Genomic DNA, 122,650 nt, shown 5'->3' on the forward strand with positions numbered 1-122,650 from the left:
ACAGGAACACCAGTCAAAACACACTTATTTGTAAGACTGTTTTCAGTTGCATGTTTAGCAACTATTTCTCATCCAAAGAGGTGGACTGCACAAAGGATGATGCACAAATGCAAAGCAGGTTTTGCTGCAAAAGACTATCGAATTTGTTAAAAACCAGTGTAAGACATTTCATTCAGTGACCATTTCACTGCTGTTAAAGTAAACTCACTGAAGCTGAACATAGGACACTGACGCAATATTTAAAACAAAATAAAATGTCAGATAGGCTTAGAGATTTTTCCATCTGAAGTCATCATATAAATTAATAATAATAATAAAAAAACTGTGTGTGACCATCTGCAACTCATGACTTGTGTTTGACCAATCACAGCCGCAGTTGTCCTACATGCGCTACATCAGTGTGGGCTGTGTTATTGGGATTATTGCTGGCTTCTGCATAGGTCCAGGTAAAAAAAACAAAATAACAATCTTGTATCTGTGTCTGGCATGAAAACTTTCCAACACTTTCAAACCTACATGTGATTGCATTAGCTAGAAGTAATCCTGTGTATGAGGAAACACTGCACCCTGCTGGAAACTTGCGCAATAGCAGGCATTAAAGCTTTAAAACATCAGCACCCCCATCCTCCACACTCCTCCTCTGGCTGTGAGGAGATATTGTATTTCATTAGTCTTGTAAATTAGGAAATCCTAACTGCCACACTGCTTCCATTCTCACAGCCATTTGTACACTGGATGAGATGAGTGAAGTGAATTAAGAGGCAATAGTTTACAACGATGAGAGCCACGTCGAGCGAACCTGCGAGGATGATGGATTAGGACAAATCTGGTTTACATAACGTCATTCGTCAAACAGGCAAAATCTATACCTCAGCAAACAAGGATTTCTCTTGCTGCAATTAGACTTCTAATGGCTCATTGTTCATAAGCTAGCTGTGATGAATATGGTTTCCTTCAAATGAAACCTTGCTTGCACATTGATGCCCTCCCATATATATCGCAGATGTTGACAAATTATGGTGTAGTTATTGGTTTGACAATATTAAACTTTTCTCTCTGCAGTTATCATGCACAGAATAATGAGCACATTATTCGGAAAGCTAATCATTAGAGCTTATACTAATGCATATTTCTCCTTCATAGCCTTCACTTCTAACAATGAAGAATCACATGTTTAAAGTTAAGGCACATCTTAAACTAATGAATTGCATGAGCTAAGCTATTCTGTGTCTTGTGGTTCAGAAGTGGAGTTTTGCCATCTTGACAAACACCTTCCTCTCTTGTCAGTCTATGATTAGTGAGTAATAATGAACACATAATGAAGTACATGTAGAAAAAGGAGTGTAATATAATAGCACTTGGGCTTGTGAAATGTTTATCATTAATCATCTTCTGTTAATTTTGAGTAACTGCCAAGGAAGAGTCCTGAGTGGGAGTATTGATAAAGTAATTGATGAACTAAGATGCCGATGTTAATTTCACATCACCCAATAGATTCATATAGCCATACTAAGTAATTAAATGTGATTTGTGTTATAACAGGATGCTTAGTTAGATTAAGCTGTCTTCGTGTGGTGTTGTTGGGAATATTTTTGGAATAAGACAAATATGTTTTTGTGTATTCTTTACAGCGGGTGTGCCTTTCCTGATCACTGCGGAGCTGTTTAAGCAGTCTCATCGACCGGCTGCGTACACCGTGGCTGGTTGCCTCAACTGGATGTCCAACTTCACCATTGGTTTTGTCTTTCCCTTCTTAGAGGTCAGCACTGACTTCTATCCCACAGAGCAAAATTCAAATGTACACAAAAGCCATCTAAAAATACTGTCCAGTTTATAGTGAAAAAACATGTAAAAAGGCTTTATTTCTATTTTATTTTTATTTTTTTGTACATGTGTAGTCTTGACATTTGATGCAGATCTGCTGTGTGTATATGACTGGCTGTGCACTTTTGTCTGAACAGAAGTGACTCCACAAATACCAATAAAATTTCCAATTAAAAGTCCCGACCTTGCTGTCTGTCATTGTCCTCGGCTTCGTTCCAAGTGAACAGCTACAAAGTAAAGAGGACAATTAATTGTTAAGATGACAGTGACCGAGGCAGTCAGTAATTAGTCTGGCCACAGATCTTAAAATATGAGATTGCATGTTCCTTAATCTTTCTGTTTTTATTCCACATGAAGCAAAATAACTTCATTGCTCTCAGAAAGTGTTTTTAGTCTTCAGGCTAGCAGGTACCGTCTTCCTCTAGTCTCTGGGATAAGCTAGGCTAAACACCCTGTCCTGTGTTTTTTCTGTTTTGTAGCCTACCTTTAGGAAAGCTAATCCTTAGAGTTTATACCAAAACATTTCCCCTGCTGCAAAACATCACTGTTTTGTTACTTATCTTACTGTCTTTTCCAGCAAGAATAATGGCAATAAGGGCAATAAAAAAAGCCCCTGGCTAGTTTGGAAACCCAGTAGATCATTTACAGCTTTAAAAAAAGGGAAGTACTTGCCTTAAAAGTTTGCTATGTTAATGCTAATGCTATTAATGCTAACGTTAACCTTTAAGCCAACAAAACCAATAATCTACCTTTCATGTTCTCTTGTCATGGTTTGCATTGTGTTTATGTTAATCTATTGTAATGATCTTCCAAAAACCCAGAGTGTTTTGTGTCTTTAACTGTGCATTTTTATTTTTTTGTGTCCTTCCACCCCAGATTGCTACAGGTCCTTTCTGTTACCTGATCTTCTGTGTGGTCTGCTTGGGAGTGGCTATCTACACTTTCTTCATCATTCCAGAGACCAAGAACAAAACTTTCTTGGAGATCAGCCAGATGTTTGCCACCAAGAATGAGATCTGTGAAGAAGAGCTGTATCCAAATAGTGAACTAAAAATGGCTCTGATGAACGGCTATGGAACCCTCGACTTCCATGACAAAAAATAGGAATTCAGCCAGTTGAATAGGAGCTCAACCAACACTGTCAGTGATACAGACGAGGAACTGTCAGATCAGCTGCTTCGTGCAAATTGTCACTGCATACAGTTATGGTCAGAAGTTTACATACTCATCATGGGCATGAATGTCATGGTAATTTTGGACTTTTAATGACTCCTTTGAATTGTTCTTTTTTTAAGGTTGGAATGATTGTATGGCAAACATTTTTAATGCTTTTAGAAAATATGAACTGGGGACACAGTTGTGAATTCATGTTGTATTTTTTAAAATCCACTCAGAATTAAAAGTATGCATACAGACTCATAAATATACATATATCCCCACTAATATTTGATTAAACGTCCTTTAGTGGGTTGGACCTTTTGTAGATGCCTTTGGTAACCAGAATTATGCTTCTGTCATAACTCCTACTGGACATTTGATCTTTCTTCTTGTGTGGTAGATTTAATTTAAACTGGTTTCTTGATGTGGTAATGGCTTTTAACCATAGTCTATGGAGGAGGTGGGGGCTTTGGGAAGGCTATTCCAGAAGCTTAATGTTAGCGTCCTGTATCCATTCCAAAACCAGTTTTAATGTATGTTTGGGATCATTGTCCTGTTGAAACACCCAACTGTATCAAAGTTTTCACTGAAGAATTTGACAGTAGTTCTTCATTATCCCGTCCACTTTGTGCAAGGTACCAGTACTACTGACAGCAAAACAGCTTCTGAGCATGATGCTACCACCACCACACTAACAGTTGGTGAAGTGTTCTTAGACTTTGAAAGCCTCACCTTTGCTCCTCCAAGCACACCTCTTTTGGCCAAATTGCTCAGTCTTTGTCTAATCTAGCCATAAAACTTTTCTCCAGAAGGCATTTGGCTTGTCCGTGTAGGCAGCTACATATTTTAATCGAGCTTGAAGGTGTCAGTTTTGGATCATCTCCAAATTCCTTTGACTTTGCCGTTGTTCTGAACATCGGTCAATCCAATGAATGCTGTCAAACAAATCCTTTTTATAGTGGCGAAGAGAAACTCCCAGCTGTAGTCGATCATGATCACTAACAAGAAGTTAACAGACCTTGGCCTTGTCAAGTTCAGAGATCACAGCACAAACACATCCTCTTCCAAATACACATGCATGCAAACTTTATATAGAGTAATTAGTTAGTATACCGCTGAAGAATCTTGTATAGTAGCTGCACAAGATTGCTCAGTCAATTTTTAATGCTTTATCATTTACAAGACACAAAAATACATCTGACCCTGAATTTCTTTTGTCCGTTTGTTCTTTGTTTTTTGCCTATAATAACAAGCAAACATACAAAACATTAATATGAACAAATTCCATTCATAAACTCAGAACTGCATTTCTACTTTAACATCAAGCCCTAAGCAGCACCTCTGAGTTAGCACAATACTTTGACTTCTTTTGGGGGCTATATTTGCTTCACATTCATTGAGCTGATGTGATGCACACTTAGAAAATTAAAATCAAGAGAAATATTGTGTGGCATCATTGCGTCTCACCAAAACTACCATAAAGCTAACACAACAACACTTGCAATTACAGCACGAACAAAAATGAATTATGAAAATAATACACAAATAAAACGGAGATTTTCAAACTGCAACCAAAATCATTCCCAACACTGACATAATGGAAAAATGTTGCAAAAGGAGCTATTCACACCAAAGGGCAACAACAGAATTCAAACTTTGGCCTGAAAGGCAGGTAAATGCTGCCCAGTAAGTTAAAGCTTTAATAAAGGCAGGATTATTCTGATTCTTGTTACTAGTTAATAAATCATTCATTATCTCTAGAATTTAGTGGTTTACAGATCTGCCTAACAAGTAAAGACACCCTGGTTTTATCCCGTGAGGAGACAAAAATCCCTTTGAGACTGCATCAGGAGAGGCCTCCGGTGCAACAATCTGCCAAATCAAAAAAATGCATAGCTATCCACTTTGGCGACCACGTGTTAATAAAGTAGCAGCTGAAAGGAGCTTTATTAGCAAATAAATCATTCAACAGTAAGGTTCACAGTATCATTCTTGGCTTTGTAATAGCAGTTTAGAAAACATTGTCACCCAAGGTCTATTTAGTTGCAGATCTAATTTCATCAAATAACATCATTTTTTATCAACAGGGAGACTGTCGTACACAGCAGGCATCTAACTGCTCAATATGGGCAACAAGTGCTCAGTAAAAAAACATACTACAGTACTGCATGCACTAAGGAAGATTTTTATAACTGAAGGGCAAATAAACAGACCTTACTTACTTTACAAGTGTTTCACAGATATAAGCTGTTAAGAAAAATGTTAATAGCTGTCAAATTTGGCTGGTGTTTCTCCTGCAGATGGTATGTAGTTATTAAAATTAATGTTTTGGTAATGCTAGCAAGTTTAGTTAGCGACATGCATTCACAGGCTCTATGGGTAAATTACAGATAGTTGTTAATTAAGGATAATTGTGAAATACTATAATTTTACTCAATAAAATTTGGAGTACAGACTAGAGTAAAATTACCTGCAAAGCAAGAGCTCTAAGAGGTCTGAAACCACAAACATAACAAAGAGGTCAAGTTTGATGACTCGAATTAGATCATATGTCTGCAGACAGCTACCAGCTATTGCTGTTTTTTCTCAATGGGTAAATTAATAAGCAAGAACAAATATTTTATTTTGTTAGTTTTACTCTAATACTGCATGTGCTAACACAGGTGTCTGTGGTGACTGACTCTCTTTTGGAGTCAACCTCAGATTTAGTTAATTAAAATAAAAAGTGATCTCTGGCTAATGACACGGAGGCAGCATGTATTAGTCAAAATGTTGTTATGACATTGTAAATCAAACAAAGTGTTTTATTATCTACCTCTGGTTCCGCCATTCTGCGCAAAGTGTGTCAATTAAAATGTTACTAAAGTGTTACTAAGTTATGACGGTCTACTTCATAGGTGTCAAACTCTGGCCCGCGGGCCAAATTTGGCCCGCAGCCTAATTACATCTGGCCCGCGAAGCCATACCAAATTACTATTAGAGCTGGCCTACTGGTATTATACAGCTAATATATATATTGTTTAGTATTAAGATTTGCTTGTTCCATATTCAGTTTTTCAGCAAAACGTGTTTGAGTCCATAAGAAAAGATTCATTCTTATATCTGGAGGAATAAATATATTTCAATAAATATATTTCAATAAATATTAACGTTAGCCCGCGACTATGTTAAAGTTTTGAATTTTGGCCCACTGTGTATTTGAGTTTGACACCCCTGGTCTACTTTAGTCGTTCATCTCAAACTATGTGATCATAGCGTGAAGAAGCTTTGGTAAAATGTTGCTCAGATGTACCTCTCAGTGTGTTAGTGCCATCATTGACTATTTTTCTCTGCGAGGGTCGAACATTTGCCATACCATATGACATGCTATGGCATATTTGGGAATCATACAGTATATTGAGAGATGGGGAGCACTGCTTTTCTTTCGCTCATCTCTTCCCTCTGCCTTGAGGCTGGCTGATCCATCTGTCAGGCCCTGCAACCCCCAGCTGAGGCAGAATGGATACACAATGTCAAATGCCTGTTTTGATATCACAGATGAGAGAAGAGGGGTGGACCGTGCCAATGTTGGAAACATCATCATATCACTGTAGGATTGGTAGAATACTCACAGCACTTTAAAACACGTCTTCTTTACTCACAAAAGCGGAAGGAAAAGTGAGGCAAACTGTGATGGAAGGTCAGGCTTTGGCGTTGTTGATTTGCTGCTGAATGGACAGAAGCGTTTCGGTCTTGCAGAGAGGCACAAGTAGGGGCAGCATGGCTGTTCATACGTAATGTCACTTTCAAACAAAGGGCTCCTTGTCATCGAGACTACAGTATATTTCTGTGGATAATGCCAAAGCATTGTGCACATGTGAAAACACACACTTACACGCAGGCTCGCTCCGCCTCGGGCTGGCAGAAGCTATAAATCAAACAAATAGCATCACAGCCTGGCGAAGAAAGCATTCCAACAGATAAAATGCTCTCCTACACAACAAAGCCACACTCACTGCGTAATTAATTGCAACAAATTACCTCTTCCTCTCCCTGTCGGCCCCCACCTCACTTTTTTTACGGCACTGACAAGAGCGCACGCTCCTGCGCACGTGTGTGTGCAGATGTGTATGCGCACGCAGCGCACAATGCAATGCGCACTATGGCACCGGTACATAGACTCGCACACAAGCGCACACACGTACACACTCGGCCTGCACCCTTCATAAGTGCTTTAATGTGGCTTATTGCAGTGTGCGGTCCCCTTAGCCGTGGAAATATTCGCTTGACGGATGTGCTTTGTCGCCGGCGCTCCCCGGCGGAGGGCGGCTGTCAGGGAGGAGATGATAACATTAACAGGGAGGCAAGGCGATGACAAATGCCTGTTATCAGCGAACGAGGCCGGTGACAAATCGAACGGCAGCGCCCAAGCAGCCCCGGCGCGGCGTAATAAAAAAGAAGATGGATGGCACACCCAGGCAGGGCCCGCGTTAATGCGATTTCCACTGCTCTCCCTGACTCCCAATTAAGGCTGGGGGTGGTGGTGGTGGTAGAGCGCGGGAGAGAGGAGACAGAGACTGTGCGCCTCGTGAATGTGAGGAAGGAGGGAAGCTAAAGATGGGAGGAGGGAAGACTGCAATGGAGATGAGAAGAAGTTAAAAAAAACAGTAGGGATGGGTAGAACTGACAGGAAGGAGAAATTCTGTAGATGCGGTGGCATATAAAGAGGATAGCTGTCACTAAGGATGGGGTGAGGGACAGGAACAAAGTGGAAGAATAACAACACAACATGCAGCATTAATTGCCTGCAGACCCCATCTGCTCCCTCTCATCTTCTTCTCCTCGATTTTATTCACATCTCAATCAGGGCCGTGTCTCACAGGTACAGCGTTGTTTTGTGTCTTTGCAGCCAGGTGGAACATCATTAGAGTTTTTCTAACGGCGACAGTAATGAACATAACCCGACACAGCATTAGAATAAAAAATAACTGGATAAATTCTCGCTTTAACCTCCTATCAGGGGCGCCGCATGCTCCCGTGGTTTCCTGTTGGCCCAGGATTCAAGGGCTGCACCCTAAATCAGTGCTTATAAAAACAGAACTGACAGACAGCCCATGGCGTATAAGCAGACAGAGCTATACCGATGAGCTACGACTCTGTCCAGGATGACTATTCCAACTCATCCTGTCCAAGGACCCAGATGTTATCTCTTTACTAAAAGGATCAGCTCAGGATATTGAGAAATTGCTTCAGGATAAGGGGGCATCTGTGCCCGAATACCCAAGGGCTGCTGTTTTGTCACTCTGACAGTGTTTTATAAAAGGCTGAGGAAGCTCAGAAGGCTGCAGAAACAAGCCTCATATATCTCCCGCTATTACACCCAGGCTAGAAAGAGAGGGCTGAAATGACAATGAAATATAGCCTTGGCTCAAAGGGAGAAAAAGAACAGGGTCTAAAGAGGGACAGCTGAGTCTCCCCAGGAGCCTGAAAGGGGCTGTGCTCCAAATCAGAGACAGATGCACAGCAGTCAGACACCAACCCTGTGCTATACTGCAAGTGCACAGAGGTGAAAAGGAGACGATATGTGGTTCAGAGAGGGAAGTCCTCAGAGAGAGCAGCCACTCGGTGCCTTTGCTGATATTAGTCTGAAAGAACAAGGAAGGAAATTAGAGCCCTGCAGGAGGAAGAGAGAGGGAGAGGTGTGCTGGGGAGCTAAAAGTCCAAACTCGGCAAGGACCCTTGCATCATTAAGTTGTCAAGTGGATGGGAGGCCCCGAAATATGACTTGGAGTTATTGCTGGGGCCGGGCCTGATGATATAAGAATTACAGTACATGGATCATGGCCGGATCGATAGGTAGACAAAGTCATTATAGAGGGGCTAGAGTTCAATGCCTCCCTGGGGCTGCAAGCTGGGACATATTTATCACTATGGCAATGTGTAGCACACACAACTCACAGGTGGGTAGCTGTGTAGTTATATTTTGCTTGTTGCTCTTATTTCCAAGGCTATCTGTTCCAGCTGTATCGATTGTTTAAGTTTTATGTGGGTGCAGGCATCTCTGCATGAGTTTCTCGGCCTGGTATCTGTCTACGTTTGTCAACCTATTTGCTTCCTGTGAGGAGTACCGACGCATGTGTGTTTACAGGTAAGCTAGATGTCTTGGTGCTTGCACATCACTCAGCGGTGAGCATTTGTCCTTCCTCGCTCTCTGTCTTTGGATAGGGAGCACGGGCAGGCCAGCATCGATCCTCGCTTTGCCGAGAGAAATTAGGCATGAAATTAAAGCTCCCATCAAAGGCCAGAGCTGGCATTGTCACCTGATCTAGCACTATTTATACTCCCAGGAGATTTTGATGATGTCTCTATCACACTGATGATAACAGGACAGAGAGTAGAGAGAGAGAGAGAGAGAGAAAGAAAGAGAGGTGGAGCCACAGATAGAGAGTTTCTCCCCTCCATCCATGGTGCCACTGACCCACCATCATTTATACTGCCAGCGCTCAAGTGCAAGGTTAGCACCAACCTGAGCCTCCATAAATCACTGCTCTGCTGGACGGAGAGAGGCCGGGGTCAACGCCTCTCACAGCCAACCTCTGCAGATGACAGAGTATTTATAGATCAGGAAGGAGAAAGGCAGGGAGGAAAGAAGAGGCAGGATGTGTGTCTAAGTGGCATGTGAGGAAGTGTGTGCACACAAATTCAGATGCGATAGTAATTATACATCTGATATGAGTAAACTCTTGCTGTTCTCTTGAGAACAGAGCCATGTAGTCATTGTGTGCACAGCCGACATGGAGGTGTGACAAACGCAGGAGACTGTAGGGGGAGCCCATTAACCACAAATCAGACCCCATGTGTCGACTTTTCAGCTTCCTTTATAAAAACACATACTTCAACTTTAATTAAATAAAAACATAAAGCTTTTATTCCATGTACCATAAAAGACCAAAATATGGGGGGGGGAAGAGCCTACATACAAATCACTGACACATAGATGACTCTATCTGTAATACACAATTTTAAAGTCACATATTTCCCAGTCAGACTCTGCTGAGCGGAGTCTCCGCCAAGTGCAGTGTTTTGACAACGGTACAGCAGGTCCAGCATGGTGCTCTAACGACCAGTGGCCAAAGGTTGTCCTGGCTAAACACTGGTTATGGTCAGCCACAAGATGACTGGGTGTCCCAGTGTCGAACTCATTTCTGCTGCTGCAGGGTTTCATGCACGGCGTCCATCTCTCCAGCAAAAATAAACCTTGGCACAATGCCAGATTTTGAAGAAGAAAAAAAAAAACGTTTTTCAGCATCAACCAATCCTGTCGCTGCCCTGATGATTTAAGTGTTTACTTTTAATTCTGGAAACTACCAGATCCCTGAAAACCCATAATACAAAATTCAAATGTTGCGTGTGCGTGCGTGTGAACAGTTGTAGTCTGAAGGTCAAAGCAAAACACATGTGATTGGTTCAACTCCAAACGGGCTGGAAAATTTGCAAAGACGTGCATGAGTAACTTTGCCTTTGGCTGGCATCTGCTGCTTTTCAGTCATTAACAATATGAGGCTGTGTTTGTGCATACAAGTGGACGGCAAGCGCACAACATTTTCAAACCATGAACTAAGCCTGTATATGATGTCTTTGATGGAGTTTCACCTCCATGGTGTGACAAATAGTAATTAAAGCAATTAAAGTTGTATCCTGATACAAAATTAATAATTTCCATCTAAATTTCTGTTTGATAAACTTCGGTCCTAGTAACCGTACCGGGTTAGGGTTAGGTAAATGTTGGTACCTGAATTATTGATTTGATTAGTAGACAAACATAACATTTAGCAACAATAATTTTATTAATTAAAAAAGCTGGATATATTTTGTTTCACCTTGTTTTGTTTTGCTTTTGCCTTTCTTTTTTCTTTTTTGTGGAGCAAATGTATACAAGTACTGAGGGGAAGGGCAGGTGAAGAGGAAAATTTTGAATCAATAAAGTTTCAAGCACGGGGTAGGGATTAATAAATATATACATACTTCTTCCTACCACACATTCATATGTATGTGTACATGTATATGCAGGTATCCGTATATATGTGTGTGTTATTGGTGTGTTTGTTTTATATGTCTGAAATAAAAGGTTATCATCATCATCAAAAAAGTTAAAGTTTTACTGTTTCTTTTGTATATTAAAATTTTAGCATTTACTTTTAACGATGTTTTGGACTAGTTACCTTAGCAACATATCTTCCTTAATGAATTAGGAGACTCGAGAAGCCCATAGTGTCCTTTTACGACTAGAAGTCAAACTAGCGGTCAGAATAAGCTTTTAAAAATAGCAGTTGTTTTCTTTCTAGTGTTCCACCACTTTCCCTGGATAAAGTTAAATTTTCTAGATGTTGTAATCTTATATGTCAGAAACAGGACTCATGTCAGTTGTATAGTTTGGATGATAAGGTAATTTCACTGAGAAAACTCATGTGGCGAGGATAAGCGGTGAGTTCGTCTGTGGCAGGTTTTCTGTGCATTAGCTTTGTTATTGTACTGAATTGACTTTCACAATCACGAGACATCCCTCCACCCCCTCCCACCCATCTCCCGTTACAGTCTCCCCACCAGAGCAGCCCCTCCTCGGGACATGAAGGTCAGCGTGGCAGATAGGAGGGGTGTTTGATCGATAAGCACCACCCTCCCCTCGGCTCACTGACAGCTCCTGTCAAGTATCCAGCAGGACTCCTATCAAATGGATCAACCCTTAAACCCCAACCCACCACCAAGACCTCCCCAGTCCTCACTTTAAAAGAGAACTGTCACTAACTGCAACTGTCACATACCAGTCAGGTGTTTTCAACGCACTGATAATGTGCCAGGGAATGTCACCAGGGCTGAAAGTGTTTGTGTGTCGGAAGGAGAGCTGTTGAAAGTTTGCTGGTATTGTGTGAGATGTGTGTTTGCCCTCTGTGACCCAGCTTGCTCCTTATCATTTCAGATCGAGCAACAAAAATTATCGGATTCAGCTGCAAGCCTTGATTGATTTTACAGTCAACCAAATCACAATGGAATAAAATAATAACATGACTTATGAGGCTGGAAAACTATACTCCCTCCCCCCTTTTTTAAAGGACTGGAAGAGATCTGGTGCTTACTGTGTGTCACCAAAGGAGAGGCGCTCCTCAGTGACCCACATCACAGATGTTAGTGGTGGAAGAGACCTTTGTGTGAAGTCTGAGAAAACTGTGTTTGTGTGTCCTACACCCACCATAAGGCCCGCATTCTTAGGTGCTTAACACATTGACGACTATGTCCTTAAACTGCGATGCAGTAAAGCGGGCTGTAGGTTCACAGTGTATGTGTGTTTGTGTGTCTTAGAGGTGGGGGTTGGGGGGGGGTTTAGGGTGACAAGGAGATAGTGTCGCTGATTGACACGTGAAGAGCAACTAAAAAAAATGCTCCCCTTTGGAATGCAACAATCTCCCAGCGTTCCATGTTGCTCTGTGTCCAACAGTGAATTGTTAAAAGCATTCCTGGCAGTTAAGGAGAGGGTGAAAAGAGTGTGAAAGGCGATGTTCTCGTGCTAAAAGAGGAGTTTGTTTACTCCTAAAGTGGATGAACCTTATCCTATCAGGCCTGCAACATAATAACATACAAAAGATAATGACAGAGAGCGAGAAAGTGACACATTTGGTAAAGATTTTCCATTTTCATTCACAGCGTCTTTGTGATCTTGCTGTGTCACTGACATTTCAAAGCAGCTAAACCCTTAGGAGATACATTTAAAAGCAGCTTGGTGGTCTCCTAGTTCCTACCATCACAAACAGTCCCCCCTCCCACCCCCCAAATCATCCTTAACCCACCCACTGAGCCTGACAAGGTGGTGGTCGCACTATGAGGAGAGATCCTTCTGGAGCAACAGGTTAAACCGACCACACGACAGGGGCAAAAGGCCCCTGCTTACAAGGTCTAATTGTTTCCACAGGTTGCAGACTACAGAGGAAAGAGGGGGACGGGGGGGGGGGGGGGGGAGGAGGGAGGAGAGGGATGCAAATGGTAAAGCGGGGTGTAGCAGACAGAAATAGAAAATGAGATGAAGGGATGGAAAAAACAAAACAAAAAAAAGGTGAAATAAGAAGGAAAGAAGAGGAGCAGAGGGGTCGCTTTCCATGATGCAGTTTTACAGTGACTTTTACTGCTGTGCTGAGACAGCGAGAAATGGCAGATCACTGCTTCCAAGCCCAGGTGTGTCACTAAAATACCGGTCACATCACAAAGTATTTTAGACTGATCTCTTTAACATGGATGAACAGCACCAACATTAGATAATCAGCACTAAATACAGCTCAGCACCAAAAGTAATGCATCTAGGCTCCAACATCAAGCTTCAGGCAGCAAATAGGGAGTTTTATGAATGGTGATGTTATGCTGAGTCTACAGGTAGCTGCCCAGTGGACAAGGAGCTGATGAAGTGCTTGGACAGTGGGGGCAGCAGTGCCAGTAGGTAGCAGACTAACTCTCAGACATGAAGCAAAAACATGATCCTAATGCTTAATATTTATTAAAAGTGCAAGTGATTATGTCATGTGAGTGTGACAGTAGAATCAACGTGGGCTGCCTAAATGAGCGTGCAGGACTTTCATCATTACTGGATTTTGACATGATGGTAAAGCCGTGCTGCAGAATCACTTGTTATTACAGGTCATTTCTAAAGACACAGTATAGAAAGGATACAACATAGAACAAAATTAAGACACAAAATCAGCTGGCAAAATGTCATGGCCACCCTCTGATAGCAGCAACAAGTAGCATCTATTTTGATCAACCTTTATTTAAATAGGAAGTAAAACACTTGGGGTTAAGAATGTCTTTATGAAAGCATCCAAGAAAGCCAGGGTTAACTTTTCCTGTTTTTCGACTGTGGGAGAAACCAGAGCTCCCAGAAATAACTCGTGCAAGCACAGAAGAACATGCAAACTCCACATACTGGTCCAGGTTTAACCCAGTGTGTGCTTGTTGTTAGGTAGTACCACTGTGTTGCATACTGGTGCCAGCATTGAAGACTACAGTCATAACCACTTGAGACTGGCCTCAAAGGTGAGTCAGTCCCAAAGGTGTTAAACCCCATGGTATTAAAAAGGTCAACGTTACAACAGAAATAAACATACCTAACATGGTTTGGTCAAACTACTTTTACCTCTTTTCAAAAATACACTAAGTGGTTTAAATCATGCGTTACTACAGGCATGACCACTTTGAGTGATCTTGTTCACTTATCAAAATGTAGGTTATGTATAGGAGTCTGAGGAGTTGACAGTTCAGTTTCAATGATAGGTGACGTTATTTCTGGATTATTTTTTAAATTACTATCAAAATTCAGGATCCCATTTAGTATCACAGTGAAGTACAGATGAATCTCACTAAGCCTGCGTTGTCACTGACTGTTAACACCCCAGGACTACCCCCTCATCCAAAAATGTCAAAATGCTAATCTGAAGGCTTCAAAACAGCAGTCCTCTGTCAAACAGGTAACTGAACAATGCATCAATAAATCTTTCTTTTTAATATAATCTATGATCTAAATCAGATAGATGAACTCAGCGGAACTGGCATTTTGCTATAGTGGAGGCTAACTGTAATTGTATGACTGACATTAGTTATGACAGAGATGCATGCTGTCCAGTTACAGTTGGTGAAGGGATTAGATTTATCCTACCTTGCACCCTAATTAGGATGATTTCTTTCCCTTGTTTTTATGGACAACTGGACCTTTTGATTAAAGTACTTCAAATGTATATTAGCTTGGTGAACATCTCTATGTTGGGCTTTCTGTGCATGTTTGTGACTTCTCATTTTAACGGTACAAAATGGTAAAAAAAACCAAAAAAAAAAAAAAAAAAAAAAAACATTATAACCTGCAGAAGTCATCATAATAGGATATATTTGTAGAATATGAAAGCCCCTAATGCGAGGCACATTTATGAGCTTTTCATTTCTTGTGTTGGTGTTTCTTTGTTAGGTTTATATTATCTGTTAATTTATAGTGCAGTCTGTCTAATGTAATGAACACATCATCTCTACAGCCACAAACCACATACAAAGCCCCAAACCGCTGCCATCGGGAAGTAAAATCTGGAACTGTTCAGCAGATGAAGGAGTGACTTTGTGAGTCCTCTGAGTATTTATTTCTTTTTATACCTCCACAAGCTTTAGTCTGTATTATTGGTAGTTATGGGGCAGAAAATGGTATTCCCAGAGAAATCACCTTGGGTGCTGTCACACTGCAGGAAATCTTACAAGTCATTTAATCTAGTTAGGACTCTTAAAACATTGTTTTTCTTTAAAAAGAAAGTTTAAAAATGTTTTCCGGTGGGGAAAAGTAATGCGACATATTTTGTGCGCAATAGAAAATACCTGCAGATTTCCCAGTGGCTATGTTTAAGGGTTTCCTTAAAAAATGGATTTCTTTGACACTATTGGACTAAACTGCCTTGTTTTAAACTGAACTGACAAATAAGTGTCTTTGTAGTGAAATACATTTCCTCCATTGCACCTCGACACCTTTACCTTCTTTCATACTTTGTTCCTTTTATGGAGCAAGTACAATTTTACATCTCCATGACATCTGTCCTAGACTGTCTAGACCATAGTAATAACACATATAAATTCCTAAAGTGAGTGGCATTCCCATTTGATGTAAAGTGATCTGCTGTGTGCTTGCCAGGACTGAGTGAACAAGATCACTGACACTATTCCTGTTATACAATTTATTTGAAGGAGTCACTAAGTTTTAATGTAAATCCCTGAGCTTTCGTGCATGATACTCCAGCTGTAAAAAAACAGAGCGTAAGGTATAACCAACGATGAAGGTCCTGAAAATCAGATCCACTTCCCATCGATGGAGAAGAAATGCAAGCTTCAGTGTGAAAGTTTGTTATCTCAAATGCTACACACACACACACACACACACATACACAGAGCCAGTTACAATACAGTTACAGTACAGCTGTCATGATTAAACTGTTATGGCCCAGATGTATCGAAGGGTATGATTTACAGATGTCCAATGACATGTTCATAGATGTGTTATGAATGTGTCAAATATCTAGTAAACTTGAGTCTTTACCACATCTTTAAAATTGAAAAGAACTTGAAATAATGTCAAATCTGGGTTCTCTACCATGTGGCAAGGCTTTAAATGGGTTATTGGAGTCATCTGTTGGGAAAATTTGGTGAGTTTGGTCCAGCTTAGAGAAAAAACAAGGGGAACAGCTTACCTGGTTCTCTGTGAAGGTTCAGTCACTGACAAAATTAGTGTTTTTAGTGATTTAATCATAATATGTTGTTTTCAAAGTCATTTCTTTCTATAGGAATCTTAGAGGTGGCAGTGAGGGAATCTGGACAGGGCCAAACGTGCGGTTTCCCCCATTAACTGAAGCTAATTTGCTCTTGGTGGTGCCTTCAAATGTATGTTTTCATTTAATTAATTTAATTCAGTTTTGACAAGAGTCATGTTTATCCTACTAATGTCAAATTATTACTCTCATATTTAACCTAGGACCTGGCGTCCACATATGTGAACATCACATTTTGGGTTATTTAGACCAAAATACTAAATTTTGCTCTACAAGGGTCTGATATCCACTTACGAGGACATTATACTGCTACTGTTCTATCGAAATTTTAAACAAATATCCTCATATGTGGCTCTTATTTTTCTTAGAAACAAAAATCAGGTAAAAAAAAAAAAAAATCTGGTAATTCTTTGTTTTTACATTCATTGGGTCCCAATATGCCCAAATATCAAAGAGAAATTAAAAATGCATGCCGTGGAAGAGTTCGGGTCTTAGGAGGTTAAATTGGTCTATCAAACGTTGTAATTTTTTTAATTTATTTTTTTTAGGTTTAATGTCTAAGCTGTTACTGACCTGTTTTGAGATTAGATTTGTTGCACCCAATGGTGAAAAGCAAACTATTCTGCAGACAGCAAGCAACAGTCCAACCCTTAACAGGGATCCAAGTTTGTGAAGATGTTCTGTAACAGGACCTCCGTGCATTATCATCACCAGCATTTGCTGAAGGAATGAGATATTTATTAATGTTAAGATGAAAAACATGCTGAATTTAATGTTGGCCGTCATTTATTTAAACGTTTCCAAATGATCTTTGTTGCAGGCCGCCGAGCCTGATCATCGCTTTGACTGGAATCTTTCAAGTGTTTTGTGGGAGCCAAAGGGTTAAGACCTCAGTTGCAAGAGATAGGGGCTGAGAGCAGCCCATGAATCCTGCAGTCTCTGCAGGCACAGCATGGTAAAATAATTAAGCTTGCCTTTGAAGGGGACTAAACAAACACAACAGCACTCAACACCAGCCATGTCCACTCTCTTTCCTTTCTGCCTCCTCGGTCTTCTCTTCTCTGCTTTCTCACTCTGCTACCTGCCATACACCATACGTAGCCCCTCATGATGACCAGTTACCCTTCCCGCCCATATTTCTAATCCTTTCATCTTCCTTGTCATTTTGTGGTCTCTCTCTCTCTTTATCTTTCTCCCGCTCTCTGTGGAGATTCTCCTGGGGAAGAAGGGTGGAAAGTAGGAAAGAGAGAGTAGGGCCAGGTAATTCACAGGTCAGCTTTTTACATCTCCTAGAGTTGGCTTTACACTGTGAGGAAACAATGCTGCTGGAATACTTAACTAGTAATTCAGAAATGTTATAACATTTAAGTCCCTTCTATTAAGTGGCCTTTATAACAGTTGACAATAATGAATGGAAAGTGGCTTTTCCTGGCAACAACTTTATTTGAACTGATAATTTTTATTTTATTTGTATTTTTTTGCACAAGTTGCAGACTCTTGCTACACATTAAAACATCTTCATGTGTAGCACATTCAGTGGTGTGTAGAATTTTATCAATATTTCTCAAAAAAAACAGCAAAACCGCTGAAATGGAGTACATAATGAGGTGTACGTGTACACTGAAACTATTTAAATGAATACTTTGACATTTTGAGCAATACAGGCTTTGGCTTTCTGGGCTTGAGTTAGATAATAGAAGTAATGCTGCAGTTGTGTTTGTATGTTAAATAAGATGCTACAGTCATAGAAAACAGCAATCTTGGCTCTTTATCAGACTGCTTACTGGCACCTCCACAACACTAATCAACACATGTGTTTAATTTAAATAAAAACCAAAGTGAAAAAGACTTCACTGGTTTTTTTAATACAGAACCAGCAACAAAAGTGAAACACGGGCTTCCAGTTGACTCTTCAGCACATGAAATACTGCCTGTGCCTGCTATAAGCAAAATATATTGTACATCTATGTGTTATATGTGGTATTGACTGGAATGAATGTTAGTGATGTGACTGCAAAACCCCCACACAGCACATGGCTACTCAGTTACAAATTCACCGCCTCTGTGCCTCACCTCTCTTTTTCTCCCACACATCCTGCATACACACATCCTAAAACATTTAGATTACCATAACTACACACTTATGGCAATCTAAAGCAATTGAACCCAAGTCACAGCTCTGACCCTAGCAAGCATTGCTGCGTCCTGCACAAACAAATCAACTAATGCAGGTGGTGCACGGGGGGGCTGGTATGTAGAGAAAACTATCAATTGGGATTGGAAAGGCTAAAACAGAACCGTTATAAAACAGAGAAGCTATTTGAACAGCACCCCCGAGAATGGTAGGGATTCTCACCAATTGCTCATTTTTTTATTATATCCCACCTCTTGGAGGAGTGCAAGGAATTTTAAAACCAGAATGGTGATCTCACCACAGAGTGGACTGATGGTGATGACGCATCAGGGACATTACGTTCAGCTCCAAAACTGCAGCTCTTGGTTTTTTGGTTTTCAGAAGCTGGGACAGAAAATCATTAATTCTAGAGATGGAAAATTAATCCTTTTGTCTTTCTTTCAAACATCAAAACAATTCAATGTGTGTTATTGTTACCAGTATCACTGGTGATTTACATAAACATCAGTGACCCGAATACAACTCTGAATCCAAACTCTAAACGTAGAAACAATTCACTGAACGAAACAACAATCCTAAACTGATATTTTAAAATTAAAGTATGCATTTATATTTTGACTTACGTTGTATGAAATGTCCAATCTGAAATGTGAAAGGGCATCTTATTCCAGTACCACCATCAGCACAATGTTAACACAAAACATTTAGCCTATTTCAGCTCATTGTTTTGATTCTCTGATAATGTTTTGTTGAAGCAGACATGTTTATAGGTCACTTTAGGTGTTCAAACCATTAACCAACCCTAAAATGTATTACTAGGACCTAAGCAGCTGGTTGCAGTAAATAGTGAATCATGATATTATTTATTGTTTAATATCTCAAACTCAAATAAATACACATTCACAAACAGCTGAAGAGAAAATCCCTCCTGTGGAAAACGTCCTGTCATGTGAGCACCGAGGTGATACCCCCACCTGTCCTGAATCAAGGAGCAAGGAGGGGAAGACTGAGCAAGATGCTGCAGAAATCACTACAGTCAGGAAAAAGGATGTTTGGAGAAAGTCTCTTTCAGAAGCTGTTAAATCTTGTAGTTAATATAACGACCAAGGAGATAACCAGCTGTTGAAAGCCAACTTACTTCAAGAATGTAAAGACTGGTTTGGTCCTCCAAGATTCCAGCTTGTTGTGATTTGGTGTTTTCTGCCTTTGACATGTTATCCAGTGTTGCAAGACAGATGTGTTTACCCTGAAAATATACTATGTTCCATGGATAATCCTGTGTACACCTAGGATGCTGAAAAGGATTGGGTGTGTCGACGTCCTGGGCAAGAGCGAAGCTGAAGAGCACAAGAGTGACAGTTTATTATGGCCGGTGATACAATTCTGCTGAACATCCCATGAAAATATGTGTTAAGCAACATCCAGTAGTCTTCTTGAACTGCTCCTGAGCCCATGCAGTGATTTCCATGAGAGAATCAAACCTGTTTTTAATACAGTGCCACCTGGGAGTTTGAAGATCACAGGCATCCAGTGTTGATTTTCAGACTTTCCCTGACTGTTCAAAGTTCTCACAATTTCATGTTGAGGAACATTATTCTGAAATTGTTCCACAATTTGTGTTTTTTTGAAGCATGGTGATCCACTGCCCAACTTTTTTTTCTGAGAAACTCTCTCTAAGATGCTCTTTTCATATCCAATCATGTTACTGACCTGGTGCCAAATAAAAATATTAGTTGTGCAATATTCCTCCATCTGTTTCTTTTTAGTAAAACTTACTTTTACTTTTAACCAGACTTTTGTTGACCCTGTCCCATCTTTTTTGAGATATATCACTGCTATCAATATCACTATGAACTGATATTTTTCAGAAAATGGTAAAATGTCTTTAAGATAAGATAACCTTTATTAGTCCCACACGTGGGGAATTTGTTATGTTACAGCAGAAAGTGGACAGTGCAAAGTTACATAGCAAAAATGAGAAAAACACTGGAATAGGAGAAGATGAAAAGAATAAGAATAAGATACTGTACACAATAGAATAGAATAAAATAAAATACTATATACAATAGAATTAAAATAGAATACAAATACTATATACAACTGAGTATATATTGTATGTTCTATTGTGAATACAGTAAGGGTTCATGAGATTTGCAAATCATAGCATTGTCTTTTTTATTATTATTATTAGTGTAATTAGGTTTGTATATGACAGCAGGAAGAGGAAGAGCATTGGTGGATCAAGAAGAAGAACAAGAGCAACATGGCGAGCTTCATTAGTATAAACATCAGCATGGTGGACCATGGAAGAGCCCATGGGCAAGGCTTAGTTTCTTTTCTTTTTATCAAGGTAGCATACAGCACACTCATCAATCAAGTGAACCTGTAGCAGTGGATTGGAAGGGAGGAATCTCATCTGCAACAGTAAAAATCCAGGGCACAAGACTTTGGACTCCTTAGGATGCTACGGGTCACATGACAAGAGCCTAAAATTGGTCAAGATGGTGAAGTTCATCCTCCACTAGCAATTCAGTATATTCATTGTGTCAGACATGACGAGGGCAACACAAGTGGATGTCAGTAGCTTTACCGATGACAGAATCAAACTAGAACTGAAAGTCAGTCTCAGCAGGAAGCTCCGATTCCTGAAAAACGTCCATCCTAACATATGGATCTGGTCCAGCAGTCTTAAAACCATTCTATTCATCATTTAAGCTTAATGTCCCATTGAAGAGGCAGTAGACATTTTCTTCAAGAGGAAGATTTGAAGTATGGAGATATTTTTTTTAATACAAAGAAGCTGATTGGAGAACCCAGCACATGTTGGACGCTGCAGCTTTATGCATAAGCTGTTCAGCTCCTAAAAGACATGGGAGCAACAGAAGTAAACAGATGAAAGGACTTGAAAGATTTGATTGAAGAGTCTGAAGAGAGTAGCATTCGCCTTTGAAAGGAAAGAAGTGTGAGAAGTAACTGGAAATCCAGAGACAGGGAGACCTGTCCTCCATTTCTTTGGCACCCAGAGATGATGCAAGGTTTAAAGGATTCTTGAACCTGCACTGGACTCATGGGTACCAGAGCAGCTGGAGGTAATGCCCAAACAGGTCGACACCCATCTTTATAATTAGTCATTTATTTCTTACTGCTCAGTTTGACCCTGTACCCGCCCTTCATTGATGTTCAGGATTTCATCCTGTAACTATCTTTCTTGTAATGCAATTCAACGATTTAGTGGTAAAGCTGAGCGTATCAAATCTGTGACAGAAGATAAATATAATTAAGAATTTGTTCAGCTGTGGCAAAGACAATTTATAGCTGAAAAAATGTTATACAATAAGGCAGAGACAGAGAAAAAACAAGGAGGAGAAAGGTATAGAGAAAGAGGGATAGAGAAAAAGAGCAAGAGAAAGGCATTGGGAGGTATGACTCCCGGAGGACCATTGAATTTCTTTTCTTTCTTCTGTGGCTTTTTCATGGTCCTCTCACTCCCAGGTCTGCACAGCTGTTTCAGGGCTGGGGGCTTCTTTCTCCAGAGCCCAGATAAAAGAGCCGCCCTAAGCAGCCCTGCAGGTAGGTCTGTTAAAGCAATTGCTCTGGCTGTCCACTGCCCAGCGCATGAAATTTAAAAAAAAAAAAAAAAAAAAAAAAAAGGCAGAAAGAGCGAAAGAGAGAAAGAGAAAGAGGAGGGAGTTTAAAGGAGGGTGGGGAGGAGGTGAAAAAAAGCGCATAAAACAGGGGGATTTTTAAAAAGTTAAGGCGAAGGAGGAAAAAAGAAACATAGATGACAGATAGGGACTAAAGATGCAGATACAGAGATGAATGAATGTGAAGGAAACCAGAGAGGCAGAGGAGGATACCTGCCTGTGGCTACCACAGACCTCCTCCACCGCCCCCCTCGATAGGAGCCATGTCTGCTTTTATTGACTTTGTTAAACCGTTTTCAATGCTACTTCCTATGTGTTTACAAGACAGTAAATCACGCTCCATTCCGGGTGGGGGGTTATGGGGTGAAATACGGCAGAAACATCCAACTTGCTCGGGAAGGAAGACCGCTTTGACTGATCCAGAGACAACTTTCCAGCTTTCTGCCTTACTGCTAGCACTTCACACTACACACACACACACACATCTTCCTGCACAGGGAACTGATGGGGATGACACCGTGGGGGCCATTGTTTTCACTGACAAGAGCAAAAAGTGTAATTTAAGACTTACTGGATGATAAAATTGTTTTTGAGACACCGACTACGTTTACAGAGCGAAATAGCAAAACAGAGCTGCTGTACGCAACAGCAAGACAGTAAAATCTTCAGCAGAGAGCTTTATTTAATAGTACTAGGAGCACCACTCAAAGTCGTTAAGCAAACACATTTGGGTTATGGCAAAACTGGGTCCTTTAATCACTTCTACACACTGGGGTCATTCCCAGACAGTCGTTTCATCCAGTTAAAAAGTCATTCAAGCTCTCCACTTCACTAAAACACGAGTAAGTACTTTGAACGTCATTGGATGGCTTGATTTTCCAAATATTCTCGCTGTAACAATTTTCTCAGGCTTTGGCGCTTTGACACCCCCGCATGACCACAGTCGCACACACACTCACCAAATCACGGCTGTGTAACTGAGCTGCTCTTTGTGACTGAAAGGTAGACTGACACCCCCACCCCACCTTCACCCCACCCACATTACCTCATTTTACTGGTGGTACAGCAGACGAGGGACAGTTAATGTCCCTCACACGCTGTCTTTCCATCGCTAATAATTAATTTCTAAGATGATGATTAAAAAAATAAGACATGCTCCTGAAGAAACTGTACAGGATTTTTCAGTGCAGTAAGGTGACTAAAGGTGTTTGACCTCAACCCTGAAGCGAAACTTATGGGCATCCTAGAAATGTGTTGCAGACGAGATTGCCTGCATATGGAAGTTTTTGTGCAAAATAAACCGAATTATCAAATCAGTCGATTCCAGAAAAAAGAACTGAAAAAAAACTCTTTAATTAAAATTAATTTGGTGGATTACTTTTTTGAGGCTAAATAATAATAAATAAATGCTTCAAGGAGTTTCTAGAGGTCACTAATAAGTGGTGTAGAAAACTGATGATCCACCATAATGTAAGCACTCATTAAAAGTAAAAAAAAAAAAAAACAACTAAACATTTGAATTAAAAAAATTGTAATAATCATTATGTTGGCTGTTATAAATGTAATTATTAATTATAATAAAACATTAAGTCTGTTTAATAAACCACAAACAAACAAGCATGAACAAAAGTCTGCATCTCTCCCGGTGGCTCACATCTCTGCATGTTAATGCCTCCATTAAGACAGAAGAAGGCGGAGGTGCATATCCAGATCCTTTTCTTTAAAAAACAAGCCACTAGTCTTCAGGGAAGATAGCGCTCTTCTAGTCAGTCACAGGTATTTAAAATACTGCAACAATTTTGTGCACTTTACCCAATTAAAACTGAATATCAACTAAGGTAGCTCCTTGATTACTATGCAAAGCAGGGCCTTCTGAAATATTTGCTTTACCAGTACCACACGCTAACACAAATTAAATAGTATTTAAGCCCTGAATTACTGGTTCCACTGGTGGGTGTTTTAGAGCAAATTTTAGCAGCACTAAAATGCACTAAAGAAAAAAAACATCAAGTTTGGTTGCAGTAGTAGTAGGTCTCCCTGTTATTCTATTACATCAACAGCAATATGTCAAAAGCTTACTTACTTTTTCCACCCTGAGCTATGAATGATTACTTGCTGTTTTTATTAAAGACTGTTTATGTGTTACGACTTTATTTAGATTGTGTTAGTGTAAATTGTGACTTCGATATGAAAAAAAACCCCACATTTTTTAGCATTAAATACAGAAATATTCTTGTTTCTAAAAGATTGACAGACATGACAGGGATTTGCTTAAAACAAAAAGGATCTTATTAAGCTGTCATATTCAGTTAAATCTTCATCCAAAGTTAAACATCAGTAGACAAGTCAAATACTTTAATTCAATTTATGGCATTAATCCTTCTTGTCCTGCAGTGCCAGGAACAAATTGTAGCCTTCGGTGATGCGGTTGATGCGAGCCAGCATGCTCTCAAGCCAGTTCAAGGTAAGTTGCCGAGGCGGTGATGTGGTCACAGGCACATTATGTGGTCCAGGTTGTTGCAACAAAGCAGCAGTGCATAATTACAACAGGTGGTTGAAGAGTTTTTCTTCTAAAAAACCGCTGAGGTTTGGGGAGTGAGCAACACTGCGAGCAGATGACACTAAGTGAATCACAACATCTCACATTTTCTTTCCACCCAAACACACTCATACATACTCATTGGCTCTGCTTTTTCTCTTCATCTATGGTGTCTACCTTTCCATTGGCTGGCCTTATGCAAGAGTGTGTATTTTTATGTCTTGCATTAGCTAGTGGGAATAATGCCTTTCACTGAATGGTAGTCTGCTCTGGGGCCTTTTCAGACATTCAGTCACTTCTCTTCTAAGAATAACCAATGCACAGCTTTGCCAAAAGGTTCCTCTCCCTGACTTTTTTTCACAGCGTCCTGTGATTGGTGTCTTTGTACCTCACTCTCTGATACCAAGGCTTTGGATTAGCAAACTGTGATCCAAATGAGAAAAGCAGCATTGAGAGAAAAGGCAAAGGAGCAGGGATCTGGGGCAAAACTTGGACCTGTGTCAACTCTTCTCAAAATTATTAAGAGGCCAGAAAAAGCTGCTCACTAGAGAATTTCAGGAGTGAGGCAGCAGACAGTTAGGTATGTAACAAAGCAGAATAAAAAATATAGCTTTTGATCAGGTTTCACGAGGAACCTTTCATGTTCAGTCTGGAGAATTTTAGCCAAAACTGCCTGACAGGTCACCTTAACCAAATGTCGTTTATAATTGCAGAGACGGAATTGTTTCTAAATTGTAAGTGGCTGTTGTAGACTGCTGTGAAATGTAAGAGATGTATGGACTTTACAGCACCAGACTGAGCACTGTGTTGCTGTAGGGGCAGATACTATACTAAGGACAAAGGTGTTGGGGTTGTTTAAAGGAGTAGTTAACACAAAAGTTTGATGTTTTTGAAAACATATGAACTTTTGTGCGAGTTAAATAAGAAGATTTATATTCAGATTGCAGTTGCATTGGGTTATCATAAAAACCTGGATGTGTCTACATCATGGAATATATTGATTATGACTTAGAAGTGTTGAAAATTAAAAACCTAAGATCAGTTTTTTAAAAAAAAGGTTTGAAAATGCAGAAATGTCAGACTTCTGCACTCAGTCCTTGGTTGGGACACCTTTGCCATGAATTACTGCATCAGTGCGGCGTGGCGAGGAGGCGATCGGCTTGTGGCACTGGTGAGGTGTTAGCAGCCTGGATTTTGGTGTTTTTCCAAAAAAATTTTTTTTTCTTCCCCTTGACAATAGCCCAAAGATTTTTTTTGTTGTTCAGGTCAGGAGAGTTAGCTAGCCAATCAAACATTGTAATAACATTGTAATAACATTACAGTTTTGGCACCATGGGCAGGTGCTTAGTCCTGCTAGAAATCAGCGCCTCCATGAAGCTAGTTAGCAGATGGGAGCATAAAATCTCCTGGTACATGACTGCACTGCCCTGTGACTTGATAAAACACACCAGCAGATAACATTGCACCCCAAACCATCACACACTCCAGGAACGTCACACTGGAGTTCAAACACCAAGCCTTTATCCAGACTGTAGGATCTTTATTTCCAAATGAAATGCAAAAAAACGTATCTGATTTTCATCTGAAAATGAGACTTTGGACCACTGAGCAGCAGTTTAGTGCTTTTTCTCCCTAGCCCAGGTAAGATGCTTCTGACATCTGGTTCAGGAGTAGCTTGTTATTAGGAATTAAACAGTTGTGGCGACTTTTCTTGCATTAAAAACTTTGAGGCACTCATCCTTTTTGTTTGCACATCTTTACATGCCACAATTTTCCTTTCCAGTCAACTTTCCATTAAAATGCTTTGATACTGCACTCTGCAAACAACCAGCCTTTTTAGCAATGACTTTATGTGGCTCAGCTTTCATCATCTGGACCACTGTCAAGTCAACAGTCTTTACCTGCACTGATACAATATTTCTACCGCTTTATGTGTAATTTACTCAAACTTGAAATGAAATATTCTAATGATTTAAAATACTGGCTCAAAACTCAGACATTAAAGTCCAGGAATATACATTATTTTCTCTTTTTTTGTGTGTAAGAAGTCAAGCATTGGTTTTTGATGCCCTGAATGGCAGCCTGAGACACCAAGAAATAGCAAGTTGGATTAATATGTTGCATCCATAGACTGTATGCATTGGCTAACTCCTGATTGGTGGTAAGTAACCTATGCTATTCATAGGTTACTTACCACCAAACTACAGATTAGACTTCACAGATGGCCTTTTGCTACTGTTAACTATGCAGAAAGGTATAATATCTATTAAATAACTGCATTCAAATACTCCAACAAACTCATTATCTGGGCTGAAGTCTGGCAGACAGCTCGTGGCTTAGGCTTTGTCACTGGCTTATCAGAGCAGTATAACTTTTAGTCTTAAAACAATTTATCTTTAATGATTTTTAGAGATAAAAAAGTACTTCCTATACAGCTGACACAAAAGCAGGAAATTAACTGCAGAGAACAAAATATTTCTATTAATTTGTTTGTTTTATACCAGACAGTCAACACTTTTGGAGACAGCCTTTAAGCAGGGGTAGGCAAATAATTTTCCCAAGAGTCCCCACGAGAACCTGAGACCATTGTGGTGGGTTTTATCTCTTTATAAGCTTGTTGGTGAATCCCTGCACAACAGTTTCTCGTGTGGCCCCTTGGGGAAATTAATTACCCACTCTTGCATTAGAGGAGCTGTAGTTTTTGGTACATGGGTTTCATTTTTCAGAGGTTGCTGCTAGGTAGAAATCTTAAAAGCACCTCAGAAACCCTCCTAAAGGCACATCTAAAGCTTTTTGAAACATCACGTCTTGTTTGTTTAATCTGTGCAAAAACTGAAGTGTAAAGACCCTTTTTCTCAGCTAACAAGAGGTTACGTTTTTCTTGGCGGGAGCAGAACACAGCAAACTTGCCAGACCACTAGTGGAAACCTATATTTACATACACACAGAGAGTTGTGTCAGTCATCTCATGTAATTTTAAATATTCAAGTAACATATCCCAGGTAACATTTATTAAGCCAGTGCCATTATATCAGCCACTTTTTCCCCAACAAGTTTTAAACCTAATTTCTACTTTTTTAGAGACGTTTTTTCAGGGCAGTTCACTCACAAAGCACTTATAAAATCACAAACTAAAAAAGCCAAGTTAAAAACTCATCCTAAATGTTTTTTCTTTAATTTATCATTCATAAGTAACCGTTATTACAATGATAATGTGTCGAGGCTGTCAAAATTAATTAAACATGCACAACTTTCCTCATAAAAAAAGCACTGACCTTCTCTTGTTGGTTTCGGCTCAAATAAGTTGATTATGAGTTAACAAAGACAGAAGCTAAAATTTTGGGAGACAATCAGCATGAGCTATAACCCCAAGACATTCGAAAAAGTAAATAATAAACTATACTTTTGTGTCATCCCCTAAACCTAAAATAGAAACTTTGACTGTGAGTGATGTACAGTGGCTTTAAAATAAAAAGAAACCCTCGATATGGGACTCAAGGTTTCCTTTGCCTCTTAATCAAATTTTCTTTAAATGACTCGTGGGTGAACTAATCTGGGGTCACACAGTCACGTGCACTATGCTGATAAGTCATTGTGTGGTCTACAAAAAAAAACAATTGCTTTAATTGTCATGCATGTGGATTTCATATTAGGATGTGCAATCGCTGCTTCATATGGGGTCAAAATATGAAAGAACAAAGTGCTGAATTGGTCCAGGTGGCAAAATCACTTGTTGCAGTGTCCCGCTGGAACTAATAAGGCAGTCCATTTTCACCCTCTAAATCCCCTGCATTGGCTAAAATGACTGATTTACAACTAAGACGTTGACCAAACTCACATAATTATATATGTATTATATTTTACTCTTGTACAGCTGTTCCGTGTGAAGGGTGCAATAGTTTCCCATCCTGTTCGCACAAAGAACATGGGCCTGCTTGTATAAAGTCTCACAGGTAAGAGTCAAAGCCAGAACTCTGCTTTGGCTCATTAGGACGATAATCAGATTTGAGGCCTGGAGTCTGTAAAACTATACTGTTAACAATATTATTCTGATTTAAAGTGTAGTTATCAAGGCTGATTTGCCGGAGTTACCTAAATTTACTTTCACTTGCAGCATTGTGAGGGCTAAGATATACAGTAGAGATTTAGAAGGCAGTTTATGATTGTGCGTTTAGTCGGTCATTTCTCTATTTATGATTAATGCTTTATCTGCACTCACAAGAGCAATATAAAGTCAAGAAGAGGGGTTTAAAGTAACATTTGTTTCACATTTCTCTGTATTTCTCCTCACGTCTACAAATGACATTGGGCTGACTTTTTTAAGTCTGCTTAAAAATATTACTTATATTGTACACTGAAACCTTTTTTCACTGTATTTGTTTCTCCTTTATTCTCTAATGTGTTAGCTAAAATTAGGGAGTCCCCTTCCTAATGTGCTTGTGATGTAAAAAAGCTGGCGACAAAGTCTCCAGAAATTATTCAACTCAAAAATATACCAAAGTTCATCTGAAGCAAACATGAAGATTTAACAGTCCAAGTGACAAAGAAATGATATAACATTTTTTATATAAAATCCTCCTGAAATTTTGAAGGCAGGGAAAAGTTACATGACAGCAAGAAGGACATATAAAAATATCTGATTGTTTTTTTAAATTAAATGAGTCCTAATTTTATTTTATATGTTAGATTGCAAGGGGTCATTCGTTCAGTTGTAGATTTTGTACTTGAAAAGCTGTGTTTGAAGTTTCCCATTTTACCCATGAGACAATTATGCAACAGTGATCTTCCCTTGAAGAAAACCCTGCTGCTTTGCTGTCACAAAGAATAATTACAATATAAGTGCATGATGTAGTGTATGAAACTATCCTCTGCAAGTAGCACACATGGGCCAGGACACACTTCTCAAAATCAAACCATGATTGTGAAAAGTTGTGGAAGAGTGATTTTGAGTGAGAGAGCATTTGTATCCATGGCAAAGGCTTTAGATGTTATGTGAAAACCATTCTGTGTCATGCGTTCACATGGAATACATATTACTTACATATGTAGGATGAAAAAGTACATCGAGGTGTGTCCTGAGGGACCACCAAACAACCTCTAACCTGCAGTCAGGGAATAGGTTAATGTAACTGTAGCTTTTCTTAAGTACATGCCAAGGGTTTTTTTTCAAGGGGACATTTCTGCTTTTAGAAAACAAAGTGCACTGACTGCAAGATCAAAACATGTGCGTGAATAAGATTAATGTGTAAGACTGTGATTAAACGCTTGGTTTAAAAGATTGTGAAGGGGCTGTTTTTATTAGATTTCTGTAGATCAGGTCTACCAGTTTACCCGCAAATAAGCCGATTTTTTTCGTGACAGGATCTAGTTTATATTTCATCTCATAAGGTGTTTAATTATAAAGTCAACTCATTGATGAATGCGGTGTTTATGGATTTGCAACCAAATAGTTGCAGGCTAAGTAACTTAACAAGTATTCGGTTTCAACTTGGCTCCAGGCTGAACGCTCCGCCTGCTCTCACCGAGGATATTGACTTTCCCGCAAGTTAAAGTATTTAAATGTAGAGGGAGACAGATGCTGTATGCGGACTGGAGGCAACCACAAGAAATACACGTGTGGGAGGAAGGTTGAAGCAGGAGCTTTACTATCTGCGCATCTTATAGAAAGACAGTTGTGGTGACATTGCTTGAAAACTTTAAGCAAACTGAGCGGCGCTAGCATTCGTGATATTCATTCACTAGTTTTCCTTCATATCGAATCACATTTCTTTTTAGGAAATCCACGGTAGGCTACGCATCTTATCGCTGGTGCGTAAAGATCTGTGCGTAAAACTAAAACTCTTCACTGCGGTGACAAAGCAAGTCAAGTGGGATTCATTCTACTTTAAATCTTCATTGTTGAATAACTGAGTGTCACAAAGAGGATTGAATGGAGGTGGTTTGGTGAAAGCGACGCTTTCTCGGGACTTTAAAGTTTGGATTAACGCTTTTAAATCGTCCATTTTTTCCCCCTATCCTATAAGTAGAATGGAGCATAGATGCCGTACCTGTATGGGACCCTGACAGTTTTGGATCTCTTAATTGCCACGGGTATCACTTTCTATGCGTAACAAGAGGGGGATAAAACTGAGCTGAAATCCCCTTCAGGAGCAACTTTATTTCCGAGAGCTTCCAGCAGCGAATCAGTGGAGTATTCATGAAGCAATATTTGAACTATTACAAGATGAGGCTGAGAACTTCGAGGTTAGGTTATCTGTAAGTAAAACATCTTTTTTCATGTAGCTCTCTGTGTAAATCATACATTCTGAGCAACAAGTTAAAGCTTTTAATTGATTTTGTCTTTGCCGCAGGTTACTTCAGTTCACGGCGCTTTGCTTTTACGCACAGGTAACGCACACTTTCACTTCAATAAAAAAATACACTAACGCTGCATAAAGTTCTATAGGCTAATTAATTTGAACAAAACTTAACAGGTACCAAAGGCGCAGTGCTTAGCAGCTTATAGCCCACTCCCTCCACCTCTCCGATAGGCTGCAATAACAATGAAAACATTTTATTATGAGTGCTATGGCAATTGGCAACAATTCAAACATCTTGAAAAGCGGTAAGCTCCAGCCTAAAAGGTAATTGTTAAAACACATGTGGACGGCGAACGGCTGAAATGAGGGGAAAAGAGAAAGTCATGAAGGGGTGAAAGATCAACGGTGGTAAAAAACAACCTACAGAGTGAAATGTCATCCACGAGGTTTCTTGAAAGCATCTCCGAAAAGACTCAAAATGACCCAATTTTATTTAAAATTACCCAATTTTATTTAAAATTGGGTTATTTAAAAATGACTAATGCTATGATGAACTGTTGGCAGGGGCCTTGGCTCTGTGACTTGACGGGCTTTTTATTTCCAGACAGGTGAAATAAATATTTTTGCCTTAACGTGTTTGGGGTGTTTTTTTTTTCTCGACAGAACACCGTGCAGTCCTCTCCGAATTTCAAGCACCACGTTACCGAGCAGAGCCGGCTATCGGACCGGATGAGCCGCAGGCTGACCCGAACCTACCAGCTGTACAGTCGCACCAGCGGGAAACACGTCCAGGTCCTGGCCAACAAGAGGGTGAACGCCAACGGAGAAGACGGAGCGGCACACGGTTAGATACAAGTGATCGCTAAATAAGACCAGCAGGGAGGACTAAATCTTATAGTTAAAAAAACAAAAATATATTTATACATTTTTGGGATTTATTTTTAAATAGTTGCTGAATAGTCTCGCTTAACCATTAACCTTTCCAAATTTACGCATGCGATAATGTATTTAGGCTCACTGTAGTTTATGTAATAAATGGGTAGTTAAACGATGCACATATGTTAATCCGTTCAGGGGAATCACTTTTTATTGTCTCTAAAATGATCGAGCGACTTTACTTCTTCAAGCCCGTGTGTTATGGCCAGATCAGTCAAACCCCATGACAGTTAAAGGCCATCGTTTCTTACATTTCAGTGCCTTTAAACCTCAGGAAAACAGTAAAATACGAAACATGTTCACCTTACAAACACTGGAATTGTTTAAATTCAATGGCGCGCAGGGCGGTGTTGAAAAGCAGCATAAATTATGTCATTTTTGGCCGCCTGTGGAAAACCGTTTGAGCCAGTAGAAACAGAAGCCACAGTTGCAAACACTGTTAGTGGCATCAGTTTTGCCATCTTTTATGTCTCGTGCAGATGAATTATTTCTTAGTGTGTTGATGGTGCAGAAAGTCTGTGACACCTGTTATGATGGACTTCAGCAGGGACCTTTTTCTTAACATTTAACTGGAGGAAAAACAATCTTAAACTTAAAAGGAAACATAATTTCTGTCACCAAAATTTTGGTGCGTCTAGTCATCTTTCCACCACAACCGCCACCATCCATCCACCTCTCAATGCATGATGCCTGCTACTTGGAGGCTGGTTTTATGAGGAATTTTCATTGCTTTACACTCAATGTATGACTCAGTTTACAAGGAGCGGTGAAGTCAGCATCTTCACTTTATACCTTTTCCTCTCCAGTCCTCTCCTGTGTGCACTTTTGTCTTTTAAATTTCTTTTGCCTAGACTCACATTCACAGAGAGAGCAAGAGTCAGCCATGCATACACTCTCCACACATCCTAAGTGGGTGTCACTGTTGTAACTGGCCCAAATCTGACCGTTGCTCTGTGCTCGGTGGTTGTGTCTCTGACCGCAGTATTCACTCTCTCCTTTATCCCCAGTCTGTGCTGCATCACAGCACAGCATTTACAGACATTCGAAAACAATCACGCTGTACAAAATCACTATCATTTGATGCTATTTTGGAAGGTTAGCATGCTTTGTTAAAGGTGGCTGCTGGATTACAAAAAAGGGCTTAGAGAGAATTTATGTCATATTTAGACTCTAGTAGACTGGCCATGATTTTTTTTTTTTTTTTTTTTAGAAGACTTTGATATTCTTTAATGATGATGATAAATTTTCATATTCTTTCTGCCATGCATTAAAAAACCCCAGAAAAAAGAAATGCAGAGGTCGTTTGTCTGCATGCTTGCACCGTGACCTGACTGTATCATCTCATTATACGCATTTGCTTTCTTTGTCTATGCAGCTAAACTGGAAGTGGAGACGGATTCTTTTGGAAGTCGCATTCGAATTAAAGGGGTGAAGACAGGATATTACATATGTATGAACAAGAAGGGGAAGTTGATCGGCAAGGTAATCTGGAAATAATAGTTCTGTGGCTGCATAAGACGACGGCGACATTGTGAAGTGTTCCTTGGAAATGTATTTTCCAGATTTCAAGCTTATGGCAATACATTGTTGAGACTCGTTCAAAGCCGGAACAAATTAGATTTTGAGAGATATTTCATTGTCTGGAAATAAAGATGGTGTTTCCGATTCCAGGAGATTGTATAAATGTGTCTCAGCTTCTCGTGTCCTTTTCTTTCCTCAGCGGAAAGGGCGAGGCAAGGACTGCATCTTCACCGAGATTGTTCTGGAAAACAACTACACCGCACTCCAGAACGCCAAGTACGAGGGCTGGTACATGGCTTTTACACGCAAGGGCCGCCCCAGGAAGGCCTCCAAGACCAAGCAACACCAGAGGGAGGCCCACTTCATGAAGCGTCTACCCAGGGGGCACTTGCTGAGTGAGAAGAGACCGTTTGATGTTCTTCCTCTCCCTGTCCCCGCGCACCCTTTCAACAAGCGGACTAAACATTCCCACCACCAGCGCTCAGGGGGACGCTGAGGTCTGAAACCACTGAGGGAGAACCGTGGATGAACCAGCACAGAAGAACCACTACAAGAGAAAACCATGTGCTTCATGCAAACTAACTTTTCCTGTCAAGTGCCAATACACTTTTTGCCTCATTTTTGGATTCGATATATAATTTTTTGTTGTTTTTTTTGTACTGGCTTGTATGTAAACATTGACTATCTAATCTGTTAGATTTTTTTTCCAATTCAGACAAACTGTAGAACGCTTATTTTCTTATTAAATCAGGAGGCATTTAAAGTACAGGAGAGCTCAACAATAATTTCACGAATGAAAACCCTTTGTTAGAAGTTAGTCAGCTCAGCAACAAAGAATGTTTAAATGAGTATAATGAAGCTAGACACGGCAGCTATCTGTGGTTACAGCATCTGACTTTCAGCTGACATGCTATCTTGCCTTTATGAGGCCATTTTGGAGACTATGTAACCTGTTTTTTTTTTCTACATATATAAATATATTTTTACTGTAAAAATGTAAATTACATCAAATGATGGAAATATTTATTGTAGAGTGTATATTAAAACCACTAAAGAACGACATCACAGGCTGCTCTGGTTTTCTCTTGTGTGTTTATATTGGGATGGAAAGCTAGCGTGCGATGCTGGTATCCCCCCAAAACTGCAGTTCTCTCCACCTTCTTCTTCAAGCTGGAGACCCAGATAACTGAGAGGCAATATCTGTGACAGGCTACTGAATTCAATGTGCTCAGCAAGTGAGACTTGGGCCTGAATGGCCCGAGCTATGCATTAAAAGCGATGAGGTCAGCCCACCATTTTGGCCCAAACAAAGGTTACCACCATGTAGTTGCATTTCTCACGATCGCACACCGTAACCCTCTGATCAAATGGGCCCTTTGTGAAACCTCATATAAAAGGGCATGTTATACAATAGTGGGTTCGAATAATAACACGAGGAGGGGTCAGTTATCAAAAAGGAAGCCAGTCACACAGGGAGGGGTAAGGGGTTTTGAGGGGGGGGGGGGGGGGGGGGGGGGAGGTGGCGAGGCAGCGAAGAGGGAGTTGAGGGGTTGCAGAAAAAGCACCAGGGCTTGTGTGGCAAACTGTGGCATCAACTGAAAGAGGGGGAATGGCTGGGAATAGGCATTCGGCAATGAAAGGGAGGCAGGAAAGAAACCCTCTTCCCAGAAGCAGCTGAGCATGACCATCAGAAGCCAAATGACAGGGGAGGAAGAAGACCCTGAACAGAGCTCCCACAATGTTGGAGCTGGATGTCCAATTTGTTAGCTGTGAGCTGCTGCAGGAATTTGTTTTGACAGTGGATGAAGCTCTGAAAACAGTTAATTATTAAAGAAAATTAAGACTTCTAAATGAAGCTCAGCAGCAGAAACCTTCATTATGTTTAAGATAATCAGAATCAACATTTGGCACCAAGACCGAACTATCAAACGCTACGTACGAATTTATTTTTGTCATTTTGACAGTCAAGCCCCTCACAAGAATTTACTAAGCGACAGGGCCAGCTGGTTTTGAAATGTTTTCTTATATTCTTGTTCTTTCCATCTGGATGAAGACAAAGCACAATAGTGAGAGAGAGAGAGAGAGACCTGTGGTTTTGTCTCTGCTTTCTGCACTTGCTCTCTGGGTTTGGACAAGTGGTAAAAAATGCAAGGAATCACAAGGTTCAAACAATCTATATTTAAATGCCATTGTCTCCTTTAAACACACTACTTCTTTTGTTGTCCACTGTCTAAGTATTCCTCACCAGCCAGGGCTTTTTTCCCCCCAATTTTTCTTTAATTGAACTCGGATTAAAAAAAATAGAGAAATATCCAACTTTAATAAACGTCATTCAGCGTACAGTATACACAAACATTTCAGTTTCTCAAAGATATAAAATCTCAGCTTCACATTCCTTCACGTTAAACAAACAAACAACCAAAAATTTCATAGAAATTTGAAATAAAGCTCTGCAAAAACAGTTGCATCTAATTCTTACTTATGTCTACGGCACTTTGGACATAGACTACTAAGTCAGAATCGCCTTCTCTTGTAAAGGAAGATGGTAACGCAAGTTTCAATAATGGCTTTCAGGGTGGCCCACTACATACAAGGAACATGAGGGTATTCATTTAACACAAATGGGATGTCCTCGTAACTGTGACCTCGGAACGAACAGGGATGAAGCCTTGTGTGTTTTGAGTGTTTTACAAGGACATCAATGGAAGGAGGCCGGTAGGTTATGTGACCCCCCCCAACAAAACTTCTCCACAGTAGGTTTGGTAAAAAGAAGCAAAAACAGATTCTGACATTATTTTTTGTCAGCCAAAGAATTTGGGTTGAAAATGAAACCACAAAGTTTTTAAATCTACTAATAATATATTTTACTAAATATCACTGTATGAAACATAAATGGCTGGACACATTTCCAGACATATAATTCCACCAAATTAATTAAGACAATTAGACATTAAGCTAAGGGACAAGGCACAGTGAATCTTAATGAAGGGATTAAGTACAGAAGAAATAAATGAGAGCTCATACGTGACTGGAAAATGATGCTGCGAGGTTCTGCTCTAAATGCAACCCAGAATTATTCCCTGGCTCCCACAGGCAGAATTCACTGGGTTTTGCAGTCGACATCCCCGTCAGCACTCCCCTTCAGCTTTTTCAGCTCCTCCAGTAGCTCTTGTTCAAGGGTTAAGATCTCTGTGGGTTTCTTGTACTGGACAACAGAGAAAAAAAAATAATAACAGATTTTATTTATGCATATTATTGAGTGTCTTCAGAAAAAATGAACACACAAAGTGATTGAAGCAATTATTGTGGACACGAAAAATAAACGTGGGAAATAAAAAAAAGAAAAGAAACAATTCTTCACTCTCATGATTGGCATATAGTGCTTAAACAATAAAGTGAAACTGTTCTTATGTCTCTTTGCAAAAGAGAGAGATACATTTTCTTTGAATGTGTGGACAAAAACATATATTGTACATATATATTCTTTTAATGACAGTGCAGTTATACCTGTTAAATAGATTCTCTTTGGGCTGGAGCAATTTTAACTTTATCATAAACTGATGAGGTTGCATAAAATACACACACACACATATACATACATACATATATATATATATCAATTGCTGGTATGCAAAACTTACGCTAACAATTAAAGTGTTGTTGGCATGAGTGAAGCTTAGCGCGGAGTTGTCTAATGGTAGCTGACTGCGGTCGAGATCAGGAATACTGAACTTCTTGTAATACCTGGGAAGACATGGGAAGGATGTCACAAAGCTGAACTGTCGGGACAAACGTATTGTAAACAGTGCCATCTATAGGGAGAATGCAGGGACTTCAATGCAACCAGTGAACAAAACAGAAATAGGTGCACAGATGTGTTCTCATGCATATTTACTTTTTGTTTGAGGTTTTGATGATGATGCATCTCTCAGAGTGATCCACTGAAACACTGAAAACATCTTTGGGGTAGGAAAGGTTGCGGATCCTCCACTGGAAGCTGGTCTTTGTGTCTTTACGCATGAACATGGGCTGCGGAAACAAAATGAAGACGAACTTCACAAATGTAAGTCAAATGTAGAGATCTAATTAAAACGTTAAGGGGGGAAAAACACCTACATTTGAGCTGTTCTCTTTGATCATATCAGACTCCAAAGATGCAACAGGGCCTGCAAGGGGCTCCCCAACCTCCACCAGCCACACGCCCTGAACTCCAAGCGTGCTTTTATGGCGCCATTTTCTCACTGAAATGTATCAAATGCTTTATGAGACACAAACTGCTCCAATGCACGAAACTGTAGAAAATAACAGCACCATTCAGCTGTGTATAACTCAAAACATGTGGCTTACCGAGGAGCTCATCTGTCTTCAAGTCATATTCTTCTGCCATTTCTTTTCCATCTGTGAAGAGATAGTGGATCTTCCTTTTTCCTGCACAAAAAAGAAGACAAATTTGAGCCATATAAGCAGATGTGCATCAATTGCAAAACTCTAGGAAAATACCAATGCTGCAAAACAGTTATCCCAATAGCTGATTCAGATCTTTGTTTTTCAGTCAGTTTATTTTGTTGTTTATTCTTTATTATTTATTTCCAACTATTGTACCAGGAAAACCAATATATTCAATCTAAATAAATAATTGACCAGCTCTTCATCACACTGATTTGTGATACTGATTTTTAGTCAAAAGAACCAATATCAACAGATACCGACATTCAGCCAACATACAGGTGAATTCCTAAGTATTAGTAAACAAATTACTCTCTACTCAGTACAACAACAGAAATCATGCCAAACCCAACTAAATTAAGTCCTTACCCAGCACTAATTGTGATCACTGTCATGATATATGTAAAATATACTCTCACTGGCCACTCCATAGCTACACCTGTTGAACTGCCTTTCAATGTCAATTAATCACATGGCAGCAGGTCAGTGTATTTAAGCATGTAGACATGGTCAAGATGAGTTGCTGAAGTTCAAACCTAGCTTCGCAATGAGGAAGAAAGGTGATTTAAGTGACTTCAAACGTTGCACGGTTATCTGTGCCAGACAGGCTGATCTGAGCATTTTCACAAACTGCTGATCTACTGGGATTTTCTCACACATACATTTCTAGGGTTTAGAGAGAATCCAGAGAAAATATCCAGTGAGCAGCAGTTCTCAGCATTAAAATGGCTTGTTGATGCCTGAGGTTAGAAGAGAATAGCCAAGCAGGTCACAGTAACTCAAATGACCACTTGTTACGACCAACATATTCAGAAGAACATCTCTGAACACAGCATGTTGAAACTTGCAGAAGACCATGGTGCATGTCATTCTTGTAAGAACAAGACACTGTGGTTATAATCCATACAGACTCAGAAAATTTGGACAAGAGAGGATTGAGATTCAGATTAGGGCAGTGTAATTCGGATAACGGAAACAGAATGTGGGTTCAAACGCATGAAAGCATAGAAGCATCATGCCCTGTATCAACGGTTCATGCTGCAGGTGGTGGGGTAATGTTGTAGGGGATATTTTCCTTGTATACTTTGGGCCCTTTGGTACCAACTGAGCATCATTTAAAAGCCGACTTTTGTTGCTGACCGTGTCCATCTCTTTGTAACAATACTGCATCCTCTGACATCTGTTTCCAGCAGGATAACACATCATGTCATAAACCTCAGGTAATCTCATATTGGTTTCTTGAACGTGATAATGAGTTCACTGTACTAAAATGGCTTTTACAGTGACCAGATCTCAGTCCAGTAGACCACCTAAGGGATGTGATAGAACCTCATGGATGTGCAGTCAGCAAAACTGCACAACTGTGCGATGCTCTCATGTAAATATGGACCCAGATCTTTAAGAACTGCTTTTAGCAATTTATGTAATCTGTGACATGAAGAATTGAGGCAGTTCTGCCAGTAAGGGCATAAGGGGAAGTCTCCAGTGTGTGTGTATATTTCCTTATAAATTTAGGATCAAACCGTAATTTACAAATAAGAACAACAGGCTTAAATAGTCAAGCAGGTGAACTCACTTAAGAAAGAGAAGTAACAATGTGCGCAGTGCAAATGCCTGACTAGCTGGCCGTTGACATCTAGAGAAAAGCACATCTTTACTTGGACATATTATCTTAATTTTTTACAATTTGGAGCCTAGCTGTTTTACTAAAAAGACACGCATTTCTTGTCATTTTAAAGCAAAAACAACCTCAATGGAGTTCGATACCACCTGTACCACTTGCTTGTTACCTACTTATATTACGCGTTAGCGGTACCGCTGTGTGCGAAGTTGAGATGACTGAGTTAAAATGCTTAAAATTAAAGTAATTCTGGGGAAACGAGAAAAACAGGTCTCTGTATTAAAAACACATTTTACTTCTTGCACTTACCATCAAGTATTAAAGCCGTTTTCTTTGACGATTTTAGGATATCACTCCAGCTCTGCACAGCCATGTTTCAAACAAATGTTTCTATAGAGCCACTTCCGGATTCGACCCGTAACCAAAGCAACCGCGATAAATACATTAAGCAAATTACAAAAGTATTTATATAATAGGTAAAAAAATTATCAATGAATTTACTGGAATCAATTATTTTTTTCAATCAAAACATAATATGTCACTTCAGGGATTATGATACATTTTTAACAAAATTTAAATAGTCGATGAACCGGAAGTAAAACTTTTAAATTGACCGTTGTCCGTCTTTTGACGTTCCTGTATGTAGGGTTCCATGCGATCAGGGGTAAGATCCAAAACATTAGAGTTTCAAGCGTTTAAAACAAATTTAAACATGCACTTATGCAGGGAAACTTTCGATTTTTTAAATTTAGTTTATATATATTGAGATAATACTACAATTGTAATAATCTAAATACTGATTTCTTGGCTATCGCTAACTTCAGCTTCAGCTAAAGATAGTGTACGGTTATGCAGACTATCTGTCAAGAGTATCCATTGTACAGAGAGTAGTTTTAAAGCAGTAACTGTAAGAAAAATTTATTTTCGTAGTAGGGGTTAAGAAAATTGACACACCAGTCAAATAGCAGTAGTGTAACGCGACAAAGTACTGGGGGACAGATGTCTTCTCACTGGAGTATTATATGCTACTTTGCATTTCAGAGTGAAGCATTGTACTGTACAAAATCTATGTGAGATTATAATGCTATTAAACTGCTACATAGCTGAAAGTTCATCCTACCAAACCCTTGAGCTTAACCCTTTAAATGTGTCTCACACACCAATGCATCATTAAGATTTCTTTAACAAAAGGTTCTGACCAGAATAAGATTTAAAATTTCTGCATCCTGTTATATGAGCCATTATTTGTTTTCTTTCATACACATGAAATCTGAATAGATTTCCCTAACATTTTTGTGTAGTTATGTGCAGTATACACTCTGCCTGACTCTAAAGGGTTGTTGTTTGTGGGATTCCAAACAAGTGTGTTGTCAACAAGGAAGTTGCAGAGTGCCCTCTGGAGAACAAACGACACACTATCATCACTCATGAGTGACGAGTGTTTTTAAGTGTCTTCTTCTGAAATGATCATTTATTGGCTTTTATAAATGCCAGTACTGATAACTCAGACAGCGGGCTCTGTGAAATGTGTGCCATCAAACTAATTGCTCTAAAATTGCTGTTAAATTCAAAATATTAGAAAATTACTTAAATGTCTCTCATAATTGCAACATTTTTAGATGGGTTATGCATTCCACTAAAGTACATGTTAAGGGAACAATAAATTACTTGACATTTCCACACACTAAATTAAGTCCATTTTCTCATGTCAGCAAACTGGACTGAATCACTGTTAAAATTATTTTATTTTACTTTTTTTTTCCAAATATGTGTTTGTTTCCCAGCTTTAGACTGCAGTGTTATAATTCTCTCTTACGTCACAGGCCACTGGCTCCTCCTATCACCAGAAAAGATGGAGCCTCGTCATGGAATCATGAAAGCTTTTCCTAAAGTCAAAAGGGCAAAAGTGCTACAGGGGAAGGATGCACCCCCACTGAAGAAGGCAGCAGATGACTGTGATGTCACAGGTGGTTACAGTGTTTGCACGCATGCGTCCACATTACAGAAATAATTTTTTTTTTTTTTTTAAATGGAGCACAACATAGAAAAAATATAAATAAGGCTGCATTACATTAAGAGAGAAATGAATACTGTGCCAGAAAATGCAAAATATTTGTTTACTGGGATTGTTTTAACATTTTCTGCCTCAGGAAACACTTTTCATGGAGTGACGGTATACCTTCTGCCTGCTGGAATAGGAAATGCCAGATGCCAGATTTTCCAAAGACAAATTCAGCAGAATGGGGGACGAACGGAGAGTTCACTGTGTCCCGGTGTCACTCATGTTGTTGTGGACGACAACATGGACAGCGAAAGGGCTCTGCGCTTGCTGAAAGTAGATTGTATGCCCTCTGGAGTCCAACTGGTAAAATGTACCTGGCTGAGCTTGTGCATTAGTGAGAAACAGCTGCTAGATATAGCCAGCTACAGCCTTCTTTCACCCAAGAGGTTTGTGATCTAAAAATGCTTTCTTTGAAAGTTAAAGGTAAAATATGCTGCATGAATATCCCAAGATATTCTCACAAACATTAGAAAATGTGTATCAGCTTATTTGTACTTTACATTTACCTCGTTGACAGTAATATATGTTTTAAGCTTTGTATTGTAATGACATTTCATGTTCTATCCACTTAGTGACTCTGAAACAAAACACGAAGAAATTAAAAAAGAGTCACTAAATATCAAACCTGATGCAGAAACTGTGATCGAGCCAGTGACTGATCAAGAGGAGAACACAGAAATGGTAAACTTCCAGATCATGTTGAAAATATTGTTTTGCAGCTTCTTGGTGCATTTCAGTCTTTCAGTTAGTAATCATTTGGAGCAGTCAGGGGAAAAACTTTGGACCCCAAACGCAAGAAACAGAAACAGTTATTTTACATTACATCCTACCCTCAGAGAGTCCCAGACAGCAAAGAGGAAGTGCGGGGAGAAGAAGACGGCGTCTCTCAGAGTGATCTGGAAGCTCTCATCACTGGCCAGCATCCCAAAGAGGAGACTCCTGGCCCCAGCCTCTCCCTTGGTCCAGATACTGCTGCTCAGAAGCCAGTATCGGGGAAGTGGGTCTGTGCCCAGTCCTCTCAGTCCAAAAGCAATAACTTCAACAAGCACATCACAGACAAACTTGAATTGCTGGCCAAGGCCTACACGCATCAGGGGGACAAGTGGAGGGCGCTGGGCTACACCAAGGCTGTCAACGCACTGAAAAGCTACCATAAACCCGTTACGTCATATCAGGTAGCCTTACCCAGATGCTTTAAATGCAATGTTTAGATTGCTGATTACCTGTATATGTCATTGTCTACTGTAGGTTGTATCTTCTGTGATAATACAAGGACTGTCTGTCTTTTTTTCTTTTCTTTTTTTTGTTAAATTACATTTTTTCCCATTGGTCTCAGGAAGCTTGTCAGATCCCAGGAATAGGAAAACGCATGGCTGACAAAATTGAAGAGATTATGGAGAGCGGTCATTTGCGGAAGCTTAATCACATCGGTGAGGCTGTGCCAGTGCTGGAGCTTTTCACGAACATCTGGGGTGCTGGGACTAAGACCGCACAACTGTGGTACCAACAGGTGAAAACTTACATATTAGTATAGGAGATTGAAGTACAAAGATTGTACCCTGCACAAAAAGTTGTTAGTGAATTATGTTGTCTGTGTCTTTTCTGTCTTACGATATGTTTTACAACACAGTGATATGATATTGACTTCTATTTCATGAAATATAAGGTAACAGAAAGGCGTTTAAGATTGAAATTTTGGGCTATAGCCTGAAAAAGGAAACAATCTGACTGATATGGTGCTAAAAGTTCTGCCGCACTGGTATTGCTCCACATACTGACTGATTGCAGTGCAGAAGTACAGAAGATTTAAGATAATGTAAAAACAGTGTTGCCATTAGACAGTTTGTCTACAAAGAGCTTTGGAATTTATTTTTCAACAACACAGTCCTTGCATTTTCTCATAAATCTGTTAATAAAATAACAAATTCTGGTGAAAATGTGAGCTAAAATATGTATTGTTATACCATTATTGGATTTTCTAAACTGTAAAATTACTCAATTATGAGGTGTCAGTTTTACTACGTCAAAGTTCTTTTAAAAATTCTCCCTGGCTATACTCTGGACTCGGTATAATTAGCAGCTTCAGTCAAATGAAATCAGTATCATTTTACAAAGTTTAACTCCTCCATACGATATTTATTAAAGGTACAGCTGTGACTAGGAATTCGAGTGGGTTCATCCTATACTCTGATGTAACAGTACAGTGGGTTGAAATTAGTCTCCAAGAAATAAGTCATAGATTCAATTGTGAGCTTATTTTGTTTGTGGACAAGCTGCATGCTGCTGTGGCACTGAGGTTAACCGTTCTTTCTGGATTCAGCCAGCAATCCACAAATATTAAATAAATGAAGTGATATTTAAATAGGAAATAACAGATAGCTTCAAGGACACATCGTATTTAGATCCACTGTCTGATCTAACATGTATTCTGACATTGCCTGTGAGTTTGAAGTTTCTTGTTAATCAAAACAATTGAATGCAACTCTTGTTCACTATCTTGCTTACCGCTAATACATTTACTAAACTACAGCATTTTGATCTGACTGAGGGGGAAAAAACAGTTGTATCCAGGTGAGACCACGTGATGGCTTATCTGCTTCCATGACTTCAGCTGGAAGGTGTGCCAGGCTTCAAAATAATATCAGATTTAATGACTCATGAATTAATTTTACCGGAACAAGGTTCCAGGAAACACTGAGTCTCAAGCCACTTTCATTCCTGGCTGTGAATGTCTTTCATTTTATTCTAGTTTATTCTAATTTTATTAATAATTAGAATAATTAGAATTTAAAAAATCAGTGAGCAAATGCCAACATAACATTTTTTTTTCTTAAAAATGTCATTTTGCCTTTCAGGGATTTCGTACTTTGGAGGATATCCGTACAAAAGCCCACCTGACAAACACTCAGAAAATAGGACTCAAGCACTACAATGACTTTCTAGACCGAATGCCCAGAGAAGAAGCAGGAGCCATAGAAAAAGTGGTAATGCATCTTGATCTGTCACATTAAGAGCATGTATAATTTAGTGATGATGACTGAAATATCTTTATTTCTTTCACCACTCTAATATGTTTAGTAAAGTTTAAACAGAGTTGAGATATCTGAATAAGATTTGCTTCTTTAACCATCAGAAATGTAGAAAGAGGGTCTGAAGAAGGAAAAAGCTTGTGTCAGCTTTCCTTGACTGCTTGATGATGGAAAAACCAGACTGCCTTTTCACAAAGTAGAGCATCCCAAAGGGGAAAAGTAAATCCTTAAACTTGCTGCATCTTAAGTTAGCCAGATACCTGTTCGCTCCAGAGCGTTAAGTACAACGCTAGTTGTTTTCATATTGTATTACTTAGATTTTCTTTTTCCTACGAAGCTGCCAGATAGAGCGTGCATATTAGATAGATGGCTAAAGCATGTGTGCTCCCTTGAGCTTGTCAAAATTATATGCGATGCCTTAGCAAGGCTACCTCCCAGTATTTGGCTGGGAACAGGTAAAAACTTTCTTTTTTTGCCAGTGAACATACAAAAACAAGCAAATATGAAAAAAAAAAACAACACACAAAAATATCAGCATGCTAATAAGAAGTGGAATGTTTTTGCAGGTAACAGCGTTTGTGCTTTATTAACGGCCTTTTCCATGCATGTGCAGGTGAGGGATGCTGCACAAGCCATCGACCCTGGCCTAGTCGCAATAGCATGTGGCTCCTATCGTCGGGGAAAAGCCACATGTGGAGATGTTGATGTACTTATATCTCACCCTGATGGCAAGTCCCACAGGGGCATTTTTACTAAAGTCTTACAGACACTCCGTGACAGTGGTAAGCATAATTTTTGTTGATGGAAAAACTTAAGCATGTATTTTATTTATTTATTTTAATAAAAATCTCTTTATTTCTGACCTGTTTACTTTAAGGGTTTTTAACCGATGACCTGGTGAGCCACGAGGAAAACGGTGAGCAGAAGAAATACATGGGTGTGTGCCGTTTGCTGGGGCATGACCAACGCCATCGCAGGCTGGATATCATCATAGTGCCCTACAATGAGTTTGCTTGTGCTCTGATGTATTTCACTGGTTCGGCACACTTTAACCGTTCAATGAGAGCCTTTGCAAAGACAAAAAGAATGAGCCTATCGGAGCACTCACTGAACAAAGATGTGGTACGTCAAGGAAGTGTGAAGGTGCATGGTGGCACTCCACTTCCCACACTGACAGAGAAGGATGTTTTTAGCCTTTTGGGCATACCCTACAGAGATCCCCATGAAAGGGACTGGTGATGATTTGACAATTAGCTTGTGGTTTTATAGAAAAATAATTATGATGATAAGGAATAATGATTATTGGACTCAAACAATTTTAAGTATATTTTACAGGTCCTTAGATTATACAAGAGCCCTATTTGACTTGAATGCTAATTTATATTTTGCAAATTAAAGAATGGTGGTAGTCCAAACTTATAAAAAGCTAAAGCTTGTTTGTTGCCTGTGTTTAGCTCCAAAATGTCTGTGGCTACTGCACAAAATTGAATATTCTTGTTTGAACCAGGAGTGTTTTGGGTGTGAGGTGGCAGTGGTAACTTAAAAGTGTGAAATTTAAACAACAACGGTGATCTAATACTGGCAGAAGAGGTTTTAGAGGCTTGTAAATTCAGAAGAAAATGTGGGATAAGTGCCACTAAGCGAGTGAATTGACCTTCAGTTCATGTCAGGAGGATATTGAATGTTTTAAGTATTTTGTTTTTAAAGATTACAGATGATAACAGAATGTAATAAAAGATTACACGACTTGTTTGCCTGTCTTTCTTTCTTTAACATATATATTTATTTATTTATTTTAGAACTAAGAAGTCCTGGTTAGAGTATTCACTAGTTAAGTAGTGGTAGAGTTTTGGAACTTTGGTACAACGTAGAACCTCTCTCCCATCACTTTTATCACTTCAAAAATGCCAAATAAAGGAAACGACTTACAAAAACACAGACGTTTTTATTTTGCTGTTGAGAAGAACTTGGCTGTTCCGAAGGTATGTTCCCACGAAACTGAGACGTTAACCCAGGATCATAACAACCCCATGCACGGGAGACGCACCGATTAGTGATTGGCCAGACTCTTCCCATCTGGCTGGGGCTGTCCAATCGCTGGTCAATCCGCAAAACCAGTTATGATCCACGGTACCGAACGCCCATCACGTTGCGCACATGCAACGTATAGAGGTGACCACGCCACACCCAGCTGACCGAAGCGGAGTGCCTGAGCTAGGGAACGGCTTGTATAACAGCTGTATCAGTCAGTGGCACTGACAGCAACCAGTTGCGTTAGCATCGTTTTTTGTAATGCCTAGTACGCAAAGGAGGCGGTGCTTACAGCGGCCTCGCAACGCGATACGTGCCGAGAAATACTTAAAGATAGTCGAACACAGTTTATGAAAACAAGTGTTTTGCATGCCTATGTTTCTGTTGTAGTCAGAGCCCCCTTTGGAGGAATGAGAGGCGAATGTTCGGGTCTTAAAATGGGATTGTTTTTGCACGCTGTTGGCTCTGTCACCCCCACCGAGTCCGCAGCAGCCGACACGGTAAGGTTGCTCACTCAAAAACAAGGCTTTCTCAGATAGCTAGCTAGATAGATACTGGGCTAAGGTAGACGACTATCCGAATAGGGAATTTTTATTCTGCTTTATAACAAGCTCGCCTAGTCTTTGATACATTTTTAAACATCTGCTGTCGTTGATATTTGCCTGCTGCAACTCTTACCGTGTTGTCAGGAAATACGTTAGCTGCCTGCTTGCTAACTTACTTCGGCTGCTAGCTTCGGCAGCTAACGCACCGTTGAAGTAAAAAAACAAAGATCAGTGAGTCAGGGCCTTGGTCTGTTTTCTTTATGATAGGCGGTTGACATTTTAGCCAGAAGTGAGTAGCACGATTAGCAAAAGCAGTTCTTCATGCCTGACTACTACCATAGCAGTAAACAGAACAAAACCGTCTGACTTGGATCAAGAGCGGTGTAGTTAGCAGCAACATAAAAATAGCTCGTATGAACTTCACTCTGTAATTAATCTGTGTCGAAGAGCTATATATTATTATCACTGTCTTGGCTTCATGGTAGTATGCTCCCATTATTTCAGTCATTGGGCCTAGATGTTTTCCTTTTACAAAAATGAATGTAAAACATTCGGAGTAGCTTCGTGAACAGAACAGAACTGGATTCTTAAGTTTCTTCGTTTTTACGTAAACAGTGATGTACAGTTTTAACACATACAGTATAAAATCAACAGTGATTTTTTTTTTTTTTTAAATTACATGAACATACATGAACTGTATATCCTCAATAAGAAGGCTTATTACTCTAAAAGGGGTCAGGGGTGATGTTTTAAATGTATTAGTCCGTGTTCTAGATTACATTAATGGTACTTTCCCCCACTTCTGGAGGCATTCTGTATTAAACCATATTGTTGTATTTTCTGTGACACACGACATATTTAGAAACGAAATTAGCCTTGAACATACGACTTTTCAGTGGTAAGATAAAAACGTAAAGAGAACCCTTGGTGTGTTGGGACGCCAAAGCTGAGGTCTATAATGCATTGCATAGTGTCATGGACACACCAGAAATGCATCTTCACGAGCTTGAACTGAACTGCATTTGGTAGCTGTTCGCTGCAACTTTCAAACAAAGTCCAAAGAGATCTTGATACAAGTGTAGGAGGACATCATTGGGCTGTAAAATCAAAATAAAACTATTCTAGAGACAGCAAAAACTGAAGGAGTGGCCAAATCAACAGCTCAGCAACCCCAGAAGAAATGAAAGACCACAGAAAATGACTAAAGCGGGTGATTGTCGTACTCTTTGTGCTGGCCAGGATATGCCGTTAAAAACATCTAGACATGGAGGAGGGTGTATTATTGTCACAGTCTACAATCCAGAACATGATGGCCAGATTTGATTTGACAAGCGCCTGTCCAGTAATGAAAAAAGAATAGAAAAAACACTGGAAAGATTAAACCAAGATTAACTTCTACCACAATAATGGGAAGGCATACGTGGTGAAAGAGGTTCATTATCTGAAACGTACAATATTATCTGTCAAACGGTGTGGAGGCCACTGTCAGCATGTATGGCTGCAAGTGGAGCTGGGTTACTAGTTTTTATTAATGATATCACTGCTGATATCGGAAGTTTACAGCTCAGCTCAGATTCAGTTAAATGCTTTAAAACTGATCCAAAAGGTCAGTCATCTAACACATAATGCAAAAGCAACCCAGAAGTTCCCTAAGAGAGAAAAATGGGAAATTCTTTAATGTGCTTTTAGTTACGGAATTAAAAAAAATAAATAAATAGGCAGAGAGAGACACAGACAAGCAACAAGTACTTTTACTCAAGTATTTAAAGTTGTTACTTTGTTTCATTACTTAAGTCTGAAAATGGGGGGAGTATTTATAAAAATGTAATTTCCAAACAGTTAATTAAATATTTAAAGTATCCACTTTAGTTGTTTAATTTAAAATATACCATGGTGTAGGGCTGTGCGATATGACCAAAATCTCATATCCCAATATAAGAATTCTATCGTCCGATAACGATATAAATCACACAAATGTAACATTTTCTGTAAATTCTGCGAATCTCGGGCAGCTCGACTTGCGGAAAGTGTTTCCAGCTGCGCGTCATGTAGCTGGAGTCGAGTGTTTTAACCGATGCATGAAACGATACATTTTCAGACATAAGTTGTAACAGCCGCCGTTTTCTTTGTGAGTATTTATTACACGGCGAGCTGCGGGGAAAAGCCTGTTCTAAGGTTTATTTTTTAGCACCTGGCGGCTCTTTTTTACTTCTCATCCGTAAATAATCTGCTCTTTCACGTGATTCAGTTTATTTTGAAAAGTCTCAACGGGATCTTGAGCTTTATTGTGAAAGGTTTATGTGGAACATAAACAAGCGGACACGCGATGGTGTTACCGTCATTGTTGCGAACCACAAAGCATAAAAACAGGCGCTTGTCCATCTGTAGTGTGGTTATATTAAATATAAGAGAAAGAGAGAACTTTAAGAAATTAATATAGCCACTACAGTGACCATCAAAACGATGAAAAAATATTGCCATAAACAGTTTATTTTGCGACACCACGAAACAAACGATAGCGTAAAATGAAACATAGACGTTTTTATATCGTCATCTGATATATATCATTATATCGAACAGCCCTACCATGGTGGTATACACATGCAAAATGTATGCAAATATATTGTTATTTATTTTCAAACAATGCTATGGACCTCTTTGTAGTCTAGGTTTACCCCATCTTTGATATATCCTGTACTGCTCTAGCCTGTTTCACCAGAGCAAAATACTGCAACTGTCACTGTAAAATTTAGCTTATTGGTATGTTTTGTTTTTCAGGACAATGTCAGTTATTAATAAGTCCTTTCAGAAAGTAAACATGAATGTATTTGTCCCAATTGAGTATTCAGCTTTATATGAAACTTGCTCTGTTTGACACACTAGTTTTCAAAGCAGTTAAGCCCTGTGGGGATTAAGGCCACCAGCCAAAAACATGTTCGTCAGATATGAAATTGTTCTGTAGAGTACAAGTGGTGCTGGAGCTCTAACTTCTTCAGATATTTGTTTTTGTGCATCTTGGAAGTAGGTGAAATTGTTTTGGAAACCTATACTCTGTTTCAGAATTCTGTTTTTGACAGCAGGCTTGACTGGTTTGAAAGTGCCAGCTAATGTTGGTGCTCTGTTGGACTTGTATGTTGTTAATTATTTAAAAAATTTCTGAAGGAACAATGGTCTGCTGTAATTTTTTTGTGGGTGATTTGAGCTGCTGTCAGGTAGGAGTCAACTGGATTTGCTTCACACAGTGAGAAGTCTCACCAAGTGAAAGCTACAGTTCACTTGTGTACTTAAAAGAAAAGCTGATGAAGGAAATATTTGTTTTCATTTTCATTGAAAATTAAGTGTTACAAAGAGTCTTCACCCAACTAACAACTCAACAACCAATCACAGAAAGGCTGGCTAGAGCCTAGCAAAGTTTTATTAATCAGGAGCAATGTGACAACATAATGTGAGCACTAAATGTGAAGTTTAAATTTAATGGGCATTCCTGTGTGACCAGAATCGTTAACTCGTTGCTTGTGTCCAGTAACACTTCAAGGAAGGGTTTTTTTGTACTCTGTACTGGCAAGAAAAAAGAAGAAAGGGAAAATTATTACCCTACTGGCTTTAATACTTAATTTAGGTTAAATTCTTCACAAGTTTTGACATGTGTAGTGTAACAGATTATGAGTAAGTTCAGCACTTTGGGAGTAAAGTAATTACCGATGACTACTATTATCAATGTAATGTCACATGCTTTATGTCTTTATGTTATCAGTGCACATGTGTGCAGGTAATTTGCTGACAACAGAAGTATAAACTTAGTAGATGCAATAGATGCAGCACAAGACCCCACCTATATGTGCCATGTGCTTTCACACCTCCAAAACTTAATATAGTGATTTCAGGTATATTGTATGTGTTTCATGTTATTATAATAAGTGATTATGTTGATTACCATTTGGCAGCGGTTCATAATAAGAGTTATTCTCTTCATTATACAATGTAAGTTTGAAATAGGTCCATTCACACATCAAAATTTAAAAAAAAAGGGAAAAAAAGACTTCCCAGGGTAGTGAAAGACAAAGCTAAAACTTTAAGCTTGACCTGCATGAGCTGTCACTCTGATGTTTTAATGGGTGGTAGGGTGGTATTCATCACTGCTAAAAGTCTGCAATTCTTTGTTTCTTTACTTAGCCGTTTAAAGGAGTAGGAGAAACAAAAGGCTAAAAAGGCACGTGGTTTGGCTTTTCACTGCTATTTTGACTTAAAGCCTTTTCAAACTGGCCCTAAATCCTGCAGTCCCTCTCAATCATAGGGTAAAGTAAGGGCAGCCTTTGAGACTAGGATCCTTGGCCCCGTCCATCTCTTGCTTTCTTCACACACATAAGCACCCTGAAATGTTTGTTTTGCCTTCCCTTTTTTCAGTAAAATAATTTCCTAACAGTGGAAACACGGTCATCAGGTTTAAAAAAACAACAACACCAGCCTCAAAAGCTTAAAAGGTCTTCCCTAGCCATGGGACTATTCAAAAAGAATTAGCATCAGTAATACCTCTGCACTGTATAAAATGAGAAGTTTCGGACATGGTAATGTTGCAAAGTGTAGCTTACGCTATATTGGAAGACATCAGATGTAAAGCCAATCATAGATAATCCAGTTTGTAATTTTAGAATTAACAACCTCTTAAACAGCCAAAACTGTTGTATAAATGTTTTCTCTTGAGGCAAAGCTTTAGCTGCTGTGAACATACTGTTTGTTAACTTGGAGATAAAATTCAGCAACTCTGGTTTACTAAACTTTCCTCCTAAGCTGCCGCACCTTTCTCGGGTGCATTCATAGCATTTACGGTTGCTGCAGGAGTTTTTTTGTTATGCATAACCTTCACGACTATGAAAGGGTGCCTTTCTTTGTTGTAGGACAGATTAATAAAAGGGCAGCGAGGTCCTTGCATGCATCGTCTGACTTGCCAAGTCCTACAGGCCTGAGCTAAGTGGATCAAGTCTGATTGTGCAGTCAAGACTTAAGAAAGAACTGCTGCCTTGTATCTCCAGTAACAGTGTCTGATTGTCACCAGCAGATGTTTGAACTGGTCGTTTCAGCAAGTTCTCATTAATAAGCTTAATTTATTTTCTGATGCAACAGTAATCTCAGAGACAGTAACCAAATCTGCCTTTAATCTGCAAGTGTGGCAAAAGAGAGGTGGATTGTCTCATTGTCTCTGTTGATTGCTTGGATTAGAGACGGAATCTCACTAGTCCAGATTCTTTGCTCGCTCACGGTCTCTTAGGGTGACTAAAAAGTAAGAACTGGGAGTGCTCTCAGATGTTTTTTAGGTCTAGTTTGTGGTAATCACCTGATCTTTTTTCGGCAAAACAGATTAGTTCATGCATGTTCATGTTAAAGACTTAACTATAGTACTTTTTCCTGTTAAACTGTTTTGTAAAATCTTGAAGCCCCCTCCCCATTCATTACCCCATTCTTTGCATGCAGCACTGATGACTGAACACTCAGTGCTGAAGACCCAAACAAACTAGATGGTTATCTCTACTGAATTGCAATAAAAAGCCCAACCCCAAAGGAGTACAGCATATGGTTGAGATTGGCTTGTGAGTTAGTGAAAACAGCTGATGTTATCAAGAAACAAACTTAAGGAACAGAACATCCATTAATTATTACACAGAATTAAAGCTGTGGAACTGAATTTTAAAAAATGTCATGTTGATGAAGCCGAAACGGCTGACAGTCCATCAGATTTGAAATCGGGGCTATAATTTTATGTCAGCAGTTTGTTTTGTGCTGATCTGGTGTTTCTTGTGTGACAAATCATTCTTGTGTGTCTGGAGTTTCTTTGATTTTCTTTCGTTCTCTCCCTCCCTCATACTTAACACACTTCTCACCACTCTGCACAACTTATTTTCATGCAGTGGCTCAGCTAGCAGCTCGCTCTCCACTGCTGCTTGGAAATTTCCGTAAAGCAATCCTTGTCCACTGTTTGGGCCTGGATTGGAGTGGGCCGAGGGAGTGTGGGAGGGGTGCGTATGCGCGTGTGTGTGTGTGTGTGTGTGTGTGTGTATGGTCTACAAAGACGGAGAGGAAGGCTGTGTGAGAGGGTGAGAGTATGCTTGAGAGCTGTTTGACTTTAATGACCCATGTGGTAGAGGAAACCTGTCTAGGATTTGTGGACCCATGATCATCATGCCTCTCAGTCGGGGACCTGCACTGGTAATCTACAGAGAGATAGAAAATCCAGATCTAGAACTTTGGTTAGCTAATCATTAAGCTCATCTAGAATAACTGATCTACTTGGAAAAGTTTGTAAAGCTGTCTCAAGGTTTTTGATTACAATGCTCTCTCCTTTTTTTGTATAGCGATCTGTCTTCTCTGTTTATTTCACAATGGAAGTTTTTACAGGTTTGGTGGCAGTCAGCTCACTAACATGTTTTGTAAAGTTAACTGTTGACCACGCTCCTCATTCTCATTTGGCCTTAGCTGAAGTTTGAATTTAAATTTCTTTTCTTTTTCACTGTTCTGGGAAGCATACTGGGTGGTTTTTGTGCTGGCTGTGATTCATACGTTTCCACTTGATATGTGTCTTAAACATTAGTGAAATTCTAGTAGTTTCCAAGCATAAGTGATTACGACATGTTTAGTTCAGAACAAGTATAAATGTATGGCTTCTACATTATCTGCAGTGTTATTATTAATATTCAAAATGACAGATCAGGGTTAGCTGTGTGTTTTTTGTTTTTTTGTTCTTGTTGTTGTTTGTTTGTAGTTTGTTTGTTTGTTTTAAATCTTCTGAATTCTTTCTCATATTAAAGTATCAGGATTCTGTGTCACCACTTCATTCTAAGAAGATAATATTGGCTGATATCAGATTTAAAGTAGATGTACATGTCATTGTTCTGTTGGCAAGTGAAAATAAGTAATTGACTTTTATATTTCTTTTTTTCTTTGTGTCACAAATGTGGGGATAATTAACCTATGTCAACCAAATGTTCAGAAAGATTAACAAAACCCCAGATCGGGTGTATGCCTTAGTAAGCTGACTAAAATTGTATATTTATATCGATAAGTATGGAGAACTTAAAGAACATAATACTCCTGTCGGTGGCAGTGATGACCATGTTGTTCAAACCAGTTTCATTTTGTAGACTTTTTTGTCGTGTTATAGGCTCAGATAATTTTTATTTCGTCTTTGTTATTGGACGTAGCTACTAACAAGTGACTGCATTTCTTTACTTGTTTTGCAGAGCCTGCTGCACTGTGAAGGTGTTAACAACCAGAGCTACATCTGTGAGTCTGGACATTGCTGTGGGGAATCTCAGTGCTGCAGTTACTACTATGAGCTTTGGTGTAAGTCTAATTTTCTTCTTGTGTGTTTGATCTTAATTCTTAGACCTTTCACTCTGTGGTAGGCACTAATAGATAAGGTATGACAAAAGCAATCATTGTAATATTAAGCTGATGTATTGTAATAAGGACTGAAAGAGTAATGGGATAAATACATAAGACAGGGACACATAAATTGTGATGCTTAAAATTGTAGTTTAAGCAACCTTACAAAACAAGTTTAGATGTCTCGAAGTGGAGTGTCATCCTCAGAATTAAATTTACATTTTGTTCTTAAACTAAGACTGAACTGCCAGCAACAGTGAGCAAACTCTCATGGTCAGATGGAGCAGATCATGTTCACCAGGTTAAAGTATTTATAAGGGGGAAAATTTGGGATGCTGGAAAAAGTGCTTGATAGATATAAAGGGCAAGAGGACAGACAAGGATGAAAGGGTGCAACGCTGGCATAATGAGTGAGTCCAGTTATATAAAATCTATAGGGCTTGCCTTGTTGCCATGTTGTAACCTGTGCAATTTGATATTAGCAGTTTAACTTGTTTATTATTACTATGTCTAAATGCATATTCAGCATTCATCATCTCAATTCTATTATATTTTAGGCACATCTGTGTAGTTTTAGTCCTAGTTCTCTGTAGTCAGAGGTCACAGATTTGCAGGAACTCTCTGAGTGCAATGTAATCAACATTGTGATATCATGGCAGGGACTGCTGTTAAGATAAGTAGCAGATTCAAGGATATCACCATTAAAAACATAGTGAAGCTTGTGCTTTATTGAGAATTTCCTGTACAGTGTTACACTGGGGAATACTAATGTTTAAATTAAATTGTTGTTTTCTTCACATAAAGATTCTTAATAGGTACTCAAACCTTTTTTTAACCATGGCATGCACTCAGCTGGGTAATAAAAATGGCTTATCAGCTCTCATAGATCTACAAATTATGTAATGGTGAAACTGTTCTTGTTGCTTATCAGCTGGCACTGTTGAAATAACCTAATACTCTAGTGTTTTAGTCAGGTACTTTGCCATTGATTCTGCATATCTGTTGAATGTATTGGGTGTTTTAAAGAAGTTGGAGAAACAGCTCAAAGGAGAAGATTTTTCCATAGGTGTTCATCTGGGTCCCAAACCATATAAGCAAAATCATCTTCTAAACCATTGCAGAGCTACTGCATCAATGTTTTTTCCCTTAATTTGTCACATGTCTGTATATGCCCTGCTGGAAATGGTGACTACTAATGCAGAATTGCATTATCTGCCTTAGTGCATTTATGTTTGGTAAATTTGAAGTCTTGCCTAGCCACAGTTGCAAAAAGGTTGCCTCAAGGGCAAAAGTGAGGTATAGCAATTGGTGTGGGCTCCCTGTAAAAATAGAGGGAATTATATTACAGCATTAATTATTCACTGAGGACATGATGGGGAGTAAAATGCAGCTTGCCAAAAAATATTGACGTAATGAACTAAGATTCTTCAGTGCCCTGAATAAAAGAAAATGTCTCACGCTGCATCCAAGACTGTATTAACAAATTACTGAAGTTCTTGCTCTCAGTATTGGTTTATGTAAAAGGCCAGCAGCGATTGAATGGTGGATTGTATCGTTTACATTCCTATTTTCCACAGACATAGATTGTCTTGTCCTTGAAGTGAAGTTTCCTAAATTTTTCTGTGATTATGTAGTGGTAGTCTTCTTATTTCAAACACATCCTAAAAAGTGTTTGACAGTTTTTGTTTGCTGTTACTGTTTAGACGAAGCTCAAAACAGATTTTTTGCAAAAGTCCTTTATAGAAAATGAGAACATGATGTACGGGAAGAAAAAAGCACAGTTGATTAATCACAGTTTTCTGGGAAATCTGGGTTTCATGTGGTTTTTTTTACAGATTTTTATGTGGTACACGGCGTTCAGCAATCTGTCAAAAAAAATGTTTGAGTGTGACTTTGGTAAGCTACGGAGCTGCACCGCTTGATGGATTGTCAGAGCATTACGGCTAACGAGGAGTCTCGCGTAGTGATATGTACTGTGCTTCAACATAATATTACCGTATTGTGTGTGTGTGTGTGTGTATAGGGCCAAAAAAGGATAAACATTATTTATACTGTGTCCAAGCTGGGTCAACTTTACTGTTATTCCTGAGCCCAAGTGGTACAGGAAGCCAAAATAAGGACAAAGTTAAGAGACATGGTTACAAAGAGGATTTCAAACTCCAGGCTGTCAGTCACGCAGTAGAAGTTGGGAACAGAGCAGCTGTGAAATCTGTCTGTTATTATGCTCAGCGTCTTTTAGTTTACATTTTGACTGCACAATTGTGAGCTCTTTGTTATGCACAAAAACAACATAGTTTTATTTTATTTATGGAGCATTATTATTTAATAAATGCTCATAATTTATTTTTGAGTAGTTTTTTTCATGTACATCTATGCTGTATCTTAATAGTGCCTGTGTGACATCTGGGACACAGCTTTGACTAAGAACTCTCTTTTTGTTCTTACTTTATGGCTTTAAAAAAATATTGAGATATATATCTTATATATATCCAGCTAAAAAATATCGAGATATGAATTTTGGGTCATATCGCCCAGCCCTAGCACTACACCCTTTTGTGACAATGGTTTTATGGCATGTTTTGCAAATAACTGCCTTTTTTCGACATCCTCTTTGTGAAGTCCACACCACTGCCAGATTATTGATCCAGTGCTGTTTCTCTTTGGAACTAGTTAATCTCACTCATCTCCAGTTACAGTCTAATTCCTTCAGTTGTCTGAAACGCCTGCTGTCGGCATATTTTTTTTTCCCCTCTATCTGGTAGAATCTAAACACGCATGCTCAGCACAGGGTGCCAGGTACATCTAAAAACTTGTCATACATGAAGTATATGTGATATATCACCCACACCTAATCCAAGTCAGCTTTCTTTTATAAATTTTTATGTTGATGTCCTGCAAACCTCAACATTTTGAAATGGATCCAGTTATTAGCACTCATTATACTATGAGGCCAAAACGGAATCTTTCAGGCTAAGTAGCCTGAAAGACGTCTATATAGTATGCCTTCCATACTATGTAGAAATTTGGGTGCTGACGTCATACAGCTCTGGTGCCAAATTGAAAAAGAATGAAAATCTGTCAGTACTCTGTTGTACTGATAAGAAGGAACTCTGATGTTTAAATGGATTTTCTTGGTGTAAAGCTTATAATGCAATGCATACATAGTTGTTTATAGTATATAAGCGTGTGGATGTTTCACTGTGTTGAACTGTTTGATCTGCAATGTTATGTTTGTGTTAGCAGCAGGCACTTGTTACATCACCACATGGATAATGGAAAGCACATTTTTGCCCACTTTGAACTATGTTGTTTTGCTTAATATTAAAAAAGTCACATTGTTTTCACATGTATTAACTAAACTAAATTGCTCTTCCTCTGATTTTAGGGTTTTGGTTGGTGTGGGCAATCATCTTCATTTTAAGCTGCTGCTGTGTATGTCATCATCGCCGCACCAAACACAGACTACAGCAGCAACAACGGCAGCACGAGATCAACCTCATTGCTTACCGTGAAGCACACAACTACCCCTCTGTGCCCTTTTACTTCAGTAAGCTCTGCCACTCGAACATACACCCACACTATATAAATCTTTAAAAAAAAACAACAACAGCAAGAGAAACAAAACAACAAAAACTGAGCAATTATGCATTTAAGGTTTCATCATTTCATTGGTTTGCATGAACAGTTTCAAGTGAACTAGAGTTGGTTATAGTGGTGAACATAACAAATGAACTCTGCAGTGTTTCTGAGCTCTCTTTATTGAGATGATAATGTGTCTTTGTTGTATTTAAAGCAAAAAGCCTAAAATAAAGTAATTACTGTTACTTTATTAATCCTTTAGGATCAATCCAAAAATTGTGAACTAGTGTAAGACTGCTTACAAGAGTTTAAAACAGGCTCAGTTTCCTATTATTTGGTAAACAATCCAGTTTTGAGAAATTGGTGAACATAGAATTAAGTCAACTGGTATCAGCTCTAGAATTACAGTAAGAAATGCATTTGAGATTTTTTTTCTTAATAGTGATGGTTATGAAATGGAACATGAGTACACATACACATCAATACAGTACAGTTAGTACAGTATTTATCATTTGTACAAAAACTAGAGCTGCAACAATTAATCGAGTGATTCGATAAAATTTCTAGACACAAATTCTTTGCTTAAGTGTTTCGTTTAACACACAGATCTGTAGCATGCCACTGTCGCAGTGGAAACACGAGTCACATTTGCAACTAAAACAGACCTGCAATACAAACATATTTGGGAGCAATGAAAAGTTTGACAACATTAAGCCCACACACAATGATAACACAACGGCAGCAGAGATGATGACACTGGCACAGTTTAACGTGGAGTTGGTACAGAGCAAACAGGTGGAGCCGTTATTAAGACAGGGAGCTCAGGTTGAGTGAAAGAAAATGTGCTTCTAATATCCATAACAGCAGCGCTGTTTACTGGGTAAAAAGCTCGGGTTCTTCATCAAAGCACCTGATCAACAAACTCCCAAGGTGATAAAAAGCAAACTTTGTAACTGCTCCCTCCACCGAAGTTTGTTTTATACATAGAAAAATCAGCTGTAAGTCAACAGAAGTTTATTGGAAATATGCAGATCAACTGTTAACTTGCTGCCATGTTTAAAACACACAGGTTGCTGTATAAGTTGACTAACTACAGCCGTACTATTTTACATTGAAACTAGTGGTGCAACGGATCACGGTTGATCTGAAATCCGAACCGATCCCACTCCACGGTTCGGTACGCACGTGATCCGAAGATTCGAAAAAGAAAAAAAAAGTATGTGTTGGTGCGCGTGGTCAGTCTGTCAAGCGGTAGTTATGGCCAGCGCTAGCGGTCCAAGTAGCGGAGTAGAGGAGTTTGCGGCATTTAAGCAGCCCTTTGCTGCCCAATCCGACCGGGCTAAAGCTATTACAAAAGCTATTGGGGTGTTTAGCTGCAGACGAGAGGCCGTATTCCGTTGTGCAAAACAAGGGGTTTAAACTGTGATGAACGTGCTTGATCCACGCTATGATATCTCGTTGCGCGTCCATTTCAGTGACAAGATCGTTCCAAGCATGTATGCGCAGGAGAAGTTTAAAGTTATGGCTGAACTGTCCCAGGCATCTTCTGTTGCTCTAACTACAAATGGGTGGACCTCCAGGGCAACGGAAAGCCACGTGACCGTGACCGCTCGTTATATCACAGCAGAGTGGTAGATACAAAGCCCTGTACTGCCCTATAGGTTACATTAGATTAGATGGAACTTTATTTATCCCTCGGGTGGGTTCCTCCGGGAAATTCAGTTTCCAGTAGCACAGCACCGACAGAAGTTGCAAAAATGTGAGCAGAAATATACCATATATACACATATATAAATATAGAGAATACAAAAGGGATAAATAGAATAAATAGGAATAAGAATACAAGGGAGCGGCACATTTCAAGTATTGTGAGTCTATTACACCGTTGGATATTAACAAAAACTATTGCACACCTCTCCTTTGTCCCTGTTTCCCCTCCCTCTCCCCTCCAGCGAGGAGTTAAACAGTTTGATGGCGTGTGGGACAAAGGACTTTTTAAGTCTGCTGCTCCTTTACTTTGGGAGAAGCAACCTCTCACTGAACAGACTCCTTTGGTTGTTTATGGCTGTGTGCAGAGGATGTAGAGGCTGCCCAGCATGGTCCATAATGTCCATATTGCACCTTAATTTGTTTTTATATGAGTGCGTGGAATGAGTCTTCAGCTGAATTTTTTTTTTTTAATAGGCAAAAAATACTTAAGTAAATGGCGAGTCGAATTTTTGTCTTTTTTTCCCCTATTTTTGCTGATCCGAAAATTGATCCGATCCGTGACTTAAAACCGTGATCCGATCTGTGGGTGTGTTTTTTAACTTTTGAGTATTTATTATTTCTCATTAATAAGAAAAACAAATTCCTTATCTGATTACTCGATTAATCAATGAATGAACGAATAGATTACTCGATTAATAAAATAACTGATAGCTGCAGCTGCTTTACTGAAAAAACCGCACATACTATTCTTAAACTCGTTAAAAAAATGGCTTTGCACCTACTACACAGTGGAACCTGTCACAGATGCAGTTTACAGGGAACTCTATCTATGGTTCCACATGTTGTGGTGTTGCTAGAACCTTCCCTGTTTGCATGCTTCAGTTTACAGAAAATGACCAACATTGTTGTCTTGGTACCTTGCCACTGTTGTAACGTGAAATTACAATGGCCCTCAGCACACACTTGACCCACAAATAAGCTTTTGTTGTCACATTTTTACCCTATTGCTTTGTTTTGGAACTGTTTGAATTCTGGTCTGGGGATGTTCAGTGAGGTCAAAGTGTCTTTTTTCTTTTGGCAGGTCAGAAGCCTGTGTGTATAATCAGTGGTGTGCATGGCATGTGTTTATTCATGTGCTTTTTATAGCCTTTTAAAAGCATTTTTCTTTTCTTTTCCTATAGGGTTTCTGCCAAACTACCTCCTACCTGAATATGAAGAGGTGGTCAACCGGCCGCCGACTCCTCCCCCTCCCTACAGTGCCTTACAGACTGGCCCATCCTCAGTGGCTTCTAGTCCACTGGCTCCTGAGCAGCAGCAAGGACAATGTACAGCCATTCAGCCTTCCCCAGTTCCCCCAGTCTCTGATAGCTTGTGTTGTAGGCCCACCATAGAGGAACCACAACCTCCCACCTTAGACTTGAGGCCAAAGCCTGACACCAAGTCTGTGCAAACGGCACAAAATTCAGGCGTGATACTGCTTTCAGGAGGGCTTAGCAGAGAGGGACTCGCCAACCAGGAAAAACTAAGCGAAAGTGGGGATGACTCCTGCAAGAACCCCCTGCTGAAGGATCTCAGCCTGTCAGATGGTAGTGTTGAGGACAAAGAGCGACTCCCCAGTGGAAGGAGGCGGCGAATTACAGGTGATTCTGGGATTGAGGTGTGTGTATGTGGCACACGTGGGAGCAGTGGTTGTAGTGGAGCTGGAAGTACAGGCCAGGAAAGCAAGGAGTTAAGGGAGCTAGAGAGCCTTCTGGGGCATGAGGAAGAGGAGGAAGCAGGCGAATTCTGTGACAGCTGCAGCCATCAGGCCTCCTTCTGTGTGGAGGAGGAGCAGGCTCTTGGGGAAGTTGATAGGCGGCCTGGATGTGGGCCAACAGGAAGTCCCCAGCCTGCTCCCCAGATAAGTAGTGGCTCCCTAAACCCTCCTTTGTGCCTCCTCCTCCACACCATCAGTGAGCAGGAAGGACCAGCACACAGCACCAGCACTGAGCCACAGGGCTGAAGCCAAGTTAACACACCTTTGTCACGAGGGAAGGAGAGCACTACACTGTTTTTGTACTTCAGGAAGTGTTTGCTTTCTAAGTCTTTTTTATGAATGTGTGCATCTTAGATAAAACAAGTGAGAAGTGAGGGAGCAGCAAGTAGGATCTCTGCTAAAAATTGTCTGATATCCAGAGGTTGAAAAAGCACGCTCCTGTGTGGAACAGTGGCCTTAACCTGTGTATTTTGGGTTATATTTGGTCTGTAAGGCCCTTTAATATCCTGTGGCAATTGGGACTTCAGACTACGCACACAGAGTCCTTCATTTGCCCTTCTCATACAACAAAAGCTACTGACACATATGATGGCTGAAGTTGTGCTGTCAGAACAGGACGTTCACTGCCTAAGATGAATGTAGCTCTCGTTGCCAGGTGCTTGCAACAATTCTGCAAAGCTATTTGTTCTCTGCAGGTAGTGAACTATGTAATAAAACAACACACAGCCGGAACTTTTTTGGACAGGACAGGTATGATGTGGATTTACCCAAAGTATGTGTTTATGTAAGCTGATATTGTACAGGGATGTCAGAACAAGACTTTGTGGGATGTCCTGTTAGACTCATGTTTCTAAAGTGCTTTTTCAGCAGTTCAAAACCATGCTGCCTTTTGTCTGTTTTTGTTGCTATGTAAGTCTCACTAGTGATAGGGAAGTGTTAGTGCATTAACAAATCTTCATGAGAACAGTTCCTCTTTTGCACAAATGGTATTTATCTTGCAGATGCTACGGTTGTTTAAATCTAGTCTTAAATTAGCAGTAGATAATTACCTTCTTACCGTTTTGTTGTAATGTGTGAGAAATGGACCTCTGAATTGTTAGTAGGGAATGCAGCAGATTTGTTTTTGTATACAATCATTTTTAAAATTGATTTGTTGAATGTTTGTAGTATGTGCCTACCCCCTTAAAAATGCAGAAATTTGATGGACAATGCTAGGCTTCCATTATGTTGAGAGACCCAGAGAAAGCAGGTACCAAAAACGTGAACTGAATGTTAAGCTTCATAGAGATTACACGTGAGACGGGCAACATCACACCTCACATTTTAAAGTCACTTTAATGAATTATCACCTTCACCAGCTTTACAGTGAAAAAACATAACTTTTAACACTATTTGTATTGAATTTTCATATCGCCGCAGTTTTGCCATTATTCAGCTTTGCTATTCATACATGAAACATTTAACGTCTCATTGAATGCACATTAAGGCTAATTTTAGTCAACTGGAAAAGTGACTTCTTTTTTTCTTTTTCTTTTTTTTTTAAACCAGGGTTTATATTTCCAGTCATCTGCATTTGTACTGTTCAATCAAGAAAGGAAATGTTACTTTTAATGTATATATGTTTTCTTCATTTAGACATTCATCCCGTATAAATTTGTATTAAAATGAGGATTTAATAAAGGCTATGGTTATGAAGCAAACAGTTTGCACACAAATTACTTTTAACATAAGTATTTAACCCAACAGAGCAGTTTGAACCTGCCTTTCTCTGTTTGCATGTTCTTTCTGAGCTTGTGTGGTTCGTCATGGTGCTTCAATTTCCATCTTTGGTAAATTTACATTTCTATCCCTAAGTTTGAGTTTGAATGGAGACGTGTCCAGGATGTACATAATGTCTGATATGGCAGGCTCCAGTAACCTTGTAACCGTAGTTGGATAAGCAGTCAAAAAAATATATACATGTATATATTAGTGGGAAGATTAGAGATTAGTTTCTTATTAGAAATGAGCATAAGGTAATGAAATAAGTCATTGGCTGTTATGAATACCAGAGTATTTTAAAAATAAGCGGTTGCAGAACAGGATCTTTATGAGACTATTATGGTACAGCATGGTACAATATGTATAATGCTGCACTGCTGTTACAAAACAAAGACAATGTGGTAGAGGAAAAAAATATAGTTGTCAGTTCCCGTTATTTTAGGAGTTTGAATGCTGACAATGTAGCCTCCTGAGCTTCTAGTGGTATGCCATAGATGATAAACACAAATAAAAGATGCCTTGTGAAACCTTCACAAAGAAATCTATGTCTAATCTCTTTAAGTAGCCACAACTGATGAGACTACACCATTATGCCATGCAATTAATCTACTTGGAGTACCTGAAAAAATGCACAAATTGCAATTCTGCAAAGCACAAATGTTTCAGCCGTTAGTTTTATGGCTCTAGGAGAAAATTGTTTCCCAGAACTTCCAGCACAAAAGGAAAGTAACTTTCTGCATAAACAGTTAAGCTGATTGACTTTTGCCCATCAAAGCCTAAACAAACTCGAAAGTGCTTTATCCGTTAATGCTTTCCGCAAGCTAGAAGATATCATTGTGTAATTGTGGTACATGTAGTCGAAAGATGAGCTATTTTTCATATTGTCTGATTCTTTGAAGAAATAACGGAACTGTATAAAATCTCAAAACCACTTTATATTACAAATCATGTACAACATTCTGTAATGTGTTCATGAACCAAATAGTTGCTTTAATCATTTTTATGAAATCATTAGCTTTATCATTATGGACAGAATCTTTTTTTTTTTCTTCTTGTGGGTATTATTGTTTTTTTGTTGAGAAAGACTTAAGTTCTTCTGAGACTTAAACTGAAGTTGTGTGAAGGGTACGTTTGACTAACAGTACAGTAGGTAATTTGTTAACAAGATCAGGGGCATCTCGCCAAAGACATTTTTCTTTCTTCATAAGTGTGTGTGGTTTTGCACTTCTTGACATAAGCCATTTATTATGACAACTAAGATGGATGTATGTTCAATAAAAATGCTTAATTGTAGTCGATCACTGTGTCCGTGACTTAATTTCAGAGTGGTTCTACTGAGTGATGTTATTGTAGAGGTCAAGGATCCTAACAAATGGCGCTAATCAGCCACTGACTAGCTGATTGGAGTTTGTCCCAGCTGTCATTGGGTGAAAGGCAGGGTCCATCCTGGAGATGCCTGATGGCATCTCCATCCATCAGGCATATGTGTAAAGTCCCATACACATGTAATTAGGATTTTGTACAATATCACAAGCACTCCTTACTACTTTCCCAGAAGGTTGTCTAACTTTGTCAAAATTTGAATTTTGACTTTTAGTAGCCTCCCAGAAAGGGCTATGCTGCTATGCACCTATAATGCTGTGTATGTTCCAGTTTGAAGCTGTGGCACTTTTGCCACATATAATAAAAACGGTTTACTTGCAGGTGGACAGAGTAGTTTTTATTGTAAACTGATAAACCGTCACTGACCACATATGGAAGGCACCTTACCATTTAACAAGAAGGCAATATTATAATATAGTATAATATTATTATATTCTGTAACTCCCAGTTTTAATTATTTATCTATTATTATTGAGCTGAATGATTGGTGGGAGTGTCGCATGCTTCCTCTTGGAAATCCCCATGAAATCGATAGCCTTGTTTCTATTAAATTAAATCAAATGCATTTAATTAATACAGCAACAATGTGAAATGCTGTCACATTGTTGCTGTTATGTTAAGCAGGTAGAGGGCGCGCTGGTAAAACAGGAAGTGAAACGCACAGTGTTCGTTCAAAGTAAGGAAACTTGACAGCACACTGAGATTTTCCTTTACTTGGGAAGCGAACGTAATGTAACCATGGACCATGGAAAGAGGTAAAAACAGCCTAATCCTTGTGCATTGTCCAATTTCAAGCTGTAGCTGTTCTGAATTCAGTGCGTGACGTGTGTCGGGTTGAACCTTCACCTTTAATGTTGTTATGATACGTACACGGTTATTTTAAAGAAACAATAGTCATAAAGTGTCAAGTTAAAGACTAAAATAACTTGTGATCTTGTAATGTGACCTTACTTGTAACTAAAGCTACACCAGTTTAAGTCAGCAGAGAACTAGCAGTGACTTGGCGCAGGCTAACTTACTGACGTGTATTTGGAGGGCTAATCTGTAACTCATGTTTTCTTTTTTCTTTTTTTTAAAGTACGTGTCCAAAGGGATTCTCTGATAGCACGATTCACGTGGATGTGAAGGTAAAATAACACCAGTCGGTAGTGGTACTCCTCATGACAGAGTGTTGTTAGCCTATTTTCAGTATTTATGTAACTGTTAAAACAGATCTGGCCCCTGATGAGTAAATGATCTGTTTGTACAGATCATCTGTCATTTAAAAATAAACACGTGTTAGCCGTAGTTGTGCTCATTAAGGTGTCTGTCCAGCAGTTTTGTTCCATTGCTTGTATGGTCAGTTTCCAATGCAGCCTCAGAGTCACAGTATCAGAATCACAATGTGTATTGACATTATAGCAATGAAACATTAAACAGGGAAAATGAGGTGCAATTATCTCAGTGCAAAAGAAGAATAAAAATTAGTGTCTGTCTGTCTGTCTGTATGTAAATGTAACAACAACAACACAGTCGTTTCCATATTGTGCTTCTCCCCATTTGCCGGTGTTAACTTAAATACCAAGGGTAACTACAATTGTAAACATGAGATCATGCTGTAACAATGTAAACATTGTATATGTAAGTTGCATTGAATCTGGTTGTCCGTAATTTAGCAGTGTTCAGCATGTTGATGGCTGAGGGATAAAAGCTTAACAGACTAAGCTCCTTAGTCTATTATGTCTTTATGGCTGTGAAACATCTGCCTGAAGGTAGATGTTCAAACAGTGCATCATCATGGTGAGACGGGTCCCAAAGGATTTTATTTATGTTGCTGAGACAACGGGAGCAAACAAACTGTTTATTTATAAATAAATAGTCTGCTTCATAATGAGGAGCTACTGTTACCAAGATTTCTTTGTCAAAACAGGATTATTATGGCAAGAGGCTGAAGAAAACCTCAGACCTAAAGACCAATGCCTGCGTGGCTCCAGTCCAGCCCACCCCTGACTTCATTCGCCAGGCACTGAAGAAAGTACACCCTGAAATCACTGCTAGGTTAGTGGGTTGCTGACCTCTCTGTTCTTCTAGTCACACTTCAAAATCAGTGAAGCTGATATGTTTTTGTCTCCCACAGGTACTATGGCTGTGGTTTGGTTGTGCCAGAATGCTTAGAGGGCTGCAGGATACTAGACTTGGGCAGTGGAAGTGGGAGGGACTGCTATATGTTGAGTCAGCTTGTGGGTGAGAAGGGACATGTCACTGGCATTGACATGACTGATGGCCAGGTATTGAACATCCGTATCGCTGCATTGGCCTTATGATTAATCGGTGCATCCTAGTTGATGGATAAATGATACTGAATTGAACTCAGAATATCTCCAAAACTTTATTTAAGGCTGGTAAAATCTTCTAAGTGAAAATTTTTCAACTTCTTAATTTGTAAAGACAAAACTCTGTTCTGTATGCATGTATGCCTTAAATACAACCAAAAAGTTTTGGACTTATTGAGTGATACTGATAAATTCTGATAAATACCTTTTTTATTTTTATTTCTAAATTCCAGCTGGAGTTGGCCAGGACCTATGTGGACCATCATATGAAAGAGTTTGGTTACAAGAAGCCAAATATAAATTTTGTCCAAGGCTACATCGAAGCCTTGACCGAGGCAGGTCTGGAAAATGATTCGTTCGATGTAATTATGTAAGGTGTCTTACTAATCCTTTTTTGTGTGCAGTTTAACAATATATAATCATAGATTAACAGTTTTGAACATCTTCTGCTTTCGCTTAGCTCCAACTGTGTGGTGAATCTTTCTCCAGACAAGAGGCTGGTACTGACTGAAGCTTACAAAGTACTTAAGGTACACTGCTTCTCATTTTTTAAATATTGTTATTAAATCTTCAATCATAAAGCTATGAGAGCAAAGCTAAGCAAATATTTACATACACTTCTCATTTTTCCTCATTAGGATGGTGGTGAGCTGTACTTCAGTGACATTTACAGCAATGGAAGACTAACAGAGGAAATTAAAAATCACAAAGTATTATGGGGTGCGTCTAATTAATATTCTACTGCCATAAATTGACAAGCACCCACCAGAATATCATAGTCTGTTTTATCTTTGCAGGTGAGTGCCTTGCTGGAGCACTCTGCTGGAAGGATCTCCTGCAATTGGCTGAAAAAGTGGGCTTCAGCCCCCCACGGCTGGTTACGGCCAGTGTCATCACTGTTGACAACAAGGAACTGCAGGACATTCTTGGTTTGACAGCTTTTTTTACTTGCTTGACTTTTGCATTATTTGCTTGATACAGAATTACACTCAACAGCCACTTTGTTAGGTACATCTGTTCAGCTGCTTTTTAATGCAAATATCTAGTCAGTAAATCACATGACTGCAGCTCGGTGCGCATAGGCATGTCGACATGGTCATGATGACCTGCTGAAGTTCAGACCGAGCATCAGAATGGGGGCGAAAAAGGTGATTTAGGTAACTTTGAATGTGGCGTGGTTGTTAGTGCCAGATAAGCTGGTATGATTATTTCAGAAATTGATGATCTACTGGGACATCTACAGCCATCTTTGGAGTTTACAGAGCTCTGGAAAAAAGTAAATATCCAGTGACATTCATGTCAGTTGCACATACAGGCACAATCGACATGAATGATGCTATCAGAGAATCCTTTTGCACAAGTTCTTAAAGAAGAACATTTTATAGATTAACCCTACAAATAAACATTACTAAGTTAGCTTGCACTATCATGTCACTGCTGGTTTTCTCCTAACCTATATTTATGTAGCTACAGTTACAACTAATGTAACATTACAAGATTCCAAGTTATTTTACATTTTGAGAGCTGCTAACCTTCTTGTATGACCTGAAATATATATATTTATTTTTTTAATTCCAATCTTGTGTGTTTAATACAGGTGACTTCAAGTTTGTTTCTGCCACATACCGCTTGTTTAAGGTCCCCAAGGAGAACACCAAGAACTGCAAAGTCATATATAATGGGGGCATTACAGGGGCAGAGGATAGTTTCCAGTTTGACTGCCAGTACACCTTCATGGTCTGTATATTCTGAATTAGAATATACATCAGCCTTCTACTCGCTTAAACTGTGCAAAGGATTTCAGATTTGGATGTATTTTGTAGGCCAATGAAGTTGTGGAGGTGGATGGAGAGGTGGCCAACATACTGACACGTTCCAGATTTGCAGAGGACTTTACTTTCCAGCCACTGGGGGGCCCCACTGGGCCCTGTGGAGTCAAACCTAAGGTCAGTGTTGTGTTTAAATTCTTGGATGTCTCTTTTACACATTAGGGGTCAGTATGTTTCTGGTATCAATTTGTGTGACACGCCCAGAGGGCAGAGCGCCTCTGTCAAACTGCGCTCACAAACACACATGCATGTGCTTCTGCATGCTGTACATTCTTGGACGTTCACGTACCGCTCAAACATACATACGCACATGCACGAGCACAAGGTCAAGCAGCTGTCTTGGACTCATAACCAGACTGTGGAGTCATGCTGGGGAACCTTGAACAAGAAGGAATGTTCTACACTCGGCTAATAGAATACCATTTCATCAGGGCTTACAATCATTTTATGCACATACACCTCTAACAGCACCGCTTTACATTTTTTTAAAAATGAGTTCTCTAACTTGTTAACCGCTCATTATAGATTTGTTTTTCTCTTCTGATATGAGAAATAGAAGTAAATTAAAATGGTAAAGGCTTATCAAAATCCACTTCATTATTAACAGTTTGGACAGTGTGAAGTCTCGTCTGAAAGAGTTTTCTGTAATCACTACAGCAGTGTGCTGATAATAGTAATAAAAAGCCTTTGGTCTTATTCATGGAAAGAACAGCTGCTTTGAAATTGTGACTTAATGAACAACCAGCAACTGATAGAGGAAGCAAAGGGCCATAAAAAGACTCCGTGTAGAAGAGCTGGTGTTCTGTTATAATGTACCGCAATAGTACCTGGATTCACTTCTTCAATTTTGTGACCTTGCTTACAGTGATTTGGGATGAAACACAAATGTTACATGATACATTCTTGTAACTGGGTGCTTGTTCTTTTAATGCTTCTGCTTGGCTGAATTATTCATACAGGCTGGCATTGAGGACCCTTTTGAGCTGGCCCTGAAGTTGGGTGTGCAAGGCCCTGCATCAACCACTGGGGGATGCTGCAGCACACAGTCTGCTGGCTGCTGCAAATGATGGTGGGAAGAGCACAAAGAAACAGGCTCAGCTTCCTGCCTACCAAAAATGTCTGCATGTTTGGTGAACTTCCATGAGTATTAATTAATTCATTTTAATTAAACATAATCACGTTCCTCATATATGACCTCACAACTTCATTACATCGATAAACAATACCTTGTGGGTAGATCATAATTTAATAGATATTGGTTGCTCAAACAACTTCACCCACCCAGTGTATAATGGAGACATCTCAGCTGGTCAAGTTTTAGTTTCACTTTGGAACACCCTGCATTGCAATTACACAAAGCCATCATTTGCTTCACATACTGAATGACTATGTGAAGGACTACAAGTGCCTGCAGAGAAATGAGTTCTGCTGATGACTTTAAAATGTTTTATTGTGTAATCAAAGTGTTTGTATTTGAAGTTGCTTCAAGTGCATATGAGCCAATTTAAGGAGCCAGCATATGATTTAGGACCATAAGGAAAAGAAATCTCACATCAAATAATTTTAGTTTGTCTTATCACAGTGAGGTGGTTGTTAAATTGTACCAACTATTTTTTTTAATTAAGGTTAGGGCGGTTTATTTTGCTATAATGTCAAAGAAAATAGTTAAAATTGAAGAGATATGCTCCCTGCATCTAGTTTTCAGAGGTACTATCCATTGGTTTTGACTGAACTGTTGTTGAATCAAGGGTGATTAGAAGCCACATAACATTTTTGAAGTCTGACACTGGCCCACAGGCCACATGTTGAGTACCTAGGCTATAAATTATCTTGTGCAAACAAGATAACAATATCACTTTGAGGGATTTAAGGGTTCTGCAAGTGCTCCCAGTGAATATTTTATGAAAGGATTAAATATGGTAACAATTCATTAACATGATTATATTGTATAGATAAAAGGAAAACTTTAGTAAGGTAAAATAAAAATTCAACAAATTTAAAACCTTTTAACAACCATTAGCAGTATTAAGAAGAGCAACTTTTTCATTTGTGCCTCATTTTGTCATATGTCTGCTTAGTCTAATTATTTTTTTTACCCATAAAACTGACATTGTTTATTCACACAATACTGTTTACTTCCCTTAAAACCTGTGTTTTAGTAAATCGGTGCTTAATTGTTTTGCAGACTGGCTTTAAGATATGCTTCAACAGAAGTGTACAAATTATTTCTCATTATTGTGATTGTTATGTGTTATTTCTGATAAAACACAATAAATAATATTTAATGAAATGACTCTTCTATTTCCATCTTTGCTCCTATGATGTAGTGCATTATTTCTAAAGGTACAAATGCACATTTGTATTTGGGAAAAGCTTTGATTAAGGGGACCAGTTCAAGCCATGGTGGTCAGGATCTCTCACTTTAGTTTCATTTTAAGTTTAGAGGGGGAAAAGATAACCAGGCTAATAAGATCACATCTCAATGACGTACATGTATATGTGTTTAATGGTTTTGACAACTTTAACCTCTTCAAGTTAGTCAGTCTAAGAACATATTACTGTCCACTGTAATACCTATCATTAAAATGAGACATGATATAGATAGTGCTTCGGAGTTTCAGCATGCAGTATGATGCAATGCGATAGCAGAAAAACAAATTAACATGTCACAACCTTTGATAGTCTATATAGATAAAACATGTTGTAGTATTTATTTTAGTTAACCTTTAATCTTTGCACGTGCCTTTTTTAAACATTTAGACCGGGTATTGTGGTTGTCTTTTCTAGCATGATATGTTTTAAGAAGTCACGAGTAAAGTCCTATCTGTCTCCTAACATGAGGTGCACTTGTTTTGGAATTTGATTCGCCAAGGAGGCTGCGGACGCCCCGCCTCCCGGGCAGCGGAACCTCCCGATTGGTCCTCGCCGTCGCCTGTATCGGGGACACCAGGGGAGGCACGAGTTGGCCCGTAAGCCTGCGCTCGCGAGTCATCAGTGTCGGACACGTAGTGGGAACGAGCAGGTCCCGATGCACAAGTCACGGCAACCCTGGGCGGAGATGAAGGCGGACTCCGACTGGCTCTGATTTTTAAAAGCCCTTTTCATTCAGGAGGTTGGTTGCCAGTTGTTATCAATATGGCAGAACCGTTATCCCAAGCACCCACCGCTGCAAAAATGGCGTCACTTAACCGGGTCCGAGCTTTGGCGATGATTTTCTTAACTGTCACTGGCTGCTGTGTCACCCCGACAAGTGGCAAGGAAGGGTCCGAGGAGACCGTCATCATAGGGCTCCGACTGGAGGACACGGACGACATTTCCTTCATGGATAAGGGCTACCTGCGGGTGAGTGAGCGCTCTCGGGTAAAATTAAGAGTGTACGGGCAGAACATCAACAACGAGACCTGGTCCAAAATTGCTTTCACGGAACATGAGCGGAGCCGGGCGATTGGGAGCATTGACAGCTCCTCGGGGGATAACCAGAGCCAGGAGGACTCGTCCGGCTTGCATCCCTGTGGTTTTAGGACTTCGGATATAATGATATTGCCCTACATCATCCTGAATCGAAAGACATCCGGTATAGTTGAAATTGAGGTCAAACCTCTGCGAAAGACGGAGAGGAGTAAAACGTATTACCTTTGCATCGCCACCTCAACACCAGCCGTGGCCGGGATGCACGACACGCGGACGGAGAACACCTGGATCTACCACGATGGGGATGACACCAAAGTGATAGTGGTGGAGGAGAAAAAGTTTCTGCTGCCTTTCTGGCTCCAGGTCATCTTCATCTCCATGTTGCTTTGCCTGTCCGGTATGTTCAGCGGGCTGAACCTGGGGCTCATGGCTCTGGACCCCATGGAGCTCCAGATAGTGCAGAACTGCGGCACGGAAAGGGAGAAGAATTACGCCAAAAAAATAGAGCCGGTCAGGAGCCAAGGGAATTATTTGCTATGCTCTCTTCTGCTCGGGAACGTGTTAGTGAACACCACGCTAACCATCTTGCTGGATGATATCGCCGGTTCGGGCTTGATTGCTGTTGTCATGTCCACCATCGGTATAGTCATTTTTGGGGAAATTGTGCCACAGGCCATCTGCTCCAGGCACGGCCTCGCTGTGGGAGCCAACACCATATTCCTCACCAAGTTCTTCATGCTGCTTACCTTCCCTGCGTCCTACCCAGTCAGTAAGCTGCTGGACTACCTGCTCGGACAGGAGATAGGAACCGTGTACAACAGAGAGAAGCTTCTGGAGATGCTGCGCGTCACGGACCCCTACAACGATCTGGTGAAAGAGGAGCTGAACATCATCCAGGGCGCGCTGGAGCTCAGGACTAAGACTGTAGAGGACGTGATGACGCCGCTGAGGGATTGCTTCATGATTCCTGGGGATGCAACGCTGGACTTCAATACCATGTCCGAGATAATGAAGAGCGGCTACACGCGCATCCCCGTTTTCGAGGGCGAGAGGTCCAATATAGTTGATCTGCTCTTGGTCAAGGACCTGGCCTTCGTGGACCCGGATGATTGCACTCCGCTCAAAACCATCACAAAGTTTTACAGCCACCCGTTGCATTTTGTGTTCAATGACACCAAGCTTGACGCAATGCTGGAGGAGTTTAAAAAAGGTAAGAGAGTTTTGCATCAACCTTTGACACCTGGAATGTGTTAAAGGTTGATGTCTGTTCTAGGCAGGTCTTTCACATGACCACTCTCTTTGTTGGATAAGGCAAGGTAGATACATGAGTTATGTAATCGTTTATGATGCAAGGAGTCACTGAGTGCATGTGGTGTATCTATAGGTCAAATGTCTAAAATCAGATATTGAGCAATAAAAAGAAGGAAGAGGAATTCCTCAATAAATTTCTTGTACTGAAGGAAAAAGAGATGGGGGAAGTAGCTGCAAAGGTTCTTTTCCCCTCAGACAACACTGAATCTGCCACAGGTGTAGTTGCCACATCTTCACAGGTCACTTCCTGTAAAGCGGAGAAGCAGGTGTCCTTATCATTCTCCATCACTTCCATTAAGTGTTAATGTTCACACACTCTCTCTCTCCTCCTGCTTTTCCTCCTCATGCCTTGCCCTCCTCCTATTCAACCCTTTTCACACTTTCCCATTCCTTTCATCTCTCCCTCTCTCTCTCATTTGTAAATGCATTAGGACATGTGGGAATAGTGCGACAGCAGCGCTGAGGTTATCAGGTGGGGGCATCTTGTTTGAGAACCTGCTTAAATCCCTGTCTGCCTCTCATGCGCTTGCTTCAGAGTGATGGTGGCGATAACTCTTTTTTTGTCCAATCCTGGAATGCAGTCGTGTGGATAATGAATAACAACCCCTAACACCCTCAAGCCCCCCGTGTGCTGTGTGTATTTGTATGCGCATGGTGTTTGAGAAAGATGTTTACCTCACCCACGGTTTATCTGATGTTTTGCATAGCCAACCCCCTCACTGTTGTTGCTTCTGACTAAGTTATTCCTGGAAAGGGTTTGTAGATTTGGTGCTGGACTGGACTGATGCATACACAGACACACCTGTCAGCAGCTGATTTATGAACTCTTAAAACTAAGGGAAAAGAAACATGACTGTTGTGCGCTTATTAGAATATTCGCTTCACTTTAAGAGGATTAATTGGGAGGAAAAACAGAACAAATCAGCGAGCTCCATTACCAGAAATTAGGTGTAGTTCCTCTGCCAAATTAGCATTACATAATATACTATTTGGGGAGGGGGGCGTTTGTTTATTTATTTTCATTACAGCTGACTAGTCACAGACATGCACCAGTTTTCTGAGTCAACAGAGAAAGTTCACCATCCTGTTATATTATCAGGATACTAAGATCAGCAAATATTTGCAATTTCTTTTTATTATTAAATATCTCTGTTGGGATTGTAGTAGACATCTGATGACTAAGATTTTGTGTGTTACAACCATTTAGTGAATATTTGAATGTTTGTGTTTACTTGCGTTCCTGTGTGTGTGTGTGTGTGTGTGTGTGTGTGTGTGTGCTACACAATGGCACTGAATCCACAAGTCACTTCATTGATAAGTAATATTGCAGAACATTAACTGGGAACTGTTTTGGTGGAGATATCATCTGAATTTCAGGAGCGGGACGCTCCTCCTTCACGCCCCCTCCGGCCTCAGGCTATAAAAGCCCCCCTCCTCCAATACCTGCTGTTCTCATTTTCATGCCCTAACCTTCCCCCTCATTTTTCCCTCTCTTCTCCTCTCTTCCTTTCCTTCATTCATTTCTCGTTAGTACATGGGGATCTGCCCGGCCCGAGAGCCGTCGCCAGTCCCCTTCGAGGCCTTCCCCAAACCGCAGCACCAGTCACACTTCCTCATCCCTCATCGCCCATCGTTACCGAGGATGTGGTCCCTGCTAGTGAAAAGAAAATAATTGGGTTGTTGATTCATTAGTCACTATATTTCAGTGCCACAGAAACTTGTGTGAAGTGTTTATTTTTGTAAGGTAGCAACATTTTCTTCTTAAGGAAGGAAAATCTGCCATGCTCTGATTTAGTGATTAATAATTACACTCCTGCACAATTTGTTTCGACAAAAAACAATAAACTAAGACAAACAGTTTTCTACTCTTTTTAATTAGATGCATATTTTTCTGTCTATCCACTTTCTTAACTCCTTATCCAGTTCAGGGCCATGCTAGCCTGGAGCTTATCCCAACTGTCATGGGATAAGAGGTGGGGTACAACCTTGACTGGTCACCCATCTATCACAGAGAGAAAAGGACAGCCGCTTATGCTTCCAGGCAATTTAGAATCACTAATTAGCCTAACGAGAATGGAGCGATCCCACACAGGTGCAGGGACGACATCCACATACCAAACAAAAAAAAGATGCCAGGCAGCTGACAGTCTCAAATCCAGGGCCCTCTTGCTGCGAGGCGATATTCATAACCACTGCACCACTGTTCCACTCATGCTTAGTTTGCTTTAGAGTCATTCCTCAGTTTGTGCACAAGCTGCAGATGTGGTCGGAGTTTAAAACATCTGCATGCACCTCATTAAATATCCCGGGGCATCGGTTCATGTTCCGTCCTCAGCATCCAAACACTCGCTACATACCTAACACTGAGTTTATGCTTAAATAAAAGCTGCTGCCTAAGCAGCCGTGACATACTTTGGTTTAAAATACTTAAAAAGAGACAATTAATAAAATTATGTGAAGTTTTTCTCTGTAGAAGTATTTTGCCCGTTAGCAGAGAGAGTGTCTTGTTGCATAATGATATAATGATGCTTTAAATAATTCGGCTCCATTCATCTCAGATATGTTTGTAAATGGGTAACCGGGTGGATCTGTTTGCAGTAGTTAGTGGCAATTTGTGAATTCTGTTCACACACTCCCACTAAAAGACGCATACATTAAGTTTTCGCATCATTACACCTGCATACTTAATCATAAACACTCTGGAGGGTATAGCGTCTGTGCTGCTGGCAGTGCACCAGAGGGGAATTCAAGGGAGGCAAGTCATAAGCAACTGCTGTGGGGAGGCCTGCGGGGTCAAAGTTTCCCGTCAATCTGGCTCTGTTCACAGCACACACTCAGTTCAAAGTGCTTTGTATTGTAAGTCATTGTTAATTAATTTGATGCCGCTTGCGGAGCTGCATAGTCGTTTGGAGTAGGTTACAAAAAAAAAAAAAGAAACAGTCCCAAAACATGCTGCTCACAGTAGAGACTGTGTTAGAGCATTGGATCAGAACGTTTTTCATAAGTTGGTTCCTCTTCACAGTTGTGGATTTGTAAGAGAGGATTTCAGACTGTGCAGCATTACATAATTCCCCGTGATGCTGATTCTACTCTTTGTTAAGGTTTAAAAACATTCTCAGAAGGGCTCATTTTACTTGAAATATAGAGAAGCCACCATAATCAATGTGCCCCTGCTTATGTTTTACCCAGCTCCATCGAGGTCCTAGGTCAAGGGTTACAGTGAGATTCATACAGGAGGTGTTTAATGCAGGCAGACACACTTCTGGAAACTTCTGACCCTTCATTAATTGCTCTCCATCTGCGACTGCAACAATTACTGTCATCTGGGGGTTTCTTGTCAAGCTGCAGCTTTACCCGTTAATGAGTGGGTCAGTGAGTGCCTTTTGGGACAAAACCAAGCGGGGACAAAAACAGGAATTTAGCTGCCCTTCTGGCTTCCAGTTATGTGCGATATTCCTGAAAGTGCAAGTTAGTCACCCCTTCACATACAGTGTTCCAAGCTTTTTGAGAGGAGGAATGGATTTACTGTAGGCATGAGAGCTCAAATCAGGTTGCACGCATGTTCCTCTACACCACTCTGCTTTCTGATTCTGGGGAAGCCGGGCCACTCGTGCAGCATCAGATGCACGGGCACTTAGAGTCAGTGTATCTTATCTCCTATTTTCAAATCGTGTGTGTGATTGACGTGGTTATTCTACTGCGTGCCGGTGATAAATATGTTATTTCACGTGCATACTGTTTAGTCATGCCTACAAGCTATTATGCCACATTCTTCTTTCAAAGCACAACACTCATCTGCAAACCTTTTCTGCTGTTAAATGAGTAAAAGTTCATTCCACCGTGGTCTTTTCAATTCAACCACTGTTTCCTAGCCCAGACTGCACTGTATTCTTCACCGTTTTAGAGTAAAAGTCCCCAGTGTAAAAGAACCTACATGAGAACTGGCACGACTTGAACTAGTTCCCTAATTGCTGCAATATAGGCCAATCTATGCTTAATTCAGATTCAGCAGCCTTGCAGGCTCTTTGCTTAGGACTTTGTCTTAAAGTGAAACTCATTTTTTCCCTTTTGGGCCTTGTTGAACTACTGACAGCAGTTTGTGTGTGTTGCGTTTTTTTTTTAATGTTTTTATTCTTTCTGGGGGTTTGTGTGGAGCATGTCATAGCAAATGTCTAAAAAGCGTGATGGATTGTTTGCCTGGTAACCCTCGGTTTTTAACGCTGCAACAAGTGTTGGGATTAAATGACATCATGTTGGTAAGAACACTTAATGTTTCCTGATGAGGGACTCCCCTTTGAACTCAGCATGACTTCTTCTGCCAGCCGCTCACTTTATCAGAACTAATTACCTCGAATCAAAGGTTGTCTGCATTTCACTATACTTGGTATTACAGAAGACGGCATTGGCTACATGTTACCTCCAGCGTAACATAGTGTGTTAATTTGTAAACATATTCCTCTGTTTCTGCAACCCTTTTAGGAGGTCTTTGAGAAAGAAGCCAGAAAACCTCTGTTGTAGTAACCTGTTGTTTGGTAACTTCTCGTCTGCGACTCCGTTTAAAGGCCCACACAAGTTGTTAATGCGTGTTTTAGCCCGTTTACTAAAAGCGATGAATAACTCACTGCCGCCAGATTTTCCGGCTCTGGACGTCGTTTTGGAGAAGCCTGTCGAAAGCGCATTATGTAATCCGTCACGATGAAATTTTCATTGCTTTTCTTTCTATTAAGACAGCACCTGACAAAGGATTTTTCTAGTTCACTAGTTGCCGTTAATTCATGCGGTTAGTTCACTTATCGTTGCTGATTGAACCAGACAAGTCATTTATTAACTTAATCATTTGGGAATACCAGAAAATTGTTTGAGATTTTGAGAAAGTAGAGTTTATATATAGTAAGCACAGTATTACATTATGGAGAATTATTTAATAACTACCCTTTAAAGGCCACGTGCTGACAACACCTGAAAAAGCATTGGTAATCTTCATGTGTTGAGGTAACCAGGATGCAGCATGATTATCTAATGTGAGAGGGACTGACCAGGCCCACTGAAATCTTACATGTATATACTTATATGTTTTATATGATAAGCTGTCTTTGAGGTTAATGAATAAAGTGCAAAAGTACTCACATCATCTTTTCAGGGACATCATTTATGGTCTCAAAATGATCGCAGACCTGAATAAAGAGTTGATGTAAAGAAAAATGTCTATCTGTGGCTGATCTGTGGTCATATGAGCTAGTATACTGTACTGCTTAAAGCCTTGATTATACCAAGTTGTGGACATAGACATGGACAGCTGGAGACACCATGGCTGAGTAGCTATTCCTATTATACTTATAATACTTATCCTATTATACTTACTTAAAGGTGTGCATGCATAACAGTTGATGGCTTAGATAAGACACACAAAAAAACAGACAGGGATTCGGACATCTGCACAGATCCTTGCGCAGACCGTCCAGTGAGGAAATTATTGTCTGGCATATCCCAACAGACCCTAACAGACTTGAGTGTGTTACAGTAACACATTCTGAACTATTGTGGAACAGATCCTCTCCCTTAATTCCACATTGTGTTCACCAGCAATTTGTGCAGATCATATGCTTTCAGGTTTAAAAATGGTAAACAATGGCATTAAGACTCCTTACTGAAAAAAGCTGAGGAGGAAAATGCTGTAGAATGAACAGAACTAGAAAGCATTCACTAGAAAGTACTTTGTGTATATATGCACAATGGAGTGCAGAGATGCAGAGCTGGATGATACGAGAAGAGGAGCTACGTGTGAGTAAATGCATTCACCATCTCATGGATTACTGGCCACCTGGCAGACAGGTCATAGTATGTGAGACTGGGCGGTGCTCTGTCTGATTTGGTGATGTGTACTAAAGCAGCTGTGCAGAAAGGTCTCTGTGCTGTCTCCATTGCTGTTCACATTGTACACCTGCAGTTCATGCCAGATATAGAGATGCTGTAACAGTTCTGTAGTTGTTGGATGTTTATGTGGCAGAAGGAGGAGGGCAAAGAACTAGTTAATGATTTTGTGTAACTGTCTGGGAGGAACTGTCTGCTTCTTAATGTGAATAAGACCAGAAAGATGGTTATTGACTTCAGAAGGAAGAGGATGGCTACATGACCCGTGTCTATCATGGGACAGGATATTGACGTAGTACAGATGTATAAGTACCTGAGCTGAACTGGAACACCAACACAGAGGCTATATACTAAAAGGGAATGAGCAGACTTTAGTTCCTTTAGACTTTAGAGCCTTCAATCTGTCAATCAAAACAAAGGTGATTGTTTTTTTTTATCAGTTAATTGTGGTGAGCAATTGTGGTGAGCAATTAACTGTGGACTTTGCTGTGGTTTGCTGGGAAATCATCATCAGGTGGTGACACCAACAGAACAAACTGATTAGTAAGGCCGGCTCTATTCCTGGCTGCAAATTGGAACTTGTGGAGCTGGTGTAGCGAGGAGGTCACTGTTATCCATCATGGATAATCCTGACCACCCTCTGCACCACTTAAACTCTGTAATACACTATATTTGTCTGGCAGAGAGGCATGTACCATATATTATTATCATTATTATAGATCCCCTTCCTGTGTTTTTGTCAGTGCCCCTGTCCCTAAATAATGTATCAAAGCAAGTCTCACTGCATCTTCCCCTACCCTTCTCTGATAAATCAACCCAACACTCGTCCCCATCTGCTCCACCATGCCTATTTAAACTCATCCACCGTCACTACCTCTCCTAATCGCATCCTCACTATTATATCGGTCTCCCTCTCATTCAAACTCATGTATTCTGACTTTCATTCCTCTTCTCTCCACCTTTCCAGGCTCTCTTCTGCCTGCTCCCTACTCCAACTATAGATCGCAGTGTTGTCTGCGAACATCATAATCTACAAAGTTTTTTTCCTGACGTCATCTATAAATCTTTCATCGACATTGCAAACAAGAAGGGGCCCAGAGCCGATCTTTGATGTAATGCTACTCCGCCTTTCACTCGAACCCATCTGTCACTTCTACTGCACACCTCACAACTCTCTTGCTGTCCTCATACATGTCCTGCTCCACACTCACGTACTTCTCAGCCGCTCCTGACTTCCTTATCTAGTACCACAGTTCCTCTCTTGGCCACGCTGTGATATGCTGTCTCTAGATCCACAAAGACACAGTGCTCCTCCTGGCCTTCTCTAATAGCAAACATCACATTTGTTGGCTGAAGAAAAACATTTGATTAAAAACCAAACAAACTGACATTTTCTATTAGCATTGCTTATGCTCGCACATTGTTTGAGTTTGATTTTTCATAACTGTTTAGGCTCCAGGGTAACACAATTGTGAAAAAGAAATGAAGATGATGTAATGGTTACTCGATTTTGTAATGCAAATTTAAAGACTTTGCAAGTTCATTTTCATAAACTCATTAAATGGATGAAAACCAGCTGTAGCCAAAATCTCACTTATTGTAATTCCCAAGCAGTGAAGTAAAGTCGGTTAGTTACTTGTGACATCCACGAATGCAGAAATGTAGAATTTCAACAAAAGTTGGTGTGAGACTGTGCAGTAAATGTAAATGTAAATACTGATCGTTCCAAAAAGCTGATGTATTAGCAATTTGTGCTCAAATGTTCAGTTCAATTTAATTTTATGTATACAGCGCCAAATCACAACAACAGTCACCTAAAGGTGTTTAGCGTTGTTTTTTGTGTCTGTTGTTTGAATTTGTTCTCATTCACCAGTCAACTCTGTGCACATTTATGTGAAAAATCCAAGCTGGCCACGCTATGCCAACAATGCCAGGGTACAGAAATGCAGTGATTTTTATTTTTTTTTAATCTTTGACATTAATCTACTGCTAGTAAACAAGTCTAAACCCTGTTTGCAAGCTGTAAAAAAATGTTGACATTGCTCAAGTCTGTTTCTGCTTTATTGCCCAATTTAATTTATTAGACAAGTAATCAAAAACTAAATGCATTTTAATTACAGTAACTACAATAATCTACAATGATGATGAAGAATAAAAACATTTATTCTTCATCATCAATGAAGAATAAATTCATTACAGGTTAACTAGTAATCTGTAACTTATTACAAAAAAACCCAAAAAACTTTTCCCAACAATGAATGGATGCACTGTTGACCTTTGCTGATTTTGATATTGACTGGGTTAAACTCTTGAGTTTGTTGCGTTACAAGACTAGTTTTTGAATTGCCCCACATTCTTCAGATTCTGGTACAACATGGAGTAGGCTTTTAAGACCCGATTAGTACAACAGTTAAGGAGTGTCAATCTAGCCGCAGTGCATTACCAAAGCCTGTCTGATCTGGCATTATGACTTTTCTTTACATTTATTTTCTTCCTGGAAAATAAATGTAAAGTAGGTTTCCTGGAAGTTTTGCAGATTTTTCGTTGACTGTAATGTATTCTGATGTCAAAATTAAGATTTTGGGTGCGATCCAGTCTCTATTCACGTAGGCTGTGGTATTAAGCAGTACTGCTGGCCTACAACTCCTGCAAACAAACAACTATGTCAGCTTCAGCTTGCTATATTTGGAAGTAGCGTTAGCCTCCAAATTTGACCTGTGCGCAGCCATCCAAAGATATAGTAGAAATGAGACTGCACTACTATCCAAAAGGGGTTAAAACACACAAAAAGGTCTCTGTTGCTTTGTAGTTGACATTTTATCAAGGGTTACTTTGAAGAGTAACAAGTGTGGAGATCTGACATGGAAGACTTTTGATATAAACCTCTGTAATCTCACATCCTTGCTTCTGTATGGCAGATTTATTTGTTTGTGACAATGGGCTTTTTATGAACATCCACAAATATGTTTTTTATCACTGTAGTCACTTGAGAAAAAGTCCCATATTGTACCAAGGATGTGAGTGGGATAAACCTGAGGCACTTATTGTAGTAAGTATAGTGGTATTACTGTACTACTGTAAGGTCTCTTTCGGTCAGAACACGTTGCACAGAAATCCAAACACTGTCATGTATTGTCTCTGATGTTGGTGCGAACATCTATCTTGAGCACATTTTAAAAACCGCAGTTCTTTTTTCTCGACACTGCAGTGCATCTCACTTCACGTCATTTCTACCTAGTAACTTGAGTGCAGACTCATTAGTGACTCGTATAACTTCTGGTAGTCTCTGACGATGGCTGCTCCTGAAGGAATGGCTTTTGTAATTTTGTGTTTTGTTCGTGTAGTTAAGGAGCCGAATCTGCTTCCAGCGCATGTTGCCTAGGATCTGTCGCCATGAAAAAATTTGTTATTATGCAATCCAGAATGCAGCCACCCCCACGTTGCTTTTAATAAGCTGCTTCCCAAAACAGAGCTCACGCTGCACCTGCCCGTTATTTCGTTAACAGATTATTTAGACTTTGTAATTGACGTGGCCATGCAGGTATTACTGTAACGGGAGACTGAGGCTGAGAGGTGTATGATGTAACAGAACAGCCTCATGTTTTCATTTACTCTGTTGGCCTGGATTTAACTGTAAGTTACCCGAATGGAAGATCAGATATTTGCATTTACATCCATTTGTACTTAAATGTATTAATTTTGATAGCCCCTTTAATCCTCTTTAAACAAATGTGAAATGATCATCTCCATAGTGCAGATACTCTGATTTACAGCCTCTGTTTTGGGATTGTATAATCGAAGACTTTAGTGGGAGTAGAGAAATGAACTGTTGGCGTTAATCAATATTTTATCTGAATATTGGCATTTGCCAATATTTTTTTTTTGCTGCTAAATGTTCAAAGACTGATGATGACGATACACCAGAAAGACTTTGTGTTTCTGTCGTCCAGATGGCAGAATATAAAACACATGCATGCAGACACACAGACACAAAAAGGCAAAAAATTTAACCAATTTATTGTTATAAGCCTAAAGTTTTGCTGTTATTAAATTCCAAAATTTTTAGAAGAAATTCTATTCTAAAGCAAGAAACCACTTAACCAAGACCCTTATCTTGTTGGAAAGACACTTAAAAGATGCTCTTTTTTTTAATTTGATGGCAAAAGAGCAAAAAGAGCAAAAATTGTCCTTAAGCTGATAGTTGAAATGCCACCATTACATATTTAATATAAAAAAAAATCCTTTATGTAGTCGTACGCAAAGTGTCATTCATTTTGTCTCTGCTGAGAGGAACTGTTTGCTCTGACTGTGGTTATGTCTTTAAGATATTATCAGGGTAATTTGGGTGTTGTGCATGATGTCATTGTTATGAAATGACGGGAAATTGCTGCTATTAGTGTCGCCGTATGATGATTAGTAGGAGGAGAAGAGTGATGATGATGATCACTGTATTGCGGTAATCATTATGTCTTATTAGCAGGGGTTGAAATGTACAAATTTGTAATGCCGCCTCGACGTCAGTCTGTCCCACTGGAAGCTCTAGCAGGCTCTAGAGATGGCGTTCCACAATGAAACATGGAGATAGTGAGACTCCTCTTAATGAAAGCCATTAGCACTGATTAACTGGCATCCTACTGATTCTCTCATGTGGAGAAAAGTGGCAACTAGCTGCTACTACATCCTGGATATAAATGTACAATGGGCTGATGTACTTAATGTATTAAAGACAAAAGAAGTTGAGGCTATAGAATAGCGCCTGGGACTAATATACAATTATGCTTTATATAATTAGGTTTTTCCAGTGATGCATTAATGTGCAAGCAGCATAGTTATTTGATTTAAAATGTATTGTTTAATATACTTCTTATGCAAATGAATGAACAAATTATTGCTTCACATTGCTTGTTTTAAGCCTGATAGTCCAGATGACTTCTGGACTATAAGGCTGTATGGACTATAAGGACTATAAGGAAAAATCTTAAGAGCTGTTTTTACTGGGTTTGTTGTTTAAATATGCTCTCATCTACTTAACAAATCAGTCCCATAGCATGGAAATGTTGTTTGCTCTCCTCTGGCATTAATGTATTGCCCAGTCTAAAACATTTATTAGAGAAGTAGTGATCAAATATGAATCAACAAAGGAATCAAAACATCATGAAGGCTACTAAAGGTGTCTGATAATTGCAATTCACTAAATTTAGTTTAAAAAAAAGATGTTATGTACTTAAGTTTTGTTTTTTTGTGTTTTTATTTAATCTTTAATCACCAGGAAGTTCCTTGAGATTAAAATCTTTTCTTCCAGGGAGACTTGGCCAAGAAAACATTGAGTAAAAGTACTTAGTTACATTCCAGCACTGCATTTTTTCTATACAGAAGACTGTATCTTTTTCTGGTTTGTGTCTAACTTTGACTTGAGTAAAAAGAAAAATAAGGCCCATTCAGGCTGTGCCTCAGAGAGGGACAGAAGACTCTGCAGCTTGGTCAGCCTAGTAACCAGGCTCTGTGCAGCACACTAAAGGAAGCAGAGCCACTTGCTTGTGTAGCAAAGTCCCATCCCCCTCCTCCTACATTCCCTCTCTCCCTCTTCTCTCCATATTGTCCTCTTACCCATTTCCCTCAGTGTTATAAATTACAAACGACACAAACCTCCAGGCCTAATGCCCTGCTATGGATGCCTTCCAAGCTGCACTTTTTGGAGAGCCAAGAGGCTGGCTTCATTGATAACACCGGGCACACTGTCCGTCTCTCCATTTACTGGCAAGAGGAAAAGCCCGAGACGGGCCCTTCACAGGCCCGAAAGACACCAGCGCTTTTTACAATCAGCTGATGGAGCCTACTTTCCTGAGACTTAAGCAGTGGTAGTGTTTTTATTTCAGCTGGCAATGTGAAACACATCGATAATGATTAAAACGACCAAAAAGCACCGAGCATCAGGACCTCACACTTACTCTTATGGGATACCTTCTGATTTAATTATTAATTAAACTTTATAGATTTGTAAAAGTCTGTAGGAAAGTAATCAAAGTCATTTTGGGGGACATTTGGAAAATTCTCACACTGCTGTTTCAGTTTCTCAGAAATCAGCACCAGCCACTCATTAGCATTTATTAGCAAAAGCTAATGGGCCATGAGTCCATGTGACCATTTCGTGCCCTCACATTACCAAAGTTATATTAAAGAATAAACCCACTATGAAACGGAACCAAAAAACAACATTTTAATAACATTTACCCCGCATGACAAATATGATTGTTTTCCTTTTTTTCTTCTTCTCATAATTACCAATAACCTTAAACGTGGCAGCTCATGTTAGCTGAACTGAATGTAGGTTTCCAGTAGAGTCCAACTAATGTTTCAGCCAATACTAATCTATTAAAGAGTTTTTGGTATTTGCATGTTACCTAGCATGTAAAAATATATATTTTATAAACAGTTTCTGGTGTAGTTTTTCCAGCAGAGTGACTCAGAGTTCATTGTTTGAAATGCTCATAGCGCTGTCTGCTGACAGAAACAATGATAGAGACAAGGCAAATGATATAATTGTATAACTTAGCATTTTACCTTCTTCAGGTAAAAAAAAAAAAAAAAAAAAAAAAAAAAAAAAATATATATATATATATATATATATATATATATATATATATATATATATATATATATATATATATAAAATTATATATATTATATATATTATATGTATAATTTTTCTGCAGGAAAAGTCCAAAATGTCTTTCGGGATACCAACAACAAGCACTCTTGATCACTCTGTGGCATTAACCATGATTCAGTAATCACGTGCAAAATTAAGTGCCCGTTTTGCTGTTGAAGCTATCGAGGTTAACAACCTTTTTGATCCGTTTTGCTGTCAGTATCTGAATTTTTTTTACTGCCTTCAGATCAGTATTGAAATTGGAATGAGCCCCAAATATTGAGCCCCTGGTTTGCACCTACTTTCCGCTGCAGTCACAATAATAGGTTTGGTTTCTGCTTTCAATTTACACATTTTACCAGTTTTTCCACGTTTCAGTTTTTTTGCTCACTTGTTATCTTGTTGAAGAACGTGTCTTCAAGTTCAAATGGCTTCACCTCTTTCATGCTTATACATTTGGATGTATCAAATCATAGAAGAACTCTGACTCAGGTTTTCACAATTATTTTGTACAAGCATGAAAACAGACCGAGTAAAACTTTTTTCCTCAAAGTGGCACAAATAACACAAAGGCATTTAAGTTGTCAAGACTGTTTTCAGTTCTGCATCCAAATGAAGTAACCAAGCAGGAAGAAATCAAATATCTGCCTATCTGACTTTGTTGTAAAGACGCAGATGCATTTTTAGGTCATTCAGGACTCTTGGTATGCGTGCGGTGGACCTTTTCCCTCTCTGGCGTCTCCCAACTAACAGCAAGAGAGGGAACTGCTAGTAGAGCCCCACTATGGGTTGCAGGCCCCAGCCACTGCTCCAGCTGACCCTTCGGGCCCAGATTCAGCCTCTAAGCTTTAACCCCATCCACAGCTGACTGTCCAGCTTGAATTATTATTCCTGTCCTGTGTGCTTCCACTGCAGATGGCTGTTTAATCAAAGCTTGAAGTTATAATTTCTTGCTTTAGGGACACAGCCGAGTTTGTTGACTTTACTAAAGTCATCGGAAAACCAAGTTTAGTGCAAAGTGTGACGTTATGACTTTTAATCATTAATGACAATTGACCTTAAGATGAGTGAAAGAGTTATTTATGACCATTGAAGTGTTACAGGGTCAAGGCCATAATCATTTAAAAAGAGTTATTTTAGATCATTTCTGGGAAATGCATTATTTTCATTGCCCTGGGTTTTCTTGAATAGTACCTTGGATTCTTGTTTGATTTCTTTTTGGTCCTAGTGTCGTTTTACTGTGAAGGTTAGTTTTCTGTTGTGTGCACCAGTGGTTACGATGGAAAATGTTACTATTTGACCATTTGGCAACTGGTTCTTGTTGGTTGCTAGTTGTCATTAGGTAACATTTGCTTGAGAAAACCTCTTTGTGATTGCTTTGGTCACTAGCGAATTGTCACCTTTGCCTGTAGTTTACATAGTCTTGTCTACAAACTTTCATTGGCTGCCAGCCAAGCAGTTGTAAAACGTGAAAAGGTGCAACGCAAACTGTAATAAAAAAAATCTTCCCCTCCAGAGTAAATGTTGTAACTCAGTGTTGCAGAATGATGTTTCAAAAGGTGCAGCTTTTACTTTGAAAGCAGACAGTCTCTGGTTCCAGTTTGTGTTGCACTTATCACAGTTTCACTATCATTCTTAAGAAATAGTTGACTAGTGTTTGCAAACAAGTCTGTGTCTTCTGCTAGCAACCTGAACAATCGCCCAGAGGATTTTAGTGCAGCGGTGTATGCCTCCAACAACCAGTCCAGTAAAAGATTTTTCCCCTGGTAACTAGTGGTTGCTGGTGGTCTAACCATGTTCTAGACGAGGGGTCTCAAACTCCAGTCCTCGAGGGTCGGTGTCCTGCAACTTTTCCATATCTCCCTGCTGCAACACACCTGAATAAAATTAGTAGGTCATTAGCAAGACTCTAGAATTTGACTGCATGCTGAAGTGGCAACCCCTAACCCTACTCAAGTAAATGTAAGTGTTTGGAAAAATGTACTTCTAAGTACTTTTATTGGACCATGTTCATTTACTCATAAGCTGCTGTAACATGAATCAAATGGTTGAAGTGCCATCTCAGCATGCAGTCAAGTTCTATAGAGTCTTGCTAATGACCTACTAATTTTAATCAGGTGTGTTGCAGCAGGGACACATGGAAAAATCTGCAGGACACCAGCCCTCGAGGACTGGAGTTTGAGAGCCCTGTTCTAGACCCATGTGAATGGGCCTTCAGGAATTGATTTCACTGGTGGTGGTTACGACTACAACCCAGAAACCATCCGCGATCTGGGAGTACACATTTTTCCCTCACGATCCTTAGTTTGTCAGATTGTTGGTAACTGGTCTATAGACCTGTGTGGCTGGAACCTTATTCAGTTGACCCTATAGGATTAAATGTCTAGCATCATATAGTTAGTGGTCATGTGGCTGCAAAACCTGAACATACAGTCCATTCTTGGACTTTGTTGTTATGCTTTGCTGATAAGCACTGCCATGTTTTGAGCTTGTGGCCTTTTTTTCTTTTGTACCATTAACACAATATGACTGGGAGGTACGGTGCAGTGGTACACCACCACTGTTGGCACTGTAGCCTCACAGAAAGGGAGGTCTTCAGTCTGAATCTGCCAGCTGTCAGGAGCTTTTCTGTATGGAGATTGCATGCTCTCTCCGGGTACTCCAGCTTCCTCCCATATTTCAAAAACAAGCTTGTTAGGTTAATTGGTGATTCTAAGTTGTCTGTAGGAGAGAATATAAGAGTGAATGCTTGCCTCTCTGTGGCAATCTGTCTAGGCTGCCTCTCCAACATGACAGTTATGACAGGCTCCAGCCCTCCTCCGACCCCAACTTGGAAAAGCAGTTAAGAAGATAAATGGATATTCTTGGCCCAAACATTTAAATGAAAGCACTTCAAATGTGGAAAAACTATGGAGACATGATAAAAGCTATTTATGTGTTCGGTGTCATGATGTATGGTAGCCTACCATACACCATGAAATAAGTCATTTTTAAACTATATAATATTTAAACAGGAGTGAAAAACTCAGATGTTAAAATCACTTGACTGGAGTTCATGTTTACATATTTGTTTATGCAGCAAAGTTTGAGAATCATCACTGATGATTCTGTGGAGGTAAGAAACACAGGGACCCGGGACGTTTTTGCAGGTTCTGTGTTTTCCTTCACATTCTTAAAGCTTATTGCAGAAAGAACAGGAGCTTTTTTTTATTCAGTACTTAGCTCATTGTAGCTTTAAGGATTTTGCCCTGTGGCTAATTGTTTTTATTGAGGCATTAATTAGGAGTTTTAAAGCTCTGAGTACTCCATGCCAAGAAATGTGTGTTTTTATGCGTTGGACTAACTTGCTCTTTCTGTGTTAAAAATGAAGAGTGCATCTGATGATTCGACTGCTGGTGTGGCAATGGAATAAATTGATTCATTATTTTGATATTAATTTTTAAAGTTTAGCCATTTTTAACAGACATTTGATAAGTAGTCTGATAAAGTCACTGTGATTGCTCTAAACATGCTAAAGGTTTATTGCATTATTGCATTGTCACACTTCATTACTGTATATACAAAGTATAAAAGTTGTAGAAGAAATAGATTGAAAATTTAATGTTGTTCAAAAACAAAATACTACAGCAAATGATCTTTATCACACCGCCACCATTTGATTATTTAATTCTCTAATATGTTGATACTTACTGATCAGGTCTTGGTATTAGCATGCTATTAAGCATTTTCTATGTAAAGACAATTTTTCGCTCAGAAATGACCACAAAAATAATACAAAATAGTTTTTCTTTCATTTTTGCTTTTTTAAGACACCCTGAGTCCTCGTCATCCTTGTGCGATGTGCTAACCATTCAGCAGTTGCAACACTCACATAACAGAGCAGCACCTGACCGCAGACTCATTCATTTATCCGCACTGGTTTCCCATTGATGCCTCTCCTTATGACTGAGGCCCAGAGGAATCTCCACCCAGGGGACCTTTCAACAACAAACGCAGCCAGCTATGACAGCAAGCTGCTTCTCTGAATGAACAACAATGTCATTCCAGCAGTGTGTGTGTGGCTGTCCTGTATTTGTGTATGTGTGTGTGTAGTCAAACACCACTGGCTAGTAGCAGCAGAATGATCTTGTGACCAAGGCCACTTAGTGACGCTTTGGAGCTGGAAGTGGACTTAACTTTTGTCCACTGATTGATTTGTCCATGCTATTGCTTCGTTAGAAGACCTACCAATGCATCAGTGACTGAACACAAACGCTGAAATAGTTGTTTTTACCTCGAAATAAGTCTGTTTTAAGGTGCATTTCCACTTTGTCTCAATTCAGTAGCTTAGTAAACAATGTCACTGAGTGTATCAAGATTATTAGTTGTGAACAGGACAATATCTCTAAATTCCAGGCTGAAATATCTCAGATCTTGTGAAAGGCAATTTAAATAACCGACATTTAAAATAGGAAGGCGTTTATTTCAGTCTTTGCACTCGTTTGATCATATATTTGGTGTCCGCAACAGAATAACTGTTTTATTTTGCTGTTAAAATAATGCTAAACAGTAAAAATAGTAATTATAGTGAGTTTGTGTTCACATGCAGTTGTATATTTGTCCATGCAAATGAATATTAGGTCTGTTTCTCAACTGTTTAGTTGATTGACTGGTGAATTACAGGGTAAGTGAGTCAATCAGTGAGTCAATTGTTCAGGCCAGTGTTCATCTCTGTCCAAGTGACCCTGATTGTTTATATTTGTGACAGCTATGGACCTGAATGTGCATACTTAAGATTAGAATTGTTTGGGAAATGATTATTGTTTTTAAAATCTGAGCTGTGTTTCTCCTCATTTCCCCCACAGTTTCTTACAACATCACCCATTTGGGAGTTGATCAATGATCAAAGTCAAAGCAGTTTGTTTTGTTAGTGAGAAAGCAAAGCATGCCTCATCCGGTGATAAACTTTCCAAATATCACATGTGCTGATGAGTATCTATGAAGGTTATTGTTATTAATTAAAAGAAACATGGGGTTAGTTGTAAGTTAAAAGGGTTGGTATAGTGAGCAAGGTCTTGTTTAGTAAAGAGGAAATCCCAAAAATGGTTAGCATGGAGCTTCGGAGCAGAGTTGTCCTTCTCACCCCTGAAGAAGAAAGCAGAATGTGGTTTTGTACTGTGAGCAGGCCCAGATGTTCCCAATAACTGGCGGACTGACCACCTACTTGGCATCTGCAACACAAAACACAGAGACAGAAACTACTATATCAGTATATCTAAAATGAGGATTTTTACGTATTTGTTTTGAAAAATATCTCTGTTAACATGAAAATGAAAAAAAAAGAAAACACCTCAAGTGCTGTCAAGTGCATGCCAGAGCAACAGACGGCGATATATACCGATATACCACCATCTTTCCTAATATAAAAAAATGTTGGCCAGTCAGACGCCAATAATATTAAAAGCGCACACCTTTGTAAGACAAAATCTGTTTTTCTGTTCCACATGTCAGTGCAGAAACTGAAAATCTTCACCTTTGAAGGAGTTTTTCAAAAGTTCTGTTTTCAGTTATCTAAAACAGCATTTTTGTGTGGACAAAAGGCTAAAGCGGATAGAAAAAGCTTAAACCAAAATACCAATGTACAGGGTGGCCATTTATATGGATACACCGTAATAAAATAGGAATGGTTGGTGATATTAAAGTCCTGTTTGTGGCACATTAGTATATGTGAGGGGGCAAACTCCTCAAGATGGGTGGTGACCATGGCGGCCATTTAGAAGTCGGCAATCTTGGATACAACTTTTGTTTTTTCAATAGGAAGAGGGCCATGTGACACATCAAACTTATTGTTAATGTCACAAGAAAAACAATGGTGTGCTTGGTTTCAACGTAACTTTATTCTTTCAGGAGTTATTTACAAGTTTCTCTTTGTTCACAGCCATTGACATGTCGAAGAGGTCACCACCCATCTTGAGGAGTTTGCCCCTCACATATACTAATGTGCCACAAACAGGACTTTAATATCACCAACCATTCCCATTTTGTTACGGTGTATCCATATAAATGGCCCACCCTGTATATGGAGACAGGGCTAAAGACAGCTCACCAGTGTAGCAACCAAAGGATGCAAGAACTTTGTGATATCACACAAGCTGATTTGTTGCTTTAATTTCCTGTCAGGAGAGAAATTCAGAGGTGATATCTGAATATTATCTTTGTAAAATTGAAAAAATTGTGCTTTTTCATAGCTTTGTGATATTTAATTGAGGGATACAGTATATATATATATATATAATGCTATTTGGTGGAGAGGGACTTACAAGATGAGTCATTAGCTTACTTGGCTATATATATATATATATATATATATATATATATATATATATACACATATATATATATATATATATATATATATATATATATATATATATATATATATATATATATATGTGTGTGTGTGTGTGTGTGTCCTCTACCAGAGGCCTGGGAGCTTGAGGGTCCTGCGGAGTATCTTAGCTGTTCCTAGGACTGCGCTATTCTGGACAGAGATCTCGGATGTTGCTCCTGGGATCGCCTAGCTTGGGAGTCACTGCACTTAGTGCTCCGATTACCACTGGACCCACCGTCACCTTCACCCTCCACATCTTCTCCAGCTTTTCTCTGAGCCCTTGGTACTTCTCAAGCTTCTCATGTTCCTTCCTCCTGATGTTGCTGTCATTCGGAACTGCTACATCGATCACTACAGCTGTCTTCTTCTGTTTGTCTGCCAACACTATGTCCAGTTGGTTAGCCACCACCATTTTGTCCGTCTGTATCTGGAAGTCCCACAGGATCTTAGCTCTGCAATCTCCACCACCCTTGGAGGTGTCTCCCATTTAGATTTTCAATCCCCTCAATTCTGACTACCCTCTTTTCATTATCATCCAAGTACACTTCTCTAGTCCGAATGCTGTATATCCTGGTGGTGTGGATCAGTGAATCGATGTCTCGTTCACTCTTGGCATACAGCTTGATGTCATCCATGTAGACGAGGTGGCTGATGATTGCTCCATTCCGTAGTCGGTATCAGTAGCCAGTCTTGTCAGTGATCTCACTGAGGGGGTTCAGGCCTATGCAGAAGAGCAGTGGGAACAGTACAGCTTGCTATACTTCTTAGGCACCTTCTTCATCGCACCTTTCTGCAGCTCCGATAGTTGGCTAACCTCCCTCTGTGCTACCTTGAACTTGGCCTCTAGTCTCCTTCTCCATGGAGGGTATTACTCCTTGTGGCTGTTCAACTTGTAAACAAAAACATATTATCTATGTTTCTATCATATAGCATTTATCAGAGCACTACGTAACTACATTTAGTACAAGCACATTTAAGTAAAAGCACATAACAGCATTACAACCCTGTCTAATGAATGTAGCCTGAGACACAGCCAGATCATGATATTGTTGTGTCAGTTGATACCATCTACTCAAAGATATTTAGTTAATTAAACGAACAGTCGAAATGAATTAAGCACTCTTGGTTGACCTAATCGCTGTATCATTTTTGTAAATACCCTTCAGCAAACTGCATGCACATTATAAAGTTTGCTCAGGATCAATAAAGGTGCAAATGCCCCTTGTGTGATTTATTAAAGTGAAGTTGACGGAGCCTAGAGCAGCAGCTGCTCTGCCCCTTTAAGTAACCAATTAAGAATCATTTGTTTCCTTATTTATATTAATCTTATAAATGCCTCAGCAGGCATTTCATGTATCTGTTTTATCTGTAAATTCCATTTCTGTCTCCAGATAATACAGGCCACAAGGTGACACTATTTTATTCTGTGTGTATTCAGTCTGAATGTTTGTGTAAATAAAGAAGCTGTAAATAGCTGACATGTTACCAGGGTAAAGTTTTTATCCATGTCAATGGAAAAATGGGTGAGAATAGCCTGAAACTCTGCTCCTTTTTTTCACAGGAGGTAGATTTAGAAGAAAGACCATCCAACGAGTTCCCATCACCCTAACGTTGCACTATATTTGTCAGGGCTCAAATATTTGGAAAAACAGGGGGAGAGCGAGACGGGGAGGGGGGCAGTGATGAGTGTCCACAACAGATACTGACCCCTCATACTCCCACCCCAAGTCTCTGAGCCTCACGTGCCTATTTATAGGGGCATATTGCGCTATGGAAAAATATGACAAAGCTGCATTCCATAAATAAGATGGGAATGGTGGAAAAGAGCACATGGCTTAGTCTCTGAAGGCCTAAATGGAGGTTCTCAGGCTTGGCTTTGGGGTATGGATGGATAGATGGATGGTTTATTGGTTTGGCTTGGTACAGTTATCAAGAGTTGGAGTGCTTTTAATTTGGATCTTTGTCAAACTACATATAAAAATGGGCCCATTAAGAATATTACTTCCTGAATTATTGCAACCCCAATTTAGATTTTTCAAAGGTTCTTTTATTATGGTGACTGGCATTTTGGTGACTGGTTGACTGACTTTGGGGAACCAATGACTTTCCCTTTACTGCCTCCATTTTTTACACCTTTAATTACATCACATCACATTGTTCTGGCTGAAGCTTTGGTCTGATATCACTTAGAATACTTAGATTAAAAAACCTAATGCACAAAGTACTCTTGTTCAAAAATCAGTTTGGTTAGGTGACAAATACAAGCACTACAACTTTTTTTTTATGACAGGTTATAATCAGTTGAAGGTTATAAATTTTGTTTAGATGTGAATAAAAAGTTGCAGTGTTACCATGAATGGAACCATTGGAAACTTTCTGCTTCTCTCGGTACACACACAAATACACACACACATATGTGTTTGCACAGTAGTGCCATCCCAGTTATTTTGTCTCACTGTCCCACAGATGAGTGCATACTTTCCAGTTTCCCACAAAGACAAAATAACACACAAACAAGAGGAAAAAAAATGCAGCTTCTGTGTTCCATAAATATATTACAAGACAATGACAGCCTGTTTATTTAGAGCTGCTCCGCTACCGTAGAAGCAGTGTTTTTTTGTTTTTTTTAAAAAAAGAGGGAGTGGAGGTAGAGAGTAGAAGCTAACACTCTGGACCTTCTGGAGCCTGGAACTTGGCAGCGGGCCTCAGGGAGAGCGTGTCCTTGTTAAGGCCAGTCGTCTAGGGTCCTATAACCCACCACTGCTGCCTGACATCTGGGGCTATCTAGCTGGGATGAGGCTGAATGCATGCTGGGTAGTCCAGCGCACAGGCACACTGCAAACAGCAGGGTCAAGGGTCAATTCACTTTCAGTTTCATCTATTAAGGAAGCCTGTTGAGAACTACAACACAATTATTACAGTTATTCAGTGGTATGTTTGAACATTTCTGAGAAATGTCAGTAGCCCTGTAAATTACAGTTTCGGTTTATATTTGTAATTGGGTGAACTGAAGTAAAAAGTACACAGCGGATTATTTTGTTTTCCTTAACAACAAAGCAGTAGAGGTGCACTACCAGGAAGTGCTTAATCCTCTTGAGTAGACAGTTTAGCTGTTGTTTAATACACTGGCAGCATAAGGAGAAGGATGTACATCAAAAGCTCTGCTCCACAGGGCCATACTGAGGTCACGCACCCACCCTCAAATCCCATGGAAATTTTCCAGTGTTTAATTGACTCAGCTCTTAAATACAGTTTGTTTAAAGAAAAAAAAGAAGAAAAAAAAGAGTTTTCCAGAGTTTAGAAGAGCATTCATTCATTCCGTATTTCCTAATTGAGCTCGGCCAAGAATATTTAAATAAAAAAGTGTAGCTCTGTCAGGAACTTTAGACCAGCTACACAAGCTAAACGTTAACATTAACATGATGCTAAGTCATGTAGTTATAACTAATACCACGGTTGTCATTTTGTCTGTGTGCCACCAGCACATTTATCACAAGCAAAGAGTAATGCTGAGGGGCTAATTGGTCACAGATTTTGATAGGCACTCTTGTCACTTATCCATGGCAATCTATCTGGTAGTTGTTGAACAATTTACTCAGACTATAAGGGGAAAGTCAGTAGATCATCAAAGTGATCATAAATCCAAACTGAACTTTTAAACCAATCCATCAAGTACTGGAAGATCATCCACTAGTGATGAAAACACATAACAGCCGTTTCATGAGCTGAAGATATTTAGAAAAAGGTGAAATAAAGTGGACCCATGGTTTTAGAGCTGCAACATATTCTGTCAGTGCATGTCCTTTATTTATGATTGGCCTAATGACACATAAACAAGAGAAAATTCTTGGGTGTATCATTTTCTTATGCCCTCTGTTATATAGAAGAAAATGTTGAGTCTCCTTATATATCAGTCCATGGGACAGACTATAAACTTTGCATAAACATGCTTCTCGCTGTAATCTCGGCTTCCCACTGAGTTTCATCCTTATGTCGTTTTTAAGTAATGACGCTTACTGCCTCTGCTGAAACCCTTACAACAGGGTCATCAAGTCCTTTGGTGCTTTTGGGATATTACAGATGTGCAAAGATGTTAAGGTAACCTCTGTAGAAAGAGTAGACTATGTGACTATTTATGAGGTCTGGTAGTAGTAATTTGTAATTTGCCCCTCTTTGGTTATGTATGTGTGGATGAACATGATTTTATTTTGCAATTTAGGAAATATTTGACATAAAAAGTCCTCCTACTCACTTTGACAAATGTTAGAGCATGTCCTGTGCATGTTCATCCTCAGGTTAAGTCAGTTCTTCCCATAAACACGATAAAAGGTTAACAAGGTAACATAAACAGTATATTAAATCGCAAACTGCGTCCCCATACAACATAAGTAATGATAATGATTAATGTTAATAAATAACATTTTACAGTATTCACCCAGTTACTACGTTACTCGTGCAGCTGAAATACATGCGAGTTTTAAAAAAATGCATAAGTAAGAAAACTTTTCCGAAGAAAGTCGGAAAAGCCTGAATAGTAGCATTTCTTTTTCCAAATCCAGTATTTGTTTTATAAACATGAATGGTCTATTTGCAGTTACCCATGCCATATGCAGTAATGGCATGTGTAATTGCAAATGTAAAACCTATAAGCAGAAGGTGGTTTCAAACTTTGCTGTAATAACAAGCTGGATGTTTCTTCTCTTGGAAAAACAGAAATCTTTTTGACTTTCAGATATGTACTTTTTTTTAAAAAATTTTTTTTTAATTTTCAGTTTTAAACAGAGATGGGCAGTAACCGATTACTTTTTTCAAGTAACGAGTAAAGTAAGGGATTACTATTGCGTTCCCGTAGGAACGCTGCGTTACTGCGTTACTAAAACCGTGATTTTTTTTGCGAGAATGTCTCATGACAATGACGTAAGCGAGTGCCACGTTCGTGACAACAGCTGTGTGCAGATCAACAATGGATCATATATCGAGTGCGGGAGAGAGTATGAGCGTGCAGCGTTTAAAGCGTGGAAGTACTGACCTTACTTTGAGTTTGATTCCATAAAAAGTGACAAAAACATTAGTGTCCATTGTGCGTGGGAAGAAAACTTCTTTTTACAGAGAAAAAAACCCTAAACTTCCAAACAAGCACCGAGTAGCTACAACGTCATGGGAAACTCACAGAGAAACTCGCGGATTCTTCCACTGACCGCTGCGGCACACCTGCACCAGGGTAACCCTCCGCCTACCCCACTCCTGCTTTACAGGTGAAAATAGAGCAACAGGACCGCTAGTCTTTGACTTTATTTATTTTCTGCTGTGTTTTACTTGCATCTATTTGAAAGACTGAGTGTAAACACAAAAAATATTTTATGTGCTGGAATGTGCAGAAAATAAGTTTAAATATTAAACTAATTTCTTCCAGTCAGAGAATGTTGCAGATAATTAAATTTTTGCTTGATGCATAAAGTTAAAAGATTAAAACTAATAAAACAAGTTTTAAAAAGAGACTTTTCCATTTGATTACATTTTGTATGATGGATTATGTAGAAAAAGTAGAATTGGGCTGAAAGATCTATCACTTTATCACCTATTCAGGTTGTAAATCGTGTTTTTAAAAAGTAACTAAGTAACTAAGTAATTAATTACTTTTGAAAATAAGTAATCAGTAAAGTAACGGGATTACTTTTTGGGGGAAGTAATCAGTAATTAGTTACTGATTACTTTTTTCAAGTAACTTGACCAACACTGGTTTTAAATGCAGCAGCAAACTGTTTTGTTTTTGTTTTTTTTACTGACAATGGTTAGTTAATTTCATTTTAAACTCTATGGTGTAAAGACAGAACATGTTTTATTACAGTACAAACCTAAACTTCATAACTTGTGTTCATTAACATGAGTGAAGTGGATGCCATTAGCGAGAAAAAAGCGAGCATTGATCAATTTCACTCTGCAGTGCTGTGCTGTGCTAGCCACTCCATTTCTCTTTCTCTCCCTGGGCAGTTTAGAGTAAGTGCATGCTCAAGGACTACAGAGGTCTGATTGCTTTAACCCATGAGGTGCCATTTGTGTTTGTCTCAGTAAAAAAAGCACTATGCTGAAGATATCATTTGTATGTTTTTTTGACACTTGGGTGCTAAGATTTTCTAAGGCCTTCTACTTTCAGGCTCTTTATGTTAGTGGATTTATGTCCTTACATTATTAATACCTCTCTTAAGGGATCTTACGCTGCCAGCGTGTTAGGTGTAACCTGAGTATCTTTCTTGAAAGCATCAATTCTCCATCTAGCACTCACAACATTCTCACTTTCAGGTTCTAGCTACTGAACATTGTTGTGCTGTCATAGTGTTGCGAGGAAGCAGCGAGATGCTGTGCAGTATAACTCTGTTGGTCTTTAGCTCAGACATCTTTTCAGTCCGTGCTTGCCTGCATCGAAGCAGTAAAAATGAGCTGAAACAGCAACTGAGACCAGACCCTGTGATGTACCTGTAAAATAAACATACTCCTTTGTGCACACAGACGCTCCTGACACACGTGCATGCACACGTACGCAGAAGCACTCTGACGTCCTCCATGTTTTTATACCCAGGTGTATCTGCATGCAAACGGCCCATTCCGAGACAATCTGATCACACAGCGGAGGTTCGCCCGGTCTGTTCCTTTGCTTGGTGAGAATATCGCCAGGGCGGAATGGAAACTTCATTTTGCAGGGGCTAATATTAGCCTAGGCCTCTGGAAAATTCCTTTTAAATGATCACAAGCTGAGAAAAGTCAAAGAATTTGTTTAGTGTTTTGCCTGACAGTCGTCTCTGCATACACGGCAGTTTGTTTCTTTTTTTTCAGATGTTACAGCACACAGGAGGGTCCTGGGAACACAGATGTGGAAGGAAGGAGGGCAAAAGGGGTTCATATGATGAAATTTAGGATTGTTTGATTGTCTGTCTTGGTCTGAATTACTTATTCCTGGCACTGATAACAGTTTAACCCTCACATTAGCAAGCACTGTATCCCTGGGTACAACAGTCATGCCTTCAAATCGCTTTGCATCACCTGCTCTTTGTGTGATTTTGAATACCCATAATCCCTGCTACCCTGCTACCTAACTTATAATTCCTCTTTGCTATACAGAAAAACTTAGACTATATAAAACATTTATCCATGATACACCTCAGATTGGTACATTAGACATGTTTACTCCCGCCTGTTTCTTCTCTTTTATAACCAAGCTCACTGTGTGAACCACGTTTAACCGTCTATAACATATGACTCCAACTTTATGACCTGTGTATGTGCATGTGTGTGTATGATTTGCTAGGAAAATCCCACCTGGCCATAGTTCAGAGGGTGAACAATGAAGGTGAGGGAGACCCTTTCTACGAAGTTCTGGGTATTGTCACCCTGGAGGACGTTATTGAAGAAATCATCAAGTCAGAGATCCTCGACGAGACTGACCTATACAGTAGGTTCTTTAAACTCAACTTTACAACAGATACAATAAGTTCATGAAAAACAAAACAGATGATAAAATCCCTGAGAATTACCACGCTCCATGTCTCTTAACAGCATTTTTGCATCTTTCAGCCAATCATTTTAATCTCAAATCAAAAGCACTATTTCAACATGCAACAGGCAGCTGTTGTCGTTGCTCTTTGTCACTCTGACTTGGTGTCCACAAACTCCGGAGAAAGTTAAATGTTCAAGTTTCTAACTATGTATATCTGCTGTTTGGTGCCTTGTGGGTACTGTGGGGTAGAGCCAGTTTGTGCAGTTTTTGGTTCACACTAATGAGTGCAGCGGGACTGAATCAAAGCAGTAAAGCTGGCTGCCAGAAATTCAAAATATTGGGCTAAAAACATCTCTGCAGAGCTGCAGTGATAATGCTCTATGGGTTCATGCCTATAAATGACAACTTTCTCATTATATGCAGATAATGGTAGCTTCAAACTTCTGTTCAAGAATACATTTTTGAGATGATGTGCTAATTGGAGTTTGTTGGAAATTGAGTTGTTTTGAGAATGCTACTCTTGCTGAGCATTTTATTTACTCTTAATTTACACCAAGTCATAAAGATCTACTTTATGTTTTTCTACTGAGAAGATTGTCTTGTTTGTGTTGTGCACCCAACATCTGATTTTTTTTTCCACAAGCAGAGATTATTTTCAAAAGATATATATAAAGAGTTTCTTAACATGACTCTTATTTACTATTTATATTTGACGCTCTAAAGCATCTGCTAAGTTTATTTAGCATCTGAAACAATCCATTTTAGCTCCTCTGATTGGCTGCCTCTTACAAACAGAAGGTTTAAACATTAGGTGTATGGATCTATCTATCTATCTATCTGTAGTGTTGGGGAGTAACGGATTACATGTACCGGCGTTACGTATTTAAAATAAAAAATATGAGTAACTGTATTCCGTTACAGTTACTGTTTAAAAGGGTGGTATTCAGAATACAGTGACTTTGTTGAAATAAATGGATTACACGGCGGTCTTTTCCTGTTTCATATGTTAGGCTATGACATCTCTATTTTTGGTAATTCCACGCTGGTGGAAACCCAAACAAAACACGCATTAGGGGCCCTAGTGCCTGTGTCCTAATCCCATGGCCCATGTCAAACCTAGTTGCGGCCCGCATAATGACGTGAAGAAATATTTTTTAAATTATTCACAAAAATGATTTAATATGAAGGCTATAGGCAGAATGTAGCCTGATGGGCAGTGTAGTCCGTGCTGCAGGGAGAATCGACTGCCATACCTGTGTGTGTGTGAGCGTAAGGAAGGGAGAAAAAAACTGGAGTGGAAAGTCCGAGTTGACACCGAGCAGAAATGGGAGATGGAAGCATGTAAATGTAATAATAACCATTGCAGCCAAAAAGAGTGCCTGACGAGTTGTAAGTAAGCTGTTAAGACTCGACTGTACACTGTGTTCTGTTTTCCTCCGAAACAATAAGTTCCGTTGGGGTGTTGCCTTTCAATGCCTCTCTCTGTCTCTCGCTAGCAAAGTTGACCCAGACAAGTTAAGGGTAGCTAGTTTTCGGTATTGGTATTGGTATGGCGAGTAACCTTCAGTAATAGTAATAAATCACACAGCAATAGTAAATTCATGTAGTTATACAAAGCATGATAATATACAGTGGCTTGCAAAAGTATTCGGCCCCCTTGAACTTTCCCACATTTTGTCACATTACAGCCACAAACATGAATCAATTTTATTGTAATTCCACGTGAAAGACCAATACAAAGTGGTGCACACGTGAGAAGTGGAAAGAAAATCATGCATGATTCCAAACATTTCTTTTACAAATAAATAACTGCAAAGTGGGGTGTGCGTAATTATTCAGCCCCCTTTGGTCTGAGTGCAGTCAGTTGCCCATAGACATTGCCTGATGAGTGCTAATGACTAAATAGAGTGCACCTGTGTGTAATCTAATGTCAGTACAAATACAGCTGCTCTGTGACGGCCTCAGAGGTTGTCTAAGAGAATCTTGGGAGCAACAACACCATGAAGTCCAAAGAACACAGCAGACAGGTCAGGGATAAAGTTATTGAGAAATTTAAAGCAGGCTTTGGCTACAAAAAGATTTCCCAAGCCTTGAACATCCCACGGAGCACTGTTCAAGCAATCATTCAGAAATGGAAGGAGTATGGCACAACTGTAAACCTACCAAGACAAGGCCGTCCACCTAAACTAGAGGCCCACGGTGACTCTGGACGAGCTGCAGAGATCTATAGCTCAGGTGGGGGAATCTGTCCATAGGACAACTATTAGTCGTGCACTGCACAAAGTTGGCCTTTATGGAAGAGTGGCAAGAAGAAAGCCATTGTTAACAGAAAACCATAAGACGTCCCGTTTGCAGTTTGCCACAAGCCATGTGGGGGACACAGCAAACATGTGGAAGAAGGTGCTCTGGTCAGATGAGACCAAAATGGAACTTTTTGGCCAAAATGCAAAACGCTATGTGTGGTGGAAAACTAACACTGCACATCACTCTGAACACACCATCCCCACTGTCAAATATGGTGGTGGCAGCATCATGCTCTGGGGGTGTTTCTCTTCAGCAGGGACAGGGAAGCTGGTCAGAGTTGATGGGAAGATGGATGGAGCCAAATACAGGGCAATCTTGGAAGAAAACCTGTTGGAGTCTGCAAAAGACTTGAGACTGGGGCGGAGGTTCACCTTCCAGCAGGACAACGACCCTAAACATAAAGCCAGGGCAACAATGGAATGGTTTAAAACAAAACATATCCATGTGTTAGAATGGCCCAGTCAAAGTCCAGATCTAAATCCAATCGAGAATCTGTGGCAAGATCTGAAAACTGCTGTCACAAATGCTGTCCATCTAATCTGACTGAGCTGGAGCTGTTTTGCAAAGAAGAATGGGCAAGGATTTCAGTCTCTAGATGTGCAAAGCTGGTAGAGACATACCCTAAAAGACTGGCAGCTGTAATTGCAGCAAAAGGTGGTTCTACAAAGTATTGACTCAGGGGGATGAATAATTACGCACACCCCACTTTTCAGTTATTTATTTGTTAAAATTTGTTTGGAATCATGTATGATTTTCATTCCACTTCTCACGTGTGCACCACTTTGTATTGGTCTTTCACGTGGAATACCAATACAATTGATTCATGTTTGTGGCTGTAATGTGACAAAATGTGGAAAAGTTCAAGGGGGCCGAATACTTTTGCAAGCCACTGTATTAAGTAATCCAAAGTATTCAGAATACGTTACTGTCATTGTGTAATGTAACGGAATACGTTACAAAATACATTTTAAAAGTAACCTTCCCAACACTATCTGATCTCCTGCTGAATTTGTAAGTTTATTTAATTTATAAAGAAATGAAAAGTCTCTAATTTCTATTGCAGTTTAAATTTTATTGGAGTGAAATAAGATTACCAGGCAAACTATGATTTTTGTTTCTTGTAGTTAGTCAAGGTTTACACACATCTCATGAAGGATTTTGGCTCTCACCTCTTTACAGAAACTCTAAATCCTATTGGTTGCCCTTTGGCAATATGAAGCTTCAGCTCCCTTTCACGGACTTTCTATAGACTGAGGTCTAGAAGCTGGCAAGTCCATTCCATGACTTTAATGTGCTTCTTGAACCACTCCTTTGTTGTCCTGGTGGTATGTTGTGGGTTGTCATGCTTGAAGACATATCAATGACCTCAGTGTTCTGGCTAAGGGGAAGTGGTTCTCCTCCAATATTTTATGATACATGGCCCATTCCATTGGCCCCTCAATTACTCCAAGTCATCCTGTACCCTTAGAAAAACAGCTCCAAAGCATAATCTTTCCATGTCCTTGCTTGACTTGGGGGATGGTGTTCTTTGGTTCATTCTCAGCATTACTCTTCCTCCAAATATGGTGGGTTGAGTTGATACCAAAGAGCTTGAACTTCGTTTCATCTGACCACACCACTTTCTTCCAAATCTTCTCCGAATCATTCAGATATTCCCTGTAAAACTAAAGACAGATGTCTACATGTGCCATCTTGAGGGTGGGTGGGAGGTGCTGTCCTTGGTGACTTCCCAACTGCCTTTTTGGGTTGATCCACCACCTTTCTCATTTCTCATTCTTCCATTTCTGAATAATTACAGCAGTAGTCGTCACCTTCTCACCAAGCTACTTGCTAGTCTTGTAGCCCGTTCCAGCTTTGTGCAGGTCTGTGGTCTTGTCCCCGATGTCCTTTGACAATTCTTTGGTTTTGCTCATATTGGTGGAGAGGTTGGAATGGAAAATGGTTCTGTGGACAGGTTTGGTGTATACGCATAACAAGTTGCCCACATGGCAGCTCATGATCTGTGTGGCTATATGGCACACAGATCAAATACTTAATCAATGCCATTTGAAATGTGCTTTGTTCTGGTTGATATTCTGTTTTTCTCTATTAAAATGAGACTGCAATAAAAAGTAGAGATTGTTCATTTCTTTGGAAGTGAGCAAGCCTACAAATTCATCAGGGTATCAAATAATTATAGGAGTCAAAATACATTCATAATCATGGACAACCATAATCATAATTAATATTTTACCTTCGACTTTGTAAAAAAATGATGGTATCTGTGTACATGGAGTACGTGCCAGTACATATGGCCTTCTGTAATGCCGAGAATGTGGTAACAATGTAGCCCTCCTATAGCTCTGCTGTAGTTCTCAGAAATCAGCACTGCTACTTTTATGGGAAACAGTAATCAGTGCAGGGTAACTCAAGTTTAGTCACCTTTTGACCCGAAACGACTAGCTAAGCGTCTGAGGAGTGTCGTGGACTGATCTTTTCCTGTTGCAGCCAACCTGTTGCAGGTTGACTCTTACACCTGACTTTTCATTTTTCCCTCCTCAGCTGACAACAAGACAAAGAAGAAAATCACGCATCGGGAAAGAAAGCAGGATTTCTCGGCCTTCAAGCCTACCGACAATGAAATGAAGGTTAAAATATCACCTCAGCTTCTGCTGGCTACCCTGCGTTTCCTAGCAACAGGCAAGTGGGCTGCGTTGCTGCTTGACTTCCCCCAGTGTGCCCTCAGCCCCTCACTGTGGGGAAAGTGTGTGTGTGTGAGTGTGTTTGTGTGCCCATACGGGCTTTGAGTTTTGGGCAAGTGGGTGTAGAAAGGAGGAGGTGTGAGTATTTGTGTAGCATGAGTAGCCGTTGTGTGTGTGAGGGAATGAATTGTGTGGGGACTCACAACAAGTGTGCTGGTATGTATGTGTAAAGAGGTGGAAGGCCTCTCTATAAGCCCGACGCAGGATGTCTGCAGAACGGACACGGGTCCAAAAAAATGCAGGCGTTTATTTGCTTGCGTGTCATGCACAGAAGGTTACATGTTGAGATCTTTGCTCACAGCTTTAAAAACACCACCCTGTTTGCTTACACTCGTTCCTCAGTGACATCACGTCCAGGATTTTTGGCCTATAATCGCAGTTCTCACACAAGTCGACATACTTGGTTACTTACTAGCGTAAAATGTGAAATATTTCACCCGCTTTCCCTCGGGAAATGGATTTCAGAGCAGGCAGCAAGTACTACTACACCAGCAGCAGCGGTTCACTATGCCTCATTGCAGTTGGATTTGCTTTAGAACTTTGACCTGGCAGCTAAGCGTTGATTAAGTTCCTCTAAAGGCTATTAGGGAGTTTAGTTCCTGGTGGTGGAGCCAGCAGCCAGCTGACACATATCACTGCTGATGAGTTGAAGGAGCTGATTGGCCCAATAGGTGGTTGAAGAGGACCAGACACAATGAGGGGGAAGGGGGGTGTCTGTATTAACATTTATTTACATTTTTGGCCCCTTATGTATGGCTCTCACCTCACAAAAATGCAGTAACGGTTTATACAGTTTCTGCAGCAGCACAATGTTACTAATATTTTGTATTTTTGTTATCATGTAAAAACCAAACCATCAAAATGTTAACTTTTTTGTTAGGATGTGGTTCTTACAGTAATTGTCTCTATTTAATGAATTGGTTTGAGGGGGAAATGCTTACTTCAGCAATATTCTGTCTTCCTATTAACTTTAATGAAATTTGGCATGGTCATTCATCTGGAGCTTTGTAACCGACAGATAAGCGGCACGGATCGCATGCCCGTGATTCATCTTTCGCCTTAGCGAGTAATTTGTCAGCCACTGCTATTTGTACTATTTGTTTTACTGCAGCAGATGATTTTTCCAGCTATAGCTCTCATCTATACTTTATTTAATTATCATATGATCACTTTGCCACTTTTGAAAGAACCAATCTTTCATCCAGTTTTTAAGAACATGTTTCACCGAGTTAATGTTTTTTAAACTTTTGTGTAAACCAGAGATAAGATAAGCTACAATTATCCAATATCTGTTTAACATGCGAGACCCATGGTGACAAATATTTCCCATTTTATCCTGGCTGAGCAGATAGTTGTATGCTAGTTCACAGAGTTTAGTTTCCCTTATGTCATTCTCCCATTCTCTTTATGACTATGATACAGAGTGGGTCCGATCTTCCCTGCTATCCATGGACAATATATGCTTTAATTTTGACTATGAGAACATAAGGAATTTAAGCTCCAGAATTTAAGTGATTATCCCTAATAGATTACACAAGTGATCTATTTCTATATCCCCTGTTTTGATGTTGGAAAAATAAGTTTATTGTCTACATATATCATTACCCTAAGCTGAATATATTTATTGCCATGCCATCAAAATTAATCATCTGTGAGCCATTTTCTATTAAATAATCCACTAGGTCAGTGATAAATAATGCAAACAACAATTATACATTTGATTCATTTAAAATCCTACAAAGACTTGAAAATACACATGATTTTATTTTTTTAATCTTAAAATTTCCCTCTAATATGAGATTTTAATCTCTGAAATTCCTTACTGCGACAAGTAAAGGAACAAAGCCTTGTAAAGGAATCTTTCCAGAAATATCCAAGAACCTACATAACTTTGCATTTGATATATTTACGTTAGGTTTATGTGGATAACTCAAAAACTATACCTCTGTCATTATTAAAATCCAGTTTTACAGTTTCATCTTTCACTTTTCCTCTTTTTTAAACCGAGAATTTCTACTAAGTCTGTTTCTGCCGCTTTTGCTGATGTCATTTTCAGTATAATCTTTGTCTAAAATCAGTTTAAAACAATATGTTAGAAATAAAATATTAAGAATACAAATATAAATTTGCCAGGTCTTTGGTTTAAAAAAAAATAGCCAGCTCATATACATGCCTTTCTTTGGATAAATGTAAGTAAAACTGCCACTTTTAAACACATCAAACCTTTGTCTGCTCAGGTAACAGCACCATGTGGCCCCCTTGGAAAACTAATTGCCCATCCCCAAACTAGTATGTGCTCAGTGGCTAATGGCGGATGATTGACAAACTAAATTTTCAAACCATCAGGTGACATCACGGTGGCGTTTTTCTTGTAAATAGTCCATGAACAGTAATACTTTTTTAGGACTAATTTCTTTTATGTTTTGGGATTTTCATGGCAATAATGGAGATATATAAGAAGAATTTTATTACATTGATATAATTATTCAACTTTTCATCAGAAATGAAATGTTTTGTCTTACCACAGTCTTTTTCTCTCCTTGTCTCTTCAGAGGTTGAGCCATTTGCACCGATGCAGATGTCAGAAAAGATTCTGCTGCGCTTGTTGAAGCATCCAAATGTCATCCAGGAGCTAAAATACGATGATAAGAACAAGCGGGCACCAGAGCACTACCTCTTCCACAGGAACAAACCTGTGGATTATTTCATCCTCATCCTGCAGGTGTGTGGACACAACGAGTTTCAAGGTGGAAGGATACATCAGTAGTCTTGATTTTTTTTTTAAACAACAACAAAAAAACCCCACTACAAAACCAGTTTGGGAAAAATGTAAATATTGATATGTATTTTAGGTTTAACATTAAAAAAAATAACGCAAGTATTCTAACTCTGCGCATGCAGCATAAGTTCGTTTTACCTGCATCATTTAGAATAGAATAGAATAGAATTAAACTTTATTGTCATTGCACATGCACAGGTACAGGGCAACGAAATGCAGTTTGCATCCATCCAGAAGTGATTTAGTTCCATTACTTCCTTCTGTCGTCACTACAGATGAATAAGCAGTATATACTATGTGATCAGTTTAAAAATGCTGCTTGTAGCACTGCAAGCATTCATTTCCCTCTGGCCTACAGTTTTTCACGGTGTAGTCATCGATCTAACAGAGTTGTACTGCAAGAGTTTGTTCCCACAGAAGCCATGCATCCCTAAGGTATGCGCGGTATGACAGTACTGCAGGGCAGTTTAAACTAAAACAAGCAATAATACTATAGATAAGAAGCTAATTAGTTATAATAATGTCTGACCTAAGAGATACAGCATTTTAAAAGGCCAGTGCCACATACCATAGCATTTATAGCATCAGCAAATTTATTGTGCCAGTCCCTAGACGGGTCTTTAAAGTAGTACCATAAAATGAAACATAAACCAGATGATCCATGACTAATCCAAAAATTGTTTCAGTTTGAGTTTAAAGTTGTTATCCTGTTTGAGTTCTTTGTGGTAAGCGTGAGAATGTGTGACATCAGTATGTCCCAGATGAGTCTAATCCTGATGAAATTCAGTGACATCAAACCATGAAATATTTACCTTCTTAAGAAGATTTTAGTCGTGTGGTTTCTTAGCCAGACTTTAATTGCACAGTTATACAGTATGACCAATACGAGTCCTGCTTATAACCAATAAAATACTTCATAAGCTAATTATTTACTTATTTTGTTAATTACTTCTCAAATGTATTCGGTATATGGTTCATTAATCTTAGAGATTAATTTATTTGACAAATGACTTCCAACATTTAAAAAAAAATAGACACAGTTGTCCTGATAAATTGTTTTGTTTATCTACAAGAAATAGAAACAAGAGCGTTTAGTATCATCTATGAGCCTAAATAATGCAATAAGCAATAAAGAAATAAAGGTTTGGGGTAAACACACTTTACAGGTGTTTTGGGGGGTTTTGGATAACGTGTCACAGTCAGGCTGAATTTGTCAAGTTCATCAGTACCCAAGTTCATCTGAACAAGGAGTTAGAGAACTCTTCTTGTTCTTCTTATGCCTGCTTTACTATTACTGTGGAACCAATCGCACATAGTTTTGGACAATGCATAAGTCATCTAAGCATCTTATGTGCATAAACACATCAAAGCTGAAAACAAGCAGGCCAAAAACAGAACCCTGTGGGATTCCTGCATTATCCTCAAAATGAAGTTTTCTGATTGTTACACAGTGTTCACATTTAAATGTTATTATTTGAACTATCATAGAGTGTGACAGGAAATTTCTTAGAAAGTCAAAGTTAAGCATCATTCAGAAAAAAAACTTTAAATAGGAACCAAACTGAACTTAAAACCTTTTACAATCCAAGCTATGACACCAGCTTTAATGAAAATCTTTCACCCTGCAAATCTTGGAAACACACATTTGCGTAATAATTATATATGATAATATATAATAGTTAGTTGTAGTAGTGTATTCAATAGTGTATCAGATCAAGGACTTCTGCACTTCATGTAGCTTTAGTCTCAGGTCGGAAAGCAGCCCTAAATTTCTGCACTGTTGCTGATATGGCGCTGGAGCCAGCACTATTGTCTTTTGTCTCGTCAGGGAGGGTATTGAGTCTTTCATACACCTTAAAGGGAAGTCCCAAATAACTGTTAGTAAAGTGAGTTCAAAGTCTATATTGCAAAGGTTTGCAGACTTTGTATATTTCCCCTATCAGGTCACTAAGTCGACATTAGCCTTGGATTAAATAAGGTTCTGCTTGAGCAAGTGTGGGGTCATTGCCCTTGAGACCCAGCTTAGAAGCAGATTGGGAGCTATTAAACAGAGTGAGGATTTTCTACAAGTAGTAAAAAGGAAAGGAAACAAGGAAAGCAGGGTGGATTTATTATAATCTCACAGACAGCATAAATAAAGTAAAAAATAAAGCATAAAGTTAAAGGAAATATCGTAAAACCAGCACAAATAAGCAATCTTTTGTTTAACTAAGCTGATAAGTTGATGTATAATGTGTTGAGCACTTACATACTTTTAAGATAATTCATGACTCTTCTCCTTGGCTGTCACAGGGGAAGGTGGAGGTGGAAGCAGGAAAAGAGGGGATGAAGTTTGAAGCGGGACCATTCTCCTTCTATGGGATAATGGCTCTGACAGCCTCACCAGGTAAGATTTCCTGGTCTAGGTCTTAAATTTTTATACCCACGAAAGTGAATCCCAACTTCTAGGGAATCTCACTCGTCAGCCTCCTTTGAGAGGGTCTGGACAGAAGAATCCGCCTGTTAGTTGAACCTCACAAGCAGGAGCAAAATTGCAGTTTTTGTTTCACTTATTGTGGAATACTTGGAGGTGGGTGGGACTTTGCCAAACCAGTCTACATGTGTTCTGTGAACTAGTGGAAGTTTGGTTTGCATCAATGGCGCTGATGTCAAGCTTACTTTAGGTGGGTGTTTGACTAAAGTGTTGTTTGTCACTGATTCTGGTTCACAAGTATGGGCAGAGTAAAGCAGGAGATGAGGATATTGTACTGATCTCCTGCGGGGAAGAGAGCACTGAGCTTAAAATTGAAGATGTTGAGTCACCAGTTGATTTAGGTTCCTAGCCTGACTGAAACAGTGAGGTTACAGCTACAAATGGCAGAAATGAGCTTCCTGCAAAGGGTGTCTGATTTGGGAGGGGCTTAGAGTAGTGAGGTGATTTAGGCTCTGACAGGATGCCTCCTGGGTACCTCCTAGGTTAGGTGTTTTGGGCATATCCTACCAGGAGGCTCGTCCAAGATAGACTCAGGACACACTTGAGAGGTTTTATCTCTCAGACTTGGAAATATCTTGGGATGGGGAGGTCTGGGCATCTGTGCCTAGACTGCTGCAAATAAAGGGATGGCTTTCTACTCTAGCTGAGCACTCGAAGTGCTTTTTGCTATTAGTCTCAATAACACACTTTGTTTTTAGACCTAAGCACTTTATCTAACATTCAAACTGCACACACACTCCAATAGTTGCATTGTTCAGTATCCAAAGACTTCAACATGTAGCTAGGGATCGAACCACTGAACTTCTGACTGGTAGATGACCTGCTCAAGCGAGCCATCCACCCCATAGCCAGAAAACTGGCAGAAGATGGATGGATGGAAAGAAAACCCTGTGACAGAAAAATGATATTATTAGTAAGTAAAATGTTAAAATGCAGCTGGACGAGTAGCTCTTCTCTCTGGGTTTGTGATATAAACCATTTACAGTGTGATCCACTGTAGCTTGTTTCCAGTAAAATATGTTATAGACTGCTCATATGAAGAATTAGAGGTTTTACTACTTCTTTATGCTTTATAGGTACTGGAGGTCTTATAAGACTTGCAGCGCACTATGATTTACTCATAAAATTGTAATTTTTCACCTTGTTCTCATGCAACATAATTTTTAAAATTACGTATGGATAAAGTACTCATCATGTTAGATGAGAAAAATGTGAAATGGGCCACTTTTGTGAGTAAATAATAATATAGTAATAACTTATAAGTCCTAATATGATAACATAATAAATCAAGAGACGTCATGAAAATGCATCATCTAGTGATCCACTCATTCTTCTCTGTTCATTCATAAACTACAGCACTGTCCTCGGCTATTAGACTGATTCATTTGGGTGGTGTGATTTGAGAGACACCTACTGGTGAAACAGTAGAATAACTCTCCTGTGGTGGATGTGTGCACTCTAAGAAATTAAATCAAATGCTTCATGGTTTGTGCCAGTTTTCATCTTTAGCTGATCAGTAGAGGAACAACAAGTTAACACTTCTTTTCTTTAATCAGATGTTGTCATATGTAATTGATTAAATTACCCATTTTCTCGACTTTAACAATCTCGTCTTTCTGTCTTCTCGCTTCTTTTGTCTCTCTCTCTTGTTTCATCCCTCTCTCCCCCAAGTGCCTCTGTCACTGTCTCGTACATTTGCAGTCAGTAGGGCTGAGTCATTAGCAGGATCTCCAGGTACAGTGGATTTTCAGTATCACCTATCACTCTATAACCTTTATTGAATAGTGATGAAATTTCATTATTTGAAAGAGAATGTTTTGTTGATATTAAATAGATGCATAAAGTTGTAGAGTCACAGTTTCACCTACCTGCATGCTTTACCTAAATATACCTGAGTGTGTTTAGCCTTTTGGTTTTCATAGTCTGCTTGAGAACTGACTTGTTTTGTGTGACTTTCAAAGGAGAACGTGTTCACTGTCTGTTTGTCCCTGAATGCAACATACATTGTAAACCTATGTGTGTGATACTAAAAGAGAAAGAGGCAGAGTGGAAAACAGATCCAGACTGAGGCTTAACATCCTCGTCTCCTGAGCCATTAGTCAAGTGGCTGAATGGTGTTGGAGACTAGAGGCCCCAGAGTGGAACCCGGCTCCGCCCCGCTCGCCCCTAACCTTTAACCCCCTGACTACATAAACAAGACCTACAGCTACAGCCCCCTGCTGGACACCACTGAGCACACATACAAAGACATGCACATATGCATATGTTCACATTTACAGGCCCATGAACAAAACCCACAATACTACACACATAGAAGGGCTGCTTTGAAAGTGAATTAAAAGTGAACGCACCCATAGGAAATGCTGTGGAATAAATACACTTTCATTGCGTCTGTAGTAGAGGCCCACAGTGCTCACGTTGGTGCAGTGGCATTTGAGTGTGTTTATAAATCTAGTATGTGTGTTTTCTTGACACAGCACACTGACGTTTTTTTGTGTCGACCTGGCCCCTAAAAAGTAGAGTACTAATCCACAAGAGTCCACATGCCAGGTCTTTGGCCTACTGTGCTCCCTCTACACACCCCCCACACACACACTGTTTTTGCCTCTCACTTCCTCACTCATACACATTCATACACACATATTCCAACATGGGATTACATACATTCCAGTCAGCGTAGTAGCATTAGTGTTGGCCAAGCTGTTTCCACTTTGTTGTGTGTGATTTTCACAAGGCTTCTTTAAGAAGTGGAAAACATAATCTGGCTTTAATTAAAAATAACCAAAAAAAAAGAAAAGAAAAGAACAAGTCTTCTATGTGGTAGCACATAGAAGAACGCAGCATCACTGGAGACTGCTATATGAAACTAGAAGACTTACACATAAATTAGATTTCCATACATCACAGCTTTGTACCTAAGACTCAACCTGGAACAAAGTCACAGATACAAAGGATCTTAAGTAGTGCTGTACAACTCAGCTAGTTTCAGAGGAAACTTTAAGCATCTTAATGTCCTCAAAACAATTGAGACAAAATTTCTAATTATGTAAAGTTTCTAACTTAAATTTTTTTTTATGTTGTCATTATTACACAGGCCCAAAGAGATCATCTAACAGACAATGAAAATCAATATTTAGTGTCATAAGAACTTTAAGGAACAGTAATATTAGATCAGACTAGTGGACTAGATACAGGAGTTTGAAAACTGACTGAAAACCAATTCCGGTGTTCTTTTCTGTCAGACACTCAAAAAATAAACAGATTTTCTTTAAATTTGTTATGTGAATTTACGAGTACTTAAGAAGCTAATAGGACAACACAGTTGAAAAGTAATCTTGTTTTATTGTCCGAACAAGTCGTGGATTACTCGTGTATGCTCTGCCCGACTGTGCAAACACGTTGCCACCAGGGAAGCTGCAAAGGACCCTCTGATAGACAAACTACACAATGTCCACACTGAAAAAAACATTTAAAGAGTTCCTCTCCTGTCTCCACTTTTTTTCATTTTCATTTATCAGCCGTTATAATCATCAGTACTGATATATCAGTAAATAGCTAATAATGTCGATATTTTGGCCCAATGGATAAATCAGTTGGAAGAGTGACAACCTTTAATCCCCAAAAACACGCTGTGCCAAAAATTGATCCACCCCAAGGATCAGGTCCCCCGACACAAACAGAGTAATGTAGTGTATGCTGTTATGTGCCGGGAGGATTGGCATGATTTATACATCGGGGAAGCCAAACAACCTCTGGCGAAGCGGATGGCACAACACAGAAGAGCCACCTCGTCAGGCCAGGACTCCGCACTCTATTTACACCTACAGGCCAGTGGACACTCTTTCAATGATGAGGATGTACACATCCTGGACAGGGAGGAATGCTGGTTTGAGCGCGGAGTCAAGGAGGCCACTTACGTGAAAAGGGAAAGACCATCTCTGAATTGAGGAGGGGGCCTAAGGGTGCATCTTTCACCATCTTACAATGCTGTGATTGCAGCCATTCCCCAACTCTCTGTGAATGGTACTCATGGCCTTTGATAAGTGGTTGTTGATCAATGGTCATGACAATTTGCATAATTAAGATGAAGGAACTGACCTCCCAATAATGTCGATATTTTGGCCCCATGGATAAATCAGTTGGAAGAGTGACAACCTTTAATCCCCAAAAACACGCTGTGCCAAAAATTGATCCACCCCAAGGATCAGGTCCCCCGACACAAACAGAGTAATGTAGTGTACGCTGTTATGTGCTGGGAGGATTAGGTCAACCTTTAGGGGATTAGGGCCCTTTAAAGTACTTTTGCAGTGCCATGCATTACTTTTGCATTCCAGTATGCTTTAAATTTCTTTCTCCTACAGAGAATAAATCTCCTCCACGGCCATTTGGACTGAATCATTCCGATTCTCTGAACAGGAGTGACCGTATAGATGCCATCACCCCGACTCTGGGCAACAGCAACAACCAGCTCAACTCCTTCCTGCATATATATGTGCCTGATTATTCTGTCAGAGCACGCTCAGACCTGCAGTATATAAAGGTGAGTAAACACAGGGGATCAGAAATTAGCCTGCAATGAGGATTATATGCACATTGTAGGTGATGTAGTGATGTCACACGCAGCTGCGGATTTTTGACGTCTTTAAGAGAACTTTCCATTTTCTTTTTCCCACTGAGTTTTCAACATTCAAGATGAGGAGTTAGAGAATGAAACCAAAGCTTTGGCAGTGCACTCGCAGCTTTGAGCCATCCATCTGTGCCAATTAGGAACTCGCTCTGATAGCATCTTCCCCTCTCACTCTAAATAAATGAACACTCCTAGCAGCAACTATCACAACCATATCAGGCACAAATAAAACTTGCTTTTTGTCAGTGTCAAATGTACTGCTGTTATTTGGATCTCAGAAATCACATTTGCACAAGTCATTTCAATATTCTTCTCCCCAAATTTTCTGCTCTGAAATAAAAATACCTAGAAATACATTAAATATCTGAGGATGGCTGCTTTATGAAAAATAACTTATAAAGTCTTACCTGTCTAAAAGTGAAAAAAATATATCATGTTGCTGCTGATTACATTTATTTGACATACATGACATATTTTTGTCCTTTTATATTAATATTTCTATTTATACCCATATCTCTATATTTATCTTAACATTTATCTATCAATATCTCTGTACACTGTCTATGCACGCATACACTCTCAGTCAGGCAGTGAGACACTTCATTTTATACGAGTGCTTGACATTTGTTGTATATGTGCTGCTATGACAACTCAATTTCCCTCTGGGATTAATAAAGTCGCTCTGATTCTGTTTCTTCTAAGTAACGAATAAAGTCACTGCTGTTGTGCCAGATGTGTAAATGTGGCAAATCTCTTGCTTAGGAAATGTTCATTGATGAATTCTGCTGCTTCATGAGGCTGTTTTTGTTTATGAGGCACAAATAGAGCTCTGACATAACTGTTGTACTAACTGATGTTCTACTTTCTACGATGTTTTATTACTTCCTTTTAGGGTCCCGGGTACCAAATCAATAGAAAAGAAAAGCAATTACCTAACTGATATAAATTGACAGTAAGATAATTACTTCATGACAATTTAAAACATTTAGATTTGATGAATCATGGATAGCTCCAGAGTGTAGCGGTTTACACATTACACACAAATGGTTGCTGGTTTGATTCCAGCTATAGAAACAAATGAAGATGAGTCATTTTCTGGCTTGTAGTAATATTCTTGTCCTCGCACTGGACGCTAAGCAGATAATGAAAGGCTATCATTGTAAATTAATCATTACATTTTTTACAGAATATTTTAAAAGCAATATTACTTGTAGCCTTTTCCACATCCTTATTTAGTGTCAAATCCTTGTTTACAGAGCTACCAGCTCTGTGCCACGAATAACAGCACAGCAACTTCTTGTTGTGACACTTGACCCGACCTTCACTGTTTTGTAGGTGACGCGACAACAGTACCAGAACGCTGTGATGGCGTCGCGGATGGACAAGACTCCGCAGTCGACAGACAGCGAGTTCACTAAGATCGAACTCACGCTAACAGAGCTCCACGATGGAGTGGAGAACCCAGCTGTGGTCACCGCCACGGCTACCACCACTATCACCACCCCTGCTGTGGCCTTTGCCGTAGCCAACGAAACGTCCCACCTGCTCAACCAGCAGCAGAACTGTGTGGGTCTTAGCAGGAGCAACCACTCCTCCCACAATGAGGGACCCATCTAGCCCCGCCGAGCCCGGTGGAGACCCAGACCCTCCACCCTGTCTTGTGGAAACACACACACACACAGTGATGTAGATGAAGATGAGGGAACGTGGGGAAGCGGAGGCAGGTGGAGTGAGGGTTCTGCTCCAATCAGTAGCCCCCAGTCAGTCAGGCAGTGAGACCCTTTCATGAAGGGGCTATGGGGAAGATGGGTGCTGTGTCACCCTGAACATCCCCCACCTGAACGCTGTCAGAATCCCTGCTGTACTACACCCTCTTCCGGAGGGTGCACTCGGACAGTACCGTGTTACTGAGCTTCGTTTTCTTGGGACAATCGGACACTGTCATAGCGGTATCTTGAACAGAGTGCATACACGCACGCACACACACATAACACAGCACGTGCTGTACTTGCTCCTCAGGCCAAAGACTTTGGTCCCCCCCCCCCCCCCCTTTTCGTACACTGTTTATGCACACATACACTCTCAAACACATTCACAATCATGCACAGAAGGAAATGCAACTCCCCCACCGCTGCATCTTTCAGGGAGCCTCAGTCAACTGTCGATCCCATCAGCAAGGGCTCAAACCCAAACATGCAGAGAGGTTAGTCAAAGACTGCACCAAAAACCGCTTTGGAAGAAACCGTTAAACCACGAACCAAGAATGTTTTCCTGTATTTATTTATTTTATAATATTGTATGTATATATGTTTGCGTGAAGATATGATATATATATTAAGAAAACTGGCATATGAGCATGCATTAGTGTGCTACAGAAGTAGAATATGCTACATATATGGGGATGAACATCCATTCTTGTATAGTGCATTCAGAAAGATTTCACAGCCTTTGAAGTTTTGTTGTTTTGAAGATTTTTAAAGTAGATTTTTTTTTTTCTGACAGTCTACACATAACAATACACCGTGAAGAAAAATCAAGAACAGGTTACTGAGGTGCTATGTAAATTAATTGCAAATAACACTCAAATATTCCAGGATATCAGTATTCAGATACCTTACCTAGTACTTTCCTTAGAACATTGCAGAGCTTTGGTGTGCACCAACTGTCAGGTCTGTCCAGAGGTGCTGTATTGGGATCAGGTCCTGACTTTAGTTGGGCCACTCTACAAATCCACTGCTATATGTTACTGAGATTCTGAGCTCTCTTTAAAAGGTTTTCACTCAGGACTGCACTGGATATAATTCTGCATCCATCTTTCCACATATTTTTACTAGCCTCCCAATCCGTGTCACAGAAAAGAGCTTCCCCAGAGCACGTGTTTGACTGCAGGACCAGCATTAACGATTGTCGCCCAGACACAATAATTGTGTGTCTCGTGGTCTGAGATCTTGTCAGTTGCCTTTCAGTTTTTCACAAGTCAATCATGTGCCTTTTTTATTAAGGATTGACTTCCATTTGGCTACTCCAACATGAATGTTTGGTTGTTGAAGTGCTACGCTGACAGCAACGTGCACCCCAAACGGCGTGAAATTGGTCTCAAAGAGGTGTTTCCTCAAAAACCTTGCAAACGCTTTGGCTGCTAGCAGGTTGAGTTCATAAGTAGTTTGCATGGAAGATGGTAACTTGTTTGCAAGCATTCACAAATTTCTCGCTGAGGAGTACTAAAATTGAAAAGCGCAATGCTAGCTAGATACGGAGAACGTGTACCTTAAGTGTAAAAGTTGCACCTTGCTTTGATTGTTGACTGTTGATAAAGGAAGGAAGCACCAGAGATCAATTGTGAGCTTCAAACAGAATAATGAATCATCTAGATGTTTTAGTGTTTGTTAGTCTGGATAAAAAAGACACTCCTAAAACCTTTTAAGGAGTCAAAACATGGAAATCTTGCGAGGGTGTGAAAACTTTCCGAATGCACTGTATATGAGGAGGTGAGGGTATTTTACAGAAACATATGTATATTACAGATCTTGTTATTTTTACTATTATCCTAAATCAGGCTTATGGTACAATATATTTTTCACCTTTTAAAAAAATCACACTATTGCCTTTAAGAGAAATCATATAATTAATTATTTTAACAAAGTGCAATGAACCGCAGTTTATTTAAGAGATGATTATGAATAAAAAAAAATTCACTGTACTATAGATTTACAGATTATATTTGTATGTATGTACTGTATGTATATTTGTTTTTGTCTTAGTCTCTCTTTACCCTTTGTTTCCTTCATGTTTTTGCATCCGTTGACCTCAGACACGTCTGCCAGTTCATTTGGGAGTTATGACGCCAAGATTTGTCACCACAGTGTAGTTTCCTGGGTGGGGGGGAGGGGTTCGCAGGTAGCGGAGTAGTGTGAAAGTCCAGCATCTATGCATGTGGGGGTTATGTGTCTTTCTTCTGTTGTTGTCAATTTTACGCATAATCAGACTTGATAATTGCACAGTATTAATGACCTCATCTAACATGTTGAGCACCATCAACGTCACAAAAAGCAACCTCGACATTAAACGTGTCCATGAATGATACACAGCTATGTTCTCCCACTTTTTATGTTGGTTTTCTTTTCTGAACGCATGCTCATTGCGTGTCTGTTTAGTCTGTTTCTTTATCCAAAATGCAAGAGAGCAAATATAATAGGGAGAAACGCACCTTTATTTCACTCGGCTTCTGTTATGATGAAGAAAAATAGTTTTTTACCTAATTCAGGTCTGAGGCTAAAAGTTAAAATGCAGTTTTTAAAAGAATTTAGACTAAACTATAATTAAACTATAGCCATTTCCCAGTTTAGAGAAAACTGGATATTTTGCAGACTACATTAACTTAGATCACTCTCATGTTTTCTTTTGTCATTATTGTGTAAAAATGCTCATGAAAAACAAGACGAAGACGAAAGCTATTTGTGTGCAAAAGTCTTGAACCACCCCTCATTTCTTTGTATTTTTGCTTGGAAAATGTCATTTATTGAAATGTGCAAACATACATGGAAATACATGAAGCAAAAATGGAATTTGTGCAATTCTAACAACATCCATTTTTCAATACAGTTTAAACTGTCTTAGGCAGCTTTCTCATCCTTTCTTTAAGTGATCCTCAAAAGTAGTTCTCCAGGTTTTTGAAGGACATTCAAAGCTCTTCTTAGGATGTTGGCTGCCTTTTGGTCCCACACTGCTTCAGTAATGTTGAGGTCCTGACTCTGGGAAGGCCAATCTATGATTTATTGTCTTCTTATCAGTCTATGTCTGTGAATGCTCTCAGTCATCCAGGTCATCGTAGTCTAAGGAGCTTGGAAAGAAAAGTGTCTGGACTTCTTTAAGTGTCCTTGAAGACGTTTCACCTCTCATCTTAAAAGCTTCTTCGGTTCTGAAGAAGAAATTTATCAGTCTATTGAGATATGCTCGTACTGCATTCGCAGTGTGATCTTTGCTATTGCTGGAAAAATTAAACTGTTGTCAGTCAGACACTTATGTCATGGTCCTTTTCTGCATTTATAATTCCATCAACTTTGAAAAGATTCTCAGTAACACTGCCTGAAATGCATCCCCAAACTGTGACAGAGCCTCCACGTGTTTCGCAGATGGCTGTAGACAGTCACTGTTGGACCTCTCTCTTAGATGCCTCTCTACATATTTACCACAATTTCAACCAAAAATGTCAAATTTTGGATTCACCCCTCCATCAGACCTGAGTTTCAGTCCAGTTCTTGTGTTAATTGGCATACCTCAACCCCGTTTCCCCTTCCTTAAGTTTCTCGACAGGCACCTTTGAACTGAGACCATTTCTGATGGGTCTTCAGGGAACAGTAAAGGCTCAGATGCATCTTTCCTGTATAAACTCTTTAATGGATTTTCTCCTATTTCTTAAAGATTTGACTTTCACACCCTGTCCATTGCTGCCATTTGTTTTGTCTTTTGCTTATCCAGTTTCCTCAGATTCACCATGCAGAGATATGCAAACATTTTCAGTTAGAAGATCTTTGGGAATCACCGTGTTGGTGTACAATATGTGGTAAAGATAAAGGCAAGAAAGCCTTCTTTACTTAAAAATATAAAGACATATGGGATGCCTTAAGACTTACACAGTACCATAAAGTTTGTGTTGTTTTTGTTTTTTAATGCAATGGTCAATGTGCACATTTCTGGTTTTTTTTTTACACATATCACATCTTCTATTAGAAAAGTGAAAAGAATTTGCCCAAAGCATAAATTAAGCTAATTTTTCTAGAAGACATTTTTGCAAATTTGTGTATGTTTAATAAAATGATTACCAATTCTCTTTTTTAAAAATGCATTTCCACCAAGCATGTTATATAGAGAACCACTGACCAAACTGATAAACCAACTGGGGAAGTTTTTAAGGTAATATCTGTCTTAATATTTAAAGGCACTTAGATTTTTCTGAAAAATAAGAAAAACTACTTTGGTAGCACATAACATCTGCCACTACAATTTATATCCTTCTCTGTATTATGAAGGTTTTTACAGATTTGTTTGCTTACAAGACCTCAGACCTTTTTTTATTATCAAGGATTCTTTAAAAGAAAGACTTTTTTTAGGCTGTTGATAGTATTTTCTAGTACAAGTAGAGGCAGTGGAAAAGATCAGGCCTGATCTTTAACATCATATCTAATGTTTGCTTGTAGTTAATTTGCTGCTTTTCAGCCAACAGAAAATTTCCTAAAGCTCAGTCATCTTTTTAACATTCAGTTGCAGACTATAGCCACTGGTGGTAGCTGTTTCCTATTATATTTCAAGGTATATGTATGAGTGCCCTAACGGTCTCTGCAAGCTGCACACATGGACAAAGAGCCCTTCCATCTGCTCAGATGCGAGGGACGTCCCTGTTGTAAAACCGGTCACAGAGAACATCTGCATTGTTTGCAGCTGCGCTCGCTGTTGTTTATCGTTTGCTTGAAAGTGCTCCTATGCAGCAGGCCCACTGCAGTCTGCAGGGACGATCACTCCAGAGATAAAACAGTGATTCACACTGAAAGGTTGTGATGTTCAAATTCTGCCTGTGCACCTCAGAGCCTGATGAAAGAAGAAGCATGAGAACTATTTTTTTTTTTAAAGTCTGCAGGAAACATTGGGGGCGGGGGGTGGGGCATCAGCTGTAATGGGGGTGGTTATTTTAATATTCTGTGACACAGAACAAACATACAGTCATTTTTTTCCCTCTTACACGCTCCAGCCTCAGCTGAACAGAGGTCCTCATTCCTCGATCATGTGAATGTCTTCCAGGCCTGTGTTAAACTGGACTTCTGTCCACCTCTATGCTGCTGTTCAAACCATGTGCTGTCCATAATTCTTCTTCTGCCTGAACGTGACACTCTCGTTGCCTTCTCCAGCCAGTGGTTTAATAAAAAAGTGAATGATTAACAGACAAGGCAGCCGGTGACTCTGTGTGCTACATATGAAGCTGCATCAAATGTTTGCTTTTGAGGCAGGACTTCCTCTACTTGACACACTTTCTACTGATACTCACACCAGAGCAGCAATTAAAAACGGGACAATCTTCATCTAACAACCCACCAAGATGGGTCGGGTTAATATCAGTAGAAAACACTTCATTCAAAACACAAGATGCTAATGGTTCTTAAGCTGTTGGTCATTAACAAAGCCATTACTTAATGAGCAGTAGCTTTGATTACCATTTACCAGCTGTTAAGCATTTAAATCACTCTCAGAGATCCTGATTTGTTTTTAATTCATTCAGAACAACTGTAATGAAAAGAAATATGTTTCTATCTGCAGTGCTATATGTTTAGCAGCATGGCTCTGATTTCTTACCTCCCCGACCTTCTTCACGTATTTAAGGAATACAAGACCCATAGCACAGGAGAGGCTGCGTATCAATGGCAAGGCGCAGGAAAACGAAGGTGTGTTGCAAAGCGGCTTTGCTGACATGATGCTGTAGACTGGTTAAGCCATGTAGCCATCACCTAAACTCCATGGATTACATCTCATCCAACTATACTCACTTGCAAACTTTCCATTTTAGAATTTAGCATCCATTGCTATCCATGCTTTGCTTTATACTTTGTGGAGGCTGGAGGACATTAAAATAAAAATATTGCACCTTAAATAATTAAAACTAAGGACTTTAATGCTGAGTCAGGATTATGTTCTGTTCCAGCAGGAGGAGAAACGGGGTGTGAAAAAATACACACCAGGGTGTGAATAGTACACACCTTGTTTCAGTAGTTTGTAGAAACAGCTTGACCGGCATTACTTGAATGCTTTATGACTTCATCAGTCT

The 122,650-nt window shown here is 39.6% G+C and overlaps 7 protein-coding genes across 7 annotated transcripts in view; 6 read left to right on the forward strand and 1 right to left on the reverse strand.

The window, feature by feature from the left end:
* slc2a15b (solute carrier family 2 member 15b) overlaps window positions 1-3,243 on the forward strand; it is a 14,357-nt gene extending 11,114 nt beyond the window's left edge. Inside the window, exons 10-12 of the mRNA XM_006790663.3 lie at window positions 371-446; window positions 1,632-1,759; window positions 2,701-3,243. Of these exons, the coding sequence (XP_006790726.1) occupies window positions 371-446; window positions 1,632-1,759; window positions 2,701-2,928 (432 nt within the window). The 3' untranslated portion in view covers window positions 2,929-3,243. The remainder of the gene's footprint in view (window positions 1-370; window positions 447-1,631; window positions 1,760-2,700) is intronic.
* Window positions 3,244-30,186: 26,943 nt separating this feature from the next.
* Window positions 30,187-34,423, forward strand: fgf8b (fibroblast growth factor 8b). The gene is made up of 5 exons (XM_006790662.2): window positions 30,187-30,867; window positions 30,963-30,999; window positions 31,575-31,755; window positions 33,223-33,329; window positions 33,568-34,423. The coding sequence occupies exons 1-5, from the start codon at window positions 30,809-30,811 to the stop codon at window positions 33,862-33,864; spliced, it is 681 nt and encodes a 226-aa protein (XP_006790725.1). The 5' UTR covers window positions 30,187-30,808; the 3' UTR covers window positions 33,865-34,423.
* A 1,246-nt stretch (window positions 34,424-35,669) lies between these two features.
* Window positions 35,670-39,837, reverse strand: dpcd (deleted in primary ciliary dyskinesia homolog (mouse)). The gene is made up of 6 exons (XM_006790661.2): window positions 39,745-39,837; window positions 37,716-37,796; window positions 37,485-37,609; window positions 37,264-37,397; window positions 37,010-37,112; window positions 35,670-36,573 (listed from the first exon to the last, which is right to left on the reverse strand). Exons 1-6 carry the CDS (start codon window positions 39,806-39,808, stop codon window positions 36,469-36,471), a joined length of 612 nt encoding a protein of 203 aa, XP_006790724.1. The 5' UTR covers window positions 39,809-39,837; the 3' UTR covers window positions 35,670-36,468.
* Window positions 39,838-40,055: 218 nt separating this feature from the next.
* poll (polymerase (DNA directed), lambda) lies at window positions 40,056-46,273 on the forward strand. Its single transcript, XM_035907630.2, has 9 exons — window positions 40,056-40,099; window positions 41,259-41,402; window positions 41,586-41,883; window positions 42,070-42,178; window positions 42,334-42,672; window positions 42,834-43,007; window positions 44,353-44,481; window positions 45,140-45,308; window positions 45,404-46,273. The coding sequence occupies exons 2-9, from the start codon at window positions 41,288-41,290 to the stop codon at window positions 45,763-45,765; spliced, it is 1,695 nt and encodes a 564-aa protein (XP_035763523.2). The 5' UTR covers window positions 40,056-40,099; window positions 41,259-41,287; the 3' UTR covers window positions 45,766-46,273.
* A 404-nt stretch (window positions 46,274-46,677) lies between these two features.
* On the forward strand, window positions 46,678-64,583 carry wbp1lb (WW domain binding protein 1-like b). Its single transcript, XM_006790659.3, has 4 exons — window positions 46,678-47,057; window positions 54,335-54,437; window positions 57,865-58,026; window positions 60,950-64,583. Exons 1-4 carry the CDS (start codon window positions 46,908-46,910, stop codon window positions 61,768-61,770), a joined length of 1,236 nt encoding a protein of 411 aa, XP_006790722.1. The 5' UTR covers window positions 46,678-46,907; the 3' UTR covers window positions 61,771-64,583.
* A 736-nt stretch (window positions 64,584-65,319) lies between these two features.
* as3mt (arsenite methyltransferase) lies at window positions 65,320-71,103 on the forward strand. Its single transcript, XM_006790658.3, has 11 exons — window positions 65,320-65,423; window positions 65,747-65,795; window positions 66,578-66,705; window positions 66,785-66,935; window positions 67,214-67,350; window positions 67,441-67,510; window positions 67,619-67,700; window positions 67,778-67,909; window positions 68,578-68,717; window positions 68,804-68,926; window positions 69,769-71,103. Exons 1-11 carry the CDS (start codon window positions 65,407-65,409, stop codon window positions 69,874-69,876), a joined length of 1,137 nt encoding a protein of 378 aa, XP_006790721.2. The 5' UTR covers window positions 65,320-65,406; the 3' UTR covers window positions 69,877-71,103.
* Window positions 71,104-71,782: 679 nt separating this feature from the next.
* On the forward strand, window positions 71,783-120,581 carry cnnm2b (cyclin and CBS domain divalent metal cation transport mediator 2b). The gene is made up of 8 exons (XM_006790657.3): window positions 71,783-73,430; window positions 99,725-99,868; window positions 104,759-104,896; window positions 107,511-107,680; window positions 110,030-110,123; window positions 111,882-111,944; window positions 114,572-114,750; window positions 116,173-120,581. Exons 1-8 carry the CDS (start codon window positions 71,945-71,947, stop codon window positions 116,452-116,454), a joined length of 2,556 nt encoding a protein of 851 aa, XP_006790720.2. The 5' UTR covers window positions 71,783-71,944; the 3' UTR covers window positions 116,455-120,581.
* The last annotated feature ends 2,069 nt before the right edge of the window (window positions 120,582-122,650 follow it).

Source organism: Neolamprologus brichardi, chromosome 6 (assembly GCF_056152115.1).
Source record: "Neolamprologus brichardi isolate AB-2024 chromosome 6, ASM5615211v1, whole genome shotgun sequence".
Classification (NCBI taxonomy): Eukaryota; Metazoa; Chordata; class Actinopteri; order Cichliformes; family Cichlidae; genus Neolamprologus; species Neolamprologus brichardi.

Coding starts and splice junctions, on each gene's coding strand:
- fgf8b (XM_006790662.2), top strand. CDS start 30,809: ATGAAGCAATATTTGAACTATTACAAGATGAGGCTGAGAACTTCGAGG. Junction 31,000..31,574: donor CGCTTTGCTTTTACGCACAG/GTAACGCACACT, acceptor TTTTCTCGACAG/AACACCGTGCAGTCCTCTCC. Junction 33,330..33,567: donor AGGGGAAGTTGATCGGCAAG/GTAATCTGGAAA, acceptor TTCTTTCCTCAG/CGGAAAGGGCGAGGCAAGGA.
- dpcd (XM_006790661.2), bottom strand. CDS start 39,808: ATGGCTGTGCAGAGCTGGAGTGATATCCTAAAATCGTCAAAGAAAACG. Junction 37,610..37,715: donor GAAGACAGATGAGCTCCTCG/GTAAGCCACATG, acceptor GATACATTTCAG/TGAGAAAATGGCGCCATAAA. Junction 36,574..37,009: donor ACAACACTTTAATTGTTAGC/GTAAGTTTTGCA, acceptor TCTGTTGTCCAG/TACAAGAAACCCACAGAGAT.
- poll (XM_035907630.2), top strand. CDS start 41,288: ATGGAGCCTCGTCATGGAATCATGAAAGCTTTTCCTAAAGTCAAAAGG. Junction 41,403..41,585: donor AGATGACTGTGATGTCACAG/GTGGTTACAGTG, acceptor TTTCTGCCTCAG/GAAACACTTTTCATGGAGTG. Junction 42,673..42,833: donor AACCCGTTACGTCATATCAG/GTAGCCTTACCC, acceptor CATTGGTCTCAG/GAAGCTTGTCAGATCCCAGG.
- wbp1lb (XM_006790659.3), top strand. CDS start 46,908: ATGAAAACAAGTGTTTTGCATGCCTATGTTTCTGTTGTAGTCAGAGCC. Junction 47,058..54,334: donor AGTCCGCAGCAGCCGACACG/GTAAGGTTGCTC, acceptor CTTGTTTTGCAG/AGCCTGCTGCACTGTGAAGG. Junction 54,438..57,864: donor TTACTACTATGAGCTTTGGT/GTAAGTCTAATT, acceptor CTCTGATTTTAG/GGTTTTGGTTGGTGTGGGCA.
- as3mt (XM_006790658.3), top strand. Junction 66,706..66,784: donor CACCCTGAAATCACTGCTAG/GTTAGTGGGTTG, acceptor TGTCTCCCACAG/GTACTATGGCTGTGGTTTGG. Junction 67,511..67,618: donor AAGCTTACAAAGTACTTAAG/GTACACTGCTTC, acceptor TTTCCTCATTAG/GATGGTGGTGAGCTGTACTT.
- cnnm2b (XM_006790657.3), top strand. CDS start 71,945: ATGGCAGAACCGTTATCCCAAGCACCCACCGCTGCAAAAATGGCGTCA. Junction 107,681..110,029: donor ATTTCATCCTCATCCTGCAG/GTGTGTGGACAC, acceptor TGGCTGTCACAG/GGGAAGGTGGAGGTGGAAGC. Junction 114,751..116,172: donor CAGACCTGCAGTATATAAAG/GTGAGTAAACAC, acceptor ACTGTTTTGTAG/GTGACGCGACAACAGTACCA.